Here is a 126,048-nt window from a genome sequence, read left to right as displayed (position 1 = left end):
TACATGCGTTCTTGAATTTCCTGTGAACTGACCTTGACATTGGCCCAACAGTAAGTGGTATACCAGAACAGTTAACTATCCCCATGGTGGATTAGCCATATAGCTTCCTCCCTGCACGTACACACCGTACACACTCATACCTGCACTTACACATACGACCCCTATTGCATTACTCTCTACCTGCTTCCAGTCCTTTCTCTTTCACCACACGTGTAATGTTAGACCCAGTTTTTATGGATGTAATAAGGCTTTCCCAACCTCATCCTATGTAATTCCATGCCATAAAGCTTCGCCCGTCTGCTAGCTGCTCCCATGCACAGAAGAGTAGACAATAGCCTATATAAGAGTGGACACCCTTTAACACAGACTCCTCTGTCTGAACCTATAGGAGCCCTGAAGTACGAGGAGGGGGGAAGAGGATCACAGATCCTGTTTCTTCTACCCCCAAGTCAGTAATACCTCACACACCCCTATTCATTCCCTGGACCCACTCAAGCCCATTCTGGCTACGCTGAGGTTGTAGGCTGAGTAGGAGGTCGTGGTGTGTGTGTGTGTGTGTGTGTGTGTGTGTGTGTGTGTGTGTGTGTGTGTGCATGCGTGCGTGTGCGTTTGTATTGAGGGTTTTAGGGGGTTGCAGAAGTAGTGTGTCCACTCTGATTGGAACCCAGTCATCATGTCTTTTACTTTCATGTTAGCTACATTAGTGCTGTGAGAGTAATCAAGGCTGCCATTAATGCCAGCCCATTTCCACTGCCCTTGTGATGTTCGCCCCAAGGAGGAATTACTCAGGAACTGAAGTGGAGCAAAACATCTTAAATCTCCCTACTTATGAATTAGCTTTGTTTTTCTCCATTCCTTTTTTTTTTCAAGCATTGCCAGCCTCTATAGCAACCAGAATAGTCTCCTCAGCACAATGGCTAAGAAAGGTAAAGAGTCTGTTAACAATGCTCCATTAAACCTCATTCAAGTGTCCCACAATGCACTCAGTGACATCACTACACGTCCTAGTCCTCTCTGAAGCCTGAATTATGATTTTATAACTCATGTTTGAGTTTTTTCCTATTTGTTGGCAGTGAAATATGGTTTAATGTAAGATGCCATGACTGGCAAGGTCTAATCAATCCTTTTCAAATGAAACCCTGCTCTAGTACATTCTATCGAAATAAAAAGCGCATCTGTGCAGCGACGTGCTGATTTAGTCTGAGCCCTGTCTATAATTAGACTTAGATTTCACCAAAATTCTTTCATGTCTGGATTGAAATGTATTGCCGCAACAATTAGACTAATTACACTGCTGCAGTCTGGGTAAAGCTTTGGTGGCTTGCCACCGACAGGATCCAACTTGTGCTGGAAGTTGTTTCCCCAGTTTTAACACTTTTAACCGCTTAATTGCACAACCAGTATTCCTCAATCCTACAGTATAGTAGTTGTTTGCACTGACGTAAAGGTATTCAGCTGGCAGAACATACAATTATCGTGCATGGAGAAGTGACTGGGTTTCAACAGTAATCCTAGAACAGGTATGGTGAATTGCCGTTCGAGACCAATAAAAAATGAAGAGTTGGCAAGAACAAGAAAAGGAGAGAGGGAGGGGGAAAGAGAGAGGGACAGAGAGAGAGAGAGAGAGAAAGAGACTGGGGGGGAAGTGAGTGAGAGGTGGAGTGAGTGAGAGGTGGAGTGAGTGAGTGGTGGGGGTAAGAAAAGCATGGATCAGTACATGAATTAAGGGAAAGGCATGAATAGTGAATGAAAGAGAGAGAGAGAGAGAGAGAGAGAGAGAAAGAGAGAGAGAGAGAGAGAGAGAGAGAGAGAGAGAGAGAGAGAGAGAGAGAGAGAGAGAGAGAGAGAGAGAGAGAGAGAGAGAGAGAGAGAGAGAGAGAGAGTAGACCATAATATGACCATAATATATTATACTGTAGTTCTGGTGAACTGTGACTGAGTTTGTGGTACACAGAGATGTATGGTCTCTATGATAAATTGGTGGGTGGAGATTATGGTGGTTGTTGATAAGCAGATAGAAGACAGAACCCAAGGTCTATATATATAGAAAGGGAAACCTTAGGACCAGCCCATGTGACCAGTATGGCAGTGGGATAGAATGGGGACACCACAACCAACTCCCATTCTGGTGCAATAGAGAGGGGGAGAGATAGAGAGATGGAGTCAGTGTGTGTGTGTGTGTGTGTGTGTGTGTGTGTGTGTGTGTGTGTGTGTGTGTGTGTGTGTGTGTGTGTGAGAGAGAGAGAGAGAGAGAGAGAGAGAGAGAGAGAGAGAGAGAGAGAGAGAGAGAGAGAGAGAGAGAGTGTAGAGTATAGGAAAGTGGCAGAGTGAGAAATAGAGAGAAATAAATCCAAAGAGGCAGTGCAGTAGCTGATCCCAAATCTCCCTGGAGGCTGAGCTTCTAGTACAGTGTGATTATGTAATACTGTATAAATCACAAAGTAGGGAAAAGGTCATGTTGAGCTTTCTGGCTGACCCCAGAAGGACCCTTTTATTGTATCATATACACACACCAATACAACAGGAAACACGGTGGATATACTGTACACTGTGGAAACTGCAACAGAAAACTGACCTTGTTAAACATTTATAGAAACTGTCTGGGATGCTTTATTGGGGGAAAACAAGTGTGTAAGAGAAAAAAGACATTATAAAACAACACCCTGGACACCCTGGCAGTGTGTATGAAGTGTTCACATTTTCCAACTATGTGAATAAACAGTTTTCAGTGGAGTCAGTGGACCAAGAAACAAAGGAGGAGGGGAGGAAAAGAGAAGCCACACACACACACACAGTCTTCTTCTACTTATTGGATGAGTTAGGTCGGAGAGGTTCTGTGGGAGAAACATGTTTGTTGTTAGAGGAGGGGAAGCGCTTTCTCTGACTCCCAAAAATGAATGGATGGAGGACTGGAAAAAAAGGAGTGGTGAGAAAATGAAAGGAAGCAGAGGGAGAGACAGCGAGAGGGAGAAAGGGAGAGAGAGAGCAAACTGACAAAGGGGGGGAAAAGGGGGGGGGGAGAGAGAGAGAGAGAGAGAGGGGGAAGAAGAAGAAGAAGAAGAAGAAGAAGAAAAAGAAGAAGAAGAAGAAGAGAGGGATGATTAGAAGTCCAGATGGCTGGAGCCTATGAAATATACGAGTGTTCTACCGACGTGACCATACTGCTTATGACACCGTAAAAAAGGGACAGCTTTATACACATGACCAATCATCACACAGACACAAGCCTAGCGGGCAGAGAACCATGCAGAGCCAACAAGAGCCCCACTCACACCATATTGATTCAGACACACTGCAAGGTAAACAGTAAGGCTCTGTTATTTTTTGTGTGTGCAGTCCCACACTTATAGTTTATTTTATTGTTGATAGAGACAGACAATAAAGTAAGGAAGAGAGGGTATGTCAGTAGGGCATGGGCTGGATTTGAACGACATGGGCATGTATGTGTGCACTGTAGGCTGCTGTGCTAGACCACTGAACATGAACACATAAGGCTATGTCTGAGGTGCAGAGATTCCACATATTATAGTCTACTGTATAAACAGCTAAAAAGCAGATGGGATATCTTTCAGGGCACCTAACTATGCATTGCCAGAGTAAAACAGTAAAACAAATGGTCTGAATCACATTTGACCAGATACTGTATGGAGTAGGCCTAGAATATCAGGAGGAACCCACAGGGAGGGGAGCTTGGTGGCAGTCATGGGAGAATTGCCACTCGCTCCCGCTTTCCATAATATTGTCACACATTTTCCTAGAGCAGAACCAAACCGTACTGAGCAAGTCACTGTGCCTCCCAAAGCACCCCCTCGTTTGTAAAAACAGGCCGTAAATGAAATAATGGCCTGTGGTGAGTCACAGAGGAACATGTGCAGCTAGTAGCCCATCCTCTAGTACGCAGTCTCCACAGGCCTGACAGACTGCCATAGGCGATCACTCTTACAGTATGTGATGAGAAATGTCATTTTTATGGCTAAAAAAGATTATTTGTATGTGTGAGTTGTAACTATACATGTTCATGTTTTGCTGCGAGACACTATAAAAGAGCCCACTATGAGGTCCATGGGAGGGTGGGTGGGGAATGTACAAATATAATGTAAATATAGGTAAATATACCATGTTCTATTTCAGGCACATGTTATGAATTTACCGGGTCATTACTTGAATGACGAAAGAGCCACACCCCCAACAACGAGCCCTTGCTTGGACAAGAGCTTATATTCCAAAGCTCATATTTGACTAAGCCGTGGACAAACACCATAAATGTTTTGCCCGCGCTGAAAATGAAATACGCTATAGGCCCTATCTGCCGTCTGCAGTTAACAACAAATCCTTGCCTTTTCCAAGCTGTTCTGTACCAGTTATGCCAAACAAAGCTGAAGTAACAGTAGTCATTTTTTCTTCACTACAATAAATCCTAATCCCTCTATGGTAGGGCTTGCCATGCGCTGTTCTCTTGATCCTTTCATGTTGCACCACATACAACCTGCATTCATAATCGGCATAGAAATAACCAGAGAGTGGAAAGAGTATAGGGTTGAACGCCTGCACGCACACGCACACACACACACACACACACACACACACACACACACACACACACACACACACACAGACAGACACACACACACACACACACACACAGACAGACACACACACACACACACACACACACACACACACACACACACAGTTGAGAGAGACAGAGAGACAGAGAGAGAGACAGAGAGAGAGCAAATACCAGCACAAATATATTATGAGACATCCTTTATTTTATTTTTTTACTTGGGCAACACAATCAAAAGTGTAGCAAATTAATCAATAAGCTGTTATGGGTAAGTGTGTTCTTTTGCATTTATGTGGCCACTGTGTTCTAGATCTTCATGTTCCCGAAATCTGAAACATGCTGCATTCTGAAAGCCAATTATAATGAATAAGCATAAACTGTCACTGTAGAAGAGTTGTGAATGTAACATGGTTCTACTATCAAATCCATCAGAGTCTACCCACAGTGTCTTATCAAGTTAGGCTGCCGTACGAGAGGTGAGAGAAAACAATTCATGTTGAGACACAGATGTTAGACGTTAGCTCGCAAATCTGAGGGCAGTTGCATCAGTTGTTTTGACTACGAGACATCAATTATGCTACTCTGTAGAAGAAAAGAGGTGGAGGAAGAGGAGGGGTTTGTCCATCAGGGGTGAGCAAGCCAGACGTCCCGCCCTATCGGATCAGGGCGTTTGTAAAGAGTTTAGTGGGCAAAGCTCTCGACTCATCGCAAGCTTATAGCTGGGGAACAGATGTTCCCTAAGCATTTGACTGTATACCGCACAGTACATTTGGTGGCCTACAACACTGACTGTGAAGACGCACTGTTATCCAATGGTGGATCACCACCTTAGCACAACATGATGTTTCACTGCTTAGTAAGCTTGACTCTTTAGGAAGAAAGGCCAATTAGACCAACTGTCCCTACGATGAAAGGAGGAAAAAACGTGACAATCTGGCCCACGGTGGTATAATTAAAACTGACAATCAAGCACTTTTTTTGCGACTGTGAAAGCGGTATTTTACCCTCTGCTTCATTATGGGCTAATGATTCCCCTGAGGTGTTTCCCTGACAGTAACTACAGGTTATAAAACAGATATGTTTCTGTGTCTGGGGGAGAGAGCGGGCGGTGCGTCGTTTTACTGTTCAGGCTGTTAAAGGGGAGAGACAGACTGAGAGGGAGACGAGACGATAACATACACTGTAAAATAGGGGGAAGTACTCGAGAGAAAGTATGAGGCCTCCCAAAGTTCCACACAGTTACACAGTAACGACTACCTGTCTACTACACACAGATGGATCCGGTACAGAGTAAGACTAACCAATTTGTAGGTGGATTCTGATCAATTTAAAAATGATATTTCAAATGCTGATCAAATCAGACAGAAAGAGAAACATCTGTGCACACCAACATACAATGCATGCCTAGTGCTACTCAGCACCTGAGCCACATAGGCAGGACCAGGCAGGCCAGATGAATCAATGCCAGATGGCCAGGGCAGATGAGCCATGCGGAGCGGCTATCTCCAATATTACTGCCTGCCTTTGAGGGATGGCTCCCTCAATGCCACCAGACAAGGTGACAGTTGATGTCAACTGACATTGTCACACAATAGGCTACTGTTAGAAAGACTCTTTCTTTCGAGAGAACCAAGAGAACATTTGTGATACTAAAAGGGAGTAAGTAACCTGTTTGCTGCTGAGGAACAATGTTTAAGAATGAATTTATGTGATTGCGATATATTTTGTGCCATAAACAACATGCCTCTAGACTGCAGAGAAATTTCAGGGTAAGTTACACACGCACGCACGCACGCGCACACACACACACACACACACACACACACACACACACACACACACACACACACACACACACACACACACAGAAAAGGAATTAAGTAAAGGCTTTGAAATGCTAATTATGTTCTAGCCTGTCACTTCTTCATAGTATAACATTCCTTTAGTACAACATTAGAACTGATAACATCCACCTGAAGGGGGATTTTGGAGATGTTATCTAATATTTCAAAGTAAAGTTATTGAATGTAGCACACACACACACACACACACACACACACACACACACAAAAACACTGTTTTTCTCTCGCAGCTAAAAATAAAGTGACAGTTTGGAACACAGCTTGTCCAACATGGTCTGGGGTGGTGAGCCACTCTGGTTGAGAAGTGCTCATTTACAAGGACACCCAGCGTTGCAGAGCAGTACAGGCTTGCCATAGAAGACACTGCAGTTGTCATTATGGTAAACAACCCCCTAAAAAACACTAGCTAAAGATTTTTTTAGCTTATTTAGTTATTTATTTAGTTATTTTTTTTAAATAACATTCAATAAATATATACTACATTCAAAGAAAGAGTCCGTTGCAAATCACAGTGTATAAAAATCAACCCATGCCATACAAGACATTGCAGTTGCTCTCACACGGTAAACAACCCCCAAAAAGCACATTTTAAAAATAACATCCAATAAATATATACTGCATTCACAGTGTATAACATTCAATTACGGTAATCTAACAAACAAAACACACTCAACCCACTTGAAACTGACATCATTGAGATTAGAAGCAGAATGCAGAATTACTATATCTCTGGATGCCTAGCACAAACAGCAACAACAGCTAGAACAGCAAACAGTCAAACACCAGACTAGCTCAAACTCAAATCTGGACCACAACCTCACTGTTGTATTCCTCATTAACGAGGACAGTGCAGAGGCCACACTGTAACATCAATAGGACACTGACTGTGAACTGGCTCTCTACAGTATATCATACTGCCAGGCCATACAGTAGGCTGCAGGTCTAGTTAGAGAGAGTTACTGTAGGCAGAAAGTAAAGAGGTCAGATTACTGTGCCCGAGGGCTAAATATGATCTCGTGTGGAGTCGTCTGCCTGTATGTGTGTAACTGTGAGAGTACAGTATGTGCTGTGAGAGAGAGAGTGTGTGTGTGTGTATGTGTGTGTGTATTTTAATTTCTTTCAACATTCACTTTGGTGAACTGAACCATACCAGAGGACCTTATTAACTTCTTAGGCACATTGTCAAAACATTAGGGGGTCATTTGCCAACAAGAGTTGGGCCAAAACTGCTGAGTCACATGATTTCACCATGGTCCTAATTATTGATAACATTTTCAGCTTTTTCCTCTCAGACTTTTTCCTCCTCCAAGGCAAGCTGGGAGCTGCCACCGTCAGCTGATCAGAGCAGATAAAACTATGTTGCCCCTAGATCTAAAGTCAGTTTTGTGTTTTTCATCCTCATGTTCATGGTTAGTAATGGGGAGAGGGTCAGCTGAGGTCATCTGTGGTCAGAGAACAGAGCTTTCAGGAGTGTGACATCACATGACAGGAAGTCCCATAATGCTAATCAGCGCTCAAAGACACTGCAGTTAGAAGATGCCTCTTAACCACAGATCTAGAAATCCAGATTAAACTACTTTGATCCTTGAAAAACTAATCTGATAAGAAAAAATAAATCTGACCCTGGATCAGTGGTTTGGGTGTTAACTTCAACGTCCTCCACCCACCTCTCTCTCATCACTATAATAATAATGCTGTGAGTTTCCCCCATTGCAAAACTGTGCCACACTCATCTCCGTTTTGAATGAGTTGTCCTGAGGCCAGTCATCTCTTTATTGCCAGAGTCAAAGTCACAGCACAGCGGAGAGGACCTTATGAATCACATCAGACTGTAGAAACACAGAGGGTATGTGCGGGGAATGTAAAAGCTTCTTGTTTGTTTGACGTCTCTCTCCAGGCTTGAGAAAACAGAATCACAACAATACATTATCACCGGAACAATTCCTGTATTGTCTTCCTCTCTTCTCCTCTTGTTGTCCTACCATTCTATTGTTCTCAGAGGCACGCAGCTGTTAAATGCATACTCTATATGAGAGCATTTGTCCAGACTTGTCTTGTTCTCACCGCTTTTCTATCGCAATATATTTCCTCAGGGGCTGATGTAGTTTGATATGGGGCCCAATTTGATTCAATGTTTCCCAATAAATACAGATATTTCTAGAGGGCCAAAGTTTGCGCTGCCGATATACAGGTATTGACACAAATATGCTAACATATTGCATTCTACTCTCTTCTCTTACTGTCAATCAACAATTGTCAAGTAATGGGAATTACAATCAGCCTGCATGTTAATGACTGGGAAGGGAAGGGTGACGTTAGTAATCTCATCTGGGCATATTTGTCTGATCTACATGTGACTGGCAGTGATTGACAAGCACTGCAATTAACTGGGAACGATGGAAGCTGTCATTATATCAATTGCCACCCCCACCTCTCATTCCACTTCATCATGTCTGGGCCTAGGGACTAATTTGACTGTACATATGACGATCACATTCCTCATTCAGGCGTTGTCAGAATAATGATCACAACACAGGCGGTGTTCACACCGTGCCAATCCCCCGAGTCTCTGACTCGACTACCTAGGCGGGATCTATCTCCCTCGTTGAGCAACAAAATGGGAGGGAGGATAGATCATTTGCAAGGCAAACATGACAAGGCCCATATCTGGGATGCACTGTATCGTCACACTGAGCCTATTTCACACAATAAGCACACGTGTTGGGACTTGGATGGTGTCTGTGTTGCATAACGATTTCAGGTCTGCAACATCTCTAAAGCTATGAGATTACCATTGTGAGGCTGAGTCTCAGAGGAAATAAAAAGCATCTATTGCATCACGATGGGGGGATACGGTATCCACCGACGGATCACATAAGCCTCTTCCTGGGCAACAACAATACACACAGGGATAAGGGTTATTTATTTATGGGCGGGTGAACATCAAGTTGAATCCAGGTTTTAATATCATGTCTTTGAACCGCAGCATTGACCTTTGTCACTGTCTCCTATACAAACCAATCCCATATTGTACAGCACCAGGGTGGACTTACTGTATTGGGGCTGCACTTAAAGAAGCATATCCAGGGTATAGAAAAACACTGGCCAGCAGGGACATCACCTCTATCTCAGGAGAAGAGAGGAGAGCCACACGATCAATACAGACCAGCATTATTGGATTTCTCCTCTGTGCTAGTCGACAGCGAGCCGGGTTTACTGGTACAGCAGCCGATGGTTACGCTGAAGCGCAATCGTTACCCAGACGCTTGCATGCATTTGCATTTGAGCTGAGTGGAGCAGAGGAGCACTGCCTGGGCAACCTTTGATGTTACAGCCCTGTGTCTCTTTGATGCACCATGTGGAAACATAGCGGCAGATTGAGGAGGAAGAGGTGGGTTGGTGGGGTAAGAGGGGTGCTGTGTGTGTGTGTGTGTGTGTGTGTGTGTGTGTGTGTGTGTGTGTGTGTATCAAGACAGAGAGCAAAAAAGAACCTCTCACACAAATCCTTCCACCCCTCCTGTGTTAAGATTAGGGAACATCAGGGTTTATACTGGATCAGATGACAGCCCATGACGTGAAATGGATTTAATTCCAAAAACATCACCCCAGGTTTTCAATCGGAAATCGTTTCATACGTCTGTTTAAATTCAAGATGCAGTGAGATAATCGGTAGGATTTTGATTGTATTTCAATATTGCTGCTCTGCTCCTGAGCCCATTCTGCAGCTGTGCTATCATCAGCCTCTCAGAATGATTTCAGGCTTGTTGCGTCTAGCTTGAATTCATGTGGAGGCACTGGAGGAGTAATTACGACAACCCCTGCATAGCCATCCTCCTACCTATCACCAATGGGCTTAACCCAGCTCTTCACAATGACATGAAGGCCCTACAAAATGCAGGGTGGAAATGATTAACCCCGAATTAAATTACCATTATGATAACAAAAGGAGCGACATTTAAATCCACCAATCCACCAAGGATTACGACAGAGGACCATGTCTCTACGGGAATATCATTTAAAAATGGCAACCTGGATAAATAAAGGTTGAATGCATATTTCCCATTATCCGTTATCCACCAGGGTGGGTTTTTTTTACCCATTGGAATGACAGGGCAGATTTAGGCATGTTTCAATATTTGTACAGGCCAAGCTCATGTACAGGACAGCATGTAATGGATGATTGCATGACAAGTGTTACTGTGTGATTAGCGTTAGCATACAGCATCTACTTACTTCATGGGTTTGAACAGGGCCTGTCCATAGTTCTGGAATGTCATTATCAGCTTCAGTTGAGTGCCTCCAGATTTCATAGCTGTTAAAAAAACAGGCAAAAAAAACAGGCAAACTGTCAACGACACACATTCACTGACAAGCCTATGAACAGAAAAAGCTTCTATCCTTATGGTCAGACAACTGTTGATTAGTACAGTTAACAGTTTACATTATGTATCATTGGTTGATCATCTGTGTAGGTCCAACTGTGTCCCTACTCCCTAGTAAGATAATCTCTTTTCCTGCTGTAATGCCTATCTATAACCATTTCAATCACTTCCTCTTACCAACAGAAACCAAATACCAGATACCATGTTCATACTGAAACACATTATGGAGTATGGGGAATCTACTATGAGCTTATCTTTAATCGAATGGCTTTCCCCCAAAGGAGGGTACACCTGCAGCATTGTGAAATCGCAATGCTCTCTCTCTCTCCCTCTTCTCTCTCTTTCTCTTTCCTCTCTCTCTCTCTCTCTCTCTCTCTCTCTCTCTCTCCCTCTTCTGTCTCTTTCTTTTCTCTCTTTCTTCTCTCTTTCTTCTCTCTCTCTCTGTCTGCTCACTCCCCCTCTCGGTCACTCTCTCTCTCTCCTCCTGAGCAGGAAATAATAAAAAATCAAAAACTGAAATTCTAATTTTAAAAGAGTAAATTTTTTTTTAAAGAGAGACAAACAAAAAAAGACACTGAGAGACAAATTGGCAGCAACAGTGACAGAGGAGCCACTAGACCTGTGCACCTCATCCGATCGATTCAACTATGTTTTTGGTGGACAATTGCCTGTACTGTAATGCTTTATTCTGTCAGGAAGAGGGGCAGCACTGATTAAATCCATTATTCTATGTTTCTTTTTTCATGAAGTATATATATCAAAGAATCATTCATCATCTATTTCAAGTAGATTCGGTTTAGATGAGGTTGTCAGCAGCACTACTGTATAAGCAGAAAGACAGGTGAGAGGTTCAAAAGAAAATGACAATGCCTCAATACTTCACTGTTGACATCACATAACCAAGCCAAAAGCCCTACCCAAAACCCCATGTACTTATTTCCCTGCTATTGTTCAAAATCTGTATTGTTTCCTTGTAAGGAAATAGTGTAATCCATCAACTAGGAAATGGATTACAAATTTACATGAAGTATATTATTGTATATCCATGCTGTGTATGAGTGAGCTGTTGTTAAATAGTTATTTTGCAAAAACAGGTTTGATTGTTGAAGCACCACCACCTACAAATAAAGCAAAGCACAGACAATAACAATTGCTAGTCTCAATTGGTGTTTAAATCAGGGCTTCTCAGAATATAGCACTGCAATTACTGTACAGGGGCAGCATGTAATGGGCCAGACTGCCAAAGCTGCATCCGCCCTATATCCAGTCATTTCACTGTGTGTGGAGAGCAGAGAAGCTGTCTTCTCCTCAGACTTACCGACACTGGTGATTCTTTGGGAGACCAGATCCTTCAGCAGAGCATCGATGACTGGGTTGTGCCTGGAGTACAGTTCATATCGATTAATCCCTATGTGGAACCGGAGCCAGTTGGGGTAGGACTCAGCCGTGAGCTCTCCTGTTGGAGTATACTCCTCCACATTGCCTTCTCCATGCCTGGAAAGTGTGTGAAGAGATGATCAATATTACACTGGGTTGAGACATTGACATTGAATAGATTTGGATGGAGAAAGGCTGTGTCACTGAGTGGGTGAAAGTCAATCAAAATGTGCAAAGATCACACCTAGTAGCAACAACTACAATATGTATGCATGTCTGATATAACAGTAACGGAACGTTAATTTGCAAGGATACATGACAATGCATTTACAATATCTAATCCTAGACTTATGTAAAAACAACATGTATTTATTTAGATGCAATAACAAGCTGAAAATTGCTGTTTGTTATTTTCTGTCTTCAGTTGATTCTATGAATAGCAGATTTAATTTGAAGCTATTTCACTTCAATTGTGAGTAGGTTCAGCCAAAATTAATTTTTACCATTCTTGGTTTTCTGCCGCTTTGGGGTCAAATCTGATGTCCGTGTTGACGTTGAACAGGGTGTCCTCGTCTGTCAGAGTCGGTAAGGTTCTCTTGTATAATGGGTGGTCAAACAGTGCCAGCAACCTTGAACCCTTGGCAGGCACATTTTTGGTGACTATAGTGTCCTGGATGAACTGTCGCTTCTTGTCACCATTCTGCGCGTAATGTTCAAGTCTTTTAAAACCCTCTGTTTTGTCCACAACAACAGTGGGATTCTTTTCAAGTGAGTGTGAGGAGATGTTGGAGTTGGGCTCGTTGCTAAAGTCCTGCAGGATTCGCAGAGTGTGTTTGTTAGGCCAGCCCGACTCCGCTCCCGACCTGACTCGGTGTTTAGCCCAGTTCTGGGGCTCCTCGCTCGGCGTGTGAGAGCAGGCACAGCCGCTGTTGCTGCGCCTCTCCAGCTTTGGTAACAAGTCTATCATAATATGCATCGAGCAGGCGATTAAAAACACCATGAGAATCAAGACCCGGAATTTGCGAAAGAGTATCATTTTCATAGTTCCCCGTTTGAGCAGACGTGAGTATTTACTGCAAATGATCAGCACGCATATGAACAGGCTGACTACATCACTGATTATGTTTATTACACTGGATGCCAATTTAAAGAAATACACGTTAAACACATAGTGACCATCTTCACTTGCCGTTTTGAGTAAAGGTTTCAGTGTTTTAGCCTTTGTATTCCCAACCACATACATAGAATTCCAGATTAAAGCGAGTCTCTTTCCGTGATTCAGAATAACCCAATTCTCCGCATGCGCCCAGGTAAAGCAGGTCGACACGGTTCAGACCAACGGCCGGTTCGGGCAAGCTGCATTCTCTCCACTCCTTTCGCTCTTCAGCCCCGACTTACACAGCATGAGATATCTCGGAGGTGGATGTGGATGATGGGTCCCGAAAGCCGCTTGAAAATGTTCGATAAATGATCCATCAGCGGTGAGCGCTCACACTGCGTCCGCTGGCGCGCATCGGCTCAACCGTCCAACTCGTGGATCAACTGGCCACTGGAAAAGCATGGGTCTTGCCAGGGAGGACAAGTGACAGCGCTCTCTTCTTTTGCCGATGTCAAATGAAGATACATATGATAAAGTATTTATCTTTGTTGCCACGATAAACCAAGATAGAAAAGAAGTGGAGAAGGTGTCGATTCTGATTTCGCTCTTGGAGGTACAGCGCGTTGCCTACCTCAGTCAGTGCGCGAAAAGAGAATCACTGTCTCTCGCATGTGAGAATCGGGGTGGGTGTGTTAAATATTACGATGAAGCGAGTCTAGATCCAGCCTTGCGCAGCGTCACCGAGTCCAGATTGGCTGAGTTTCACCCACAGTCGGGGAGAGAGAGGACGGCAACAATCTGAAGCTCAAGTGCCTGACTGTATTCCGCTTGAAATGACTCTCCCTGCACATCCACTCTGAGCAAGAAGAGGGCGTCTCATCCCAATGGGCCATATTCACTGCAGCGCATATGCATTTATTTATGCACATTTAGATGAAACGATATTGGCATCTTTTCGTATCTCTTTATTGAAAGATTACATTGTTAATCAGTTACAGTTAACACAAAAAAACAGGTTGACTCCCACTACGTATGTGTGGGTTTGGGCATTATTTGTAAACAACGATGCAGAACTGCATTAGGCTTTACAGTAGGTTTGATTGAATCCACAATGACAGTTCCCCTGCTGTGGTGTGTCATTTGACCTTTCACCCAGACCCAGTATACCACAACAATGGACATTACATCCATTTTCCTATCGGCAAAAGTAGTGGTATGCTAATTGGACGAAACAAGAAAGCCAATGAAGGAATAGTGTTTTATGACAATTATTGTTACTGTTGATAAGAAGATGATGTAATAAACTGTGTGTACGCCCATGACCAATCACGCCCACCATGATTACCTTTTCAGATTAGATTATAATTAAACGTTATAACCTAACCAACATGACTGTAGAGACAGTGGGAGACAGAGGCATAACAGCAGGTATTGCTAGATGATATATTGGGATTTACTGGAACAGAACATTGAACATTAATGAACTCCATTATTAACTGGCAACTATCCTCTAAATTGTGTGAAAACTGCACTGTTGACCACTGACCCTGGCATGGGTCAAATCTGGGAAGTATCATTTCTGTGTGTGTGTGTGTGTGTGTGTGTGTGTGTGTGTGTGTGTGTGTGTGTGTGTGTGTGTGTGTGTGTGTGAGTGTGTGTGTCTGTGTGTGTGTGTGTATGTGCGTGTGTGTGTGTGTGTGTGTGTGAGTGTGTGTGTGTGTGTGTGTATGTATGTGAGTGTGTGTGTGTGTGTGTGTGTGTGTGTGTGTGTTTGTGTGTGAAAGAGAGACAGAGAGAGAGAGAGAGAGAGAGAGAGAGAGAGAGAGAGAGAGAGAGAGAGAGAGAGAGAGAGAGAGAGAGAGAGAGAGAGAGGAACATCGAGGTAAAGTGAGTGAGTGAGAAATGATAGTGTTATTCCAGTCTTACCAAGAGGAGCTTTTCTGGGAATCGTCTAACAAGTATCAAGTGACTCACTAAACATAACATGCCTAGAAAACTTTGCCTTTGCCTATTGTGTGAGACAGATAACAAGGAATGTAGACCCACTTACTAAAGGACATATTGCACCAGATTACTACTAAATAGCAGGTTTAACATGTTGGTGGTGGTCATATTGAAGTGGCTAATTAAAAGATGCCATTACAACAAAAGAGAGGGTTCATAGGAGGACTTGCGTTTGGTGTTTGATGACAATACAGACCACAGAGACAATGCTCCACTTGTTTCGCATCATCTACACTTGGTCATTCTAGCTTGCCTTCTTGCCTTAGGTGATACAAGTAGGAAAGAATGTGCATTGATGTCGTTCATTCAGCCAGGCAGGCATGATCATAGCAGTCAATAGGTCAGTGGATCATCATAACACTGGCCTGTGCAATTCGAACCTTCAGAATGGATCAACAATATCTTTGTGCATTTCTATATTGACCATTGCCATGCGAGAAGCCTTCACTTGCTGTCAGATATCGACAGTGGTACCAGAGACGAACATAGAATGACTGCAATTGATTGAAGTGGAGAAACAATCCACACTGTTTACTGAAATAATTCCCCACTGTCTTATTAAACAAAACATGCAACCACGAATGCCCTCTAAGTGAAAAACTGCTCTCTGTTATCTGCAGCTGACTAAGCTGACAAGCCAGCCAGTGTTTTTGGATATAAGATGCCCTCCTAGACCTTTCAGATGACAACGCAAGCAGGGCATCCTTACAGATGGCTGAGGTAGCTGATACCTTACAGCAGAGGTCGTAAACACTGTATGAGAGAATAGATATATGTCCTGCTGTACATCCCAGGGTGTCTCTCAGCTCAGCATCAGTGAGGATGGTGAAATAGTCTAGGTAGAGATAAGGATAGAAGATATCAAAGTAGTGGTTGACGTGTCGATTTGCTATAGAGGCTGGATAAATAGGCTTGGCTTAGCCAGAGGTGGTCAATGCTGCTGTGGTGTCGGTGGAAAACCGATGAAACGAACTAAACTATAATTGGGAAAGTTTCTCATTTATTCGTTTTTTATTGACACATTCTTTTGCGAGCCCCAGTGTTAAAAATGTGCGGTTAGATTTGGACATTATCAAGAGGGTTTGGTAGGGAATTGCATCATCTACAGCACAGATCTCACAATACCACTGTATATGGAAATGGAAATCTTAAAGTTAAGAAGGGAAAGTCACCCTCAAGCTTCAGAGAAAGAAAAATGCTGACATTTCTATATAGTGTTATCAGGGAGGTCTCATGTTGGCCTTTCCGCTCTATTTCCTTCAAGTCCTCATCACGCCCGGAATGTTACATATGTATTGTCTGAGGAGTTGCATTTGTATGAATTTGCCCTCGGCGTGACCAGGGTCTCCTGCAACGGCCATGGAATAACACTCATTTCCCTCACTGAGCAGTGCTGCATCTGATTTAAATGGATATTACAGATAACATTGCCCTCTGTTGGCCCCAATAAGACACACACCCCGATTCTTATGCCTCTGTTTGTTCCATTCCTCTGCAGGTCCTCTACTGGTTCGTGTCCAGTTCAGTAGGGTTCACATCCCAGGGCTGTACAACATGCACAGTAGAGTAGAGTTCATATCCCAGGGCTGTACAACATTTACAGTAGAGTAGAGTTCACACTCCAGTGCTGTAAAGAACATGGACACAAATGTGATGGGTGATGCACATTGATGCAGTGCAAATGCAGTGCAGTGCAGTAACCGCTTAATGACTGCATTCACAGTTTAATTGAAGACAAGATAGATGGTAATTACCTACAGTACGTATGATTTCCAAACTCTCCCAAAACACAAGCTGCTCATTGCTTTTAATCTGCAAAGCAATTGTTTCTTTTATTTGCAGGTTCTCCCATAATTTTCCCCCTTTCTCTCATTTAACGTGGCTATGTACTTTGTGTTTACAATGATCATCTTTGTGTGATATTCAAAGCAAAGCTGACATATTTCTTGATTGCATTTTACAGCTTTCGGAGATGGAGACGTATTCGCGCGAAGCATATTTGTCTCAGTTCACATGCTGAATAAGGATGATCATGTTGATAAACATGCATAATTGATGTCTCTACATGCAGTATTCAGACAACATAAAAGGGTATTTATTGCTCCTTGTGGTGCATCCAAGGCCTTTCCGTAGTAATAGCGATGAAGGAAGAGACAGGTCTCTTACTGTAGGTGCTCTTTTAGATAGAAAGCCTACAGTATGGCCCTGTTTGAATATTCTTTCTTTTGCACTTATTTAATGTAATGCAATGACTAATCTGACATGACTGGATCAGTTAGAGTTTGCCTATCGAACTCTCGCTTTCACCTATCCAGTCATGCCAGATCAGTGATTAGGCTTCCTCATGGAAAGGGCTGGAAGGGTGCATTGTAAAAGCATTCAAATAGTACCTACTGTAGGTGGTAATTATGGGGGTCAACATCTCTGATCCTAAGATCCCAGTCATAGCTATAATAAGCTGCTATGGCTAAAGACTCCAGCCCCAGTCAGTCTGCTTCTGCCATAAGATTGTCTCCTGGTCTCCTGGTTTCTCCACCTTGTGTTTATCCATAAGTCCGGGTGACTGACTGCACAGGTCTAAACGCTGCAGATCTCTTATGTTTTTAGTTCAGGCACAGGCCAGACAGAGTCTGAGGTGTGAGTGTGTGTGTGTGTGTGTGTGTGTGTGTGTGTGTCTGTGTGTGTGTGTGTGTGTGTGTGTGCGTGTGTCTGTGTGTGTGTGTGTGTGTGTGTGTGTGCCCGTGTGTGTATGGGGTTATGTTGAGTGGAGGGACAAGAGAGCAATGTTTGTCTTGTATTGAGTGCAGCAGCATCCAGAGGCCATGTTTCAGTGTTTGGCCTGTTGGCTCCCTTCTAATCCTATAATTAGCCCTGGGCGGATGACTTTAATGAGCCTGGGGTTAGACGCATGAGAGTTCTGTTTAGATCATTTCGGTAGCAGTATGTGTTTATTTTAGAGTGTGGGTTTTGAGTTGGGCCTCCCCAGGGACGATTGCCTCTGCTCAGATCCCGTAATAGTAACATGCAACGACCCCCTCACACCGCCCAAATAACAGTGATCTGTGGAAAGTTGTTTGTTATTTTTGCTTCAAGTGCTATAAATACAGTTCTTGACCGAAAGGTACACCTACTGTATAAGAGAGATGAGTTGTTTTCTTGGAGTGGACTGGTTGATCTAATCCGATTTTTGCTCAGCAAACCACAAGAATCAGACAATTCTAAAGCAGAGGATATTGATATTTTTTCACTTTTGTATGAATCAATTGATTACTACTCTCATGGCTGTTTGTCTAAACTATCAAATTTATTTCAACCAATAAGACCTTGTTATCAAATAAGCCCACTTTTGGTCAGCTTTATGGATGTTTATGAAGCCTCCTTTCCGATGTGCCCTTACAAAATCAACATGAACGTTAGTGGAACATATGAGGTTAACCTAACCTCCTTCTCAAAGCAGTTAGGGGACTCGTCATCAAAACATCAGTGTGATTTATGTTGCGTGAGCAGGCTGTTATAAACATCCTGTTGATTGTAAAACATTAAAACCTCACTATTAATACAACATTCTGTTTATCAAAGAGATGTTTGTGTAACTAAAACGAGGAGTGAAAGTATTGCTCTGCTGTAAATCTGTTGTAAAACGATGACACCAAATATGAAATAGAGATATAGCAAATGCAGTTTGGGAACAGGCCCAAAAGTAATTATGTGATAAAACGAGAGAGAGAAAATGAGAGAGATAATGAGAGGAAAAAGACAGAGAGAGGGAGAGAGAGAGAGAGAGAGAGAGAGAGAGAGATGAACGCAATAAGTTTGAGTCCTAGCCAACACCATTAGCTCCATGATGTATGAAGCCAGTCAGAGCTGCTGTATAATCTCTCTCCTACCCCCCAGCCCATCAGGAATAGCCTAGCCGGGCTGTTCTGGGTCTGTTCTCCAGTTAGACCTCACCTCAGGAGGCTCCCATCTATACCACCCACTGTTCCCCCTCTTCCCACTTACCTGACTGCTGACTCAGCAGCTCATATCTCTCCACTCCTCTCATTTCTAATACACTCAGCTAGAGCCAGCAGGCACTGGAGCACGCCAGCGCCTTGCCAAGGGCCTTCTCTTTATTACCAGAGCTGTCTGCCTGCACAGTGTCGCTGTCAACTAGCCCCATCATCATCAGCCCCAACACACAAAATGACTGAATAAACATGAGGTTATGGAAGAGGTGGCAGCTCGGCTCCACAATTTAGTCTGAGATCTGTTGTTGTTGAGTTGGTGGAGAGGATGACAGGTCTCCGTGATACCGCTGAAAGCCGTTCATTCATCTGGGTTTGCTGCTTGAGGTGGAGATCTGCGTTTGACAGGAACAGTAAGCATGCACAAAGCATCCACAGTTCTCTGAAATGGTAGTTAGAATTCGATTATTTATTTTTTCTTAGAATGATTTCTAGAGATAGAGTACACTTCAGGTGTTGGATGCTGTCATTTAAAGGACACTGTTGCATGGAGCATAGTCTCACGTAGCCATACCCCCAACTCTGAACTAGGAATGCCTGGACTCAATAAGGTTACATGGAGCAATATGAAAGTATGACATGTCAATGTTTTTCAAAGGATATCTGATCTCACAGCTGCACATCTCCACATAAATCACCAGGTGCGCTAATGACCGTTTTTAGCATTTAACCTAATATAGATCGACCACACAAACTCAAAACGATGCTGATTCAATAAACAATAAACTCAGTGTAACTTGCACCACTTTACCTCAGAACCTCAATTCGCTGCAGTGTACAGTATTTGAGGAGGGGACTTTTCTGACACTGTGTTCATTGAGACAGCAATAGGTCAGTAATGTGTGGGTTGGTGTCCATTCAGCACTGACCTCAGATCTGTTATCAACCTCACAATGGCACAGTGTGCTGAAGGAAGGAGAGAAAGAGCACTGGGGAGGTGGTGGAAACACAGGTTGGGACTGTGACATCAAAGGAGTGTCAGATCCCCATCTATATTCACTCTTACTGCCAAAGGTCAAACTCACACTCTGTATAGACCTGAAGTTAATATCCAATCCATCCTGCTAGGTGGTAATGTTGTATACAGTATAAGATGATAACTAACTCTATTTGAACAGCACTGAGTGTGTAAGCAGGATAGAGATTTCATCAGTTTTCAGGACTGACTGACCTTTCAGTGATAGCCTCAACAGTGGGTACTTTCCCCCCAGGCTAAACAGAAAGGCATAGCTGATGTTTTTCCCTGAACAGGAGCTTTATTGAACGCAGAGAGCAGCTCTTTCTCCTCGCTTTTCCCTTATCGGGTGTCATGGAAAATTACGATAAAGTCTCACCCTAGCCCATTTGGGTTTTCTCAGCCTTGGTGAGCCAACAGATTTGGTTTATAAAATGGTTTTCACCCCTGTTAATGCAGAAAGGGCAAAAATGTATTACGAATTGAAACCGTTCGAGCTAAAAGCATTGATTTATGCCACGCAGGAGTGATATGAGCCATGTTTTATGCATGGTTCTAAGTCTGTGCTTTGCACTTCAATGTTTTATAGTTTGTAAAATGATCTCTCCCAACATAAAACTAGTCGGGGGAATGATCTATGTGGGTAAAATATGATAAACCTTCAAATATAATTACCAGTAATAAAATATATAGTACTTGGTACAGTGGCCACTGAGATAGTATTGTACATATTTAACATCTGACCAGCATGATCTATTCTTTGCCATTCAACGAACATATTGACCTGTCTCTTCTCCGCACAAAACCTCTCTAGACTCACTTCCCACAGTCTTTTCCTACTCTTAAGACTGCTCCTGTTGAGGTTATAGAGCTACTAACACATATACCTATCTATATGTCCATCCCTCTACACCATTCCCCTCTCTCCCTCACTGCAAAGCGCACACAAAGCCTGAGCAAACCTGTTGGCGGTTGTATAAATTCAGCCCAAGTGTTAGGGCAGCGAGCCCTGGTTTCTTTGTGCAGTAAGACAAAGGCTCTGTTGTTAAGTGGACGTTTGTGCCGGTGCAGGTGGTTGGTCTTGATTGCATTAGAGTGATGACGTGCCCCGAATGTGAGGGAGGACTGTGGGCCTGTTTCCTGCCGGCAGCACCGCGGTCTGCCAGAACAACACGCCTAAAAATATGGCACACCCAGAGAGAAAGGGGGGGGTAGAGAAAGACAGGGGAATGGAGAGGGAGGGGGAGTTGGAAAGAAAGGGAGAGACAGAGGGACATGGAGAATGAGAGGGAGAAAAAGAGAGGAGCCGAGCAGCACAGTGAATTATCCAAACTGTAGCCTCAGAAACTCCCTCCGTCGACTCCCTCTTTCCCATTCTCCTCTCGACACAACACATCCCCGAGCTAATCTACTATAAATACAACACACATGAAAGAGTCGCGGTGTATGCTGTGATTAACACACCTCAGTGCTCTTATTGCTTTTCTTTGATGCAACGTTTCTGAAATACAGTACATATCTGATCCCAAATGCATGAGGTTTTCGCTGAGGCTTTGTGAGGTCCTGAGATGGGTTTAATACCTGGGGATCATCTTAAATCTGTCAAAGTCTTTCTCTATGCCACCTGCTGAATCTCATTTCCTTCCATGGAGGGGCCAATACATGTCTGATGTACCGTAGGTCTGATCCCCCCTAAAAAGCTGGAAATGAATACACAGTATTAATAATGGGCAATGGTTTATTTTCAGCTTTGGGTCTTGATGTCCGTATGGCGCCGATATTGTTCGAGCTCAAAGTCAAAGTCCAGGTATTGTAGCTGATCTTCTGTTGAATCTCAAGGCAACAGAATAGGCTGTCCCTGTACAGATAACAACAGGGCCAACTCCTCCAGGTCTGGCAGTAGTGATACAGATGACCACAGATCTACTGTGACACAGATACATAGAGGTTAGCTGTCCTGTACAAGGGCTCAGAAAGGTTCGCTTGGCATTTACCCGTGTTCTTTTTGTTTGTTGTTTGTTTGTTTGTTGTTGATGTACTGTGTAGTACAGAGATTCTAGGAGAATCTAGTACGAGATTCCTTCGAGGAAGGTAGAATTCAAAAGCATAGCCCACAGCATTCAGAGCAGACTACAAGCATTTTACAAGGTTGGTTGCCAAAGTCGATGGCGAGGAAAACCATTGGATTTGGCTTCGCAGTTTCTTTGAACCCCAAGCAAAGAGAATGCAGGATAGCTACAATACAGTATAAAACAACTGGAGTGAATGTTGTTGTTTTTCAATATGAAAAACTACATCTGTGTAGTGTTGTATTGGATAAAACAGACCCTGTTCTCCTCTATATCATTGGCATTCTTTGCTCACCTCACCTTTAACAAAAGAAAGCAAGACAGGAAATTGAGGCTTCTGCGTAAATCTCATTCAAATGGAAAAAGTCAATTGAATAAGCTGTGTTCAATCATTCAATCCTGTTATTGATTTCCGCCCAGTGAAAACAGCTGGCGGGCAGCTATCACACATGTGACTGACCTGAGATGAGGATTGATATGGTCTTGTCTGTCACCAACCTCTATCTCTTTACAACGCATGAGGCACAGCACATCAAGTTGACATCTTAGTTCTCAGTGATCCAGTTCCACTGCGCAGTGCCAAGGAATGGTTCTTGTGTCTTGGCCATAACATCGAATGATAATGTTATTGAAGTTCATACTTGCTTATAGACAATGTTCTTGTCTGAGTGATATGAATGAGCCTACTCCTCATGGCTCAAAGCCATGCCTCGCTACTAATTGTAGACATCAATAAAAAAAAACTGTCTGACATTATATCTGACCCACCTCCCCCCCCCGGCTCTCTCTCTCTCTCACACACACACACACACACACACACACACACACACACACTCCCTCGTCACCAGGGCTGCAGAGACATATCATTATTCCATTGAGAGAAAATGGATGCCAGGGTGAAATGATATCTATGTTACTCACAGAGCTGGGCTGGGCAGTGTGAGGGACAAGAATCTCTCACTATCTCGCTCTCTCTTTTTTTTCTGTCTGTCCCTCTGCCTCTCTCTCTCTTTGCCATTTATGACGTGTTTCCATCTCCATGATTACGAGCCTGTGATCTGGGCGTCTGAAGGGAAATAGCTCTATAACTCACTTACACAGACCATCAACGAGCCACTGTGAAGGGATACTGCCTCCCAATAACTGGGCTCTATATAAAGGAGCTATGATGTTGGAGGGTCACACACATAAGCAAAGACTTGAATCACCCGGCCATCAATCTTTTTGAACAGATTTGCTAAAAGTGGAGGTAGAAAACAAGCTATGTTCATTACTTGAAAGGTAAGGGTTTCGCTTTCCTGGGTTATTGCACACAGATACTGATCAAATGTGAAATATCACCATCATTACAGGCTCTCCAAGACATCTGACCAATAGGCCATCGCAAAATGACTGCTGTCTTATCTCCTGGGTGGCAGATTGAAATGTTAATGACGCCTTTTGATCATGAGTAGCCATGCCTGTCAAGAGGACCTTTAAACAGATCCGTTTGTTTGTCTAAAGTCTGGAAAAGCTGCTCTTCACCGACCTCTTAGTTGGATTAAGAAATACTTTGACACGAATCATTCTCCCCCAATTGGTTCCTACAGATTCTAATTATTGATTGTGGTATTTAAAAGCAAGGTCTTAGTCAAGAGAGAGCGAGATTTAGGCAAATTCAAATGGAGATGAGTTTCAAAAAGTGGCTATATCAGCAGCTGAATTCCAATCTCAATGATAAGAGAGAGAGAGAGAGAGAGAGAGAGAGAGAGAGAGAGAGAGAGAGAGAGAGAGACAAGAAAAAAGCGAGGTTTGGGGAGAGATTGTGAGGGAGTCAGTTGAATGGTAGTTTGAGAAATAAGAAGAATTGTTAAGACTGGAAATGTTGTTTTCCATCCTGAAAGGGATGAGCAGCCTAGTCTAACACATGTTAGTATTTGGTTTATAATCGCTGAAGATGCGGGAAGCCTCCACACTGAGCTGAACCTGAACACTGATTACAAATTGGTCCCTGGTGACAGTGGTGAGTAATTTGTAAGCCAATTCCCTGCATCTCCGAAATCCTCCTCCTTCTATTCCTCAACGACAAGAACACACTCATAGCCATACACATAGCCTACTGTATACTTGGGATAGAAGTAGAGATAGCTATCGATCAGTACTGATATTTTGATTACATTCTATTTAAACTATCCTCCACTTTGTATTTTTTATTTTCCATTCCTCTCACTGTTACTTACTGCATGATTGGACTAGAGATGTGCAAAATGTGCAATCCAGTTCCTGATTAAGAGATGATGCATCTCTCCTGTAGAATAAATGCTACATTAAAAATAATGAAATAATGCAGAGAGGAACGTCTGTGTGTTAATGGAAGAGCGACAACCATTCTTTATCTTCTTTATCTGTAAAGTGAAAAGTGATTGCTATAAGTGGACGTTCCAGTTGCAATCATGTTGTGAAAGGTGTTCGTTAAAGCTCCGCATTTTGTGTTAAGAATGGAGCCTACTCAACGTGATTGCGGTGTAGACTTCGACATCGGAGGACGGGCTCATTGTAATGCATGACATGGAATAACGGAACATCAACGTGTATCAAACTTTGATACCATGGCATTCCTACCTCCATTGATACCGTTCTACCTTCACCAGCCTCCCGATAGTGAACCATACAAATTAATTCATGGTGAATTACGTACAGTAATTGTATTAGAACATCTAATGCTCTTACCTTGGATCTCTTGACTGATAAAGAGAAATGGCCAGTGTACTGTAGATCAAGACCATACTAGGTCCATAACTATTGGACAATGTTCAGAGTAGCCCCATCTGAAAGATGTCTCATTGTTCTCTGTATGCACTCCTCCTTAGTAGTCACAGCTTTTATATTCTGACATGGCCAGTGGCCCCATAATTGCTACAATTACCATTAAATATGTGGGTCATTTGTTTTATACGGTGCCATTTGGACTTCATAACTTGTGAAAAATAAATTGTTGATTTATCTATATTTGAATGTTCTATTATATAAAGGACTTATCTAGCTTGCTGAAAAACATAGTGGTCGAGCTCAGGCACCTACATTTTATTTTATTTCGAATACCCTCTGTAGTTGAATAGGGCGAGTGTCTCCAGAACAGAGTGGACACATAACAGGGTGGACACTAACAGGGTGGACATTTTGAGTTAAAGTTAGCCTTTAGCCTGCCTGTGTTAGCATAATGCCTAGAATGACCATGAATACTTGATGAGGAATCTAATTTGCACTAAATACTTTTTTTGAAATGATTCAATTTGATTGATCTCCTCAATATTTAGGCATAACAGGGTGGACACGTTATGGTCAACCACATTAAACTCACTGGATAAAAACCTCAAAATCAGATGGTAAAAGAGGTAGAAAATCACACAGCTTACCACATTTGAAATCCCCTCCACTGATGTGATGTCACCTCATGAGAGTGATGTGATTGAGAAATATGGTTTTCTTTTAAAAGGGACATTAACACAGCATAACAGGGTGGACAGTGATCGCAGGGACAAGCAATATTGTAAGCAAAACCTTAATTTTTGGTACAAAATAATTTAAAAAATGGATAAAAACTATATTTGATTTCAATAGATATTGATCAGGAAAATGAAATAATAATAACATATTTGGAAATGTATATGTTTTTAATAGTTATTTTTGGGATTGAAGTTGAATGAACAACACTGGGGACATCCCAAATCCCATGCAAAATCCAATTTACATCTTTAACCAAAGCTTTTAAAATGTAGAAAACAACAACTTAGAAGCCCATATCATTGTATTCATAATAAATAACAATTGACTATACATGGAAAAACCTAATGGAATTAGTATTTGTCCAAATTTAGACAAAATACAACATGATTTAGTACTGGGGACGGAAAAGGCACTGTATATATTTTTTTTACCCATGTACTGTAGAATGTTTGATACAGTACCATTCTTTATTCCATTCCGTGTATTACAATGAGCCTATCATCTACCTCCACCAGCCTCCACCAGCCCCCCCCCCCACCGCCAACCCCTCACGAGAGCAGAGAGCACAGCCAGTACTGTACTTGACAGGCAAGGTGGAGGGTTTTTTTGCGGTCTGAGGTTTTTGTGTTAAGTGCATTTGCTAATAATGAACGGCTGCCAGGGTTCATTTCATTGGCTGTCAGGGGGCTGAGAACCGAGGCCGTGGAGCTGGATTAGTGCCGGGAGAAAAATCTGAGTGAATTAAAGTCACTTTTATTGGATGCTGCTTTTAATTTCCCTAAGAGGAGTTCTATTAACTGTATACTATTAGCTGCATTTAAATCAATTGATCTTGTTGATGTTCTGGCCCTAATAAAGCTATGGGTGGGATGATGACTTGTCAGGCCTGTTGGTACAGTAGTATAGCTTTGGTTTCATTAGTTAATCCTCATTTAGCTACTACAGTGCTGTAAGTATCCCCAGAGTGTGTGACGGTTTGTTCCTGAAAGGAAATCAGAAATTGTTATCAATATTCTAATCTTCTCTGACCAGTCTAGCCCAGTGTTCTGTAGCTGTCAGGGTTCTACTGTGTTCTGTAGTTAAAACATTGTTAAGTAAAACCACATTCCCCTCTGAATCTGAAAAGAAATAATGTTGAGATCTCACAGTCCCTCTGCTGACGTCTTTCAGGTCTGAGAAGAATTAAGTGAATCCGTTCCTGGTGTTTTTGCAGTGTAAATGTAGTGAATATCTCTCTGTTCCTTTTTCTTTTCAAACTTAATTTCTGTTCAGCTCTGCCAGTGTGCTTTGAGTGGTGTAATTTTGCAAGTTGTTTATCAAAAGCCCCCGGAACAATTGAACTCCTGGCTCATTTGAGAGAACTCAGTCCTTTTGAAGAACATGCTTTGAAACAAAAACCATAACCATTACTGATAGTTTCTCTCTGTGCTCTGTGAGCTCCCAGTGACATCCCTGCCCTGCCTGCAGTCTTAAGTGAAACAGGAGCTACAGAGAGGAGGGATGAGGCCCAGTTATCTACTATAGAAGGTCCTATTATCTCTCAGCTGCCTCAAAGCCCAGATCCTGTTTCTCTGGGGGCTTGTGCCTCCACACAAGTGCCCCCCCCCCCCCCCCCCCCCCCGCCCAACCAGCCAGAAGCCTGCCTGCTTTCAGGCACCCAATGTCCCTAGCAGCCTCCGATATTGCTGCTCCATTGAACAGCGTAATGACAGTCTCCTCTGCTTCACATGGACCAGACCTGGGAAAATGTGGCCATGCTTCGTTTGGATTTCATGACCATATGCTAAGGGATGTGTATGCATGCATGAAAAACCAGTGCATGCTGCATTTAAGGCTCTCTTGGTCAGTTATTGGCGAATGTAATCACCTGTATGAATGGATCAGTAATTTCTCTCTCCCTTGCAGCTTTACAGTAGGCTTGGCGAAACAAACACTGTACAGAAGGATATCTGTGTGCAGTCTGTGTGCCAGTCCAAATGGATGAACCCTATTAGAGACCCATCTTCAGACAAGCCAAAGCAGTTGTAGCATTGGGAGCAGCAAGGGAGGGGTCCAAAGAGGTCCTACATTACTACTTCTCCGTCCTCCCCCATCCTCCCTTCCTCCCCTCCTCCCCTGCTCCCACCATTAAGATAAATGAAGCCCTCAGCCTAGCTATTGCTATGGCTACTTTATCAAACCAGCAGAACAGAAGTGAATAATCCCAAAGCGTTTTGTCCCACTCGCTCGTTCGCGCGTGCACACACACACATACACACACACACACACACACACGCACACACACACACACACACACGCACACACACACACACACACACACACACACACACACACAATCTCATTCATCTCCTCCATTATCCACATGATTCACAGGGAAATTACTTAATCTGGGTTGATGATGCACACTCTGGAGCGCCATAGCATATTTTATTCGGTCTGATAGGACAGGCAATTAGCAGCATAATGGATCAGCAGCCTATCAGACAAGGGTAATTTAACCAGCAGTCACGCTAGAGTAATTGGGTTTTCAGTTCAGATCCTCCTGAAACGGGGGGACACTGCTTTCAACCAGTTCTCATGGGACGACACAGATCTGATAAGTGTGCATGATGGCTATGAGAAAGAGACCAAATGCAATGGAAACTTTTGTCATACCATGCCTAGTATACAATGTGTGGCTCCTATGGCACCATGGTTCTTTTTGTTCAAAAACAATCATTATTTAGAGTTGATGGCTTTTCGTTCACAGGATAGCGTACAAACGAGTGATGCGTGAAAACCACATCTTCAAGCATCAATCTAAACACTCAGACAATGTGTCACATACAATACGACAGTATATACGCAGATGTTTCGCTCTAGATAACTCCCTTCATTGAGAGTTGTGTCTTTAGAAGAAAATGAAGAACTGCGGTAAAAAAAAAAGCCAAAGAAAGCAATTATATTTTTTGCCCCCTACTCATTCTCAGGAGTGTTCATTCTCTCTCTTTCTCTCTCTCTATTCTTCTTTTTAGAAGGAGTGATGATAGATGGAATGAGGAGGCAGAGCTGCAGGTGATGGGGGGCTATCTGAGGAGGACATGGTTCATTTGCTCTCATTAGAGGAGGAGAGGGAACATGGCCAGTGTCCTCAGGACATCTTATTGTTTGGCTCCAGTGTTCAACATTTTTGAAAAGAACACTGCAGCAATGGCCGACTCACTCTGTATGACTTCAACACCAACGGCTTCACTGTTATTTTTAAAGAGCATCACTATTTTATTATTCTGCAGTGGTTTTGTTCCCACCTTTGTCCTCGCTCTCGGGAATACCGTGTACTGACATTTTGATTTGGCCTACATTTAACCTGTCGTTCTGATCCACTATTGTTTATTCATATTGTAATAGGAAAGGCAGGTATTTGTAAAGTAGTATTCATAGAAGGGAGATAGATACTTCATGTGTCGCTATCTATTCTATTACATGCCATATACAGTATCTACAAAGTGTCAGATTGACAGTCATGAGGAGAGATACGGCACTGGCCGCGCAGGGTTTAGAAGCTGAGCCGTCTTGGTCTTATCTTACAGAGAGAGATTTTGTCGAGCTGAGACAATGACTAAATTAAAGGGGTATTTCTCTTTCTCTCTCTCACTCACTCTCTCTCTCTGCCTTTCTTTTTTTCTGATTGATACACCCATTTCACAAAGATTTCACGCCTGAGGGATCCTAAATGGGTCTGGTCTCACGACAAACAGATCAATTTTTATAGAGTTGAAAGTTGCTGGTCTTGAAAATTGTTTGGCTATCTTTGAAACACTACCCAGAGGTATGCCAGTCTGTCTGTTTCATTTCTATTACGTACTGGTTTGGTGTACATCAAAGGCCTATATCATATATATTCAGTTATACAATAATACAGATGATAATAAAGCCTTTGGAGATCCTAGGATAAACCTAATGATCTATATACATGTGATCCTCTTTGTGAGGCAATGTTCCAGTGCAAAGCTACACTGTCAAAGGCAACAAAATGGGAAAACAATCTGCTTTAAATGGGCTTAAAATATTAGAAAATGCTGACACAAAAGCCCTTCTGATAAGCATTGCAGTGTGACGGTAGTATTGTGCACAGCAGGTGTTACAGCCCTCTAGCAGTACCAAGATGTTGCAGTGCAAATTCCCTAGAAACAGCCAGAGTTTCCATAAATTCAACCTGCTGCTTTGAGATAGAGTACTAGTGGCAGCCTGAAGTGACATGCCATCCTCTCTGACACACACACACACACACACACACACACACACACACACACACACACAGGATTGTGACAGTGCTAGTACACACACGCACACACACACACACACACACACACACACACACACACACACACACACGCTAATTAAGACACCTACGTCTCCATCTGCATTGATAATCTGCAGAGCACATTTCATGCTGCGGAACTGTGATGTCTGTAAAAAGCCTTTGATCACGGTGTGATCCAAAGCGAGCGAGGTGGGAGGAAAATGTACATCCCATTTATAATGTACTTCCTCTTCCTTTTGAAAGCATTGCCTGCTTCTGGAACTCAGCTGTCAACACGCAGAATGAAATGTGTGCGTGCCTGTGTGCGTGCATGGGTGCGTGCATGCATGTGTGTGTTTCTGTTAGCTGTTTAAGCGCCGGAATAGCAAGGACCTTGTGTCTTGTGTCTTGAGTGCTGAAAATGGCATCATTCACCAACCAGATTGCAGCAAAGTCCTGCATTTTCACTTCAGGGGTGGTCAGTCCTTGTCCCTGAAGGCAGCAGTGTGTGTACAGACTTTGGTCCCAGCCCATGTGGATAGGTGAAAGCAGCGGTACCGAGACAACATGACTTACATCCCTCCTTGTACGCTATGTCAGATCAACTCACTTCAAGGAAAGGGAGGGAGAGGAGGAAAGGAAGAAATGAAAGAAGGATGATGATAATGAAGGAAGGAACAGAAAGAATAGAGAGAGAAAGAAAGAAAGACAGTCATTTAGAAATGTTGGACCAGACCCATGGCTGTGGGGAAAGTCATGCCCTGTCCTCCAGCAGCACCACGACACAGGGATGTGTGACTGGAATGTCCTGCTGGTGTAGCAGGGGACTTCACAGTCACAATCTATTCCCAGCCTGGCAGTACAGTACGTAGCCATCCCATAATAAGCAGGTGAATGAATGGCCTTTTCGCTACCGTGGTTTTAGGGCAGGATGTTGTCACTCAGAACACAGTCCAGAATATCTCTCAGTAGATTTAGGAGAGTCAGCCTAATAAAAGCAGGTAATGATGCGTTTCTGGGTTTATCCATCCCCAGACGGGCCCAGAGCAGGTGAGTCTAATCAGGGAGAGACAGCTCTATGATCGTACATGGGAACATGGCAGAAGCCATTAATCATAGTTGGATTATTTTCAGCTGGTCTGTGGGACGATGATTGTTGCTATTGTTAGTCAGGGTGCAACAGTAAGACTGGGTGCTTTATCCGTAGGCTAGTCAGAATATGCTACATAAGAGGTACATAAATGTACATGCATGTATCTACATGAATGTCTTTCTCTTTTTATTCATTGCCTATACTGTGACTGTCAATGTCATGTGATTATGTATGATTCCAGCTACTGTTTATGGTGATAGTTCGTACATGAATGGAGAGTGAATTTCACAACGATTTAGTGTCATGGTGCCAAATGCCAAGTTTAATCTCCCCCTGAAACTCAAGAGGCACTGTAGCAGTCATGGTTTCATCAATCAATCAATAAGGTAATTTCATACTAGAACATACTGGGGCTTACAAATTAAAAACCCTAAAGCATTCTCATATAATACATAATGTCTGTCTCCAGATCTGTCTCCTACCAAGAATATTGGTCGAAAAATGTCCACTTTTATCTCTTGGCTTCGACGTTTGAGATGAGGTGGATAGACGTTAAACAATGAGTGCATCGCCATGGAAAAGAGGGAGAGAGAGAGGGGGAAAGAGAGAGGGGGGAAGAGACAGACAGGTAGAGAGAGGGGGAGGGGGGGGGAGAGAGAGGGGGGAGAGATAGAGGGAGAGAGAGAGCGAGGGGGTGGGGAGAGGGAGAGAAGGAGAGCAGAGTGTAGATGGAGCCCACGGCGGATGGTCCTTTATATTTACCTGTGCTGGTGCTGTGGGGAGAAATGGCTGTTTGATTCCATTACCCTTCTATTACAGCTGTAGTTAATGGTAGTGTCACAGTCTATTAACTGCATTCATCTTTGCTGTGATATATAACAAGACATCGCCACACAGAAAACAAAGACGAATGACTCCTGCTCCCCCTGCATGGCATTACAATTCATGCCTTATTTTCATCCAAGTGTGTAACACTCCAACACATGCATGGGCTGTTGTCTGCACTGCTCTGCTCTATGCCAACATCAGGCAGTCAGCAGTCTGGCTTGATAATAGATGGTTTTTGCAATCTAACAACTCAATTATCTGTAGGGGCTACCAACCGTGATCAAAATATTTAAAATTGAAAACAGTGTGTATGTGTGTTGTGTGTTGTGTGTTGTGTGTGTGTGTGTGTGTGTGTGTGTGTGTGCGTGTGTGTGTGTGTGTGTGTGTGTGTGTGTGTGTGTGTGTGTGTGTGTGCGTGTGTGTTTGTGTGATAAAGAGAGAGAGAGTGTGTGTTTTTTTTCTTTTTTGGGATCCTATTAGTTGAGTTAATTTCATAGAAGATGCACGGTGTCCGTAGTGAAGAACTCCCATGGCTCTGCCGCTCCGTGTTCGCCAGTGTTAATCTATTTAAGGTGGCTTTTAGGCCGAGCACAGACGCTATATTCTTTCACAATTTATGAGGCCTAATCAATAAACAATGGAGCGTCTACATGAAAAATGGTAATGGGAGAACCGCAGGGATTGCACATCAAAGACAAACGCTGAGGCTATCCCTTTTTGCAGAAATAGATAGCACTCAACAGACTAATATAACTTAATACACAATATGAAATTCAGAGCCCTGTATGCAGCCAGGGGGAAGCTGATATTCTTCTAAAGCATTTCCATTTTCCCTGCCTGCTTGACAGCAAATTGTGTTCATAAACACATTCAGATAACTCACATGTTGCCAAGCTACAGGGCCATTGTATCACGCTCTCGCCCAACACTACACAGGAAATTACATTGTCACTTAACGGTTAATGAAGACAAGTGTGGAGGCACTCTTTGATCTTGTTTAATTAATATTAATACTCTGCCTGTTGTCGTTATGGACTGTATGAAGTTGTATCCGGAGCAAATTAGCCTTTAACCCGAACAGGAGTTTTAAAAAATCTCTATCATTTAGTGTTAAGTACACAAAACATCATAACAAACAACCTGGTAGAACACATTACAGTATGTGGCGGAAATAGCTAAATTACTTAGGGGGTGTCGGCAAGCTAAAATGTATATGTGATAGATCTAACCATTTAAAGGCAAGGCAATTACATTTTTCAGCAGTGACAGGTCAATGAAATACATACAGTACCTGGTCTACACCATTAGCCCATTATTTAATATCTCACATGTCAAGACCCAGTTTGTTGACCCTGCACTACTACACTTTCATTCAGTTTGAAACTACTCAAATCCTGATGTTTTGATGCTCCATATACAGTAGAGGCTAGATTGCCACAACAAATATAATTTAATAGCTACTATACAGTAAATGACTATCATATGTATCTGAGATTAAATTTCCCTCGATATGACAAAGCTGGAAGCACTTGATGCGTCATCTCCCCCAGCTGTCACTCCTGTGGTCGCCATATTGGGGGTCCTATCATTGTTCCAGGAATAGTTGCCTTCTGGTTAATGACCCTTCATTCTTTACGACTCAATTTCTGCTGCTGGCCGGTAGACAATGGCTAGTCGGTCATGCTGTGTGTTTGCTGGGACCCAAAAAGACAAGCAAGAACTTATTGGCATTCTCTCAGTTTCAACCTATAGTCTACTATGGGTTCCCAAATAATCTTGTGACCCCATCATTCATTTCCTATGACCCCCAACAACTTGATTACGGACTATGCCAACACATAATAATGACGTCCAAGTGTATTCTAATCGCCTCAAAGATGTTATCCCTAATGTTAACCCCAAAACATAGCAATACACAAAAATTGTTTGCCTTCATACAAAATACAAATGTTTGTCTTATTTATCTTTGTCTTTATTTTCTCAGGGGACCCCAATTTGAAATCACCACATGGGGTCCCGACCCAAAGTTTGGGAACTGTTGGTCCAAAAGCAAGGAGAATCAAGAAGATGGCTTGGAAGACACACGTCCACTCTGAGAGCAGGAGAGACTGGTAATTGAGTGAAAAGCACACAGACACCGAAATACACAGAACAACCAAGGAGTAGCCAGGGACTACAAAAGAATATAATTCTCAGTAGGGAAAAATGCATGCAGGTGCATTATTTCCACTGTGGGAAAAAATGCTTTGGGAAGCATTTCTCACAGAGAAATTGAAATGAATTTCTCACTGAGATAATGTGTAGTAACACATTTATCTCAACATGTTTCTCAGTACATTTTCAGGCCCATGGATTACAGGTCAATGGTAGTAGCAGATAAACAGTGTTTTGAATCAATGTTTCTCTTATAAAGGGTTCCAAAGTATTCTTATTGGCCTTGATCAGATAACTCTGTGGTGCTGTCCTTTTTCCTTTTCATTTCTTTGTTCTCATACTTATTTGTTCACACACTTATTTGTTCTCTCTCTCTCTTTCTCTCTCTCTCCCCCCCGTCATTTCTCTCAATCCCCCATTTCTCTCTCTCTCGCCACCCTCCTCCACTCTCCTTCTCTCACATGCATGCATTTTCGACTTGACCTGGTTCTCCTTTGAGAAATTCATCCCACCACCATTCAATCAGCCGCCTGGTAACCCGAACAAGTGCTGCATCTTGTCGGGGCTGTTACCTTTCAGTCAGTGATTTCAGCCCGGGGGACCAGGTGAGTGGCTTTCAATCAATGTCTTTGATTAATCCATTAAGCATTGAGCTGCAACAAAAAGCAGAGGCTCCTGTGTGCCACATAGAGAATGAACCTGCTCTCCCATTATCCAACACATCAACCTTCAGTAAAAGGAGACAGATACACTATGCTGCAATGTTACAACGTGTTTACAATGCATATCACGCCTCACATACCTGAAATGGAGAGTTAGTTGCCAATTAAATCCTGTATAGGTTTATCATTGCCATGAGCTGTGTAAATTAAATTCATGTTGCTCTTTTATTTATTTATTTTTAAAATATATTTGTTGCTCTTTTGTTAATTTTGGCATCCTTTGAAGTCAGTGTTGCTCAGTCTTGCATGTTTTATTGAATTCATCCACAAACTCTCCCCCCTCCCGCTCTCGCCTTTTTAAGTCTTCACATTTCAATTATTGCCCGAGGGCCTTGTCTTAATTGATAGTGTTGTTCTCTCTCTATACAAGCTTATTAACTCAGTAGCCGGGTCATAAGGCCCACAGTGATTTATGTGAAAATATCTCCAACCTATATCAGTGTACAGCCACAGATTACATGCATGTGTGTGTGACCAGGGTCATTAAAAACATTGGAGCAATCAGTGTTGAGAACAGGGTAATGTGGCTCACTGATTATGATGTTAATTGGTTTTTGCTGTTAATTAGATTAAATGTTTGGGGTTTTTGCTATTCCGGGGATTGCATACAGTAAATGTTATAAGGGGTAATTATGATTTTGGTAAAGATATGAAAAGCTGCAGCACTTGTTAGTCTCCAATGGTTTAATTTGAGTTATCATTAATGGTATGGGAGTGTCAATGAATTCATTCATTAACGGGTATTTCAGCATAAGCAAACTAGAGGTTGCCGCTCTATGAGTAGAGGGCTGCAAGGGAATTTTCCTGGATACACATTGTACAGGTTTTTTCGCCCTTGCTTGCTTGCGTGTTCTGTCATGATATGGTTTTAAATGTCCATCTTAGTTGTTGCTTTATCTTCTTTGCTCTCTGTGAAGCGCATTGGGTCACATTTTGTGAGAAATGTGCTATACAAATAAAAAATTATTTGATTTGATTTTATAAGTTGAGAGAAGATTGCGAGGATTTTCTTTGAGGCTTTTAAAAGTTAAACCATGACATTTGGGAAGGTTCAGGGGCTTCTACACTGTACAGTAGAACATCATCAAAATGTTACTGACGCCCCAAGAGTTCAATCCAACGTTTCTTCTCTCCCACTGAATGCTTTCAACTTTATTATTTTAGATCATTCAATTACAGTAAGTTGTGGTTTTATGAGATAAGTTAGTGAGGTGAATGATGACAAGGCGCCAAGGCGATGATCAGAAACATTTGAGATGTTGGTTCTACAGTAGGTGGTGGTCCCCAATGAAGCCCTCAACAGAGAGGAGTGGTGTATTTCGGCACTACTTCATTTGGTACATACTGACATCATTTTTCTTATCGTTAACATAAGCTACTTTATCACACTTTCCACATCTCACACATTAGCCTAGTCCCTCTGTTTTGAAGTCTTATTTCAGGACTCTATTCCCACAGTGCATGCCATGAATTCATAAGTGTCTCTAATTTGAAGCGGAAAATACAAAATATATATATCAAGGTGACCCTGGGTCCTGTCTTAAATTATGAGCTGGCCTGTGTGAGGTTAAGAATGGAAATTGGTTCAGTGTAGTAGGGAATCCATTATCGTAGGCCTCCTCTGATGTTTGAACTGCCTCAGCATATTGATAATCGGTTTCATTCAAGCGCCTCTCGGTTTGAAGGACACTCTAACATAGCTACACTTTATATTCTTATCATATATCCTATTCTATCTTTAATTTGAATCCTACTGTATGTTATTGCTACAGTATATATAATTTTCTCTTACCTAACTGTACATTGCACTCTCTGAACAGTACCTGTTCTAAAATGTATTTCGGTGGTTTCGTCTGAACCATACAAATCTTATGTGCACAATTAAAAATTAAATAAGTAAATAAATATTAACAAAACAAAGCCTCATGCTGTAGAGTACAAGAAGGTTTACCTTGACGTTTGGATGGATTTCAGTTTTGTCTCCTAATCTCAAAAATGTGTGTACAGAAGTGTACTCACAGCTCCTGCAGCAGACACTTGTTGGCCATAGAAATCTGCCTTGCCTGGCTGAGTGACTGGCTGCCTCGTATTTCACTGATTAACAAAACTCTTCTAATCATGACCACATTAGAGATGAGTCGAGTGACAGCTGCTGTGGCACTGGAGGGAATATGCAGGCATGATGACACATACACATACGGTACACATGTATTGTACAGTGCAGTGGAGGTCTCATTGTAATGCATGTAATGGAACGAGTTTCTACCTCCACCAGCCTTCCCTGCGTTATATCAATAAGCAGAGGTTTTAATACTACACTGTTGAGAGGATGTTTTTTTGTATCTCTCCGACAGCTTTTCTTCTTTGCCGGCTCATTGTGTTTACCCTGAGGGGTTAAAAGCACATAATTCAATGTTGTTAATGTTTCACACTTTTCACATAATGTCTACAGAGATGAAGCCTCTAATAGCCTCTGTGTATCAAAAAACTTTAACTTTAAACTATCCAGAGAACTTGTCGAAACCTTTGCCAGTCAAGACTTACCATTTAATCAGCAATTCCCAACTTCACTACTACAACAGGGGGCATAACTGCAGCACTAGAGGGGCTATAGTGTCAGATGATTACCCACATGCCCCGGCGCTAAATTAATTAATTAAAGTCATTGATTGGCTGGAGAGTGGGCTCATCTGGGATCCTGAGCCTCAATCAATGGCCTGATTGGAGGATTATATGGACACCAGCAAACAGTGAAGCCCCCAGAGGAGACTGAAGCACAGAAGCACGGAAATAACTGTTCCTCATGTTTAACATGCATCTGGAGCGCTCTCTGTATGCAGCTCTATGACGAAGAATGAGATATAATTAGACACTTTGACAGAAATTGTTCTGCTCTTTAAAATGTAGGTAGATTTTGACCGTGTTAAAAACTATTTCAGTAGGTTAACGACTTCCACAGCAACCCTGTCTAAGGAGCTGTACCGTTGATTTTCTTTCACTTGAAGTTGATCAGAGACCGTTAAAGGTGTTTCGTTAACGTTGTGAATGAAAACATGTGCTCTGGTTTGAAAGAATTATTTTGTGAGACGTTATGAGACGATACATTTATTTGCTGTGGGAGAAGAGAGGCTTGTGAGATGTTTCCTTGACCTCCTCTGTCCCCCTTGAAGTGGGTTTTTATTCCCCCCTGCTGAAAACTGATGTCAGCTGAATGACTCTGACACCTCTCTGATACAATGTACACATTACCCCTCATGACACCTCCCTGGTACAATGTAGACATTACCCCCCCCCGCGGCCTTTTATGACATACAGTAGTGTACACCCTGCCTCTGTCAAATCTGATCCACTCTGGAAGGAACCATGAAGGACCTCACCGGCAACACTTTATATCAAGTTACTCTTATGACTGCCTACTAACTAATGTATGCAATTATTCTAGTAAAAACATTGTGTTAACATGCTGATATATTGTGATGTAATTGTTTTGGAATTGCTAGTACTGGGAAAAAAAGTTATTTGTATAACACAGGCACATATTAGAGTGAATTCATTGAAATTGTAAAGTTGTAAAGTTTCATCTCACTGCATTGAAGAAGAGTGTGATATAAACCTATTCATGCAAATTGGGGCAGCACCATTTCACAAACCCGAGTATCAACAACGTCACACTGTGTGGCCTCGGCCTGGCCCCATTAGCGTTTCTTTTAGCATTTTGGCTAACAGCCTGGTATGAATGGCTTTCGCCAACACGCAAGCAGCTGCAGCTGCAACAAAGGCTGCAAATTCGAAATGATTTCCTTTTGCATTTTAATAATTGAATACCAATAGAAGAAAATACACAACTGACTGCACAGTAATTAGTAATTCAATTAAATGAAAAGGGAATGATTTGTTTCAATGTTTTATTCATTGACATCACCCACAGAGCTACATAAATACCAGTACTCCGGATCATTTTGCATTGCATTCTATGAGAATGCACTGAGATCCTCTATTTAGATGTATACGTATTGTAGGTATTTGTTTCTGTCATAGAACTGTGACTCAAAACCCAAAGCACTGTGATATTGGAAAGCAAGTTGAAAGTCACCCGCAGTACTACTCCAAGTCGATTTCTGCTTTCCAATAAGAAAGTCACCCCAAAGAGATTGAGTTCAATTATAATGTGTTTGAGCAGAGCTCTCCTTTGATCAAATCGGACAATCTCTTTATTATTTGTGATGAGCCAGTAGATTGAAAACTATCTTGGGTTTCATCTCTCCTCTCTGGACGTGCTCTCTGAAGCTATCTGATACTAGATCAGTAATTACTGTAGGTTGTCAACAATTTATCACTGGCGTCTCATAGGATCCTGTACTGTACAACACTCGCACACACATGCACACTCACACACACTCGCACACACTCACACACACACACACACACACACACACACACACACTCACACACACACACACACACGCGCACACACACACACACACACACACACACACACACACACACACACACACACACACACACACACACACACACATATACACACATACATTTTTCACATTGAAAAACAAAACCACACCTGGAATTTCCTTCGATATGTGTACATTTAGTATTATGTTGCAAGGATAGATGATATTTCACACAAGGTCAAGTGGTAAGTCAAAGTCCTCCACTGTTTACACCACATAGGGATGGTACTGTAGCACTCACTCCGGAGAGGTCCTTCCCCCTCTTCACGAGATTTGATTTATTAATGTTGACAACAGCATCACTGTTTTTAATTATTAATAGAGTAGAGTCTCTGCACAATCTCTCAATCACGCCTGGCGAGGTAATGGGGTTATTTGTTCTACAACAACCTTACACCTTGATTAATTTGACAACTGTCCCCAGTGTCAAGTGGAGCTGCAACTGCAGGTAGATAAGAATGTTATTTCTAATGATCCAGTGACATTGACCCGTCCTGCACAGACACACACACACACACACACACACACACACACACACACACACACACACACACATACACAACCCATTTTGATCTATTACCCAGTATTATGAGGAGAGGTGTGTATCCTTTTACAAGACTGCTATATAGCTATTGACGTTATTACAGAAGGTGTATGTTGTGAAGTAACCCCATTAAATTGCATCAAGGTTGAAAGGAAACAAAAACAAGTGATGTTTAAGAGGCAAACTGAACTGAGGCAAAAGCGATTCTTTGAGTCCAAGCTCATTTCTTATGCTAGATCTCAAAAATTCCTTGTGCCTAACTCATCAGTTGTATATATTTATATTTTTTAATATTTATACCAACTTAAATCAACAGGGGACCATAACAGACATGAAAGAGAAATCCAATCTAACATATAACACGTCTCATGTTCTATTCAGTAAGCGGTGGGTCTACATGGACAGCTTTGAGACATTGCATATATAGCCTACTAATTATAACTCTCCATGATAATATGCATCCTATTCAATAGGCAGCACCCCTACGACAGCAATCAAGGAGTTCAGAGTACATGGGTGGAAAGTGCTTCATAAGCTGACAGAGGGGTCAACCTAGGAGGGCACCCTCAGGTGAATAGGGTAAGGACAAAACAGAACACTGCTTATGTTATATACAAGAACTCAATCTAATATGAGTGCATTGCCATTCATGAGGGAAGGGCACATCCAAAATCAGAGTCTGATCAGCATACTATCAAAGCATAATTTATAAAAGTTTAAAGGCGAGAATCACTAACTATGAAATATGCAAATAGTTCAGCTGTTGTCTAGCCGTGAGACTGTTGTCTCTCTGAATGGCAATAAACAAACAAATTGAAAGAAACAGTAAGAAAGCTTCTTCAATAACAATAAGAAACCATCCTCTTTCCAAGTCAATAGCCTTAACAACTATTTTGACGCAACCGTCAGCCATGTTTGTTCATTTGACACAATCATAATAGCTATTTTCTTATGTTTTCAAGGGTATAAAAGCATAAACAATGCCAATCCCTCACAAACAAATAAACACAATTTGCATTTCATTCAAGCTTGTAGGGAGGAGACAGAAGCCTTCTCTGTTCCCAATGGTAGCTTAGTTACTAAGTTTACGTCTGTGTCTGTGCACAATAATACGGTATCTACCATTAGCCATTAGTTTACTCCTGAATGTGCTCACTACAATTTAAATCCCTATCTTTATGCTCCAGACACTCCAATATATTTTCCAATCAATGACTAAATTATTCATGTCGTCTGTTTGGGGATCTGCCACGGCGAGGGTACAGTACCAAGATACAGTAAGGGCATTTAGAATATTAATCATTTGGTTATTTACTGTATATTGTCACTCACCCAGAGAGAGTATCCAGGAGACAGGATGTAATCTATGTATGTTCTATGGTCTAGGAATTAAACCAGGAGATAGGTATTTTTCCATTTCCCAAAACCCTTTGGCCCTGAAATTACAGTGTAACCTACAGTAGTGTACGAAGGTGAAGGGTGATTGTCACATATTCTCACACAGGGCAGGCAATCATCTTTTACAGAGTAGTGATAAATGTCAGTGTTATCAGGGCAAAGCATAGTAAACGTTTCAATAAATAAACATGTAATGCCATTCAACCTACATTCGGGTGCGCACACGCACACGCACGCACGCACGCACACACACACACACACACACACACACACACACACACACACACACACACACACACACACACACACACACTAACCAGAACCAGGAGACTCTCCAAATATAAGTCTCCAGGCGTCACTGACTTGCAGCACCTGCCTGGTGAAATTAGAGCCCTTCCGGGGAACATGTGTGCATGTGTGTGTGTGCATGTGTGTGTGTGTGTGTGTGGGGGGGGGGGGCAGCTTTTCAGTTTGTAAGTCCCAAGCCTCCATCCAACATGATTTGCAGCTGGCACAAACATTTGCAATATTGTTTATGTCAAATCATGTCTGATTCACAAATGTAACTTATTGACAGAAAACCAACTGTCTAATCACTTGAGGGTGAGAAAATCAACTTTGAAGTTGAATAAATAACACCCAAGCTCATTTTCCATCACCAACCATCACATCACAACAAAAATGACAACTCTTTGTCTATCACCTTTAAAGCACCCCCATCATCCGAAATGCACAAACAACCATTCTTCTGCAGGTCAATATTCAAAGAGGCTTAGGTGATGGCATTAGTTATTTTCATATTAGTGTTGGCACCTTCTCAACACGTTCCTCCTAAACCTGCTCATCCCTGTTCTACTACTGTCATAGTGACTCTTTCATGTGCCAGTAAAGGAGGAAACGTTCTGTCATTATCTTCCCTACAGCATGCTCTTCTCCACCACTCTGCAGAGACAGTCTACAGTCAGAATTATACAGTAGGACAGTCACAACACTAATGAGAAGCTTCACAATTATCTTATGTATTCATACTGTACTGTACTATGCCAGTATATCCTCTCTTTATACTCCTATCTAACTTGACATGTATTATAGGGTCCAGAGAAAATAACTTGGCCAATACCATAACCTCTTAAAAGAGTTGCCAACCATAGTCTCTCATCAAAACGGCTTTAAATGGATAAGATGATTGATGCTAGTTAGATAATAACAAGAAATGAGACAGTGTACTCATTATGAATGAATGCTAATAACAGGTGAATAATATGGAGGCTCTGGTCTCAACCAAAGTAGCGTTGTGTCTCAGTGCGATGTGTCTGGTGTCATTAGTCGTAGGTGTTCCACCGGGGAGGGACGAGGTGTCCCATAGGGTAAATGAGATCAGCACTGAGCGTCGTGTGGTAGTTGGCCCCCTGGTTGGAGGCAGATCTCCTGCTGATGGCTTTCACTGAGGTGGGATACGATGTGCTGAGCCAACCTCCCTCTGAGGGTGTTAGGAAATAAATTGTGTCTGTCACATCAACAGAGATGATATTAGTTGTGACATTACATTAGCCTGTGGAGGGAAAGCAATGCAAGATATTGAGCTGAGGAAAATAAGTTTAGTGCTAAAGAGCTCCAGCCCTCTTTCAGTTTCATCAACTTTTTTGGCACACTGCATTGTTGTGCTTGAGCTATTCCAGCTGAATTAATGATCATTTACTCTCAATCACCAAATCTTGGATAAAGAGCACAATATGGTAATGCAGGAAAATGCAGTGTGATTTGTGTTGGAACGTTTCCCAAGAAGATAGAGGAATACTCAGACTAAGGATTTACGTCTCCCTCGAAAGTTGTGAAAATGCATTTTGAGATTATACTTTCTGTTCTCTTTATTTCATAACTGATGTGTTTACCAAATTCCCTTGGTGATTCTTCAATCCATTACCCTATATGCAATGTCTTTGTAACCATCTCACAGCAGCTGTTACAAAACACACAATCACCTAGTGTGGAAAAGGGCTACAGACTTCCTCATTGTTGTAAACAGAGTTTATTTGATTTCCTGTTGTGCAGAGATTTGCAGGGAATGCTATTCTGCTCATTAGTTTATGTACATTAGAGCTGTCTCATGGTTTATGCATAGGAAGACAGCAGCAAGAGCTCTTATGATTTAGTATAATGCTTATTTTATGGAAATCAAACAAAGAAATAACCATAGTGTGCATATAACTCATAGTTGCTCTTCTGCTCTCTCTCCCCCCAACTCTCTCTCTCTCTCTCTCTCTCTCTCTCTCTCTCTCTCTCTCTCTCTCTCTCTCTCTCTCTCTCTCTCTCTCTCTCTCTCTCTCTCTCTCTCTCTCTCTCTCTCTCTCTCTCTCTCTCTCTCTCTCTCTCTCTCTCTCTCTCTGAGTGTTGTCAAGCTGCATTTGGATTTGTCTAATGAGTGGCTTAAATGAGGATCACACACTGCTCCATCCTGAGGTGGTTGAGCTGGGGGAAAGAGGATACGTTTGAACCCAGCTTTTTGTCTCACGAAAGTGGAAACTGGAGCGAGTAACTATTACTTTTGAATGGGACAGATTGAAATGAGAATTTGCTGTGATGTGATACTAAAATAATGTAAACCATGAGGCTCCAAAATTGTTCGGTGCTTGATGAGTGAAGAATCATCAGAATCAGAGTCAGACTCAGAATCAGATTAATTGCCACGTAAGTTTTTTTCACATACAAGGAATTTGCTTTCGTCTGGTGGTGCATAACAATAAACAATGTGCGAGGACAAAAACAGATTTAAAAAAAAACAGATAAAAAAAGTATTTACAAAGGGCGCTTAGGTGGCGTAGCGGGTTAAGCGCTGACCATGTAACCGCAGGGTCTCCGGCCGGGGACATATCCTGCATGTCATCCCTCCTCTCTCTCACCCATCCTTCCTGTCTAAACTTCACTGTATCTGTCAATAAAAATGAAAAATATGAGTGGGACTGCCCCACTCAGAAAAAATAAATAAATAAAAAGTATTTACAAGAATAGTACAATGTGACAAGATAAGTGCAGTATGACTGTTTGGTGTCAATGTGGATCAAGATAACAGTCAGTGTCCTTGATTACATCACATTACAGCAGTCCATTTCATAACAGAACTGTACTGGGACAGCAGAGAGAAAACACATAGCAATGCTTTCAACACCAATATATCTTAACGATACTTGTTGTATTACTTGTGTGCTACAGAGGATAGTGCCACCATGTTTCATCACAGGTCAGAAAGAGAGATGTTGCACGCCATTGATACAAAGAACTGTTTCCTTTTGGAAAGGTACAGTATATTTACATACACATTCAAAAGTGTTCCAAAGACACAAATGTGATTGCAACGTATAGAACATCATGGAAATTAATACTCCAGGATGGGTATTTTGAAAGGGATTCATAGTAATTAAGAAAAGTAGTGGAGAAATATATAGGTGCAGACTTTGCTAATTATATGGAAATGGGGGCAGCGCGATCATGAAATGCCAATTATGTATTAAACCTCTTTCCTCCCTCCTTGGTGATCAGTTTGATCTGAGCTCCTTCACCTGATGGGCTGTGATCTGTTATCGTCCCTGAGGTCTGGCCTCTCGCACAGGCTAAATAGGCGGTCTCCCTCCAACGGAGGCGGAAATGAGTCTGGCCTGAGATCCTCTCTCTTTTCTCCCTCCTGTCTGCCTCTCTCCTAGCCTCCCTGTTTTTCTGTCTGCATGTCTTTCTTTCTTTCTGTCTGTCTGTCTGTCTGTCTGTCTGTCTGTCTGTCTGTCTGTCTGTGTGTGTGTGTGTGTGTGTGTGTGTGTGTGTGTGTATGTCAGTGTGAAGAGGAGTAGGGGAATGTTTGGGTGTGTGTGTGTGTGTGTGTGTGTGTGTGTGTGTGTGTGTGTGTGTATGATGCGTTGTGTTATGTGTTTGTTTTCATTTGTTATAAGATCATTTAATTTTCACCAAACCCTATTGTGTGTTGACCAATTGTTTACCTTTAAAGTTGATCAGAAATCCAACGGCGGAATGCTTGTCACTATAAAATGATATTTGAGTAGAAATATTGTAATGTCTTATCTTTTACATATGTAACTGTATAAGACATTGACGAATTTTACATCCCATTGCTTGATTTCATTAACTGTAATTCTTCATTCCTGAACCGACCGATGTATTGAATGGGAAGCTCTCGCTGTCAGAATGCGTCACTGTCAGTCGATCAAGCCCAGCGTGACTTATGAGGACAGACAGAGGCCTTGACAGAATGACATCAAGACAATTGATGTCCACTTGTCTGGGAAAGTTCAGGGCAAACTAAGTTGATTATCGTCTCTCCAATGCTGTCTCAGCATTTCCAAGTCTAAGAGCTTCTCAACTTTTGGAAAAGAGGAAAAGATGTGATTGTTCAGATGTCTGGTCTGGATGTGGTTCACTGGTTGGCTTTCCCTCTCTTTGGCTATGGAACTGACACACACCTGGCATGTACATGCTCTGGTCTCTGTTCTTTGTTTCTATGTGTGGTGTTCAGCTGCTTTCGAACCACCTGCTGTCAGAAGACAGTCATCTGAGAACAAGTAGTGTCTCCATGGCAACGTTTCTATCCCATACGAAAAAGGTTGTAGTAAAAATAATGGAATATCACATAAGAACACAAATCCATTATTCACAACTACATTAGGTATGATGAAGAATTTGGAAATAGGGATTAATTAGCATAAATTACCAAAATAAGTGTGACAAGCCACAACAAGTCCTATGATATGAGATGATTGGACCCCGCAACGGGAACAGGTGTTGAAAGGACAGATTGGATTAGGTCCAAAGTTAGACAGAACGATACAGAACACCTGGAGCTCTGCCAACACTTTACCGTACCTCTGTCTTCGTACGACAAGTCCTGACAGAAAGCTCCCCTGTGTAAAGGCAGTGAATTGGTGTCTGACTTCCTTTCAGGTGCTCCACTCTCCTCTGCTCTCCTCTCCTCTCCACAGCAATCCGCTGCCCAGTCAAGCAGCTGTCAAGGTGAGACAGTTTTACATGGTGAGGCTCCAATGCCCTTGTCCAATTTCACTTTGGAGTGAAGCTGGGCTGAACATGCCAATCCTGATATTACCAAACAAATTAAATCACGCGGTCGGAGAGCGAGTGAGAGGAGAGTGGTGGATGGAGGGAGGGGTGGGTGGAGGGGGTAGAGCGAGGAGGAGGAGGAGGAGGAGGAGGGCTGTCAAACAGGCTGAGGAGCTCTCTGCCGTGCCTGCCAGAGAATCAGGACATCCTTGGAGGAGACTCATTAATTGGTTCAGGATGTGGGCTGTTCAGAGGCAGTGCTGAGGACAAAGCCATAATGGCTGCAAATGAACACTGGAGCTGATCAGTCCTGTAGAATACGCAGGTTTCCTTCTGTCTGTCTGGAAATGTTGTTAAGAAAGATTGTGTCCTTGATAGGAGAGCCTAATGGGGGACGATGTCCCTTGTTATAAAACGGTGGTCATGATCCAGGTGAGTGTGTAGCTCTGATGGTGTACAGTTCACAGCAAACACATTTCTGCCTCCAAATACAGTACCGGTTCTGTAGAAAATAAACAGAATGTTACCGACCATGATAATGTCTTTCACTAAGCCTAAACAATGGCATACAGACGTAGGTACATAAAGAAAGAATAGGAAACTGAAACCCTAACACACGCATACTGTAAGCTCCCCAACAAATGACTGAATGAAATAAGGAGAATTTGTATTTCAACACTCAGTTCATGTGATTGTTAGTCGGGCCCAACCAGGGAGTTGAGGAAATAGACATTTAGAGTTGTTACCACTGACCCAGTTCTGTAAAATAAATGTTTGATTTATCCACCTCGGTTACCATAACAATGTGTTGTTTTTTGCATGGTGGAATTCAAAACAGCCAAAGGAAAATGTAAATGAAATCCATTAGTTAGCTTAATGGCTCTCCTTCACTGAGTCGATACAAATATGTGAATGATGTAGACATTGAATGATATAGTTGATTGGATAATCTTTATATCAATTTGGATTAATGCTGAGTGTTTATATGAAAATAAGAGATCTGCCTGCACAAGCACGGATCTGATATACATCATAAGCTTCCTGTGTGAGAGAAGACACCGTGATCCAATACAAGTGATATATTGCTGTGGAGATCAAGCGGATTAGCATGATGTTATTGTCCTTCTCGACAGCCATATTGACAGTACAGGTACAGTAACCCTGCAGCATCTTTACACATCTGTGCCCAGGTATTATGTCTCCGGATCACCTGTCTGATCAACAATGCAGCCTATTAAGTAAAGGAATATATAGCCACAAAACCATTAATTCTCTTGATGCGAATCAACTATACATTATAATGTAACATGTCTACATGTATGAGTATAGCGCAGATATACAAATAGACCTATTGGTAATAAATAAATAGATAAATAATAATATAAATAAATAATAATAATAAATAAATAAAATAGGTATAAATAGGTCTAGCAAATTATATGCTCTATCAAGCAAGTTAACAAGACCATCACTTTTTCCCCCTTTCCTTCTCGAGTCCCTTCATTGCCAGACATATTCATATTATGAGATCATTGTAGGTGGGAATTTCATCATTTTCCCTGCCAGGATCCATTGAGTGAGGCTGAGTGTGTCCATAGAGTCCCTGCCAGAGCCGATCTGGCCTCGACACTTCAATCCCAACGGGCCGCATCAATCACCTGCTCTTCCCAGATATCAGTCTAGACATCAACAGACGCGGGGCGGGACTGACGCCAGGCCACAACAGGCAGGATACAACACATCTCTGGATTTCACATTTCAAGAAACTCAAATAAGGATAAGCGCCCGAGGTGTGAAACAGATGCCTGTAACTACAGAAAGGTACACTGGAGACTTTTTTTCAGATGCGTGAGAGAGAAAGAGAGACAATAGTGTGCATGAGAGCGAGAGAGAGAGAGAGAGAAAGAGAGATGGAGACAAGCCAACGGTGATGTAGCCGTGGTTTATGGGTGTGGAAGGCCAGCCGACAGTGTGTGTAACTCAATGGATGTTGGCCACACAGAGATGCTGACATGGATTAATCAGTCACCAGAGGAGGGGAGGCAGTCTGACCTGACCTGGCGGCTCTTCCCCTGGGCTTCCATGGCAGAGAGAGGGGGGTGGGCATGGAGGATACAGCCTCAAGGTTATTCTGTCTTCAAATATCCTTCAGCCAACACGCGCCACCTCAAAACTGCACTTACAGTAATAGGACCTTACTGGAAACAGCAGACTAAATCTAATATTTTCCATTTCTTTCTTATTTAGCAGTACAATGCAGTCGTATGTAGGCTGAGGATAATGTGTGGTGTGTGTGTGTTGTCACATTTCTTATATAGAAAAATGTATTCCATCAAGCTGGGTATTGTTATAAAGTTTTTTTTTTTTTACTAATGACTGGATCTATAATTCAGACCAACCGCATTCCGTTTCATCATGAAAATGAATTGTGAGACAAAAACAAGTCTAGACAATGCTAACAATTTTAAAAAAGAGCATTTTATTAAAACAAAATGCATATTTACAATGCAGAGGTAACAATCCTTCCTGTTGACAAAAAGCACTGTACCTTTACAAAACGGAGGGAGATGCATACAAAAACAGGCCAGGGAGCCGACTACATACTGTAGATAGTGTTTAAGAGATACAGTGTCAGTCACAACCATCAGGAACCTGAACGCCTGGGTGTCAGACAGTTGGGCTAACGGGAGAAGTCTAACAAAACTAACCTTATTTAAACCGTTGACATTTGCAATTGACAACCTTAAAGTAAAAATGGCTTTTGCTCAGACATCACAGGCAGTACACTACAGGCAGTGAAAAGGAATGATACAGCATAATCAACTATTCACAGGAGTATCATACTTCTACATTCTTTAGGAATATAAAAAGGGCCTACACATTGTTGTTTTTAAATAATTATAATAATACAAAACTCAGGAGGATGAACACTTATTTTTCACATTGTGTTATTGATTCATTGATTCAAATCAACCTCAACGTCCAGAAAACACTCTTACAGTAGGAACTCTGTAATCATCAACTTGAAGCAGGAGAAAATAGATAAGACCTCTGCACAAAATAAGCATTAAAAAAACAAAGTGGATTTTCTTCAATACCCTAAGGGAATAACTGTTCCCTTTTCACGGAGGGGCGAGATACTATATACAGCACAGAAAGAGGCAGAAGAGAATAGCCAAGTAAGCGTGTGAGTAACCAAGTTTGGTTTGAGTGCTTTTCTCCATTTCTAAGAGTTCCCTGATAGCCTGTGTACCAGACTGTTCAGTAACCAACACCACCATACCTCTACCGTGCCATGTTTGGCCAGACGGCAAGACAAGCTGGCTTGGGCAGAATCAGACTGGCAGCCAGGCTAATGTCCTGGCAACGCCTTCCAAGGAGCCTCTTCTGAGCACAAACAGTAGTTGGGTCGGGGGGGGGGGGGGGGGGGCAGAGATCACGTGAGACTAAGAGCTATATCAGGCTGTGGCTGAAATGGAGAAATGCCACATCATTAACATTGGTATTAAAGGGACAGCCATGTTTAACATCACATTAACTATTAGACAATGGTATGGTGCCATAGATAACAACTGTGATGTTAAACATGGGTGAAGTGTCCCTTTAAGGAAGGATGCCCTCTTCGAAAAAAATAAAAATAAATGGCTCCACCAGCGACAGAAGGGTAAAGTAAACAAAGCAGTCTTTTCTTCAGTTCCAGTTTATAATGACCTCCACCTCACCTCCGCTGTCAATGGCAACATAACTGTTAATACTCCATTGGGGGGTGTTATAGAACACAGCTTACATTTACAACCCCCCCGTCTGACGATACCTTGTAAAGTACAATCATAAAACCCATCCAACCCCTTCCTCTTTCCCTGTTTGTCTCTCATCCATCACCACTAACAACTCATCTCTCTCATCTTTCTTCCCTTCTTCAACTGACAACAAGTCCATCCCTCCATGCCCATCTCCTCTCCAGTTGTCCTCTAGTAGTTTCCTCCTCCTCCTCCCCCCCCCCCTCAGAGCCACGGGTGCCAGGCAGGGTCCATACGACAGAGGTTATCCAGGCTGTTGGCTGCAGCCACCAGGGTGTTGACCTTGCTCTCCCCTCCCTCGAACTGGGCCAGGCTGTGGAGGCGGGTCATGATGGCCGTGACAGCCTTCTGGACCAACGAGACCAGCTGCTGAGAGTCCATGTTCTCTGGTTGGCCCGCGGGAGACAGGGGCATGGAGGTGTCCTCCTGGGTCTTCTTGTGCCAGGCGATGATCTCGTCGCGAAGGACCGCTTTCAGGATGCCGTCAACCTATAGGGGGAGAGGAGGGAGGGTAGTCAGGAGAGGACGCAACGCAATTCAATTGTCCTTTGGGTTGGGAGGGATTGATCAGGTCTTAATCGAAGTGCATGTTTAAATGTTTACGAGAACATGGGGTAAGAAAGCAAACTAAGGGGAGGGTCCCTGAGAAAAGGAAATGAAGACATAACCAACCTACTCCATATTGTTACCTAATCATGGTGGTGGAAGACTGACAATCATCTTAACCATAGAGGAACCACACCACTAACCCTCACTACCCACCAGGGTACAGTCTGTCCTCTAGCCTTGCCCACAGTGTGTGTGTGTGTCTACTATGTGCGTACTATGTGTGTGTGTTGACAGAACACACTGTCCTTTTCCCCCAGTGTGTGTGTCAGCTCTATCCACCACCATAAGCCTCTAGGGCATGGGTTTGACCCGACTGCAGCGCCTGTTCTCTCCTTGTTTATCCAAGCTCTCAACACCCCAGCTTCTCCACCTCCTAAAGCCGCCTCTCCTCTCTGGCCCAAACTACAGGGGAGCGTTATAGATAGAAGGTGCAGGCCTATCATTATGGGACAGCTTTAGATATACAAGCCTCCCACAAGCTGTAAGGCTGATTGTGTTGTTTTTTGTTTTGCTACGCCTCAGCAAGCTTCCCACTGAGTTAACACTTGGAAATGTTTAACACCATCCCAGCCCAACACCCATCAGACACACACACACACACACACACACACACACACACACACACACACACACACAGTACGACCCTCTGGTTGGCCTACCTTGAAGTTGGGCTGAGCAAAGCAGCGGGCCACGGCAATCATGGAGGCGGTGAGAGGTCCTGAGACGCCGATGGTGGTCAGGAACTCAGAGATGTTGGGCGTCAGGCGGAAGGGAACGGGCCGGTTGGCGTCCAGGTCCCCCGTGGCGTCGTTGATGTCGAAGCGGAAGTATGACACATTGAGCTTGCCCGTGTCCTGAAGGAGGAGAGAATGTTAGGGTTGGGATCCAACCGTGTATAATCACTGCCAGTAACACAAAGTGTGTGTGTGTGTGTGTGTACAGTTGTGCGTGTGTTTTTCCTGTAGGAGTACATCACAGGATCCAACCGTGTCTGATCACTAACATGAGCGATCTATAAATATTCTAAATACTTATTCCCTACAGAATACCCTACAAGCAACGCCGGGGAAACCGCTATTTTCCAGACAGTCGAGGTTAAAAACAAAAAACATTAACCACCAAAATGTCTCTTTTTATTGATCCGTAGCAGAAGCACAGTAAAACGTCAAACTACCACCACAAACACATCTATAATCCTCCCCTCCCATCCCTCTGTCCCTGGTGAGTTAAGTATATACAGCTGAGCCTCGTTTTCTAAGCCTACATTTATGTGTAAGAGGGCCGAGCCTGAGAGGGGGCCATGGGCAGGAGATAAGCTGCCTGTATGAAAAGGTGAATAACTCTGACAGCTTTATAGCAATGCATTTCATATGAATTTCTTTTTCTTTTTTTCTTTCTCCGGTCTCACAATGACGGCCTTGAGCAGGCAGGGGTTAGAGGCTCCTACCCCGGGACGCTAAGATAAGCCCAGACACTCACGGTACTGAGGGAGTGCCCTGAATGCTAACACGGCCTCTCTGGGATAAGGCGGCCTCCATTTTGGAGAACAGTCGATACCCCCCCATCTTTGGGCCGTGTCAATTGATTGAGTATCTCCTCCAGTGTAGTCAGGTTGCAACTGGAGTCAAGTACTCTGGGCGAAAATAGGAACGTAGGTGAGAGAATGGGTGTTTGATGATCTGATAATGTGGACAGACGGATCGAATATCCAATGTAAAGTCCAAACTATCAATGAGTCAAAGGGGAAACACAGAAACGATTCTATCTGCATAAAAATAAAGACTTTCAGTCTATAAATAGACAAAAAGGCTAGGCTTTAAATGAGGATCTATTTGGGCATGTACTGGGGCAGGGTTGGACATTGCATTATGTTATGTTTGTGATGTCCTGGCCTTGCTCTCTCTCTGTGTGTGTGTGTGTGTGTGTGTGTGTGTGTGTGTGTGTTGTAATCCGCCTGTGTCTAATGGGATCCGCCGAGTGGAACAGGCAGAGAGGAGGCTTAATGCGTCTGCTTAGCTGCCCACTGGAACGCCTGTCAGCAAAGCCAGATTAGGATCAGAGAGGCGGGGCGGCGGTCTGACACAATCATCTTTAATAATTACTTTTGCAACACTGTCTCCGCCCTCCCGAAAAGCCCCCGCTACCAGCCCACTGTGAGACAGCCTGGCTCTTTAAATTGAATCGTCTTTGATAGCCGTCCTGCTCAGGCACTGAATATGACTGACTGTCAAAACAGTCCTCTCATTGACAGAAGGCTGGCTGGCTGACTGACAGTGATGTATCGATGTCACAGGGGAGTGAGGTAATGTATATGGCTCGGTTTGGAGGGAGGAGTGCGGATCTCTTAATGCATCTGGGACTATCTCAATATTGAATTCGGAGGGTGCTGATCTCTTAATGCATCTTGGACACTCTCAATATTGAGTTTGCCTCCTTGACACAGATCCCTCCAGTCTTTGACAGACCACTTCCTATGCCACAAGTGTCCTCAGCACAGGATCATTAGTCATGTAGGCGTAGAACGGTGCTCAATGCGGTCATACCCAAGGTCATCCACCCCCTTTATGTGTCTCTCTCGGGTTGAAGTTTGTGTGTGTGTGTGTGTGTGTGTGTGTGTCTCCCCTACCTGTGCGATCTGCAGCATCTCAGGGTTGAGGCGGTTGAGGTGCAGCATGAACTCGGCCAGGCCGATGAGGGCCAGCTGGATGGTGAACATCTTCCTGAAGGTCCAGTAGTCGGTGGCGTTGGGGAAGGTGTGTAAGGCCCACTCCTTCAGCATGCTGCGGGGAACCATGTTCCCCTGGACCTCCTTGAGAATGTCCCTCAGAACCTGGGAGAGACAGGGGAAGGGTTAAGAGGTGGGTTCGACTTTGTCGACCAAGTTTCCTGGACCTTGATTAAGCATAGACTAAAAAATAACTTTGAATGGAAAATCCATGTTGAAAGATTCAGAGATTCAATTTAATTGCCATTGACAGAGTACAAAGTACAAAGGGCAATAGTGCATACTGAAAAGGCCATAACAGTATGGACAGATATATGTAGAATGTGATATGTATGATGTGAAAGTGTGATGTAGTCTAAGACTAGGTTTAATCTGTGTCTGGAAAACCATCCCTGTATGTTCAGACCCAGTGATTAGGACCCCGTGTTTCCTCAGGTTCTCCTCTGTTTTGGAAACTAAGGCCAAAGACCTGACTTCAGACGAGGGCCTGGAAGGCCATAATAATGCAGCAGCAAGCTGCACTGATACAGTCTCCTCCACGACCTAATAAACTATAAAGCCTAAACCAGGATGGCCCATTGAAATTAATCACATCTTCCTGGGTCTCCCTTGGATAATAGATTTTGATCTGGCTAATGTGATATAGTGAAGCTGGCAGATGTGCGTGCGTGCGCGTGCGTGTGTGTGTGTGTGTGTGTGTGTGTGTGTGTGTCAGTACCTGGTGGCTGGCCTGGGTCCCGCGGGCCTGCACGGTGGCCAGGCGGTCGTAGAAACGAGAGATTGGGTTGTCGTGCTCGATGCCCTTCTTGGCGCAGCGCTGCTTGTAGATCTCCACCAGGGACAGAGACGACGGGTTGTCCTCCACCAGACGCATCTGAGGGGACACGGCCACCACCCGGGGCACTGGAGGGAGGGAGGGAGGGAGGGAAGGGAGAGAGAGAAACAGACTAAACCACCTCAATCTGACAACACGGTCATAAAGGTCTGTGTATAAACACTCCAGCACAAATAATCCGAGGCATCAACTCACTGTAAACAGTAACCTATAATTAACACTAAAAAGCTTGTGCAATATATGTCTGGAGCCATGTTACACCTAGCTGGTTCCAGGAGAACAAACCTGGCATATGGGACGGGACGGCCAATCTAAACATTTACTGTACACTGCCATAAACCACCAACTGAACACAGACATTTCATTTAGAGGAAATTAGTTATAAGGGAGCGGAGAATTCCCTGTCCATATTTACTCTTGAACAAACGAATCAAGCGATGAAAGTGAGAGTGGGCAAACATCTGTGTGGGGGAGGAAGACAACGGAGACTGTATATGAAAGTAGAGGGAGGGGAGGTGGGGAGGGAGGGGGGGTGGAGAGAGAGAGAGTGAGTCACTGGGGTGGGCGGCTGTGGCGCAGGAGGTAGAGCCAGCGTCTAATGATCGCAAGGTTGGCAGATTGGCGGTTCGAGCCCCGGCTGGCCACATATCGAAGTGTCTTTGGGCAAGACACTGAACCCCAAATTGCTCCCAATGAGCGGGCCGGCGCCTTGCATGGTAGCTTTTCGTCACTGGTGTGTGAATGTGTGTGTGAATGGGTGAATGAGAGGCCATTGTAAAGCGCTTTGGAATAAGGCGCTATATATATAAGTCAGTCCATTTACTAGGTCCAATCATTCTGAGTGCCTAGTGTCATTACGGCCAATTCTCCCTGCGCAACTCTATCTCCATGGATACCAGGCCACAATCAAGAGGATAGGTATTTGGGAGCAGAACAAAGAAGTTGCTCTTTGACACTGATCTACGGTCCATTTTCAATGTTCCCCCTAACAGAGACGGTTGGGGTTGAGGAAGGGTCCTGCAGATTGGTCCTGCAGATTGATCCCATCTTGGAAAGACAATTTAGCTTCCACCTCACTCCCAGCCTCCCCGGGGTATAAGCTTCCCCCTCACTCCCAGCCTCCCCTGGGTAGAAGCCTGCATCTTATTTCAGTCTCTGTTCTGAACAACTTGACACATTTCACCTCAATTTAATTTCTCTTCCCTTTGCCCCATTTTCTATGAAAACAGTACCGGTACATGGAGTAACATCAAAAAAGAAAAAGAAAAATCTGAATTCAAATATCAACTTTCCCATCAGACAGTTTTGACATGTCCTTGAGAAGGCTGTTTAGGCAGTGTGAGCTAGACGGAGAACCCTAGACCCTCCTGACAAAACATGGGCTGAGAGTATAAGCTGAGGATCTCTTAGATGACTGACAGGGGAATATGAGAATGAGAATGAGAGAGACAGAGACGGCGAGACAGACAGAGTGAGATTGAGTGAGCGAGAGTGAGCGAGAGAGTGAGAGAGACAGCCCAGTCTGCCCTTTAGTACCAGTGAAGAAGAGGTGTCTCTTGGTGGTCTCCTTCCTCTTCTCCAGACAGGGGTTAAGCAGGCGGAGCAGCTGCAGGACCCTCTCCTCCCGCCGGGACTCGGTCAGACACGCGTCGTTCATCACCAGGTAGGGGTAGATCTTCCCGTTGTGGCCGCGGATGTAGAGGCGCCGTGCCGCAGTGTTGTGCTTCTGAACGATCTCCACTCTGGGCATGAACCTGGAGAACAGACACACACAGATGTGAGGCTACGGGGTGTGTGCGTGTGCGTGTGTGTGTGTGTGTGTGTGCGCACATGCGCGCACTGGCATGTGTGTGCATGAGTGTGAGAGCCTTTTTGTTTGTGTGTGTGTGTGTGTGTGTGTGTGTGTGTGTGTGTGTGTGTGTGTGTGTGTGTGTGTGTGTGTGTGTGTGAATTCATGCACGCATGTGTGAGCTCCGTACCTGGCGATCTTGATGTAGTAGTGTGTGGGCTTGGGCATAAGGAACTCCCCAGGGATCTCCACCTCAGCGGTCTGGGCTGAGAAGTTGCTGAGGAAGCGACACTTCTCTTCGATCAGGAAGAACTTGGGCAGCTGTTTGGTCTTGGCCTCCAGGATCTTAATCCACTTCTTCAGTTTGGAGATGAGGTTATGCAGCTTCATGGAGCCAGGCACGCTGAAGTCAAAGTCTGGGGAACAGAGAGACAGGGAGAGTTAATAACCTGGGAGTCTGAAGTGGAAGTGCCGAATAGTAACCCGTTAAAATTAGGCCAACACAGAAAAGTTTTATTGTCTTTTAGGTGGAAATGGAAATGTGTCTTCTGCTTTCAAAGTATGCACTTTGCTAGCAGCAATAACCTACGTTAGTGAATCGCCCACAACCAATATAAAACGAAGCTTGGGTGGAAAATAACCAATTAGTGAGAAGCAGGAATAAACTGTTAGTCTCCACACCGTCTGAAGTGCCTCACTTTTCACCGAGCTTCCTGTGGAGTCAGACTTCTGATAAAATCAGAGCGCAAAGAGGGGGAGAACGGGGATTCAATTCAAAATTCAAGTCACGACTGACATTGTGCATATACTTGGAGGAGGTACAACAATGGCGTGAGGAGAAAGTGAGCCAGGTTCCCATTTGAGCAGGATGCCCCAGGACATCTCTATCACACAGGCAGCAACCGGCAGCAGCATTTCCATAAAGCTGTTGTGTTGCTGTAATGAAACCATGAAACAGTATCAGAGAAAGGCCTTGCCATTTCACCCCCTCCTTCCCCTCGTAAGTCCTAACACTTTAAATAAGCCTTTAAAAAAGCCAATGTTCTTTTGTGGGACACTTGCCAGGCTGCCTGCGTGCTATTTCCTTGCAGAGGGAGAGGAGGTAAAATTGAGAAAGTCTGGTGGAACAGCCAGGGTCTCAGTGACATAAAATAGGCTACAGTATATAACCTGCAAATAGAAAGAATAAATCTGGCCTGTGTCCTACAGATAATACCATACCCTCTCTCCTACCAGGAAAGCTCATTTGTTATTGATCAGAAACACTGACTGCGTACAGTAGTAATGACCAAAATGACACTATACAGCATTGGACACACCATCAATTACATTACACTAACTATGGCTCTACCTCCAGTACAGCACCGTACTACTGGCCTAGCCCTGTAGCCCCCTGGGCCCGGTTCCTCTCCTCCTGAGTGTGATGACAGCACCACAAAGACAACAGCGCTGTAATGGTGCTCCCGCGGGTGGACGATCTGCTTAACATTCCCATTATGGGCCATTAGATCATCAGCATCATGGCTGCTGGTGCCCCCTGGAGCTCGGTCCAGTCAAGAGGGATCAGACGACCCACAGGGAGGATGACAGAACCAGGCACGGCCGCTGCTCTCATTAACCATCAGATGCTCCTACTAGGGCTGCACTATATTGGAAAACACTGGCATTGTGGTATTTTCTTTTTCTGCGACATGAAAACAATTCTGGTATTTTCACCAGATGACTTGACTAGCTCTATTTGGAAAGAATTAGTTACGTGATCATTCTAGAAGGTGATTTTTTTAGGGGAGTGCATCTGCATAGAAAATACAAATAATAATAATTGAAAAAGCTGCTGTTTACTCTGAAGACTTTTTTTTCTGTTTCAACTTGTGCCTTGTATCTCGTACAGCCCTGGGATGGTAACGTGCGAAAAATAGGTGCATGGTGGGAGTACATTATCGCTTGTCAAGCAACTGGATCATGTTTTTAAAACAGTCTTTGGTAACTGTGTAAATTGGTACCATGTCTTTCACGAAGTGAAAAGTTCTCTCTGCCGTTTGGAACCTTTCTCGTATGGTATAACACTGCCAAAATAGTTTTTTGCTTTGGCTTTGGGCATTTTTGGGCATTCAGATCTGGCTTTGTACTCGAGCTTTGTGGTGCCAATTTAAATGGTCACATTTAAGCTCATGCTGTGGCAACAATTACAAGGCACTGTCGACAAAGTACCTGTTTTTGGTCAATATCACATTTTATGGAGCTGAAATAATTCCTTACAACTGACGTTACTTTTCTTTTTGGAATCAAAACATGGCAAGTGCTGTGATGTGACTATTGCACATCACAATGACGATGCTGACAATTTATATTGTGCAGCCCTAGTTGTGCAACATTGTGCAACGATATATTGTGCAGCCCTAGCTCCTTGGTTTATTAGAGAATCTACCGGCTTCGAAAGGGAGAAAGTTTAATGCACAGTACAGTCAATATTGAGCATAGTGATTTAATTCACTGACCGAGTTTAAAAATGTGTGTCGCATTTAAAATGAATAAAGTGTAAAAATGGCCAATATGTGTTGTTTTTTCCTTATTACTGTGGGAGAGTGCAATCATCCAATCCACCAAGCAACTCAAAACGTGAGTGAACACCCACAGAAGAATATTGCAGGGGATTTCGTGGTCGCTACCCACACGTTTAGCTGGGTTGCTCATTCCACGAATGCATGATCCTTACAAGTTGTACCTTGTTGTAAGGTTTCAGACTTTCCAACAATATAAAATACAATAACAACAATTGGTATTATTAAAGGGGAGGAATAATCGACAGAAAAAAGTAAATTTCCGAACTTTTTTTGAGGAGTTAAGATTGAGTTTAAATGGCCTTTTTACCAGCTGCTGGTTGACCGTTCTGCAGAGCACAGGAGGAGCAGAAGCGAGGAGAGATGGAGCGGAGGATAATACTGAAGGTAGTCAGAGAGAGCAAGGATCGAGGAGGCTATTTTGGGGCCTTTGGCTGACCTGGGATCTGTCAGCTCATGAGGGAGTTGAGTTCCTGAGCTGTTAAAAACAGCCTGGCTGCTCCCTGAGCTGTGAACAGGAACACTGGGAGACGTGCGGCTCTCTGAACCTAATCATGGCCAGGTAGTGGAGGTGGTGCGTCTCTATAAATACCCGCCTCCTCCGCTTCCTCTCCGCAGGGGAGTCTCCGGTGAGTTCACATCCAGCTCTGGAATGGCTGGATGGGTACTGGCAGGCTGGCTGGACCTCTGAGCCAATCACAAAGTCTCACATGACGAGAGGAGACAGTGTCGAATGCTGCTGACTGTGAGGTGATTATAGAAGTGTATCAACACCAGAGGTTCTGAGTTAACACAGTACTGTAGAGGTACAAGCCTATTCAGAGGAAGCATCAGGGGTGGCAACGCAGGCCAGATAAGCCACAAATGTTTTTTTTACAAAGTTTCTGCTTGTGATTTCATACACAACTTCTAACTTAATGTTCCATAATCTTGTGTTGATTTCAATATGAGCCAAGTCAATTAATGGACCCATTTAACCTCCATAAGACATCATTTTTGCCAGGTGAGCTCTTTCTGTGAAAAAAAACAAAAACAAAAACAAGGAAACGCTAGAAAAAGGTACGTCAAGTATGTTTCCTCGGTTTCTGACAAACAGCCCTGGAGCGGATCCATTCCTAAAACAATAAGTCATGCAAATAGCATTTGCAGTAATTGGATTTGAACGCCTCCCTCCTGCCAAATGTTATGTGTGCACACATAAACCCATATTTTCCGGCCCACAAACCCGGCGAAAGCGAGGGAGCTACTAACGTGGCGAGATCGGCTGCTCGGCAGCGCTGGAAACCCTGTTTGTTACGCTCGCATGGTTTTCTCTCCAGCTCCCCGTTGCCGTGGGCACAGCTGGGGAGCAACGGTCGCCAGGCACCCTGTGAGCTGGAGCTCCAGTGACGCCTGGATGAGCCAACACAGCTGGCACCCAAACATCTGGTCGGATTCATGAATGCCACTCTCTCTCTCATTCACACAAGGAGACGCAGGCACACACACACACACACGCACACACACGCACACGCACACACACACACACACACACACACACACACACACACACACACACACACACACACACACACACACACACACACACGCAGAGACACAAGCTTGCTCACTACCACCCTCTCTCATTCTCACACCGGTTCTTGTGCACTGTAAATACTTTTTTTTATCTTACTTAGTTTTTTCCTCGCTTTCTCCAGTTTCCCCTCACTGTTTCCCTATTCCTTCCACACTCCCCCTTTCTCCATCATTCTCTCGGGCCAAACACATTAGCTCAACTGGCCACTCTCAAGACCATTGGATGAGAACACGAGGAGGAATGAGAGGAGGAATGGACAGAGCAGAGAGAGGTGTGTATCTGTTAGCGTACGCCTGTGTGTGTGTGTGTGTGTGTGTGTGTGTGTGTGTGTACTCAGTCAAACAGGGTGAGAGGAGCCAAAGGAGGGAGTTTGTTTGGTTACTGGGAGCCGGAGCAGACATTCCTAGTTTAAACCAGAGGGCCAGTGAACTGTGGTTAAACTGGGTTATGTAACGTAGGAAAACATATGCTTCCAAAAAAGAAGAACGTTTTTTGTTTTGTTTTTTTTCTAAACGTCCTGCACCTTTCAGGTTCATATACAATATGATTACTCAGACCAGACTCATGGTCTACTGACTAACATGAACAATATCCACAAAAGAGATAAACAACACCATCTCTTAAATTGCAAGCATCCCTGATGTGATGTTTGGAGAGCAGTTTGTTGGGCTCCAACTCCCAACAGTACCGTTTCCAGACATCCCAGCCAACACAGTCAACAGTTGCTCAAACCGCTCCATCAAAGCGCATGATGTAGCTCAGGTCCAATCATCTAGGAGCTACTGTGCTCTGCTCCCAATGTCATATTCCTGAAATGACTGTCAAACAGGCCTGGAGGGAGAGTGGCTTGGATTAGCAGAGCTGTGTAATTCCTGTATAGTCAACACCACCCCAGCGAGCGAGCGTATTCGCACGTACACGCACACGCTGTGACGGCCCTCTATTATATATTGTTTATTTGGTGTGTGTCTCCATTTTTGTTATGGCCCAGAGCCAGGTCGTAAAAACGCACGCACACGCACGCACACGCACACATACCCCTCCCTTGTCCATTAAATGAAATCATCTGGTTCAGAACCCCAATTCCGTTCCGGTAAAGCACTGTTCTGCCTGCTGAAAAATAGCCCAGTGCATACATACACATTCTCTACAGAGGTGTGTGTGTGTATGTGTGCGTAAACTCCATGTCCGCTCCGATCTAAACCACTACACTCCCTATGCAGATTCCATACTGTACCTGAGTGTGATTTTACTGGTGGCCAGGGCTGGGAATTACATGAGATCTCACAATACTATGTTATTACGATACATAGGGTGCGGTTCAACACCGCAATACTCGATGTATTGCGATTCTCTAAGTATTGTGATATGATAGTACAATATTGGCAAAAATAGAGCAGTACCAACCTGTAGTGAACTGTCCTTTCATCTTCTGGAAGACAGGATCCTGGGCGGTGGCCTGGGCGCGCCTGGCGAGGGACTCGGACGCGGCGCTGGAGAACATGGTGGACACGTTGGAGACGTTCTCTAGGCCGACGCCGAACGTGCTCACCAGCTTCTTGACGAAGTTGAGCGTGTGCGGCGTGATCTTGGCGTCCGACACGGCGCCGCTCTTCTCGAACGCCACCGAGTAGCACTTGGCCAGACCTTGCTGGAGCTGCCTCAGGACCTGAGGAGAGGGGGTGGGAAGGAAGGAAGGAAGGAAGGAAGAAAGGAAGGAAGGAAGCACACTGTTAATTTGTGACACTCAACAAGCTAAAGTGACCATAATGGTGTACCTTAATAAATACAAGTTGTGGTTCTTCTATGATGGAGTTCTACGGTTCAATGTCTAAGTTCTACGGTGGTAAGGAGTCACTCGACATGAGCCTGTTTGATCCTCAAAGGGGTGCCTTTCCTGATGCAACCGTGGCTGACTGCTCTCCTCCAGTAGGGACTGTGGTCAGTGTGGACGCCAAGGCATAATAGCACAGTGTAGGGTCTCCTCAGGCCTCAAACAGTGTCTTTAAGCTGCTGAGACCAAGCTAAGAGGTATTCTGGAGGTCCTGGTGATGGGACCATGAGATACCCTACACCCCTAAATCCCCCACCCCACGCCCCCCTCCCCCAGACCCACTGACTTAGCCTAGCAGGTGCAGCCAGGTGAGCTTGTTCCCACAGGGGGTGGTGGGGGGAGAACCGGGGACTGTGTGCCTCTATCCCTGCCTGTTCAGTGGAACAGAGCACTAAGACTGCAGCTGCTTCTGCGAGCCCCCAAACCGACAAAAACACACACAGACACGCACACATACACACACACACATACACACCCTTCTCCCCTTCGCCTAGTCCTACACGCTCACCGCACCCATCCATCACCAGTCTCCCCCTCGCTTGCCCATGACTAGCCTCAGCGCACAGCCGCTCCAGAGCACAGCTAAAACACTTGCAGCACCGCCAGGTTCGATTTCGAAGCCTGCGTCATGTCAGCTCTCTCAGCTGACATCGAGACTTAAATGGCTATGGAGAGATTCCACTTGCTTAGTGAGTGGTTTTACAGGACTTGTGCGAGTGCGATACTGAGAGAGTGTTTGATCGAGTATTTAGTTATTTAAAAATAAAATTAAAACATTTAAAAATTAAAATCTTAACCTTATCTTTATTTAATTTCCATTTCCAAGTCTCAAACCCCCCACCCTATGGGTTGCATTGTAAAACAAAATCCCACCTCATATTTTTTTCATGTCAGGAACAGAAGAGAGCCTAGACAGAGCTTCACACACCCCTGGTAACCCATCAGACACACCAGCTGTGTTTTGCCACAGGGTGCCAGACTGTGCCTGGGTAAGGCTATGCCACCATATCCACACACGCCTCACCTCCTCATGCCAGTTCTCTCTGAACCAGACCATCTGGTCGACGATGCCCTCCAGTGAGGACAGCAGGGTGGGGTGCAGCTCTCTCTGCATGTGCATGATCCTGCTGCATCGCCACATAGGGGCCGTGGCTCTGATGGGACCAGGGTCAGAGGCTGAGTGGGTCTGGGCCCCCACGGAGCTGGGCTGCTGCTGGCCAGAGTCTGGAGGGAGAGGAGACGGGAGGTGATTAGAAAGAGGCGAGTGTGTGTGTGTGGGGGGGAATTAGATAGAAAAGAGTGTGTGGGGGGGGGGGGGGATTAGATAGAGGAGAGAAAGACAGAGGCAAGAGGGGATCCAAAGAGGAATCTAGACAGTGCTTTAGAGCTTCAAGAGACAAAGTCCCACAGCTACGCCTTTCTATAACGAGTAGGCCTGGGTTATGAAACGGACAGATAGACAGTTCTTGAGTACTTGAGTAGTACATGTATAACAGACCAACAACTGCAGTACAGCATTTAAACAGACCCGTCACTTTCAAAACAAAAAAGAAAAGGGAAGAAAAGAATATGCCCTTTAAAATGTAAATGTTCAAACCGTGGTTGAAAAAGCAGCGTATGGCTAGACTTACCACTCTTGTAGCGTTCTCTCTGCTCGATCTTGAGCGTCAGGTACAGAGTACGGATGGGGAAGTACACAGCCTGGGGGTACACTCGTCCCACCTAACAGATAAAAGAGGGTCACAGATTACATTTCAAAGGGTCCCCCCTCAGGAGCACACAGAGGAATGTGCAAGGAGAATACCAAAGACGCTGATGTGTCTGAGACCTGTCTCGTAATGAAAGAGGGCGTTTGAAGCTGAAACCCAGGAGGAGGGGTTTATAAACAGATCTGTGGTAGAATTACAGGATTCAGGAGACTGAGGAGGTTGCCCCTAGACACCTACCTGAGAGACAGGGATGCGTGTTTCATCATAATGGTTATGGTCAGGATTTGGAAAGGCTCGGATAAGGTATGATGGGCAGCTAGGGTAAGCTGATGCTAGAGAACAGTGCCTTAAGGGAAACTTCCATATGGGCCACTGAGAAGTCATGTTTATGAATGTTTCATTACAAAGGAAGAGGATGATGGCCAAACAAAGTTTTGCTGCGTCTTCGCTGATGCATGCTGAGAACTCATCTGGTAAATGGACTGCACTTATATAGCGCCTTATTCCAAAGCGCTTTACAATGGCCTCTCATTCACCCATTCACATACCAATCGTGGCAAGCTACCATGCAAGGCACCGGCCCGCTCACTGGGAAAAATGTGGGGTTCAGTGTCTTGCCCAAGGGCACCTCGACACGTGGACAGGATCCGGGGATCGAACCACCGACCTTGCGATCATTAGACGTCGGCTCTACCTCCTGAGCCACAGCCGCTCATCTGTCAATCTTCCCTAAGAGAGGAAGACGATGTTGATGGCCAAACAAAACAGTTTCACAGAGTGAGCCCTGTCACGCTGTCAGACAAAAGGATAGTGGAGGTATTCCTCAGCACGTCTCTCATCCCCGACGTGTCTCACAAGGTCAGCTAAACAAAGACACAATGTCAAGCATCACATTATACTGTAGTCCTACATGGTAACCAGAAGCTCTCCACAAATACCTCAACTTCTGAGGACGTCATCGCAATTCATCATAAAACATGACAACAGCTCCTGGGGGAACAGCATAGATAGGATGCACGCGAGAGCGAGAGAGAGACAGAGCGATCTATAGGAGCAAAACCACAGTGAGTGAGGGGAGATAAACTAACTTAGACACTGATACATGGGGTTGAGGTGTGCGCACAGCAGAGGCCTTAACGACCCAGGCGGTTGGTGGAGAGACCAAACCACAGCACCTCTCAGGTCTCGTACGGGAGACGCCCCGGCTGCCATTAGAGACACCAGATCCCCCTAGCCTGCTGATAGGGGTGTGAGGAGAAGCCTTTCGGTGTAAAGAGACACCTCAGACCCAGGCTGAGGCTAGCGTTAACAGTACGGAGGGGTGCGAGGCTGCGAGCTCTCCGCGCGGGAGAGGACGGGAGGATGCAGCACTAAGTGGCAGTTAAACACAGCATTGAAGATGAAAGAGGAGCAGGAGGAGATCAGTAGCTCTAATGGGAGATGAGGGATGTCATATGTTGGAGAGAGTGGAGGAGCAGGAGGAGTGCAAGGGGGTGTTAGATTATCTGTTACGTTCTGATTCATCTCTCCAGTGCCCCTAGGCGCTCACCTTCATCAATATTTTACCGTCCGTTTTTAAAACATCCCGCCGTGCGGAGAAGCACTAAATAATTCAGCAGCACCAGAGATAAAGGCTACCATCCATAAAAAGGTGCTTTTCTCCCTTACTAAAAGAAAGAGTCAACCTTTTTACCCTTCAATCATCATAGGGTGATGAGGCAGACCAAAAACAAGTCTTCCATGTCCCCTCAAATCCCAACGGTCCTTCACAGATCTCCCCTTGATGTCCCCATTGGGTTTATAACTAGCAACCATGTTCTACTAAGCCTTTGGTCGTCGCGTTGAATACCCTTGATATCCTACACTAGCATGGCTCCAGTTGAAAATTTAAAGGAGGGGTTCTGACAGGTCCATAGATGTTGCTATATATATGGATATCGATGCATATGGGTGGTATGTATAGCTCAGCGATTAAGAGGTACTACCGAGGGATGGTAAAGCCGGCTGTATATGACAGGAGTGAATAGGCTGCATGATAGAGCGAAAGGCAACACTTCAAGAGGAAGAAGGACTCAGACAGGTATGTTCTCAATAAGGCCCATTAGAATTCTTCTCTTTTACCCTCTCTCTCCCTGTCTCTCTCTCCTTCTCTGATTCTATTTCTCGCTCTGCTGGGGGAATAAAAGGTGTTTGCCGTAGCTGACTACTCTTTGAAGATCATGCTCTTTGAATTGCATGGAAATAATACTCCATTAACGGAAAGCAAATTAGTCCCGCGTTTAATTATGAGCTCTGTTCCTGCAAATGCGGATGCATTTGATATTAACTTTTATAATCATTCCTACATAAATAATTAAAAAACGGCTCGTTGGAGACGGGAAGCCAATAAATTGCCATAAAAGGGCAGGGGAGGAATCAGAATGGATAATGTGATAAATAGAGAGTGTTGGAAAGGAGCCACACAGCATGAGTGGTGTTAATCTATCTTGATTACGCTGACGGCCATGCAGACTAACGCTTACACACGGACAGATGCACAGCCAAATACAGATGGAAATAAACACCATTTAGGAGTAATGAGGAGAGGGGAAAAGGGAGGAGTGGAAAAAGACAGTGTGCTTGGAACGGGGTGTGTTCTACCACGGGACTGAGGCTCATGAGACTAAAATATCCTGGATTCTGGGAAGAATGTTTGCCAAACACCTCTGACTGCACTGGAATCCACCAAGACTAAAAGGTTAGAAAGGAAGGACCTTTCTTCCATCACTTACACATTACAAATAAGAAACACTGAACAGGACTACGGGCTGCTTTTCATATCAGTCAGGTATCACTAAGGAGCACTATAGGAGATATTTTCCGCCTGCCGCAATAAACACTGTACAACTCCTCCTCCGGCTCGCTCCGTCTGGGTGATCATGAGTCAGGCTGGAGGATGTCAAATCTTACCTACTGTCTTTATTTAGTATTTGTATCTATTTTATTTAGCCTATTATCCAATTGTCATTTTATTTAGTTGTTGTTGTCTGAGCTGCTGTAACACCTGAATTTCCCCTCGAGGATCAATAAAGTAACTATCTCTATCAAGTGGGCACAGGTTGGCCCATACTATGGGTGAGCATACCAGGTAGGGTCCGTGTAGGTGGGCAGTCTGGCCACAGTAGGTCGACTCACCTGGCTGATGAGGTTGAGCAGGGGTTTGCCCTCTGACCCCACCAGGCAGGTCAGGAGCTGAGGTATCCATGCCAACCACTGGATGGGTGGCACGCCGATGCAGTACTTCTCCACAGCGTCAGCCAGAGTGTTCTTATCATCGAAGCTGAGCAGCCACAGGACCTGAGGGGTGAGGAGGGGAGGGGGGGGGAGTGTAAGCATCATAATCGGGCATCATTGTGTAGTCAAGGCAAGATAGCGAATTCATTAATCAAGAAACGATTTCCAAGTTTTGTTGCTTCGGCAACAGCGACCAAGGACCGTGAACCCACAAATATCCAAGATGTAGTAGGGTAGTAGTGACACAGTGGCACTTCTATATCCCCAACAGACAACCAGACACAACATGGAGACTAGAGGGCTTAATTGCATGTAATAGGCCCATCATCTGTAGACCACCTCTGGATCTCTGAGGCACAGGGATGGGGTGGTTGCTGGCCAGCTCCAGGGGCCTCTGATGGAGACATTAACCCTCCCACCCCCACAGCCCCAATCCTCTTCCTCCTAAATGAGACAGCCAGGCCACACAGCATGTGTATAATTACTGATAATCACTGGGCATCTCTCCCCATCCATCATGCCTAAACGCTGCCAGGGCCGGCCAATCGGCATCGTACAATACGTAGGGCAACAGCCTCTCTCTCTCGGCCCACGCAATGCTTAATGTCCTCCCCGGACACACAAGCGCAGAGGAAATTGAAGCTAATGGCGATGATTATGCCTTCGAGCGTGATGGCCAACGGGCACAGTTGGTAAGGGAGGCCTGTGGTACCGTCGTGTTAGCATTTTTACACCAAGCGAGGCAGGGTCAGAGGGTGTCATGATTAGCTCAACGGAGTCCTACCCACTGAGGGCTATTTATACAAAGACAAGTTCTGACGAGGTCCTGTGAAGGCAATCATCGCTCAGCAAGAGCTCGCGCGTAAAAGGTCACCTCCTCATGATTAGCGGAATAGATCAATTTCTAAATGTCATTTGAATGTTTCAGTCGGACCACAGAATCAATGCGATCACGACTTTACATTCAACAGAAGAAACCCTAAAGGAAGCTGTTTGAATGAACGACTGGTTGAACGCCTGCACCTGTCACTCACCATAAAAAAAAAATAAGATAAGAGAGATCCTTTGAGGATTAATAACATACTCTGTTACCTCAATATAGTTCCAAAAAGCTGACACCCGCTTAAGATTCCAGGCTAGCCTGTGTGGTCTAGCTACAGTAGTTACCGTGGCAACAAAAAATTACTGTTGCTCCAGTACTGTAGATGGAATCAGTGGAGCACCCCTGACCTGCAGAGAGAGGATCAGCACATGTAGTACTGATTGAGTGGCGCCGGGCGGTCCGGTTGTTGGTGAAAGGTCAGGTTGCTAGATTGGAGTGACAGAGGGAGCCATTAAATTCTCCACCCAAGGATCATAGGACCTCTTCAAGTCCACCACTTCCTGTGTATAATTTGAAGAGGAGGACGGGGAGAGAGGGAGAGAGAGAGGGGGGGGGGGGGGTAACCTCACTCTTTACTACGGCACCACTAGACGGGAGAGGGCACCACGAGGGTGACCTCATAATAATGGGAGCTAGAGGAATCATTGATGGGATACAATAGAGAACATTTGACATGGGTGCTCAACTCTCAAAAGCCTTCTCTTACTACGCCCTCCTCGTTGTGAGTGTTTTTCCTCAGGAATGGAGAACCCAACTAACAGGCCAGCAGTGTCAAAATGATGACTGATCTCTGATAACATCTAGCTTGACAGACCTTCCACGGGTTTGGTTGGCTACAGTATATGTCCGTTCTTCAACCCGAGACGCAGGTGTCGAGAGCACAGGGAGAGGGTGGTAGGGAGGATGTCTCACCTTAGCCAGGTACTTGCGGGACTTGCTCTCGTTCTGGTGGCGGCAGGCGTGAAGGTAGCAGGTGATGGCGGACACGCCCAGGTGGAGCTGGCGGTCCTTGACGAAGATGTTCTCCAGGTAATCCCCCCACATGGCCCACGCCTTCACCAGGACGTCGTGCATCTGCACCGCCGCCGAGAACGCCTTATTGGCCTCCTCTGACCTATAGGTGTGTGTGTGTGTGTGGGGGGGGGGGAGATAAAGCGAGCGAGTGAGAGAAAGCGAGCGAAGGAGAGAGAGAGCAGGAGCATGAAATAGAGAGATAAGATTAGATGTTGATCTTTTTTTTATATATAATATAATGCACTGTATAAATATAGATGCACATCAACTTTCATCTATGGCACATGCTCCAACAAGTGTTGTATGTGTCTAATGTAGCGTGACTTATAAGCCACTCCGACATCAGGCTGAAGTGCTGTACATTAAACCAAATGGTATCAAGCTGTGTTGATCAATGGATTTAATATGGAGTGACGCTCCAGCATAACAACAACTTCACATAATGTTATGGCTTTACTGTAGCAGAGCTCATCGCAGCTTAAAGAAATCCAAGGCAGGTACACTTGAGAATCCTTGGGACTCTTTATCCTGTTTACAGAATCTCAGAGATGGCCTCGTTGACAGACAGTCCTCCACTGAGGCAGGAAGGTTAAACGCACACACAGACAAATTCCCCAAATTTGCAGTTGTTTCCCTTTAAAGAGCTCCATTTATACTTTATCTACCAGGCGGTGAGAGACGGGTAGGATCTGGCAGGAGACCTGTGGTTGACTTCATCATTACTGCTGACAGTGAAATATATTGTGAATCATCAGCCATTTCAACGCGTTGAACGCATTTCCCCTCAGGGAATATCACTTGAATAATTGTACACTTCAGGCCTTGATTATGGAATACCCTTAATACAAATCTCTCACTCAGTCTAAATAAAGACAACCCTGTCAACAAGGGCTCTACAGTGCTTAGTAAATGGCCCACCATTTTGGGAGCTGTTCCAAAACAGTAGGCACGCCTACAGTAAAATGTCTCCCAAGGTGTCCCAACCAATCAATTATAAAAAAATAAATAAAAGAAACACATTTGGTGTGCAATTAACATATGGAACTTGATTGCTATGGGAGCCAGTGCCAAGCCCCTTCCAGTAATATGTTATGGCCTGGTGTTCACATTGGCCCTGTCAAAGAACATCAACACTTTCTCCTCAACAGCAGCAGAGGCGCCTGACGGAATGTCAAATCACACACACATTTAACTGTGGAGCCCTGCTCACTCCCCGACCTCAACTCATGCTGTTAATACTCCTGTCGAGTGGGCGTGGGTGGGGGGGGCTTAATGATTGCATTAGACCCTGCTGAGAATAGGCTTTCTGCTGATACCAGAGATTCCTGCAAATTGCCAGTGAGTTAATTATTTGGGTGGGTATATTTAATAAGCCGTTTCCCAATTTGCCTTTCACCCCAGCGGGACACCATCGTGCAAAAGAGGATGGGGCAGGCTGAAGGTTGAGGAGAGAGTGTGTGTGTGTGTGTGCGTGCCCGAGAAAGCGTGCGAGGGAGAAAGAAAGCGAGAGATGAGGGATGAAGTGCACCCCCTGCACAGAGAACAAATTGTGGACACGGCCGCCGTGTGTGGATGCATGTAAATGACTACGTCTACGGCTCACTGCGGGGGTCAGGTATAATCTCAGAGACTGTCACCCTTAAGAGGGCCTCTACTCCGCAATCATAGCCTCTGGCTGCCACGATCACACACTGAGAACACAACACCTCTCTGACACAATTCGAGTGCATGGAGCGATAGAGAGAGTGAACAATAGAGAGAATGAAGGAGAGGGGAAAAAGCGAGCGCGTACTTGTTGATCTGTGCCAGGAACATGCCCTTGAGTGCGTAGAACTCTGCCGTCATCTCCTTGGTGAAGTACTTCAGGTTGGTGGACTCAATCACCTCCAGGCCCTGGTGGACACATTCAACGGTTTTAGGGCGTACTAGAACTTTCCATTTCCGTTATCATATCAATTAAATATGCTTTTCTCTCCCGTCACAAATGAAGGCCAAATAAAGCCGTCATGTTCTAAGAAGAAAAAAACATAAAGTATAATTTAAGAAATTGTTCAGACAGAAAAAAAAGAGAGAAAGAAAGTCTGTGAGTGGATGTGTGGACGGTGCAGCTGTGAAAGACTTTGATTAAAGTAAGAGAGGGACCCAGAGAGAGAGAGAGAGAGAGAGAGAGAGAGAGAGAGAGGGGGAGCGAAAGTTGAATGGTGAAGCAGAAAATATATAATGTGAGCCAGGAGAGAGTAGAGGAGTTAGGAGAGAGTAAGTGAGTGTCCACTGGCAGTTTAATGACTTGCAGTGAGCTGTACGGCATTGATTGATCAGCCTGTCCTACAGGCTTAAGAAGAGGCTCCTATAACTCTTACTGCTGTTAGCACTCTAACCACAGCTCTAACTCTAAGTCTCTGTCTGCTGATGAACTAACTAGAAATACACATACTACACACACACACAAACGAGAGGTTCAGATGGAAGTTGCAAAAAAAATAAAAAAATAAAAGGAAAATAAAAGATTTGACAAATACAAATATATACAAAACATGGCTGACTGCCTCACCTGCATACACTCGTTCTTGCCCATGACCCCGGCCAGCTGCAAGTAGCATTTGACCTGCTGCCGGATCTTCTGGAAGCAGTCCACTATGGGCACAGTGGGGATGGTGTGGATACGACTCAGGATGTCCAACGCCACGTTCACCAGGCCCTAGAGAACAACAAACACGTTTGTGAACACTGAATGTTGTTTTCATACAGTATCCTGTACAATCAACACCTGATGAGTTTAACATTGGACAAACGCAATGTCCTTATTTTTGGTTTTAGCGTAACAGCGTACCTGCTTGCGTCCGATCTTGCCGTACTGGATGATGGCAGATGCGGAGGCGTGGACTCCCAACATGGCATTGTTAGTGTTGGGGTCGTGTTGTGTGTTGGTCTCATATGCCGTCACGATGGCTGGGAATTAAAACAGAAAATAATACCTCTATAGGTCAACAGCCAAACGAGTAGAGACAGAGAGGGCCGTCTTCATGTAGCATGAAGAGCAAGACACATACAGAGTACAGACAAACATTAGCAAAAAGAAATTGTATCTTTAATTTGCATGTAATTCATTGTGATGGGGGACGTGACTTGTAGCTTGGGTCATCACAGCGACAGCATTTGCAGAGGGTGGCAGTATGTGCTTGAGCTCAAGTTGCTTGAGACATCATATTTTCCAGTTACTGCCTCTCTGAATGGTTTCAATGTGACTGCAGGAGAGAGCCAGGCATTGCAGTACGTGTGGTTGTGTGATTGAGTGTGTGTGTGTGTGTGTGTGTGTGTGTGTGTGTGTGTGTGTGTGTGTGCGCGTTGGGGTGGGCTGAGTCCAGCAGTGAGTAAGTGCTTTAGAAAGCTGACATTTGGGAAGGTACAGACAGCTGGAGGGGCTCCGCTCACAGTGGCATCTTAGAGAAGCCCCCATTCTGAGATAACTGGGTACCTACAGAGAGTGTGGGGGTGTATGTGGATCTGCTCCAATGACAGATTTCCTCTATTTGTGTGTGTGTGTGTGTGTGTGTGTGTGTGTGTGTGTGTGTGTGTGTCTTACCCTGGTAGTGGTGTTGTGTGTGTGTGTGTGTCTTACCCTGGTAGTGGTGTTGCTGTGTGTGTGTGTGTGTGTGTGTGTGTGCGTCTTACCCTGGTAGTGGTGTGTGTGTGTGTGTGTGTGTGTCTTACCCTGGTAGTGGTGTTGTGTGTGTGTGTGTGTGTGTGTGTTACCCTGGTAGTGGTGTTGTGTGTGTGTGTGTGTGTGTGTTACCCTGGTAGTGGTGTTGTGTGTGTGTGTGTGTGTCTCACCCTGGTAGTGGTGTGTGTGTGTGTGTGTGTGTGTGTGTGTGTGTGTGTCTTACCCTGGTAGTGGTGTGTGTGTGTGTGTGTGTGTGTGTGTCTTACCCTGGTAGTGGTGTGTGTGTGTGTGTGTGTGTTTGTGTGTGTTGTGTGTGTGTGTGTGCGTGTGTGTGTGTGTGTGTGTTACCCTGGTAGTGGTGTTGTGTGTGTGTGTGTGTGTGTGTGTGTGTGTGTTACCCTGGTAGTGGTGTTGTGTGTGTGTGTGTGTTACCCTGGTAGTGGTGTGTGTGTGTGTGTTACCCTGGTAGTGGTGTGTGTGTGTGTGTCTCACGCTGGTAGTGGTGTGTGTGTGTGTGTGTGTGTGTGTGTGTGTGTGTGTGTGTGTGTGTGTGTCTCACCCTGGTAGTGGTGTGTGTGTGTGTGTGTGTGTGTGTGTGTGTCTCACCCTGGTAGTGGTGTGTGTGTGTGTGTGTGTGTGTGTGTGTGTGTTGTGTGTGTGTGTGTGTGTGTGTGTGTTACCCTGGTAGTGGTGTGTGTGTGTGTGTGTGTGCGTGTGTGTGTGTGTTACCCTGGTAGTGGTGTTGTGTGTGTGTGTGTGTGTGTGTTACCCTGGTAGTGGTGTGTGTGTGTGTGTGTGTGTGTGTCGTACCCTGGTAGTGGTGTTGTGTGTGTGTGTGTCTCACCCTGGTAGTGGTGTTGTGTGTGTGTGTGTGTGTCTCACCCTGGTAGTGGTGTTGTGTGTGTGTGTGTGTGTCTCACCCTGGTAGTGGTGTGTGTGTGTGTGTGTGTGTGTGTGTGTGTGTGTGTGTGTGTGTGTGTGTCTCACCCTGGTAGTGGTGTGTGTGTGTGTGTGTGTGTGTGTGTGTGTGTGTGTGTGTGTGTGTGTGTGTGTTACCCTGGTAGTGGTGTTGCCTCCACATGAAGATGCTGCTCCAGTGAGAGAGGTCGTCAGAGACGATGGGCAGGCGGTTCCTCCAGGTCTTCACCACAGTCTTCATGTCGTGGAGGCTGTTGTTGCGGCCAAGGGTGGCAGACTGAAGGCCTGCGTTGATCTGGGCCGCCTCCTGGAGCTCGATGATCTGCTGGGCCGCCTGGAGAGAGGGGCGGGGAGTTGGGGAAGAGGGGTTGGGGTGGTGGGGGGGAAGAGAGTTTGGGATGGGCAGAGGGAAAGAGGGAGAGAGGGGATGGGGACGAGAGGGTTTTGGATGAGCATGGGGAAGAGGGTCGGGGGAGGGACGAGGACAGGATGAAGAAGAAAAAGAGAAAGAAAGAAAGTGAGCGGGTGGGAAGAGGGATAAGAGGACACAGAAACAGAGAATGGTGGGATAAAGACAAATAAAACATGGATCAGATTTAGCGGGGTGTCTGGCCTTCCTACGGTCACAGCGAAGGCCCAGTCTGCCCAGACCAATCCCAAAGCCATTACCCCCACAGTATTACGGGCTTATGATTCTTATTGGAAAACCTCTGCAAAATGAGGTCTGAAGAGCCAGCGCAAAATAGATGGATCAAAGTGTCCTATAAACAATTAACCATTAGGGACCGTTGTATTATGGCTGGAACGGTGGCAGGGCCAAAAAAATGATATTCCTTTAATGGCTAATCAGTTCTTTCAGACATAACAGAAAGGACTAGAGATTGAAAATCTTGAAAATAAAAAAAATAAAATAATAAGTCTCCTATTCTGCCATAAGAAAGACTATTGATCTGCTCAAGCCAACTGTATGAGTGCATGATCCATCATATCATTATATCAACCTATCAATCAATATGAAATACTAGATCCATCAATCAATGATCATTTGTTGATCTTCCGTCATTGGAGAGTCCTGGGTTTTGTTGACGGCTTGATTCATATAACGGCTGAGTATTAGTAGGAGGCTTACAGGACCGATCACGATACAAAGAAGAAAAGAAAAGGTTGTTTTCCCCAAGCTATTGCAATGAATTGGAACACACATGCACACAAGCGCATGCACACAGGGCAGGGGACCACACTGATAACAACAAATGAACTAAACTCAAACTCCTGCTTTTAAAAAATATAAATGTCTTAAAGCAGTCGATGGACTTGCCAAATCAAATCTCCAGAAACAAAATAAATTGGGCAATAAAATATTTTTCGTAATTATCTGTTAATATCAGCTGATGCCACATTACTAACCTTCATTCCGACTGCCCATTCATCATGTACATTTAATTTTCCAGCAGGTATTTAATCAAACGCTATCTTATGGAGGGAAAGTAATTACCGCCATTCTAAACTTACTGGTGCTGCTCACCCTCTCTCCTCTCCCTCCCTCCGCTTCTGTCTAGTCTAATCACTCCTGGTGGACTTTCTAGGAAAGCTTCTTGCCTTTTCCTGCCGATGTATTTCGGAAGCATAACAATCTTATCCGAGTCCCTCCACAGTAAATTGGCTGGGTCACTGATGGAGTATCTCTTAACTTGGCAATATAGTCCTCACAATAAATATATTCCATTTCGCAATGCATACAAGTGTTTCTAAGGAGTAATGACCACTTTGCCATATCTCGGCTGTAGTAGTGTGTGTGTGTGTGTGTGTGTGTGTCTTACCTGTAGCAGTGGTGTATGTACATGGGAGACGATATGAGGCAGTCTCCTCCACTCCCGTATGGCCAGGCTTGAGGCCATCTCTACCAGGCGCTCTATGAAGGTCAGCTGCTGCTCCTCAGGGTGGCAGATGGCCAGGTAGCCGCGATGCATGTTCACCTTCCACGCCATCTCCTTAGGACAGCTCAGCTCCACCTAACACACAGACACATACAGACGTGGGTTCGATTCCCACTTGGACCATATATACTTACATGCACTCACTGCAATATAAGTCGCTTTGGATAAAAACGTCAGCTAAATGGCATATATGTGACAGGGTCTGGGGTTAAAAAGTCCTCAAGTCCTCATGGTAATTTTTCTTTTTTCAGATTATGAAAGTGCAGATTGTAAGCTTTCAAATGATGTGTCATACATTGAAATCGTTTTTTTTTTTAAGAAGATGTATTTGAATGGTCCACCTCAAACCAACTAGCGGAGAAGTGTGCTCTGAATCGAGTGGACTCTTCACCACTTCAGCTTTCGTAATATGCCAAAAAACGTAACACACAAAAACGAGCTTTTTGTTCATTTGCGCAACTTGAGAATTGCCGACATGCGGCCGTTTTTACCAAACTGTGTCACATTACATATTACAATTACATGTAGTTTATATTCTATGAGTGACTCGTTAGGGGGAAATGCTTCTGACAGTCAGTGGCATAAAACAGCACAGAAATAGAAGGCAGCGACGCTGTGCTCTATATTCCTCCTCCAAAATAATTTCAAAAGGCCTTTGTGGTTGAAGAATAATCAACCTGTCTGACCTGACACTTAGAAAGCCAAGAGCCCTGGTATTGATTAGAATGCTGAGTGCATTAACCACTACACCAACAATAGCCCCTAGCCAAGCCTTTGCGACACGGTGTGTGTGTGTGTGTGTGTGTGTGTGTGTGTGCAGGCGCGGGAGGCGGGAGAAAATTACAGCAATCGGTCAACGTGCACTTATCACAGGCGACATGTGATGAATATCCCAGAGACGAGGCTGCCCTTATCAAGCTCTGGTTTAATTGAAAGCTGGGACATTTAGACTTCCTCTGAGCCACCAGAGTCCCACCAGAGCCCCACCAAACAGCCTGATCGCTCTTCTGCCACCCAACAAAATCACTCCCCAGCAGGGCAATTATTCACGCACAGACCCGTAAATATTAGATGCAAAACCAAGTCAGAAGGAAGGTGGGAGGGAGGGAGGGAGGGGGGTGAGGGAGGGGAGAGGAAGGAGGTGGCGCTGTTGCCGGACAATTTAATTAGATGTCACCTTCGGACGGAGAACCCAATGGATTCGTTCCAAGTCTCCTTGAGGAAGGAGCTGGAGAATTTGTTATGTGTCAGGTACTATCACGTTTCCTCTTGACTTTGTTTTCGAAAACATGAGGCTAATAGATTAACCTCCCAAACAGCCAGACTACATTTTCACAGTTTTACGAGGTGTTCAGCAGCAGGAAAACTGGACCGTGTCCTAATGTAATGATGTTAATGTTCTAGGGAGAAATTGAGGCATAGCCTTATACTGTATAGTATACAGTATAATACAGTGCATACAGTATATATGGGGGGGGGGGGGGGGGGGGAGACAACGACTAGTGATGAAAAGCCCTGGAAGGTGTGTGTATTTGTTCATGCGTGCATCCTCACCTGTACCAGTGCCTCTTTCATGGCGGCCCAGTTGGAGACCCTCCAGGCACACTCCAGAACCAGGTAGGGATTGGTGTGGCCTTTAGACTGTCCGTACTCCGTCAGCGGTTCCCACTGATTCAGCTCTTTGGAACAGCTGCACGGGGGGGGGGGGGGGGGGGTAACAAGCTTCAGACGACGGTGCACACAGAGAGACGTAGCAGACGGGACAAATGGCCACAGCACGAGGTGCAGCATGATAAGTTCACCACAAAACATCACCCATATCATTTCAGTGCAATCTTTCTGGTGGCGACAAGCAGGATATAACAAGACAGGGGTATGTTGATGGAATAGAAATGTATACCTCATGTTGCCAGAGCTAGAGGCCATTATTACCGTATCCAGTGGTCCTCCCACAGCTGGTACTCTGGGAAGATGGCGGGGGAGGCGTTGCTCCGCTCATGCTCCTTCCTGGCCTTCTCCATTGCCTTCTCGTAGCTCTCCTGGGCCTGGGGGAGACGAACAAAGAAACACATCCATGATTTATAATAATAATAATAATAATAATAATAATAATAATAGATTGTATTTACAAGCGCCTTTCTCAAACTCAAGGAAACTGTACAGAAAGAAAATAAGAAAAAAATAACTTCCAATAACTTATCCAATTCTAGCGTCTAAGAGGTGATGAGGAATGATGATGGGTACGTAAGATTATATTAATGTTGAGGGGCGATAAAGACTATTGGATTAGTGCGTTGTAAAAATGTCTCTGTCGAGTGGAGACTTTTGTTCAAGTCCATCATTATTGTCACTAGTGAAATCAATAGTCTCGTTGTCTCACCTGCTCAAAGAAGCCATGCTGCTCGTAGGCGATGCCTGTGCTGGTCTCAGGGAACTTACAGCGCTTCTGCCACAGGCCCGCCCACATGTCCTCCTCCTGCAGCAGGGAGTAGAGCTCCGCCAGGGAGTCCAGAATCTCCTACACACACACACACACACACACACACACACACACACACACACACGCACGCACGCACACACGCACAGACACATAGACAGAGACATACACATACACATACACATACAAGGACACCGAGACAGAGACAGTGAATAAGAGGAACTTTATCCATGTAAAATGCAATAACAATATGAGAATGGGCGCTATATGGGCGCTATATATATATAATGGGCGCTATTCAGTGAGTGATAAAAACTCCCAACCATGTTAAGTCTTTGTCCCGGCTAAAATCAGAAAAGATCACCCTTGTGGGGACCAAAGGTAGTGCACACTATGACAGTTATAGGGAGTCATTTTAATGGAGATGACTGTCTAATGAGGAAGCAGTTGAGGGGGCTCCCTGTCCCAGCGTACCTGCTGCGGCGGCGTGATGCTCTCCTGCTCGTAGAACTCTGTGCTCTGCTTGGGCTTGCTGTGCAGGCTGAGGCCCTTCTCAAAGGCCTGCTGCTCCAGCATCAAGGTGGAGCGCAGCCACAAGTTGTGGGTCTTGCCCAGGTACTTGAGCACACAGGGCCGGATGGGGATGGGGGGCACGCACTGGGACATCGCCTCCACAAAGCAGTTGAGGGCACTGGGCTGGCAGTCCCTTTGGGCCTGGTGGCTCCCACTACACAGGAACGGGCTCATCTCCCCCGACAGGGCCTGGAGAGAGAGGGGGGGGGGGGGGGAAGGGGAAGATGGGGGAAGGAAGGAGGATAGGCAGTAGAAGTCTGTTAGGACAGAAGCCCAATCTGAAGACATCATTTATTTTCTTTGCTTTAGTGAGGAAATGGTCATCGTGACCATATGGCGATGGAATAATTCACTGGATGATGGTCACTTTAATTGCACCAGCTTTGGAGATGTCAACGTGTCAGTCAAGCTTGAACTAATTGGATAGCGCTATTCGTTATCATGGCATAATAATCAAAGAGACGGCGTGCTAGCAAAAATATTCACCCTATTTATACTTAAAATTGATTTCTTTCAGCGCTGGCCTAATCGACATAAGCCGAGATATACATCAGCATAAATATACAACCCATTTATGACTTCATCCCTGTCTCTGAGTAAAAACATCATCATTAAGATGTCTTTTTCTATTTCCAATGCATTTCTGAGACTTAATAGCTCAATCACTTCAAATCAAGGCCCTTAAATAGGCCTATAAATACTTGAGGCATCTGGTTCATTAAACTCATTAAGTTTTTTCCCCATATTTTGCATAAATGAATCCGTCCTCATTAAGGGAGAATCGCATGTTTTAAGGCCGGAATGGGAGTGCCAAGGTCAGGCTGTCTGCTCTGCCCAGGGACTGACAGCACCCAGGGAGAGGGGGGTGAGTCACAGAGAGACCATGTGACTGTATGTCAGGAACACATACAGAGAAGAGTTGGAGAGACAAAGAAAGGACGAGAGAGAATGGTGTGTGAGTGTGTGTGTGTGCATGCGCGCGTGTGTGTGCATGCGCGCGTGTGTGCATGCGCGCGTGTGTGTGTGTGTGAGAGAGAGAACCGGGCATGTCAGGTCAGACCGGAGCCTGTGACCCGTGTCTTCAGAGCGTGATGGTCGGTCTGGAGTCCTGCCTGGGTGAAGTGATGGTGACACGGACATGATGAGTCACACCACGCCCTTTCACCTCTCCAGTTCTCGTGACTCGCACAAGGCAAATGCCGCCTTGAACCACAGATCTAGGATCAGATTACTCTTCTCCCAGATGCTAACCTCAGGCGTCAGAGGGGTGGTTAACGATCTGACCGTTGTGTCAACGGTGAAGGTCAACCTCTTCCCACTTCAATGGAGCGTGACGGGGGGGGGGGCGGGATGGGGCGGTAGAGTACTCACATGCTGTTGGCGGTCTGACAGGATCTTCCAGAGGCGGGGGAAGATCTGCACCCAGGTCTTCTCTGCCAGCGGGGTGGAGATGTGGCACAGCTGCACCAGGGCGTTCAGGAGCGCCCCCGTCTGACACAAACACGCAACAACAACAATCTCCACAGGTCAATCAGGTCATTTTGAATTCCTCCCCGTCAATCCTTCACCTCAATTAGTAAACGACTGACCTGGCACAGTATTGAGTTGAATCGACATATTGAATCTACATCGAGATCTCTAATAGTCCTCTTCATACAAAATGTAGAGCACAATACTTGATTCTGAAATATGAATGTTAATCTAAGACATTATTTCTATTCAGTGGTCGGATGGAGGTGAAATTCCATGTAAATTCATAGCATGGCGTTTTTCTCTTCCCCCCTGGGGCTCTGAGGCAAGTCGGGTCTCTGACCTCTTCTCTTCATCATGTATCTAGCGATGGTGTGACTCTGGCATATTAAACAGCCCCTCAGGCAGGATACAACAGCCCCGCAGGCAGGATCCTACAGGAATCAATGCCTGTCTGACCCCAGAGCAACCAGGAAGTGATTCCGGAAACGCTCGGATCAAAGAGGCTGGGATATCGGAACTGTGGTAGATCTGGGGGGGGGGTGTCTCATGTATATTGTATATATAATGAGTGTATCACATGAGGCTTCTTTCCTTAGGTCTTATTTCTCTCTTCTGCACTGATGTGAGAGTACAAGAAAGGTGTAAGCAAGTCAAGGTTTAGGCTTAGGAATGAGGAATGTTATCCAACACACGTGTTATGGGATACCATTCCTCATTCCATTCCGTGCATTACAATGACCCTTTCCACCTCCAACAGCCTTGACTGGAGCAAATACATGGAGGGTACCTGTCAAGTACAGTCATGTTTATTTTGTTGACTAAACTCATGTCTTCGGATCAGTGCAGGTAGAGCAGGAAGACACTGAGACACAACCCTGGTCCCAGTGAGGATGAGGCGGGAGTCTGGTCGGAGAGGAGGAGGGTTCAACCAGCGTGTCTCACCTTGACCTCTCGTAGGGAGTCGAGGAACTTGTCGTGGCGGTTGGTGAGCATGTGCAGCTGGTTGCCTGCGTCTCTCTCCGCCTGCTCCTTGGTCTTAGGGATGGCTGTCTGGTCCCCGGGGGCCAGCTCAATGTCTATCTCCACATCCTGAAGGAAAGGGGGATGGAGGACAGGAGGAGAGCACAAGCAAGAGATTGGAGGGGCATGGTAAAATATGATTTTTTTGCAATTTGAAATCTGTAAGGAAGGAGATGGCTGGAGTAAATACTACATGCTTTGTAAACAGAAGGAATTTGAAGCTGAAACTTATGTTATATCTCCTGGGAAAACAACCTGTGGCAGAACAGGTCTGTGTGTGTGTGTGTCTGTCTGTCTGTCTGTCTCACCTCCTCCTTGGTCTCGCTGGTTTCCCGCTCACGTGGCTCCTGCTTGATGTGTGTTGCCATGGCGAAGGCTGCTCGGTCATGGCTGTCTGCCAGGTTGATGACGTTGGTGATGGACGGCAGCATGGAGCCCTGACAGCTGGTGCCAATGATGCTGTTCCTCTCACACACCGCCAGCAGCAGCTAACACACGCACAGCAAACACAGTCTGTATAGTGTAGTTTATGAACTGCAATCCTGCTAACAATACTATTTAACAACCGTTCTTCTCATATCCTCTTTTCTCTATTCATAAAACGCCCAAGCCCCAGCCCCCTCTCTCTCGTGTCACCTCACCTCAATGCACTGTTTGATCCAGAAGTGGCTGCCCATGGCCTCCCAGTTCTGAGAGCAGCAGATGTAGAGGAGCCTCTCGTAAACGCGCCGCTTCATGGACAAGTCAAACACCTCAAAGAACTTGGCCCTGATCAACGGCTGGGCGCAGCGCAGCCCCGACAGGAAGGCCGGCTCAAGCTTCGACGTGATGTCACTTCCTGACAGACTCTCGTCCCTTGTTGAATGAAGACAACAGACAGGCAAAGGTCAAAGGTCAGGGAACCACTGTTTAACCAATCGTTATCTACACTTAGTCTGAAATTTCTAGGTGGCTCACGTCTTTCTATAGCGTCACAGCCTCTGCATGCTATTTCATCTACTTATTTTAGGCAGCCTATCCACATATCTATGTCCACGTTATTTGACCTCAAACACTTTTTCTCCTTACAAGGCAATTGTGAACCTGATTGAATTTACAATAATGGCCAGGCAAAACCAAATGTGGCAGAACAACGGAGACAGAACAGTTGAGCGCGAAACAAGAAGAAGAAAGGCAGCTCCACACACCTACGATAGTGCTTAAAAACGCATCAGCGTACGCAATAAACCATCTACAGTAGTAAAGTGGTTAAAGCCCACATTAAACGCCTTTCTAACCAATGTCATCATTTCTAGGTTATTCCAGAGCTCTGGTGAATGAGACTCGAGGGTCCTATTCACACAGAGGAGGAGCATCAGAAGTGTAATAAAGCTACTTATTCACACACTTCCTCCCCTGGAGCAGCTGTCAGGCCATTGGATTATCTTTATTTGATGTAGATCTGTCAATCATGGTTTTACAGCTTGTTTAAAGTGAGCTGATTGATATAAAGAACCGGTGTCTGAGAACGGCGAGGTTGAGAAAAGGGGGCAGCGGCACTACTTGTGCAAATCTGTCTGGTTTGTGTGTGTGGTCATACGGCCAGGCAGGATGGATAGCAGAGGGTGGATGAGCCAGTCCCCTCTCGCTGGGAGGCCCCTCCCCCCCCCCACCACCAGGTGTCCTGTCAAGAGCTGACTCAGGCCTCTCACTGTCGTAGCCTCCCAAACCCAGTCACCATCCCTCTCGTTCATTCGTTCTTTCTGTCTAGCTACCCCACCCCCCACTGTACACCTCCCTGTACATTTCTCTCTCTCTCTGGTGTGGCCACCTGCTTTATACCTTTCCCCATCTTCCTCCCCCACTCTCCTTTTCCCCACCATTACCTCTCTCCCTCCCTCTACCCTTCTCTCACTACCCATCGCCCTCTCTCCCTACCTCATGAGATGGATGGAGTGCTGCTGTGGCCGTGGCCTGCCTACTCGGCCTGGTGATTAATGAAAGTAATTACCTGTAGACGTAATTAACGAGGTCCAAGAACTGGGCATTTAACTCAAGGTCATCAGGGAAGCGCTTCTCAATGTAGGTCATCATCTTCACCAGCAGGATGGACTTCTCCCTCAGATTGGGCATCTGCACGATCATGGAGGGAGTGAGGAAAAGATTGAGAGGTAGAGGAGAAGAGGGCGGGGAGAGAGCAGATTGATTAAGTTAATTTATCTTGAACGCATCTCAGGGAGTGTGCCGTGCTGCACCTTTGCTCCTGCTCTCTCCCCTGCTCCTCCCCCTCTCTGCTGGACTCCTCATTTTCGAGGAAATGCATCAGAGCAAAGAAATCTGGGTGCATTTGGGCTCACAAAAGCTGAGGATTTCTTTGCTGGCTGGTAATCATAACAGAGATAATTGGAATGGGTCATGAGTCTCTGTCATGGGTTTCACATCACACCTAAGCTTATTTCCAACACAAATATGGAGACACAGATTGAGAGGATAGGCCTACATGTAGAATGTCTACATGTGTGAAGACAGATAATTGGGAGCTCTGGTATCTCACCTGGTTGGCAGCCATGGGTGAGTTGTTCTTCACCCACTCTTCCACGATCTTCACCACGGCGCGGAGGATCTTGGCATCGGGCGACTTCTCAATGAGCGAGGTGAGGATGACCTGGATGAAGTTCTTCCTCATCTCCATGCTCATGACGGACAGACGGGTCTTCACCAGGTCCAGACTAAGCATCACCAGCTCGCTGGTCACTGAGGGAGAGGACGTAGGTTAAAGTACGGCAGGGGCGATATGGCTTAAAAAAATGTATCTCCGATTTTTTCACAACACACTAGGGTTGGACGGTTTTACGGTTAAACCGAAAACCGCGGTTTCTAAAAATATCAACGTTTTTTACCAAAACCGCTATAAAACCGGACTTCCACACATGATCACAACGTCATAAATTGCAATATATAATAAACGCCATAAACGTGTGTGGTTGAAGATGCTATGAAAGTGATTTATGTAAACAATGTAATTTGTCAATAAATGAACTGTCTAAAAAGACATGTCACGTGACAGCTTCTCCTCAGAACGGAGAATTAGGGAACAGTGTTGCCTGATTGGGTGTATTCCCGCCCAATTGGGCTACTTATGATCACACTGGGCGATTTTTAGACTGTGGTTGGGCTGGAAACCAATCCCATCTGGCAACACTGTTAGGGAAGCAAGATGCTCCCTTAAAAAAAAAAAAACATGTATTACGAGCCGTTCTGAAGACAGAAAAGACGAAGAAGCTTGTTTTTCTGGCAAAAAACCTAGAATAATAGCCTTACGGACTAAATAGACCAGTCTTGATGAAACTTTCATGGCGCATTGGATGAAGGATCATATGGAAGGCGATTAACTAAGTGACCATTGGAGATAAATCACGGAACCTGTCAACATATTACTACTTCGGGACCCCCAGCCAAAGCCAATCACAGAAGCCAAGTTGTGTATTAATGGATGGTATACGGCTTGCATATTCACTGCTGTTTGGCTGATTGATTACCACGTTGGTTTTGGAGTGCTGGCATTATCCTGGTTGAGCAGACTCTGTGTCAAATAAGGAATCTCTCCTTTGTCTCTTTGAAGTTGCTGCTGCGCTGCTAATGTGAATATGATGTTTGCTGGTTGAATTTTCTATAATTGGCGGCTCAACAATATGATTTTGAATCCCGGTTAACCGGAAAACCGCAGTTATTTTCGTTAACGGTTTCTCGGTTTAAAAAATTGGAAACCGTCCATCCCTACACCACACCCGATTTTAAACATTACATTTTTTTACGCTGTCTTGTGCAACTCGCAGTGCCACACGCTTCTCCCACTCGGCTGTGCGCCTCCGTTTGAGATGCTGTAATGAATTAGCCGTGCTGCTGCTTTTAGTTGCCACAGACTTTAGACAAGCTTGAGTGGACAGTGGTTTGGCTTGAGGTTGGACGCTGCAAAACCGAACCACTTTCAGTTAAAGTGACCGAACCACCCAAGTTAAAGTGAAAGTCGCTTTTCACTTTTAAACATCGTCCTAAACCATAAATTCGAATTAATTGACAAATCTATTCATCGCCCAGATCTAGGTTAAAGGTTAGAGGGTAGAAGTTGTGGGTCTGGCCGTTAGGATTGTCCGAAACCGACAAAGCCATGAATTCATTATGAAGCTTCTAACAGTCTTATAAACTCTAAGATCTACTATCTAAATCTAAGATCTAAATCTACTGCTTGCTAGCTAAATCGCAGCTAAGAGCCGGGCTAAAAATCAATACCTTGAGGCTGTTGAAACGATTCGCTATGCTGGGGTACAGTAGAACAGTAGAAAACTCATTGAGGATGAGATGGTCAGGATCTTGCTGGCCAGAGGACCTCTAGAGCTTCTGGTCTTTCTTTATCTACACTCAGTGGAGGCTAAATGTGTGTGTTTCTCAATAGTGAACATTTAAAGTCCTGATAGCATCTGATGATCCTTGCTAAAATGGTGAGGAGGAGGTGGGGGACACACTACAACATAGTACACTCCACACCTTCACACAACATTCACCAACACCTAGGCCTCAGCCGTGGTTGGGGGAATAATGCAAGGGGACAAGCTGTCAGTCTCAGCCAGGGAGATAGCCAAACACAATACAGGAAGTGGTAATCAGAGCTGTGGAACATTCCCTGTGAAACCTTTCTGTCTATCAGCCCAGCAGATCAGCCCGACCCCAGCAGCCACTGAGACCACGCTGCGGGGGCTTTTGTGCAGGTTTCCCGACAGTGCTGAGATAGGGGGATATCTGAGCTCTTGGCCCATTGTTTGTGTGTATGTGTGTGTGTGTGTATGTGAAGTGTGTATGTGAAGTGTGTGGGTAGTCAAGATGCCAGGAACACTCTCACTCTCACTCTCACACACAGTTTGCAGTCTCACATACACAGATATGGGAGGATGGGTAAGGGGGGCGGGGGAGTTCCACAGTGCTAAGGTCATCGAGCTGAAATGTCACCCCAGCCAAGACGCACTATAGTGTAATGTAGGCCTGGGTCTGGGAGAGCACTCAGACCTGATGACTGTGGGGAAATAGAACAGAGAAAATGGTAGTGGGAGGGGGAAACCTGAACCAGCCTCAATGGAGCTACAGGAAGACATCTACTGGGAAAACTGGCGATGGTGGGCCTGGCGATGTGGGGGGTTCTGAAGGACAGAGGGAGGCTGTGTGTGTGTGTGTGTGTGTGTGTTTGTGTAGGGATGTGTGTGTGTGTGTGTGTGTGTGTGTGTGTGTCCATCCACCTGTGCTGGTCTCTGTGGCCCCAGGGGTAGCGGTCTGTGGGCTCAGGTGCTCCCTGACCATCTTCTGCAGCGAGCGCATGAACACTGAGATCAGCCTGTCGATGTAGCTGGAGTTGTAACTGCAGGCAGACTTCAGAATCATCAGAGTTCCTGGAAGAGAGAACAAGAAAGAGGAAGAGAAAAGTGTATTCAAATCAATGCCACCGTCTCCCCGATGGCCAAACCCTGTACCCCACGCGCACTCAAACGCACGCATGCACACACACACACACACACACGGACTCAGAAACACACAGGGTGACGGAGAGACAGTCACACACACACACACACACACACACACTCAGAAACACACAGGGTGACAGAGAGACAGTCACACACACACACACACACACACACACACACACACAGAAACACACAGGGTGACTGTAGAGAGACAGTCACACACACAGGAACACAGCAGGCTGGTGACTTTGGAGAAAGGCTGTTTGTGTGAGAGTCAGTAGTACAACAAGGGGAAAGAGATGCGGGAAGCGGGAAAGAGATGAGTAATGCACTTCTCTGTGTACCCCCCTGGGGAGGGGAGACAAACACACCACAAGAGCCATGTGTGGAACCCAGCACCACCGGGACGACAGGATTTGAAGGTATCTATTGACCACTGTTGCCATTTTGGGACTGGTTTCAAATAGCGTTACCTTTACATTGTTCTCCGATAGCGATTTGTCACCTTGTCACTGACTTAAATAAATAAGAATATGCCACCTCGGTGTAAATTGAGAATTTATTCTCAGGCATTAAAAATATGATTTTTTTTGAAAGAACGCAGGGATTAAAGCAAAAAAAAATCTCCTGACGGAAAAAACTATTCAGGCCAAATCGGGGCCGGTGGCGCCCGTGCGATTTTCCGTTCTACGTTCTAATGCTTTGACTTTTCTTTCGAAAAATGTGAAAACATTTCCGCGTTGTAGAAAATCAATGACACATCGCTAGTCAACAAACACGGCTTGTTTTGTGAGCCTGCTAACAATGTAAAGTAGTGTTCTAGTTAACTAGGTAGCAGTCCAATCCATTTCGCTGCAGTATTTTGGCTTGACTAGCGAGTTTGTGTTGTGATTCTCAACAACGTTGAAACGTAGTTTCACCCTTTTCCATAGTTTTGAATAATAAATATGTGGACTGACGATGTAGCGCAGCCTAACTTATTCTAATAATTATTGAACATACTTTTATTCTGATAATTATTCCCCCCTCCTCCCAGACTTACATGGTCACATTATTATTGGATTGGTTGTTTGCGTGTCGGGTGAAGTTAGCTAAACATTTAACCTGCTAGCTAGCAAGAGAAACATCATGTCACTCTCCAAAGGTCTAAAGAGGAAAGTTGAAAACAGGGCATTTAAAGAGGAATGGACAGCGAACTATGCGTTCATCCTACCTGGTTTCATCAATGCAAAGCCGTTGTGAGAGACTCACATTTTACGTGCTCACAATGAATGTTCCCTTCCACCTATACATGCGAGTCGTCCTTTTCGTCAATGAATGTGATAAAGACGCACTAGAGGAATCGATTGGTGCATAAAACCCTTGAGAACTGCCGGATTAAAGTGACGTCCATAATAATAATAAATAATAATAAGACTTATAGAGCTTTTCTAGACACTCAAAGACGTCCATATCACCAGATAGCCAACAAATAGTGACCGATGGGAGATGCCAGTTTTCTCATTAAGTGAGATTTAATAGCCTAATATTATTTTTGCTATTTTTAATGAATGGCTCATTGTAATTATTATCCCTGGTAATGTAGCGTGTTTGTGCTCTGTCGTTTCAGGAGTATAGGCTAAGCGGATTCAGCTTTTTTTTGGCGCCGATTTTGTTGTCAATGTTTTTCATAAAATTAAACTGCATTTGCTTTGTTACTGTTCACATGTGTGGTGCAGTCACATTCACATAGCCTATAAGTAAACATTAAGTTTGAATGATTTACTGAGCTGGCGTTACTTTTTTCAAACCACACACCGCATGTCGGCTATTTCAGCACCACGCATTGTCCACCTACTTATAGAGGGGTTCAGCGTCAGTGCACCCCGCTCTGTTACTGTCGCATAGTTGTAGCCAATAAAGGCCTATATGTAGGCTATATAGGCTATTATATATAATTTATATACCTAATACCAACATCAAAATAGATTGTATGCCTCTACAAATCATATTACACCAGGTAAAATCCGTCACAACTTGGAATAAATCCGTCGCAACTTGGAATAAATTGACGGAAATCCGTCGTAGCGGCGGATAACTTTAATCCCTGAGAACGTGACATCTGGTATGAAAGTGATATTTGCGGGAGGAGCAAGAAGAGAAATGTCTGTTCTCCCCAGACTTGCTCTGACTGCTGTACTGTAAACCTCATTTAAAATAGGCCAGATGTTAAACCATCCTGCACATCCCATTGCTTTAGATTTAAACGACACACTCACTACTTTAATTGCTGGATAGAGACTGAGGTATGAAGAGTGTGTGTGTGTGTGTGAGAGAGAGAGAGAGAGAGAGAGAGAGAGAGAGAGAGAGAGAGAGAGAGAGAGAGATGGAGTGAGAAAAAGACAGACAGACAAAGAGAGAGATGGGGAAGAGGGAGGAGGAGAGAGAGGTGGAAATAGAGAGAGGAGATCTTACCAAAGAGCTGTGTGGGGTTGGCACTGCTGGTGGCCTTCTCATAGTTGGTGAGGCCCTCATAGATGACCTTCCCCACGGCGGCGTACAGACACTCCAACTCCTCATACTTAGACGCCACAGTGGAGGTGCCTTGGAGAGGGGTGGGGAAACAGACAAGAACTAATAAACAACAGACACGTAAACAAATAGGACTAAGAGTTGTGTTTCAAATTCATTTTACACCATGTAGAAAAAAACGTATAGTTAGGGGTTTGGTTGTGGTGCTAGACTAGGCTGAACTCACTGGGCTCAGTAGGGAAGATGCTCATGAGACGTGAGAGCAGTGAGTGGACGGCCCGGAGGACCTTGGTGTTGCCACAGGTCATGCAGGCGGCGATGCCCCTCTGGAGGGGCTTGAAGTGGGCCAGGATGGCTGGAGACTGCAGCACCGTCAGCAGGAAGGCCAGGATCTCCAGGCCCGTACAGATGTTAGAGAAGTTAGCCTGGGCAGGCTGCTCCTGAGGGTGGGAGAGGGAAGGAAGGAAGAAGGGAGGGAAAGAGAGTGAGTGGTCAGAATTTACATGAAAATAAACAGACTGGCAGAGTTGACCATTATCAAGCTCAGCTACAAAGATAGATCTTCTAAAACTGGTTTGGTGATCATTTGGGATAAAAAAAACAACAACAATAAAAAATAGTAAATACAAAATACAGAGCACAGAATTTAATTGACTAAACAGCAATCAACACCATGACAACCACGGTGGTGATAGATGATGATCTGAAACAAAGGCAAGTTCACTATTCTGTGATAATGAACAAGGTGACTCCTGTGATAAGGCTTTGGTCCTAGTTAGGGAGTATTGATCTGAGACGGTAGAAACAGAATAAGACCTAGTCTCTGGAGTGTGGCAGGGAGTGCGTGTGAGTGTGTATGTGTGTGTGAGTGTGAGTGTGAGTGTGTGTATGTGCCTTCCCCCTGCCTCATTCTCCAGTCAGACCTCACCCACCACCCCTTAATCACTGACATGGCAGTACAATGAGATGATAAAAGGAAATCCGATTTGGAGCACTGTTCATTAGTTAGGATAAGGTACTGCATGGTCCCAGGAGAGGGGGCTGAGGGAAGGGGAGGGAGGGGAAGGAGGGCGGGGTGGCTTGTTTGTCAGACCCTCCTTGGAGGCTTTGGAGGGGGGTAGAAGGATGTAGAGGGTGAGGGGTGTGGTGCTGTGCAGTGATCCACATAGAGGCTTACGCATCCCTCTGACAACAGGCACAGCACGCTGATAACCTTGTCTAGGCAGGCTTTTGAATAGGGGCAGGGAGATGAGAAGAGGAGGAGAGGAGGGGGCAGGGCGGGGAAGTCCGCAATGACTGCTACTATCTGGTCACCGTCATTATTTAGTCATTATGGCAGCGCAGACTCACTCATTGTAGCAGAGATAAGAGACAAAAGGACTTAAGCATTATGCAAACAGCAAGACAGAGCTTAGGAGCTGAGGAAAACTTCTAGCTAAGTCCCAGAGAAAGACTGCAAGAACACATTTGTGTATAGTCTAAAATCTATTACAGCTACTATAACCAACTGTTACTCCCATATTATGAAAAAAATATTGTTGTGCTGTAGATTTGGGTCTCTGATGACCCTACTAACACAGAAACTGTGAAATAAAACAATTTTTAACAAAGTTTTTTTGTGGGCTGCATATTTATTATATATTATACTCTACGCAGAGCGGGGTCTCATGTTGAACATTTCCCCCACCATGCATTTGTACATTCGAAGGGAAATTCGGATCATTTTCATGGGATATTACATTTTTTATTTAATTCCGACTGGGAAACGTATGTTAATTAATTATGTTCTTTCGCCGCGCTGCCACACAGCGAACCGCTGATGATTTCCTGACCAGTGAAACAGGCCGTCCATAAAAGGACAAACAGCTGCATTTAGAGGCATGCTGGAAATAAAATCTGAGTGGTATTTTCAGCAAAAAACGTTTTGGGGTACCCAGAGACCTACATTAACTTGTGGGAAAAAAGAGCATAATACGTTTCCGTTTTTTAAAGTTTACAGAGTCTCTTTCTCTTTCTGATCAGTGGGGTAGTTGCAGGTTACTGATGGGCAGGTTAGGTGACCAATGAGTGAGGAGATCACTTCCCTGGTGTGGGGGGGACAGGAGCCGAGGTCAGCCCAGGTGCACTATGGCCGAGGGCATTTGCCTACGCCTTACCACGGTCATGAGGAGCTTGTCGAACCACTGCAGTTTGAGTTCAGCGCGGGGCCACATATCCGGCCTGAGAGCAGTCTTCATCAGGCTCACACAACGACGAGACAGCAGCTCACCTGGGGAGCCAGCCACATTGGCAGTGTCGTTTACCTGGGGGGAGAGGAGAGGGAGTGAGAGAAAGAGAGTTTAGCAGACAGGCTGTGTGATACACATTGGAGTAAAAGGGTGACTGGCAGATGTGTGTACTGGTCCATTAACGTGTATAATAACTGAGTGGGTTTGGCTGAAGTAATGTTCTCTTGCATTAGATTTTTTGTAGCCCAATTACTTCTTGTGTTGTGTGTCATCCTGTCCAATAGAGGTGACATGTAATGACCCAGTCTATTTCAGGGCCAAGTTGGCAGAGGCAGCACCAAGGACACCTCTGTGACTGCAGGCATGGGACAGCTGTGTGTGGGGACAGCTGGAGGACAGCCACCAAGTGTGTCCTACCTGGCAGGCGATTCGGATGAGGAAGTTGACCACAGTGTCTGTATGTTGTTTCTCCACAGGCTTAGTGAGAAGGGTCTCAGTGCCTGGCATGGATGGGCTTCGTCCAAACACCTGCACACACACACGATACAAAAAGTGAACAGACTGTTCTTTGCACTGTGTCTGGACAAACGGGATGGAAGCAGAGGGCAGAGGTGACCTTCTGAGGAACTCAGAATGTTAACATTTACAATGGAGAATCTCTTTTTAAAGTACAGACCTTTTCGGTAAAGGAGAAGGTGTGTGTGTGTGTGTGTGTGTGTGTGTGTGTGTGTGTGTGTGTGCTCTTACTGGTGTTTTTGGTGTCGTTACCGTGCCAACGGCTCCGGTTGCGGTGCGGAACCTCTTGACATCCTGCCCCACTGCCGCGTCCATAGAGAGACCCCTCTTCACCCCTCCAGACCCAGCACTGGTCCCCTCGCCACTGCCCACCGGCTCCCCCTCCGACTCCGGCTGCAGGAGAGAGAGAGAGAGAGAGAGAGAGAGAGAGAGAGAGAGAGAGAGAGAGAGAGAGAGAGAGAGAGAGAGAGGTGGAGATAGAGAGAATGTCAGTCCCTTTATCGATCACCATCAATACAGAAATCTCTACAATCCTGTTAAGGGGAGCGGGGTACACATCTGGTGTGTGTGTGTGTGTGTGTCTCTAGTACTAACCAGCTGGTCTTTGATCCTCTGCAGCTCCCACTTGATGACGACCTCGGCCAGGTCGACGGCCAGCTTCCTCTGTTCGATGGTGACACTGGGGGTGAAGCCCAGACGCTGCATGGCACTGATCATGTGCTGCACCAGGTGGTGTCTCACTGGGTAGTACACCTGGGGGACAGGAAGGCACGGTGGGCATACATGATTAGACCACCCATGTGGACATACATACTAATAAGACCACAGGTGTGAACGTGGATACTGGTAACACAGAAGTGTGTAGATTGTTGTCAATGAGCTCAGAACAACACAGGTTATTCAAAATACACAAAAATCACACAAACAATCATATACACAACAACAATTGACAGCACACACATAGTTCTGAAGTGCTCTCACACACCCACACCCACACCCACACCCACACCCACACCCACACCCACACCCACACCCACACCCACAATTACACTCCACCACAAATAGTCAGGAGCGAACTCTCACACACCACTCAAACGAGCGAAAAATCTGTAGAGATTCATGACGGGCTTTCGACATTGTCAGAGGATATTACCCGCCTATCAGATTGAGTGTAATTATTCCTGATGGGAGTCTGGGACTCTCGTAGCCCCCGGTGGGGCTGTGGAGGCTGAATAGCTGAGCCCTGTCCATCAGCTCACACTCACACACTCTCCACAGTCGGTCATTATACACACTCAACTCTCCAGGGTAATTATGATGATGCGTGATTAGATTAGACATTAGTCATCTCAGCCACTGGGAGCTGCATGTCCGTGCAGTTTCGGAAATGGAGATTCATTCAGTCTACAGTCATGTCCTGTCATCTACTATGGTGATATGCGGTGATCATGATCATGACGATGATTAGTTAAATGGAATGAGCAACTGCAAAGGAAGACCTCTCTTTTCTGAATAAAGTGCTAGTGTAGCAACAGATTAGTGTGTGTGTGTGTGTGTGTGTGTGTGTGTGTGTGTGTGTGTGAGACTACTCACTCTGAAGTGCTGGACGATGAGGTGCAGTATGTGGACCAGCTGTGGGACGGTGTGTCCCTCCTCTACGATGATCTTGCGTGTCCAATGTGTGAGCATCTGGTGGCCGTCCTCCATGCGAGCAGGCACGGCCGGGGTCAGGATAGCCATGGCCTGCCTCACGATGGCCCTTGCCTCCATGGTGTGGGCCTTAAGTAAGCTGTGGAACACCTAAACACACACACACGCACGCACACAGTAAATAACGTGTCTTGAATACCAGACAAAAACCATGACGGTCTAAAATCGAAACATTATCAGCTCAAATAAATATAAACACTGGTAAAACAACGATTAGATGCAGCGGATTAGCTCCCGTTGGGAGCATGCCTGCCTGCCTACTTTCCTTCCTTCCTCCTTCTTTCCCTCCATCCCCTTCTGCCCCTCCCTCCCAACTTCCTCCCTCCCATCACCTGTAGTACGATCTTCTTGTGGATGGCGAACTTGGCGATGATGTGAGCCAGCAGCAGGTGGCCGCTGTACTTGCAGGCGGGGTCGACGCAGGCCTTGGGCAGCAGGCAGGGCCAGGCGAAGGTCATGAGGCGCCGCAGCTTGCTGTTGCGGGACTTGTTGTTGTCGTGGATGTGGTGGGGGGCGTGCTCCACCAGGAGAGTAGAGAACTGGAGCAGGTAGATACGCAGAGAGTCCAGCAGGTCCGCCTGCTTCTCTGGATCCAGAACCTGAGGGGAGAGGGGAGGGTTACAGTTAATCTCTTACAACATAAGTGTTATTGAGCGTTTGTCGTTCCCTTTTGTTTAGTTCATATCTAAACACGGGTGTTCTAATCATGGGAACCTCTATATTAGGCTTTGAATCATTGAAGACTTAAATAAAATAAAACAAAAAGAACTAATCCGATTGAATGTGTGGGTAGGGATTTTGCTATGGTGGCTTTTTTTGTTGTAAGATTCTCAAACACTTTAATTCTCCCCTGGGGTAGAATGAGAGCGTGGGGAGGAAATTAGCTTCTTACCAAACCGAATCAGAGCCATTAGGCCTGGTGTTAAGCCTGGTACACACATAAAGATAATCTGGCCGATTTTGGCCCGATTTCCACTCTTCCGACCAAGGACAGCAAACGCCCAATTATCGGATGGCTCTAATGATTATCCTACAAGATTATCCTGTGGTGTGAGGTGTGTTAAGAGTCAATTTCTCCCAACAATCTGCTCGGAAAATGGTCGGGGGCGACAATCGTAAATATTAAACGTGTTCAATATTTACGTTCAAAAGTCCTTGTGTGTTGGCGAAATTGACAAGTCCTGAGTCCGATTGTGTTGTGGAATGGAATGTAGCCAATCAAGAAGCGAGCTGACTTCTTCTTTTCGTTCTTCTGTACTTTATTTCCCCTGTCGCACATGGCTGCCTCGTACAGGTCAGTCAGGGTACTACTACACTGATCACGCAAGATTTCTGGCTTGGGGGACGAGATTCTAGACTGTCGTAGGACAGATCTTTATGTATGTGGTGTGCTGTATTGGGAATATCGGAGCACACCATACACAATACGATCAAAACTGTTCAATCCATGATTTTTCATCTTCATGCGTGGGGGTCTCTGATAAAAAAAATCTGTTAAGATTTAGAAAATCTTTATGTGTGTACCAGCCTTTAGTCAGGGCTGTGATCTGATCCTCCCCAACACAACAAACAGGCTGACCTTTACTGGAGTGACGCTGTGACATTTCTACTAGGCAGACTACGCCATTACAGTCTGGTCTGATGAATGGAGCAGGCAATGAGAGCAGAGGAGAGGGGGGTGAGAGGAGAAAAGAGCGGCAGCATTAGACGAGAGAGGGGGGGGGGGGGGGGGGGGAATGGGCGATAGATGAGGAGAAAAAGGGAAAAGAGGATGTGCGAGATAGAGAAAGAGGGAGAGTAAGATGGACGAATGATGAGGGGTTGAATGAGAGGAGAGATGAGAGCAGAGAGTAGGAGAAAGGGATATGTGGCAAGTGAAGAATGTAGACAGCTGAAAGGGGAGACGAGGGGGGGGCGGCAGTGACTCAGAGAGCCGGTTGGTTACCTTGGTGATGAAGACACTGGTAATGCTCTCAGGGTTGTCTCCCTCTGGATTGGGTGGGCCCAGGAGCTGCTCCCCCTCCCCCTTCTCAAAGCTGTGCAGGAAGGCCGGGTTCAGGATGTGCTGTAACACCTGACGCAGGGCAGACACAGGCTTTAACCACTGTACAGACGCTACGTACACCAGAGGCAGGACAGAAGTGCTTTTGAATGACGTGGACAGTTAATGTCATATAAAAACAAGAGTAAAACATTCAAAAGAGGTGAGAAAAGATTGCAATCTGACTGCCAGCTAGAAAACCCTTACAAACCGAAACAAAACAAAAAAAACAGAGACTTTTAAAAGCCTTTATACGGTAAAGATATCTAAAGTAAGAATCTACCAATGGTAGACAAAAGTATGATAAAGCAGTCAAGAGTAAAACAACCAGATTATGAGCTAACGACTGCATTTATTAAACACTATCTGTTAATGCATTCTCCTTTCCATAAATCATCCTAAAGGCAAGACATTGTTCAATGGAGACATCATATGGGAGCATATGCTCCAGCCCTGCCATGAAAACACACACGCACATGACTGAAAATGCAAAACGCGCCGCTCTCTCATTCAAACTCGTCCGTTTCCATTAATTCAGACACTTTCTGATATCAATCACTGAGACGTCGTCGCCGCGCATTACTCTAATGACATTGGATGATTGGTGTCTCCCTGTAGCTTTGCTTAGGGTGTGTGTGTGCGTGTGTGTGTGTGTGTGTGTGTGTGTGTGTGTGTGGTTGTGTGTGAGTGTCTGTGCGTGCGCGAGCGAGAGTGACAGAAAGCTAGGTTGGTAGAGCTCATTCTCCAGGTGTTCCTTCATTACCCCCAAACCTTTTTACTCTGCCTAACATTTGAGAAGGGTGCGTGTGTGTGTGTGCGTGTGTGTGTGTGTGCATATACACCACAGTGACATTAGCATTATCCATTACAGCAGACAGCACCTCAGGAGAGAGAGGTGGCAGGAATATGCATTATGCTAAAAACGTCCAGCTGTGGAAACATCTCTGTTAGCAGGTTTGGGCCTGGAGCTTCGAGTAGATGGGAGGGGCAGGGGGGTGGCTGAAACAACAAAGATGTCACCATGCCCCTGTTTCAACATTTCAACCATTTCTATTTAGAATAAGAAAAAAAATTTCATTTTCCAAAATCGAAAACCTCTTCTTTGGAGAGGTCATTTTGACCAGCCAAGTATAGACACAGCAGAACAACATGAACTATATCTGTCTATATCAGATGTGGAGGCTCACCACAGTTCTCGCTCTAGTTTAAACTGAAATATTTACTCTGTATGCCTGGTGCTCCAAACTTCTGGGTTTCCAGGAAAATGCTTGAATCAATTATTTAAAAGTGTCAGTGGAGGCAGTGCGCACGCACGCACACACACACAGACAGACACCAGCATCTGCTACTCGCCAGAGGAAGGCGATTAGGGGGAAAATAACTATATGAGCAGAATTCAGCAAGGGGAAACTATTTCTACAACGCTAGAAATTAAGCCGCTGCATTTCAGCAGGGGAATGAGTGCATAATGAGCTGGTGAAATTGAAGGGCTTTATTTTCTCACTGTCGATTTGTTCTCATCAAACCTATACTCAATTTAAATGTCCATCTTAACAGCTGATGCCATCTACATTATGTATGACACACTTCCTATAGCCAGGTCTGTGTGTGTGTGTATTTGCCTGTGTCATTTTGTGTGTGTGTGTGTGTGTGTGTTTGGCTGCCATCGCCTGCCTGTTGGAGTGTGTCAGTGTAGCCCATTCCAGATGACCTGTGCATATTCAGAAGTGCTGTTGTGTGTCAGGCTCGGCCCGTGGCTGCATTATGGAAGGTTGACAGCGCCATGCTCCAAATCCAGTACTGGCCACAGCCCAGCTGCCACAGCCCTGCCTTGACTCAAAACAAGCCTTGTGTGCCTAATGCCCGCAGTAGGGGCAGATAAGGCACTCACTCAATGTAGAGGGGTTGAAAGACAGGTCACACTGTCCTTACCGACTCAGAAAGGACTCAAGTTGGGGAAACAACTCATTAGACGACTACAGCCAGGGCAAAGGAACAGGGTCATAGACAGCACCTTGGCTTTGAGCTCGTCGTTGAAGTGGGGGTCGTTGAACTCGACGAAGCGGAAGAAGAGGGCTCGTTTGTGGGCGATGGTGTAGTTCTTGGGGATCTCCTCCTCCATGTAGTCTTTGAGGAAGGTCATGTTGCAGAGGAACCGGCCCGTGAACGCCCGCAGCAGCTGGAACAGCAGCTCGATCTCAGAGTAATTACGCCTGGAGGGAGGGCAACGCAATGCCAGAGATGGACAGTAAATAATAAAAACACTGCCAGTCATGGTTGACGTCAACAGAGTGTTTTGCATGAATAGTCAAGCTATGAACACGTATAGTGTTCGCAGTGTTTCCCATACATAGACGAGACTGTGGCGGGCCACCATAATTTTATCAATTTAATACTTAAAGTATTTAAGTATTTTTAGCACTGTTTTTCTTTCTTTTTTTAAGCTCATTTCTCTGCATTGCTCACGGAAAGTGTTCAAGCAGGTTGGCGGAAAGGCCGGAGCTCGGGCAGTCACCAATTCTGCTTTGGACTTTTTTTTTTCTTTCTTTCTTTTTTTTTTTTACGTACTCCACCCACCACAGTCTCACAAAATCCTGTGGGATACACTGGAGTTAGGATTGAAGAACCACTGATTGCCAAAACCCCATAAGAATGGATGTGGCAGTGTGCGGCAGTGTGCCTGGTGTCTGCAGTAGAGGTCAGTATGCGGTACGTACTTGCAGTAGCTGAGCAGGCAGAAGGCCAGCAGCTTGGGCTCCTTCCAGTTGGTGGCGGCCATGTTGTCCTTGCGGTGTCTCTCCTGGAAGGCCTCGCTGACCCAGACTCGCCTCAGCTGGCTGACCAGGGAGTGTTGCCCTGCCAACCAGCCCTCCTCGTTCTTCACGATGATGCTGATGATCTGAGAGAAGGAGGAAGAAAAGATGACAAACAAGTTGGCGACAGTTGGCAACAGAGTCTCGCATTCTACACATTCAACTGAGGCTGGAATATTGTGAATCTGTCAAATCAGTCTGGCCTTCCTCTGGGAATTTGTGTGCATGTTCACCTTGATGGCCTGGAATTGCAGGTCCAGCCGGGCGGTGCTAGTGGAGGGGGACCCGGGTCGGACGGTGGCAGCAGTACCAGCGGGGACCAGTAGGGGGACGAAGCGGCTGGGGTTGGAGGCCAGTACGTCCCTCAGGGGCTTGGCGTCTTTGTGCTTCAAGAAACTCTACAACACAACGGTGGAGTAGGTGAGGAGGAAGGCACACCGGTAACAACAAATCAACATCTCATTTGATGGCATACAATGAAATGTTAAATGGACTGCACTTATATAGCGCCTTTTTTGCTGCTCCAAAGTGCTTTACAACGGCCTCATTCACCCATTCACGCACATTCACAGTGGTGCAAAATCTTCCTAGCACTTATTGTACACAGATGGAACAGAGTATTGCTAGACTTTGTGGGAGACTATTTTTCAAGGTATGAAAGGCAAATAATGAAAAGAGTGAATCATGAGAGTGTGTGGTGCCGTCTCACCATGAACATGCGACTCCACTGGGGGTCGTTGAGAGTGGCCTCCATCATGAACAGCTCCACAGTCTGGGACGGGTGACGCGTCAGGAACTTAATTAGCGGCTCCCTGAACGGACTGCCAGCCTGGAGGAGCGTAGGAGAACAGTCAAGGAAACACGCACGCACAGGCGCGCACACACACACTCACAGACACAGACGTGTGAAAATGCACCCACTAATATCGAGCAATGTAATTGCACAAAGGAACATTACCTCCCCCCCTGACAAAACGCAGACAAAACTTAATTACAGCCTTAATCGTACTGAGAAGCCCTGGTAACAACGTTAGGGAAGCTGAGACAGTTAACCATGACAGAGATTTATGGTCTGACATTTGAAGCTGAAGCGTACCACAGAAAATCAGAAAAGATGGAAATGTAACACCTAAGGTGATGAAATAGACACGAGAGAGAGAGAGAGAGAGAGAGAGAGAGAGAGAGAGAGAGAGAGAGAGAGAGAGAGAGAGAGAGAGAGGAGAATGAGTAGGTTGGGGGGAGGGTGTAAGAGTAGGTTTAGGAGTAGGTTGGGGAGGGGGGGGGTATGAGTAAGTTAGGTTTCTAGACAGATAAACAATGTTTCCATTAGTGGCAGCTTGTAACCCAGGGGAGCTGTACCTCTATGAGCATCGCCCTCTCCGTCTTCATCACCACCTCCAGCAGAGGCTTGACCAGGGTCTGGGGCGCGGCGGGGATCAGGTGGAACAGGTTGATGATGGCCGAACAGATCTTCATCTCCTACAGAGGGGTGGGGGAGGGAGAACGCATTATACGGTTAGAATCAATACCACTTTGCCCTCACCTTGGAACAGACAGACAGACAGACAGACAGCCTTGATGTGCCGTCACTGTGGAGAGACAAGCGGGTGCGTCTCGAAAGTCTAAAGTGGCCTCCTCTCCTCGTCTCCTTCCCTTCCTCTGCACAGATATGGATATGGGACAATGGTGAAATGGATGCGCAGTGTTTTCCCACAGGATTTTGTGAGACTGTGGCAGGTAGACCACGTATTGGTCGGAGCAGCGGGGGGGGGCACTAGTGACCACAGTCTCACCCTGTATGGGAAACACTGGATGCCTACCCAGACAGGCAGTTGCTTTTCCTCCATATCTTTTAGATCTGTGCAGATCAAGGAAAGGAGATGAGGGGAGGAGAATACTTCAGACAGTAGAGATGCAGCCTGGGCTTTCCTAAATGGAGAGAGCCACTTCCAGGGATGTGGAAGCGATGTCACAAGGGAAGACATGGTTGTTGAGATATGGATGGGTGGGGTTAAGGAGGCTGCGTAGTGCATTTAATATATTATCATACAGTCGTCGGGTTTCAGACGCTCTATAAGGCTGTTGGTACACTTACTATCCAGCACCTTTTATACCATCTCATATAAAAATCTGCATATTCAAAATAATTAAATGGCACTAGCTGTTACCCTGAAGACATTGTACTGTTAACTAATAACAACAACTTTAACAACTTTAACAACTTTAACAACTTTAACAAAGTTCTTGGAATGAAATGAAAGATGGTGGGGCGGGGGGGTTGTACCACCTAGGGAGCACACAGTGTAGTGTCCCGGAGCCCAAACAGGAACACAGACATGTACACAGAAATACAGGGCAAACCACCAGCACCAATCACCACTACCACAACAGTTCAACTACGGTTCAACCACAACCACAGTGATGGAGCGTCACCAACAGGGGGCGCAACACAGGACCCAGTCTCACCTCGACTCCCTCCAATGCAGGCTGTGCCGGAATGGAAGACAATGGAAAGAGTCAGCAAAGCAGTGTGTGTGTGTGTGTCTGTGTGTGTGTGTGGGGGGGGGGGGGGGGGGGGGGGGGGGATGGGTGGATGAGGGATGGTATGGCGTGGATGGTATGGTAGTGTGTGTGTGCGGCCAAATTATAATTATTATTATGAGACAAAGAGGAGCTAAGATCCAGTCTGGAACCCCAAGACTCTAAATAGCTTTAATTTTCATACACAGATATGGAAGGGGAGAGCAAAATATTACATTAGAGAATAATCCTGCTATTTTAGAGGTAGCCTAAACTCTTCACCGCCCAGCTACATACAGACATACATGGCTTGACTGCTCAGATGGATGATTCCAGAGCAGAATTTGGTTAAATCTCTGTGGGTGACCCCGTGACCCCAAGCTCATCGTCAACGGCGGCCCTGCTGTCAGACGCTCAAAGGGAAGTGGAGAGGCGGGGGAACAGAGTGCCAATTTGCATCTAATTATGGCGCCGTTTGAGGAGCAGAGAAAGGAAAAAGGAGGGAATAATGGATGCTGTTTCTGCGGAACAGGCTGCCTCTTCCTCTCACCTTTTCTTTCCCCTTACAAGGTTATCTGTCGGGGAGATAACAAGCAGACGCAGCACTGGGCCCAGAACTGGGAGCCTGGCGCCTAATTAATCATTGATTGTAATATGGCCACTCACTTCTCATCTGGGGTGGCCAGACTGATGCCCGAGAGTTTAGAAAAAGTGAGTGTGTGTGTGTGTGTGTGTGTGTGTATGTGTGTATGTGTGTGTGTATGGGCATGGGGGGCGGCTCAATAGGTGTTGGTATTACATGGCCACTTAGCTGTTGATGTGGGACTTAGCACTCAGTAAGATGCCAGTAGTCAGTTCTATCCCCTGAGCTCAGAATGGGGAATAACAGGGGCTAGCTCATACTCACACTGCCATCGCTGCGCTGACCTCCCTTGTGGGTTATCACCACCACCTCCATCCACTTCCTCAAGTGTTGCTGAGAAACAGGATTAACAGGATTAACAATAAAACAATTTTTAACACACACAGTGCAACCTAAAAATGTTTTGTCTGTTTCAAAACAGTGGTTTCAAACGGCGCCATTTCCTTACCATCATCTGGTCACAGAACTTGTCGTTGAAGGAGTTGGGGAAGAGGCGTGTGACGGAGGTCAGTCTGTTGACTACGTTGAGTGTCAGACTGCGGTAGTCACCCAGCATCATCAGCAGGGGGCGCATGTGAGTGTGGATCTGGTCCACCTCGATAGTGGCACCCTCCAGGAACTGTCGCAAAACAAACACAATACTTTTAATTAAAATCAGATCTAGAGTAAACAGCCCACAGCCAATCAGTGTAATTTTTGAATTTCAGTTGTTTACTATAGCTATACTATATTTACTATGCCAATCAGTGTAATTTCATAAATACCAGATCTCTATGGTAAAACACCCCATTTCGTCAATTGTCCCAGTGGTGTCTGAGGTATCGCGTGTGACATATGAACGGACAGAGACAGATCTACAGTACCCTCCCCGATTTTAACGTGGGGGACAAAACAAATCACCATTCATTTAAACACTGAACATGCCTGAGGACAATCTGGGTGGGTGTTTTGCACTCAGCACCTAAAAAGTCTGCCGTACATAGTCATTCTGAAACCCATAACATAGTGCAACCTCAGGCCCCATATCCAGCATTAGAAAACTAGAAATAAATTGGGTTCTCTGTTCCAAGGCCTAAAATTGAATCACCATCTCTCACCACAACTCATATTCTCTCTGTACATTAGACCTAGCCTTGTCAACCCCCCAGCTCAGTAAACAGCTCAGGATCCACTGTGTCTCCATTAACACCGAAAGGCCACTCCAATAAGGGCAGGGCCGGTCATACCGAGAGAGATAATGATAAAGAGAGGGCTATAACAGAGGGAGAGGGAGAGGGGGAGGGGGAGAGAGAGAGAGAGAGGGTGATGATGCATCGCAGCCACATTCATTTTCCACTAAAGAACAAACACTCCATCCTGTATCGATCGCCACCTGGCAACGCTCATTAGTGTTAGCAGGGCACAGAAGAAAGGATGGGGACAGAATAGGGAGGAAAATGAAAGGATAGAGAAAGGTGTGAAGGGGTACAGGGATGGGAGGAAGGATAGATAGAGATATGGAAGGAGGGAGGGGGTAGAGGTCAGTGTGGAAGGATAGAGATAGGTGTATCAAGAAGGACGGCAGGGTGACCGAAAAGATAAGCATTATAATACAATCCAAAGAAAAATGTAAATAAGAATAATAAAAACAGTGAATAAAATAGATAGAGTTTTTGGCATTTAGTAGACGCCTTTATCCAAAGCGACTTACAACTAGGGATGCTCCGATTTATCGGCCACCGATTTAAATCGGCCGATTTCACTCCAAATGACTCGATCGGTGATCGGCAAAAATGGCCGATCGCAAAAACCGATCTTTTTTCTTCTTTTTTTTTTTTTTTCCTGGGGAAGACAGATAACTGAACAGAAAACATAGGAGGACGTAACAGTATGTAAACCATGAAGGCCACGTTTATGATGTCTTTTATACAGCCATATCGACTGACTTGGGCTTCAGGCCCTAACTGGGTGATAGGCCAGACCTTTACTATGCCATAAAAATGGGTCTGCGTTTGCTTGGTGCCTAATGGATCAAAACTTTTGTCTAAAAAGCAAAAAATATTTAGGCTATCCAGTCAGTTATGTATTTAAAAAAAATCGGTATCGGTATCGGTTGATCTTGAGGAAACAAATCGGTGATCGGTATCGGCCCCAAAAATCCAGATCGGAGCATCCCTGCTTACAACAACTACATTTGACTAAGTACGTGAATCATCTCTCCATCAGTCAAAGCAGGACAAAGTAATCGATGCTCGGACCAGGGCCCATTGGCAGTCATAATGCTAGAGGAAAGAAGAATTAAGAGGCAGGCGTGTAGTTACTGACCTTTCTCATGCAGGCCTCTCCTGCCTCCTGCAGCTCACTGTTGGTGGAGTTGAGGGCTTTGAAAAGGGCAGCGATGATCTTCTCTCTGGACTGGGGCAGGTAGTTACAGGCAGCCAGAGCATCTACAACACACAGAAGGACACAAAACACAATTTCGTTGCTGTTTTTCTTCTGATCAATAAGGGGGCAACACACTGACAAACTGTGTAACAAAATATCCTTTGATTGGTGATGGGTTGTTGTGTTTTCTGTGCTGCTGTGGTGAGCGTCGACATGGTCAGGACTACAACTCCCAGGTACTCACTGAGGGCGGCGATGCGTAAGGGCACCAGTGAGGGCAGACTCTTATAGCAGGGCAGCTTCATCAGGGCAGCGTCTTCCGCCTCACACAGGTTCAGCAGCTGGACAAACACACAGGCGGATCAATACGATTGAAAGAGACGCCTCAGTACTTACGCAAACTGTCTCAACGGACAACTCAATAAGGCAACTGCCTTATTATGTATTTAATATCTAAAAACAACCCAGTCCAGCCGCGTCCGGTGCTAGCTCCCATGGCGACAGAGTTAACCCTGTTGCCATGGCGGCAGCAGCGGCAGTCGTGTCCCCCTACCCCTCACCTCGGTGTAGAAGACCTTGTGCTCCATGACGTTGAGGTCCATGGTGAAGAGGCGTGGCTGCAGGGTGGTGCAGAAGGTGTTGCCCTCCATCAGGCCGATCTGGGCGTTGGCAGGCTGGTGGCGTAGCAGGTGCTTCTTAGGGGGGACCATGTCCTGTAACACCTGGAGAAAAGACAGGCAGGGGGCGGTGGGTAAGGTTAAAAGATAGTTAGAGTTACATACAATAACATACAGATATCTCCACCAGATAGGAAGACAAAACCAGAATCCTGGACCCAGACCAAGGCTGAGAGATCTAGACTCCGGCCCAATCCCAATTCACCCCGTGGCCCTACATTTTACCCCTACCCCTCAGTTTTGCACGTTCACATGTAGGGTAGGGGGCCTCAATTCTTGTTGGCATGTAGGGGTAGGGCCAAGTGGGAGGGCTACATAGCCCTCCAAACTGTTTTTTCCGATGCACTCTCTAAACGAGTTACAAACGGAGTGTTATGCGAAATCCCAGAATGCCTTGCGAATCATTGGCAAGATACTGGCACACACAAGCAATGAAGACAAATTATGTCATTATTTTCTTCGGTAATAAAGATTTTAAAAATTAGGATAACCATGGTATTATCTTAGAATTATTATTATTATATATTATATAGATTCATAAATATTATCTTATAGACCTTTCCTTTATAACAAGCATAACAAAAACATTGCTAGTATACCGATGTTTCTAGCTAGCAATCTAACATTACAACAATTAAATTAAAACAACATTTTGACATATTTCCATGTCACATTTCCCCCCTTGGATGGCATATGATGCCCGAAATGTTACTACAGTCCAGCCGCGTTGTTGCACTTGTTACCGCTCCTGTAATATCAGTGCAGACTGGCAGGGTAGGAGCACAGGTTGCTACCCTACAGAGCACCGCTATTCTGTCATGAACCTGGTAATGAAGCATTGTTCTTTATTATTTTAGGACTTGTTTGGTCGATTGATAGTGTGAAAGTTGTGAATGAATCGCGAGCGTCCATGCTTTCCTATGATACTACTGGTGACGTATCAGGGTCTTGAAGGGTTATCCCATTTCATAGGGGAAGATTTCAACCACTACCCCTTGTAACCAGAGGGGCAAGCCGAAAAGCGAGTGGCACTCCAAGGGGTAGGGGTGAAAATGAGATGGGATTGGGCCTCCACCTCCGATTACTACTACAGGCCATGTATGCTTACAAAGTAATAGTGAACTGTACATTGTATTGGTCTTCGTAGTTTTAGCCTCATGATTGAGGATTTAGATGAAGCGCCCTGTCATACAAGACACTGCATCATGCAGACTCCGACCCTCACCTCTTTGTGAGGCTCCATGATGATGGTGACGCTCTTCCCCGTGACCTGGGCCAGCACCTGAAGGGAGTGCATGGCCTGCTTCCTGACTGTGGAGTTAGGGGACGTAACCTCCCGCACCAGGTCGTGGGTCACCATGTGGAAGGACTTGTCCTGGGCGGCTAGGAGCTCGTCCGTCTTCTCCTCGTCCTTCAGGGGCATGGCGCAGCGCACCAGCAGCTGCTCCAGGGTGGTCTTCGCCATGGCAACCGCGCCGTTGGACACCTGGGGGGCAGGCAGAGAAGTTAGAGGACATTATTTATCAATACATTCATAAATAACACTTTTTTTTTTTAGAGAAGATTATTCAAAAGTGAAAAGAAATACAAAGCAAATTCCACAATGCTGATCATTGGACAAATAGCCTTTGTGTGTGCAGGTGTAATCTCCCCCCACCTCTCCAGTGAGGTCCATCATGACGAAGAGGAGGGCTTTGAGGAAGGTCAGCTGGTTCTGCAGGACCCAGATGAGGGGCAGTCTCTCCATCAGGAACTTGATGGACACCACACCACCCAGCTTGGCGTACCAGGCCTGCTCGTAGCAGCACGCACACAGACGCTCCACGATATAGGAGAACAGAGGGAGCTGGCACGCCTGCGGAGGGAAGGGAGAAAGGAGAGGTGGAGGGAGAAAGGGGGGTACGGAGAGAGGAGAGGTGGAAGGAAGGGGAGAGGGGGAGGAGAAGGAGGAATGAATGGGAAGAGGAACAGAAAGAAAAAAGTTAAAAACAAATCCACAGATACTTGACAAACCTTAATTCTCCAAGGCAATCAACCAAAGACTTAATCTCTATTCAATATTCATAATTTGACCCTAATGCTGAGAAATAAATGACTCCACTTCTCCCCCTTCTAACCCAGAGCTCCTCACCCTCTCCTTAGAGCCCAGGATGATGCTCGCCACGTCGAAGATGACCGCCAGCGCCACCTCTCCTATCTTACACAGCTCCTTCTCCTCATAGGCCATGCAGATGGCGATGGCGTCGATCAGAACCAGCGGGTCCATGCCCTTAGAACCGTTCTCCTCACTGTGGAACATGGCCGTGCTGGGCTGGCTGCCCGTCTGGTAGCACTGCAGCAGGAATGGACCTGGGAGGGAGGGAGGCAGAGGGGGAGAGAGATAAATTGAGTTAGTGCTTATCATGTGACAGACATACATAAAGAAAGAATGAGACAGAAAAAGAGCACACGAGAGAGAGATGTCAAGACTGAACAACAGACATGGACATCAGGGAAATGGCGGAGGGAGAGAGGGAGAGAAGAGGAACAGTCTCTCACCACACTGCTGTGCCACCGCCACCATGGTGTAGTGCCGTATGAGGCTGGCCACGAAGGGCAGGGCGCTGGGCCGCAGGTCCTTAATGACAGCCGACATGAACGCCCCCGTCAGCGCCTGCTCAAAGGTCCGGCGGGCGGGCGTGTCCTGGGCCTTGTAGCGGTGGGAGATGATAACGCTGGGGATCCACTTCTCAGTGAAACTGGAGCACAAACACAACAAACACAAAACATTAACGTCATATGACATTTAATCATTAATCGTGTAGAGAGTCTAACATACCCAACACGGCACCTGTTGCCTTTGTTTTCATTCTGAGGTAACAGACGGAGAGATTGGAAATGTCTCTGTGTGTTGGTTCTAACAGTGGCGTTTAAAGGCTGGGGGGGGGGGGGGGGGGGGGGGCAGCTAGTCCATGTGCCTGGCTGGTTGGTGTCAGCCTGCCTGCCTCTCTGAGGCTGTGTTATTTACTCCAGCTGATGGGGACGGGCAGGGTGGCGTGATTGAGCGGCTGTTTTCTCCATGCTTGAGCTTGTGTTTTATAATGCCAGATGCCAGGGGCAGGCCTGATGGATTGCTCCATTTCATTATCGCCATTTAAAAGACTTTGCTTTAGGAAAGAGGGGGGGGGTTCGACAGACTGCCAGATCAATTCCCTTTCATTCATTCATGGCCCTCCTACTTCGAGGGAGCTCTATTCTCTGAGCTTGGCATTTGGGCGATATTAAATAAAGCTCTCCGCCTCTATTTTTGAAAGGTCTTTTCACAGTGACCGACCGGCGAGACTGAGAGAGAGGGAGGGAGGGAGGGAGAGAGAGGGAGAGAGAATGAAGGGATGGAAGAGAAAAACAAGAGGACGTCATGAATCAAGACATCTGACAGAGGCAGGCGACGGGCGCGGCCCCCCGATCATAACTGACACACTTCATTATCTCTGCGGGAGTGTGTGACCGGGCTAGAGTGTGTGTGAGCGGCAGGGGTAGAGCACAGCGTAAACAGACAGGGGAAAGTCAATTAGCCCCTGCCCGGGGATCAATGATGGTAATGCGACCCTCACTTCTGCCCTCCATTTCATCCCTCTTTCTCTCTCTCTCTTTTTCCCTTGCAGTGAAGCCTAAGTGTGTGAGAGTAATTAGCCGCTTCAACACTTGAGTCAGAGCTGATGAGGCAGCATGTGGCCGGGAGATGGAGCATGTGATTGGAGGGGGGGGGGGGGGGGGGGGGGCTGGGGTGCAGTGGGGTCACAGGGGGGGCTGTCAAGGTTAAAAGGGGGAGGTCCCGAGTTGTCAGGACAACAGATTGTGTGTGTGTGTGCGCGTCCTCACTTGGGGTGTGCCAAGAGCTGGTACAGCGCGTGTTTGTTGTCATCCAGGCTGGTCATGGTCACCAGGAAGCACTTGATGACCTCCCAGGCCTGCCGGCGGTAGTAGGGCTCAGTGTTGGCACTCTTCAGGCAGTCCAGAGCGGTCTCAATCGCCTGGGAAGACACAATCCAAATAAATAGTCACACTTAACATGAACGACCAACGGTTAACATTAACCCCCAAATAATACAAACGTAAACTTATCTTTCTTCAGCTGAGGAAAGTCGATAACCTTTTTTTATTATCAAAGCTACTAGCCTGTTAAAGTGAGCCCTGCTACGTGGAACAGGGCAGGGAGTGTGTGTTTAACTCGTGGCTGAGGCAGCTCACAGTGGCCTGTCATATAATGAGAAAGGCTGTTTCCGCTGGCGAGCAGAGACCATTAAAAGTGCCAGATTATGAGCTGACAAGCGAAAGCGGACGGATACTTAAGAGGCAGAAAATGAACTAATTAACGCCACTCAGAGAGGAGCAAGAAGGCTGGACGTGTCTGGTGAGGAGGAGAGCTGAAGAGGAGACTGCATAATTGAATTGTAGACCTGTCAGCATGGAACTACGCTGCAGAGACATGCTCTCAATAGATCAAACCGAAGTACACAAACTTTGGAAAAAAAAGATATATATATATTTATTTATTTAGGATGAATAGAGCTGAAAATATGTGTTGCCCTTTGAAAAGCCGAGCTCCCTTGAAAGAAGGAAGAGAAGGAAACGACAACAACAAAATAGAGAGGACAACAGGGTGGGCAAAAAAAAAAGATGAAAATATTTCCGTGGGGAATGCGCTGTGCCACGGCGTTGCCATGGTGAGATGTGAGACATTATAATAAATGTCACCTGACCTTGTTCACACACACAGAGCGTTCCGTTGAGGCCTCCCTGTGAAAGCCATGTCATTTTTCAACCGCTTATGACCTTTCAGATAGAGCACCTGTCCTTCGGGGAACATGGCACAGGGGGTTTAAGGTCCACCAACCCAACCCATGACATTTATCACCAAGTGTCAACATGCTGACCAGAAGTTCTTTAGGACACAAATAGACTGTGATGTGGGAAAAGCCTATAAGTAATAAGAAATAAGCTACATGACTCACACTATAATGTGTAATCATGTCAATCAATCCATTTGATTATCAATGTTGCTGTAAAGGGCATGTTTTAGTCAAATCCAAGGCAAACTAATTGAAAGTCCGCCACACAAGCACAGAGGAGTGATCACAGAGGCAGTGTCTGCACGTGGGCCGATATCAACCCAGGCACACGCATGCACCGTGTGAGATGCGGCACCATGTTTGACAAGTTAAGTGAGCTGCTTCGGGGGAGAGTGTGTGTGTGTATTTGTGGATTCCCTGTTTGTCCCCGGCAGAGACAGAAACGGGAGTTAGTCCCAGGCAGTAGACGTGATGAGCCCAACACCTGGTCTAATCTGAAGAGACAGAGCCAAGTTATGGGCCCTGAGAGCATCTGCAGCCTCGAGCACTCACATCAGACCTGAGAATGCTAATGAAATTACACCACCGGAGAGGGGGGGGAGAGAGGGGAAGAAGGAGAGAGAGCGGACGAGCAAGGTGGTGGTGATGGTGGGGGGGGGGGGGGAGGTTGGGGACGCTATCAGTGGCATCCATCTTGGAGAAGCAACGCAATTACAGAGATGACAGTGTGTGTTGTGCCTGGGCCGTTGCTAGCGGCAGACAAGAGAGAGAGAGAGCAGCCATTAGTGAGAGTAAATAATCCCGTCATGGCGGGCCAGGCAGATTGATTAGGGACTGGCGATGAGGAGCGGCGTAGGGCCTGATGATGTATTTAATTACCTGGGGAAGACACTGTCTCCTCTCACCGAGACTGCCCTCTGACAAGGATTCATTATTTTCTGAAAAGAACAATCACACGTATTCTACCACTTCCAACTGTTCCCTGTTCTCTTTGTGTTGTTTGAAATCTAAAGCTGGAAGAAGGGCACGATGGCGCAGCATGGAGTGTAGGGTTTAGAAGTTGCGTCTAGGATGACGATAGGATGATTCCTCTGTTTGTTTTTCCTGACACATCATTCAAAGACAAATTCATGACTAATTGTTTTCGCTCGAGTGCTTTCACCTCAAGACAACCCAACGTCCCGGTTGCTGGCACGATAACAAACATTCCATGAAAGCAGGAAGTATCTTCGAACGTCTTGATGCTCCCTTCCAAACCAAATGTTTTTTTGTGAAACAATTGAGTTAAGTGCCGTAACGGTGGCAGTCGTACCTTCTCCATGGGGAGCTGGATAGAGGCCTTGCAGTCAGTAAACTCTGCCTTGATGCTTGGGCCCTGCACTTCCGTTACCACATACTGCAGCCTCTGGGACTCCTTCAGCATCTTCCTGTTGCTGCCGCCAAACTTCCCCAGCACCCGGTATGCCACATGGGAGATGGTCTCCGCAGGGTTACGCAGAGTCCTCCACAGTGCCTGGAGATGACGGGGAGGGGGGGGGACAAAAAGGTACAAAAGGTAAAGTCATACAAAAGGTAAAGTGTGTTGAAATGCCTTGTGTCTGATGAGTGATGGGAGTATGGCTGCAGGTTAAGTAGTTAGGGCATGTGGCTCTCAGATCTTATCAGTTATACTTTCAGCGCCCAGTTTCATATAGGTACACAAACAGACACACTCACACTCAATCCCATTTACACTCTCACAAACACACGTACCTTTTGCTGGACTAAAGCGTATCGCTCTCATCACAGAGCCCCTGCTGATGATTGTGCCTATACACCGTCACCTACTTTGCACATGCTCAGTGAACAAGCAGGGGTTTAACTCCAGCTAGTATATGAGTGTGCTGCTAATACACATTGCTTTCAAATTCATTTAATTCCCTAGTTTTAAAGACATAGGCGTGTCCTAGTTAGCTCACCTGCATGAGTTCGGCTCTGACGGGCTGAATGTGGTCGTAGAGGAAGTCCGGCTGCAGGTTGTCCACACACAGCTCCAGAGTGCGCAGGCCCTGGCTGACGAGCGTCTGGGAGCCGTTGAGGGCCGACACCAGAGGGTCCATCAGCATGGGCAGGTAGGGCAGCAGGGAGCTGAGGCGCACCGGCACCGTCAGACACAGCTCCACAAACAGGTCCTTCATGTGCTGCTTGTGCAGGCCGCTTTGGAGCATGTTCAACCCTGAGCCCAGGAGAGGACGTTCAAATGCGAGATTAACACAGTCCCATCAGTTCAAGAAAGAACTTTGCAGGTGCAGTTCCAACATCCATCAGAGTACACTTGCACAGAGGGACATTGTTCAAAAAGTAAACTGCATCCAAATGTCCAGGTCAGTCTGGACATGTGACAACTGCAGTACATAATGCAGTACATAATCTATGTACATAATCTATCTAACATCTATACTTGTTTCTATAGAGGGTGTATTCGTGCTGTGCAACCTACCTTTGTACATTGAGTTTGCCTTTGATAATGGCCATCAATAATCTAATGTTTCATTTCACTTTATTATAAATTGTTTTGGGTTCAGTCTGCTGTCATCCATCCTTAATGAGCGATTAGAAACCTGCCTGGCCGCCACAATCTATCTGGTCTCAGCAGGGGCTCTCAGATCTTATCAGTTATACTTTCAGCGCCCAGTTTCATATAGGTACACAAACAGACACACTCGCACTCAATCCCATTTACACTCTCACAAACACACGTACCTTTTGCTGGACTAAAGCGTATCGCTCTCATCACAGAGCCCCTGCTGATGATTGCGCCTATACACCGTCACCTACTTTGCACATGCTCAGTGTGAACAAGCAGGGGTTTACTCCAGCTAGTATACGAGTGTGCTAATACACATGGTCGTATTAGTGCCGTGCAACCTACCCTGTAGCAGGTTTGGTAAGAGGGGCAGGAACTCCTGGTAGAGGAGATCATGGCTGCCTCCTCCAATGGAGCGGAAGAGAGCCCTGAGAAGTAGGAAGTAGTTGTAGGGCTCCTTAGCGGATTGGGCCAGCTCCATGGAGCTGTTCACGATCTTGTGCAGGTGGGGCTGAGGAAAGGGGACGGGGACGCATACTGTTAGTGCCTTTCAACACAAGCTTGACTGTCTTTTCAGGCAAACATGACATTTCCACAAACAACAACGTAGTCTAACCGAACACTGTAACACATAAAGGTACGGCTCGTAAAAGAGTCTCTAACCTTGAGCATCTGTTCGTTCTCTGCGGCGAAAAGGGACACAGAGCCAAACACCAGTTTGAAGAGTTTGAGGTAGAGGTTGGACAGCTCCACGTTGGAGCCCATCTCAGGGAGCCTCTCCAGCAGATACTCCACAAGGATGGTAGCGAAGAGAGCCGAAGTGGACAGGTTAGCCAGGAACGAGTTCGCCACGATCTGGAATAACAAGGCGGTGATGATGTTGACATGATGGTTGGATAACTGTGAGTCATCCATTACAGTTAAGCTATATCGTCACTGCATTGCTGAAATTCTGTACAATCTGCTCATGATAATTCATTTAGATAATTGTCTGATGTTTGAGGAAAATCTGCATTGTAAACTAATATGTCTCCCTTACACCTAAACCTCACCACCGACCTTACCTCAGCGGCTCGTGTGCATGGTGGAACTTTTGCTGGATGGACTTTTTAGAGCGTCTCTACTGGAAGCTTGTTTTTCTTACGGCTCTAAGTGCGTCTCTACCGCGGCGCTGCTACAGTCAGCCCTATCTTTTTTTATTTTAAAATTTGTTTTTTCAGATTTTATCCCCTTTTTCACCCAATTTGGTAGCCAATTGAACCCAACCTAGCATCCAATTATCCCCTGCCTATTGCGTAGGATCCGCCGCACGACCCCGTGGCCGGCAGTCCCAGAGGAGGGCGCCAGGCAGACTAGCTGACTGGCTCCTCGAGCCCAGTACCGTTACTCCAGCACCAGACGGGGGCGGTGTTGCGCGACGGATCCTTGTCCGGAACTACTCCTATACCGCCCTCGGGAGCGGCCGCCCAATATGTCGCTCCCCGTGTGTGCCCCAGCCATATCCGGATCTGGCGAGCTGGGATACGATCCCAGTCCCCGGTGGGCAACTTGCACTAGTGGCCAGTGCTTAGACCGCTACACCACCGCGGGGCACCAGTCAGCCCTACCTTTGTACATTGAGTTTGCCTTTGATAATGGCCATCAATAATCTAATGTTTCATCTCACTTCATTATAAATTGTTTTGGGTTCAGTCTGCTGTCGTCCATCCTTAATGAGCGATTAGAAACCTGCCTGGCCGCCACAATCTATCTGGTCTCAGCAGGGGCTCTCAGATCTTATCAGTTATACTTTCAGCGCCCAGTTTCATATAGGTACACAAACAGACACACTCGCACTCAATCCCATTTACACTCTCTCACAAACACACGTACCTTTTGCTGGACTAAAGCGTATCGCTCTCATCACAGAGCCCCTGCTGATGATTGAGCCTATACACCGTCACCTACTTTGCACATGCACAGTGAACAAGCAGGGGTTTACTCCAGCTAGTATATGAGTGTGCTAATACACATTGCTTTCAAATTCATTTCATTCCCTAGTTTTAAAGACATACCCCTGTGTGACCAATAACTGAGCTAGAGAGAGGAAGTTCAGTTGGTCACCTGCAGGGCGTAGTTCTTGGAGATCCTCTCCACCATGTAGGGCACGGTGGTCTGGAAGATCTCTTTGAAGGTGAGGGGGTTCATCATGGTGAAGACTCCAGCGAAGTGCTCAAGCACCTCTTTCTCCTCCTTCATCCGGACCGTCTGACAGTTGGCCACGCGGATGTAAGTCTGCTGGTTGTTGGCAATCTGTACCTAGCCATGAGGGGGGATTGGGCGCTGTTATACCCTGTATAACTGTCCTGAGGTACTTAGAAATCAAACAGTGGAGTGGATGTATTTGAAATGTATTCACTAAACAAATTGCCTTGGAATCCAAACACATTGCATTTCTCATAAGGCACGGCTCCCAAAGGCAGGTTTGTTTACTAGTGAGGCTAATTGTTTCATTGATTGACACTGCCAAGGAGAGTCCATCCATATTAGATAATCCACTACTGGTTCAGGTTGGCTGTGCGCTGGCAGTCGTACCTGGTAGATGTCCAGGGCCTGCATGGCATACTTCACCAGCTTGATGTAGATCTGGGTCTCCTTGGGCTGCAGCTGCTTGTTGGGGATGAATTGGGCCTCTAGAAGACAAGACAAACACACACAGGAGAGAGGTTAGATGTCACTTTATCCTGGGCAAAAGTTAGAAATTCTCTTCAAGGTCTCCCTATCACCATAAAAATCTCTATGTCACGTACTGCAGAATGGAAACAATCACTGGAGACGTTTATCATTTTAGGAGACAGATGTCACCGTTATGACTGCTAGCAAAAGTAGATTTGAGTAGTTTGCAGTAATTTACTGACAATTTTGTCACCCGTTTTGTATACATTCTGCAGGTTGTGATGTCTCGTCTTTCATTGTCTATTGAGATATAATAATAATAACTTTATTTGTATAGCACTTTACATCAAAGTGCTTTACAATAGGTAATAGAGATGGGAGCAATTACTGGCATCTTGGTGCCAATCTTGTCCTTCCATGTACACCACATACAAACACCACAACAGTATCGCATCTCAGAGTACTCAACAGACATATCTATTGATTTCTCACCTCCGGGAGCCTTGCAGGAGGTGATCCCCCAGGTGATGGTCTTCACCCCACAGACCAGGGTCTTCACCAGGCTGCGGCAGTCTGACACCTGGAACGTCTGCTTGTCCTCCTTCTCCCCCGGCCGGTCCACGCTGGCGCCCGTGGAGGGAGGCGCGGGGGTGACGGGGGTGGGGGGCGCAGAAGGAGGGAGGGCCGGGAGGGCCGGGGCGGCCACCGTAGGGGTGGCCGGGACCCCGGGTAATGTCGCAGTGTCGACCACACCCATCTCGGACTGGGGCTTGCACTTCTTGAAGATGGTGACCAGCTGGTAGCGCGCGATGGTGTGGAACTTCAACACAAACACCTGATAGGAGAGGGAGAGATTTAGGACTCATACTTACGAGTCATACAGCATGACACTTAGAGGAACCGCCTTTGTGTCGTGCTGCCTCCCAGGATGTTGTTCCCCTCCTTACATTTCAGTCTTGACCCGTTGGTCTCACCTCCAGTATTCCCAAGAGTATGCACCTGTCTCTCTTACCTCACAGCATGTCTGTCCCCCTCCCCCTCTCTCTCTCTCTCTCTCTCTCTCTCTCTCTCTCTCTCTCTCTCTCTCTCTCTCTCTCTCTCGCTCTCTCTCTCACCTCAGGTAACCTCCTCAGTATCTCCCTCTCTCTTTCCTTCCTTCTTAACTCCCAGCATATCAACCCCCCCTCCTCCTTACCTCCCTCTATCACCTCTAGCATCCTCATCAGCATGTCCCTCTCTTCTTCCTTCCTTCTTAACTCCCGGCAAACCAACCACACCCCACCTCTCTCTTATCTCTCCATTTCTCACCTCCAGCATCCTCATCAGTATGTCTCGCCCGTTGCCATTCTCCTGTTCGCTCTTGGAGCGGATGCAGTCCACCAGGTTGAGCAGCAGTTTGCAGGACATGGTCTGGATGCTGCTGGGCAGGGACTCGTCATCGATGTTCTTGGCGAAGAGCTGCACGGCCAGCGACAGGTCCGTCAGGGGCAGGTTCTGACGCACGTGGTGCACCAGGTCAGCCAGCGTGCTGTACGCCAGGGGTCTGGGATTCAGAGAGCAGAGTTGAATCAGTGTTTCAAATGTGGTGTTTTGGGGGGTATGAAAAGGAAAAAGAAAAGGGTGAAGACAGCTTTCCCTTTTAATATTTCACTGAGGATACCCTTAGTAAACCGTCTTCGGGTTAGGCCTATACATTTCACATTAAATGTCAGTTCCTTTTCCTTGAAGCCTCTCTATGACCCAGGCTAAAAGATTCTTATTTCCGTGCTGAGAAAGAACAGGCGGGTTCTCTAACAAAAAAGCATCGGCTCAAAAACCACCAGCGTCCGGATTAAAATGCTGCTTGTTCACTGATCCTAGAGGAGCCGACATTGAAAACCACTGACCCACAGGATCACGAGTTTGACATGGCACTAATAACGTGGGCTGAATTTGGTTCAGCTGAAACCCATTCATGTAGGAGAGGGAGCAGGGGAGGCTGAGGGAGGGCCAAATCTGAGGACGGGCTCGCTGTAATGCATGGAATAGAATGAGGAAAGGTATGAGGAACGGTATCAAAGAAACATGTTTGATACCGTTCCTGATTCCATGCCATGCATTACAATGAGCCTGTCTTCCCATTTCTACTTCCTCCAGCCCTGCAAGGGAGAGAGAGAATGGGAGAGAGAAAGAGAATTACTGACACTAATAGTGCTGCCAGGTCTTATCACCTGAGTTTATTTCACATGTGTGCTAATGAGATATGATGGTTGGTGGGGTGGGGAGGGGGGGTTCAGGTCTACCTGGAGAGCGTTGTCTGACATTGCCTGGACAGCTTGCCCCCTTATGGTGGGGGTGAGGTTGACAGGCTGACAGGCAGAGCTCTGCAGTGCACCAGTCTCCCTAACCACTTAGAAAGCATTTAAATCCAGTCAATTAGTATTCTACTGACCCACCTTTAGCTATTTAATCTGCACCTGGAGGTGCAATCAACCACACAGGGGGGGGTATTGACATAAATGAACACTAGCAAGAGCACACACACTTTCTCACACACACGCACAGACGCACAGACGCTTACCTCAGTGTTTCCCGAGCAGTGTAGCCAGAGCCGATAAGTATGGACTCATCAAAAAGTTTGTCCATGCAAGGGATGAACTCTGCAGCAAAAGACAAAACCAACTGTCAGAACATGATTAAGTGTAGGAGAGAAACATGATTAAGTGTAGGAGAGAAACATGATTAAGTGTAGGAGAGAATGTGTGTGTGTGTGTGTGTGTGTGTGTGTGTGTGTGTGTGTGTGTGTGTGTGTGTGTGTGTGTGTGTGTGTGAGTACGTACGACTGCGCAGGTCAGTGGTGAGGATGTGTTTGGCTGCGATGAGGAGCTCTTTGCGCAGGTGAGCCGTCTCCGATGGGCAATTGGACAGCAGCTGCAGCATGCCCTTCACCATCTGCTGGGAGTACTTCCCCACCAGGTCCTGATGACAGACAGAGAGAGTGGAGAGAGGATGGTTTATAAAGACTTTTGAAGAAACTAAATGGGAGACTTACATTTTGAAACATGCATGGATGTTTTAAGAATTTAAATGGAGTACTATCAAATGCTGCAATTGAGGATGCTACACAAAGCTTGTACCTGGTATATGCGAATGATGTAGGCCAGAAAGGACAGCGTCTTGATCTGAGCCGCAATGAAGTCTGCATACAGCTCCTTATTATACAGCTTGTGTTGCCTGGAATATAAATATTAGGGTTAATTGAACAGTGTTGTAAATGAAAAATCATTTTGCAAGTAAAATTAATGAAACACACACAATCTCACACTCTCAGAGATTAAAGCAAAAAAAAATTCTCCTGACGGAAAAAAAAATTCTGGCCAAATCGGGGCCGGTGGCTTTCCGTGCGCAAAGCGCGCGTGCGATTTTCCGTTTTACGAACTTCTAATGCTTTGACTTTTCTTTCGAAAAATGTGAATACATTTCCGCGTTGTAGAAAATCAATGACACATCGCTAGTCAACTAACTCAGCTTGTTTTGTGAGCCTGCTAACAATGTAAAGTAGTGTTCTAGTTAACTAGGTAGCAGTCCAATCCATTGCGTTGCAGTATTTTGGCTTGAATAGCGAGTTTGTGTTGTGATTCTCAACAACGTTGTTTGAATGATTTACTGAGCTGGCGTTACTTTTTTCAAACCACACACCGCATGTCGGCTATTTCAGCAGCACACACCATGTCCACCTACTTATCACTATGAGGGGTTCAGCGTCAGTGCACCCCGCTGCAAGTTACTGTCGCATAGTTGTAGCCAATACAGGCCTATATGTAGGCTATATAGGCTATATATCATTTATATACCTAATTACCAACATCAAAATAGATTGTATGCCTCTGCAAATCATATTACACCAGGTAAAATCCGTCACAACTTGTAATAAATCCGTCGCAACTTGGAATAAATTGACGGAAATCCGTCGTAGCGACGGAGAACTTTAATCCCTGCACTCTCACACACACACACACACACACGACTAACCTGGCCTGAGGAGAAACTTGCAGCATGATGGTGTTCATGATGAGGGGCACAAATTCCGACACCACATTGTGGATGTTCAGTTTGTACAGCTGTAGAGAGGGGAGCAGGCACACACACACCTGTGAGCACCACAAATGCAGTAGCCTTGACATAACCGGCACATCCAGTTACCTGGTACATACGCACCATTGAGTTGGTGTCGACTGTGCACTCACCTGGTACATCAGCACCACTATGATGGGTAGCTCTGCCAGAACTTTGAGAGAGAGGGAGCCCCGCGGGATGATAGTATGCTGGAGAAACAAGCAAGCACAGATCATCATAATGGTACAGGCATCATCGATTTTACATGACCTGATAGTGAGTGCCACGTAGAAGAACTTTGCTTTCACCTACTCACCTACGACAATATACACTGAAAAATGTATGTACTCACTGCAATGCAGCTAAACGGCATATATTATTACAATGTTGGCCATCACAGCAGGGGGGCTCTCAGATCTTATCAGTTATACTTTCAGCGCCCAGTTTCATAGGTACATAAACAGACACACTCACACTCAATCACATTTGCACTCTCACAAACACACGTACCTTTTACTGGACTAAAGCGTATCACTCTCATCACAGAGCCCCTTCTGATAATTGCTCTTATACATACACATGACCTGATAGTGAGTGCCAAACTTTGCTTCCACCTACTCAGTCTGGTGTAAGACTTTTTTTTTAGGTATTAGAACAGAGCTGGTGAGGCCTGAGATGCTTGGTCAATGTAATATAATGGGGCATGTGCGCCACCCAGTGGTGGTAAGAGGCAGAACAGTGAGGTGGTAGGGGTTAGAACTCACTGTGCGTGTTTCACTGTCCTCCCTCTCAGGAGCGGTCTTCACCAACACTGATGTGATCATCCCCACCATCTCTGGAGAAGGCACTGTGTTGTCAGCAATCACCTGAGGATTCTCAAAGTAGCGGGCCTGAGGGAGAGAGGAGAGAGGGATGATGTAATCTATATTAGTTTTAGTCTTTTTTTTTTTACTAGTTTTGCTTATGTATTGTTGTTATTACATTGTTGTTTTTATTATATTGTTGCTTTTATCTTTATGTCCTATGCATCAACCCACACCAAGTCAATTTCCTGTATGTGCAAATATACTATTATTATCTTATGCAATAAGAAGAACTCTAATTCTAATAAATAGAGAAGAAAGATGTGGAGACATTTTTTAAGGATGCAAAAACACCTCATGTATGCCAGCTCAATAAACGCTCTGCTGCTCCTTCCTCTTACCACAACTTTGGGAAGCTCTTTGTAGATCTGCTTCACAAAGTCCAGAAAGTGATGAATCTGTGAACAAAGGATTAAAACCAATAAATTAATCTAAGTCCAAATCCAACTGCTCAGAATGAAGCTGTGGCCATACAAACGCAGGAAGTTTATCTGTAAGTGGATAATATCTATGGGTGAGTAAAACAGCCTCTCACCTCTTGAGAGATCTGGGGGCGGAACTGCTTGTGGAGCTCAATGATGATGCGCAGGCATATCAGAACGTTCTCTTCACTCTCAATCTGAAACACAGAATGTGACCATTGAGCAAACATGCTACAGTATTGTTATTAGAAGCAATTCCACTGTTACTACACAGGAGTAAAGACAACATAATGTCAAGTGCTATATACTGGAAAGGTATTTGCTTTAGTATTGTACCTCGAGAAAGCGGAACATAACAGACAGGACGTTCTTGGTATGCGGCCGCAGGTGCTCATTGGTGGGTATACGGTGGATGATCTCCAGAACCAACTTCCTCAGTTGCTGCAACAAAGACCAAATATTGAAGTCCACATGCATCATAAAACACCTTTCAGTAACAAATATAAAATGTGAGGTTGTTTATAAATGATAAAGACAGTAAAACAACCAACACAGGTCTATGTAAAAATAGACACACTGACGCCTTTTTAAATATGAGTTAGAGAGGTGTTGAAACAATGTTTCTTTTGTATCAGCTACACACATCTCAGCTAGAGCCTGCTCAACTAAAGTTAGTCAACACCTACACCTACAACAATAACTAAAATTAGTCAACACCTACACCTACAACACTAACTAAAGTTAGTCAACACCTACAACTACAACACTAACTAAAGTTAGTCAAGTGAAAGGACTGTTAGATAGTCGTGTAATTTCTTCCTCAGCAACAAAAACAGATCTGAAGGTCACCCACCCTCTTTTGGAGAGAGGGTGTTTTATTGGATGTTAAAAAGGAATTTAAATTGTTGATTTAAAAAGATGTATTAAAAAGGATGTGAAAAGTCGATGTTGTAAGGGTTTCAGGCGAGCAGGTTCTTTCTCTCTCTAGGTCTCATCTGCAAGAGAAAAGTATATAGACGAGAAGTATATAGACTTCCAATGGAATTTGGCCTTGGAGGCTGTTTTCCCTCGCACCTGATGTTGTGTCTCTGTGTTGTGTACAGGATACAAATGATGGGTAAAAGGTGAGAGGCCTATAGAATATTGTACATTTCCAACAGGGCCCCTGCCTCAGCTTCAGTCAGTTACCTGTGTGGGTTTCTCCTGTAGGAACTGTACTTCTCCATCCTGGAGGAAGGTGAGGAAACGAGGGATGATGTGCTCCAAGAACGTGGAGTACTGAGGTGAGGACGTCACATTCTGAAAGAGAAAAAAGCACTGATCTTGAAAGATGCCAGTCATAATCCTAATGTAATTCACTACTATAGAAAAAAGATAAGCTTAAACACCTCCTTTTCTGCATCTCATTTACATCAATAGCACTGATACTGTAGGCAATTGAAATGGATTGGTCTCCAACTCCATCATATTACTTTTTCTTTTTCCTAGCATTAAACAGGGACACCTACATCTTAACCGTCCCTACTAAAGACCTATTCATCCCCACTATCTTCTGTATTATAAAAATGTTTGTAGTTCTTCCTTCTTCTAGCATTGTGACTGCCAATGGCCCCTGGTCCTGGCATATATTTCTTTTTCTTATGATGTCTGAGGGATAGATGATTCACTTACTTAGACAAATGTATTTCTTGTAAGTTGCCTGGGAAAAAGGCATCTGCTAAATGCCAAAAATGTAATGTAACCTAAACCTACAGTACCTGCCTGGTCGCCAGAATCTATCTGGTCTCAGCAGGGGCTCTCAGATCTTATCAGTTATACTTTCAGCGCCCAGTTTCATATAGGTACATAAACAGACACACTCACACTCAATCACATTTACACTCTCACAAACACACGTACCTTTTGCTGGACTAAAGCATATCGCTCTCATCACAGAGCCCCTGCTGATGATTGCTCCTATACACCGTCACCTATTTTTCCTTCAAACCGTCACCTATTTTGCCTATTTTTTCCATTCTGCATCTCTTTAACCTCAATAGCACTGATACTGTGGATTCGAACTGGATTGGTCTCTAACTACAATCACATTTCCATGATTATCATTAAAGTGATAAAAAAATAGCATTATAAATAGCCACATAGATATCCTATTAGCAAGCTTAGATTGACTTCCTATAACAGTCTCATGATGATACGTTTTGACACTAAAAACATCACTTCGAGGCTCTTCCAGGAAGTCAATTTGAGCTCACAACGAGTATATATCATGAGGTTTGTATGCACAAAGTAATTAAATGTTGGGACCATATGAATAGTGGGCTGATGAGAAAGATACCAAAAATATTGGAAAAAGAATCCTCTTTAACAAAAAGAAGAGAAATGAAGGAGGCCGTTTAACAGTATTGAGACAAAACCATTATTCAAACTCACCTCAAAGTTCTCGCTCACCTCCTGCATCATCTTCAGCTTGGTCTCATCAGCTGGGGGTTGGGGGGGGGAGAAAAAGCATTAAACAGAGACACCTACATCAGCATGGCCATCACAATGTGGTCCTCTGTGGTTCAGTTGGTAGAGCATTGAGCTAACAACGCTTAGGTTGTTGGTTCGATTCTCGCTGGGACAATACACACTGAAAAATGTATGTACTCGCTGCAATGCAGCTAAACGGCATATATTATATAATATAATATTACAATGTTGGCCATCACAGCAAGGGCTCTCAGATCTTATCAGTTATACTTTCAGCGCCCAGTTTCATATAGGTACATAAACAGACACACTCACACTCAATCCCATTTGCACTCTCACAAACACACGTACCTTTTACTGGACTAAAGCGTATCACTCTCATCACAGAGCCCCTGCTGATAATTGCTCTTATACATACACTGTTAGGCTACCTATTTCTCATCGCCGACCAGGTAGGTAACTGCAAGCCAGGGTACCAAATTGAGACATTTCCTTAATGTCCAAATAAATTATCAGGCTGACGCCAAGGACAGTGCTGTTAGTTATTATTTACAATCCCTTGTGTATGATTATGATTCACTTACGTGTGTTGTTGTCCGTGAGGGCTGCCACGAACTGCAGGTACTTCTTCATGAGGGTGGTCTGGTCCACCACGGTGGGGCTGGGGGTGGGCACGAAGGCCATGGTTCCCGCCGGGAGGGACATGGTTGCAATGGGCTAGGGCAGACAGGCGTCTGCACCAATCTCACAGAGAATGCATGTGTGCTCTATGCAAGAAAACAGCGAGGATAGGGAACTTCAGTGTTTGCGTTGGACACATCTCATAAGTAAATATGCGGTACTAGGGAGACAAAAAATACGATTCAACTGATGTAAAAGTAATTTAACTGGAAAGGGTTCTGTCAAGAAGCAATAAATACATTTAAAAAACTACCAGCAGCAATAATTAACACTCGCATGCATGCAAACTTGACTTTGATAACTAGTTAGCTAACGCTCGCCCTCTAACGTTATACATATTAGCGACCAGTTATATTAATCACTTTCAAGCTGGTCAATGAGCAAATGTATACTAGCGGGCTTAATAACCTGCCAAATCTTCAGAAAAATACACCAAAGCCGCTACACGCCTCTCGTTCAAGTCAAGCGCATAAAGATGACATCATCAATAATCGCATGCTAGAACAATTTTGCCATGCAATAACTACAAACTAAATAATTAACAGATAGATAGGCATCAAGAAATGTCTCTTTCTAAACTGGAGAACTATGTATGTTATCTGTGCTATGAATTGCACGTGCTAAAATAAACTTCTAACGCGATCATGAAATTGTGTAACAAAGACTGGCTAGTTAGCCAGTTGGCTAGTTAGCATCCCAAAGAAAGAAACTGCTCGCGCTAACCCCTTGCATCCCTGTCAGGCTGCTACATGGACAAAAACAAGAAGCGTTGCGTTTTTTCTGACAACTTTGCGGGCTTAGAACTTCAATGTCAACAAACGAGCATGCAAAACAGTATAGATAGCATATTTCACTTAAAAATCATGTAAAAAGCCGTCATCCCATTTGAACTTACCGACTAGCACTGACAGGAAACAGTACCTCTGTGGCATCCGCTCGAGCGTACTCGGCATATGAGTTTGTATCCCACCGCATTATACATGTATCTTTGCATTTTAGTTGGATATGAGTTTTATTTGTATATTCATTTAATTTCAATATCAACTAACATACATAAAACAACAAATATATTGTGTTTTTAATATTAATTTACTTTTCTATTGTAATCAGCATCAATTCTAGTACCTGGCGGAGAGATATTCAATACTGTCTTGGGTGTTATAAGACCATCGAAAACGATGGTCTTCTCGCTCTATGGGTAGTTGTGATGAGTAAATGCGCGAGTAACTGCGCTGCATAGACAGTGCATGAATGAGGTTGGGGCAAATTATTGACCTGGTCAAGTTCTTTTTCTGTAGTCGTGCTAGCTTGAACTTGGAAAATATAAAACCACACACATTCAATCTAGTTGTATCAACTTGTTTAAAAGATTTGTTTTATACATTTGATGGCAGCTACTAGATTGAAAGCAAGTGCAATACTGAAACACAACTGTGAACATTTCAAACCTGCAAACTGCGACACTTTAAATGAATGTGCAATAACACTATGTGCAATATGACAACCCTCGGGTACATAAGGATGTTAGAATAGGTATAGCATAGCATAGAGTACAGCACAGTGTTTATTTGTATAGTATAGTATAGTGGACAGTGTACATAGCCTTTATTTATGTAAACCAGCTCTTTTCCCTTCTTGTTTTTAGTTTTCTTTCCTAGCACCAGGTGAGCCACCCCTCCCAAATTTCGTTGTTTGGTACCTGTACTATATCAATGACAATAAAGACCATTCATTCATAATATAATCGATTACAAATGTGCACTTCTGTTCTGTTATTATAGATATTGACAAACTCATCAAATAAATAAAATGTTGGGTTGGTATTTGAATTAAAATCAACATCACTACATCACATTCAAGATCAATATAAATAAGCATAGACGCAAGGAGCAACCCAGATAAAGGGGTGAATCTTCATTCAATTAAGTCATGTTAGTTACACTCATTGAATCATGAATGTCATACTTAAAACATAATATTCAGCCCATTATCTATATTTGTAGCAACTGTCTCTAAAATTGTCTTTAAGCTATGTGAAACTTACTTTTGCAAGGGGAATAATTCAGGTTGTTACAGACAAACCAGCGACGGGTAGAAGCGGGTAGAAGCACTCATGCAATGTGATACTACCTCCCAACGGTCAGTTACCTCCCAACGGTCAGTTACCTCCCAACGGTCAGTTACCTCCCAACGGTCAGTTAGCTCCCAACGGTCGCTCCAGTCCCAACGGTCAGTGGGCAGGGTTGCCAGATGGGAATGATAATTTCCACCCTAACAGTATAAAAAACGGTAAATCCACCAAAAACCAGCCCAAAACCTATTTCCAGAAAACCGCTAATTACTATTGGTCAAGTGCCCATCTCCTGCCCCTAAAATGTATGTCTTTTTTCTTTTTTCTTCTTTTTTTTAACTGCACATTGTATGTAGCTACTAGGTGTGTGTTTTAACTTCACGCACTTTGTAACTTTGCAACTGACATTGTTACCGCATAAATGCTATTTATCCAGCCCAACCCGCCCAAATGCTTTTTTTCCGGCCCAGTGTGATCAAAAATAGCCCATTCAGCGGTAACCCGCCCCACCTGGCAACCCTGTCAGTGGGGTCAGTTATCACTCGAGCTTCCACGGCTAGCTAGCTAGTTGAAAACTTCTCGGTGCTTGTATTCAGTATTGGCTTGACCAACGGTTTTTCAGAGGGCTTGTTCTGTCCTCACAGTTGCGTTCTGAGCAGTTGGTTATGGCGCTTTTCCACTATACGGCCCGGCTCGGCTCGGCTCAGCTCGCTTCGGCACGCTTTAGAACAGTTCTGGGTATTGGCGCTTTTCCACTATACACAAGAGACCAGGAACGAGTAGGAGGAGCAGGAGATAGTAGGCGGAGTTAGCAGATAGCAGATAGCTAACAGAATGAAGCTAACTTCTTCAGTATAGTTTCATTGAATTTTCAACATGGTAAAACTGGAAATATAAAC

The 126,048-nt window shown here is 45.3% G+C and overlaps 2 protein-coding genes across 5 annotated transcripts in view; both read right to left on the bottom strand.

Moving 5' to 3' along the window:
* Nucleotides 1–13,542, bottom strand: part of fam20cb (FAM20C golgi associated secretory pathway kinase b) — a 35,579-nt gene extending 22,037 nt beyond the window's left edge. The window contains exons 1-3 of the mRNA XM_080542620.1: nt 12,692–13,542; nt 12,130–12,305; nt 10,663–10,741 (exon numbers count right to left, since the gene is read on the bottom strand). Of these exons, the coding sequence (XP_080398746.1) occupies nt 10,663–10,741; nt 12,130–12,305; nt 12,692–13,431 (995 nt within the window). The 5' untranslated portion in view covers nt 13,432–13,542. The remainder of the gene's footprint in view (nt 1–10,662; nt 10,742–12,129; nt 12,306–12,691) is intronic.
* A 36,818-nt stretch (nt 13,543–50,360) lies between these two features.
* Nucleotides 50,361–123,102, bottom strand: trrap (transformation/transcription domain-associated protein; the record flags this gene model as incomplete). Of its 4 annotated transcripts, none has more annotated exons than XM_080542210.1 (72): nt 50,361–50,645; nt 51,425–51,619; nt 53,392–53,595; nt 54,209–54,393; nt 55,862–56,079; nt 56,305–56,530; nt 61,659–61,920; nt 63,110–63,309; nt 63,717–63,807; nt 66,969–67,130; nt 68,863–69,064; nt 70,757–70,857; nt 71,516–71,662; nt 71,795–71,913; nt 73,682–73,877; nt 75,364–75,555; nt 77,035–77,170; nt 77,413–77,525; nt 77,861–77,998; nt 78,392–78,679; nt 79,862–79,981; nt 80,906–81,052; nt 81,292–81,471; nt 81,625–81,838; nt 82,974–83,095; nt 83,517–83,716; nt 86,251–86,400; nt 88,927–89,055; nt 89,210–89,423; nt 91,140–91,286; nt 91,629–91,739; nt 91,980–92,120; nt 92,322–92,480; nt 93,321–93,527; nt 93,770–94,036; nt 95,383–95,511; nt 97,493–97,691; nt 98,196–98,377; nt 98,525–98,689; nt 99,001–99,120; nt 99,651–99,770; nt 100,758–100,778; nt 101,719–101,787; nt 101,903–102,073; nt 103,759–103,880; nt 104,063–104,159; nt 104,379–104,540; nt 105,721–105,981; nt 106,153–106,350; nt 106,627–106,844; nt 107,034–107,233; nt 108,357–108,508; nt 110,640–110,840; nt 111,286–111,542; nt 112,239–112,404; nt 112,557–112,748; nt 113,997–114,191; nt 114,468–114,565; nt 115,041–115,383; nt 115,857–116,091; nt 117,109–117,187; nt 117,368–117,506; nt 117,665–117,761; nt 118,560–118,648; nt 118,775–118,852; nt 119,408–119,533; nt 119,848–119,904; nt 120,042–120,125; nt 120,265–120,369; nt 121,117–121,227; nt 122,359–122,408; nt 122,982–123,102. In XM_080542210.1, 72 exons carry the CDS (start codon nt 123,100–123,102, stop codon nt 50,361–50,363), a joined length of 11,577 nt encoding a protein of 3,858 aa, XP_080398336.1. The 4 variants fall into 4 exon arrangements, with proteins under 4 accessions (XP_080398336.1, XP_080398337.1, XP_080398338.1 ...); XM_080542211.1 differs by having other exon boundaries at nt 113,997–114,185; XM_080542212.1 differs by lacking the exon at nt 100,758–100,778.
* Between the last annotated feature and the right edge of the window lie 2,946 nt (nt 123,103–126,048).

The sequence above is a fragment of the Nansenia antarctica genome (assembly GCF_963989245.1).
Source record: "Nansenia antarctica genome assembly, chromosome: 11".
NCBI classification, from domain to species: Eukaryota; Metazoa; Chordata; class Actinopteri; order Argentiniformes; family Microstomatidae; genus Nansenia; species Nansenia antarctica.
This window is presented reverse-complemented; position numbering and strand designations above follow the sequence as displayed.